Source organism: Dasypus novemcinctus, chromosome 14 (assembly GCF_030445035.2).
Source record: "Dasypus novemcinctus isolate mDasNov1 chromosome 14, mDasNov1.1.hap2, whole genome shotgun sequence".
In the NCBI taxonomy this organism is placed as follows: domain Eukaryota; kingdom Metazoa; phylum Chordata; class Mammalia; order Cingulata; family Dasypodidae; genus Dasypus; species Dasypus novemcinctus.
In genome coordinates, this window is record NC_080686.1 from 4,469,661 (window position 1) to 4,613,839 (window position 144,179).

The window sequence follows — 144,179 nt, forward strand, 5'->3', positions numbered from 1 at the left end:
TAGATAGACATTTAATGCTTATATATTCGGGATTACTTTTCAGGAGTACACTTAGACTCAAAGTTCAGGAATAAGCTATTGATTCAAAACTGAAATTTCCTTTTAACAACTTGATAAAAATTCTGATCAAAATAAAATGTGACTAAAATTTAAAACATTGTCAAAGCAACATCCCATTTAAACTCTTACATGGTTTACACAAGTATTATGAGTTTTGCAATATATATTTCATTTGCAGGTATACAAAAGCTGCTAGCATTTTTCCTTTCTTTTTTTCCTTCATATAGTTGTCCAGATCAAAATTACTAAACTTTAACAGCACTAATTTTATCAATGTGGCTATCCAGGCCCAATTAGAATTATCATGGAATTAAAACGAGAACATTAATATTATTAAGTTTTTCTATTTTTGCGGCAGTTTCATTCTATCAGCCCTCACTGGTCCACAGTCCCACCATTCAGGTGGCATGGGGTTTGCAGAGTTGCTGTGGGAATGTTTTCCTTATCTCCGTTAACTCTTTAGCAGAATATTTTCTTAGAAGCATAGTTTCATTAACAAGTGTCTTAATTAACACTTCTGCTTGGGCAGGGTGTTTTATCTGTGATTTAGCCTAAGCACAAGCAGTTAATACGATTTAAAGATTCTTTTATAGTTTCTACATCTGAATCACTATCTCTTTTTTATCTAGTTGCTCGGAGAGACCTATCCCGAAGGCAGAGGTGGAAGTCTGCAAATTCCTTTCTACTTTAAGCTCCTCTTCTACCTGGCACATGGGACTTAGCAACAGACTGTTTATCAGAGCACTGTCACCGCTCCTAAAGAGGGCCAGCAGCTGCTGCAGCCAAGGCCTGATGCTCTTTCTTTTTCATGAAGATATCTTCTACATTCTTCTCTAACTGTACTAACACTGCAGGTGTGTATGGGGAGTCCCCCAGGTCACAGAGAGGACTCCAAGTGTCTATGAGATAAGCCAGCTCAAGCCACATAGAGGAACGGAGCCTCCCCAGGATTCCCCCCGATAAAGCTCCCTGTGACTGTCATGCCATCTGCAGCTCTTACACCATTAGGAGACCCTGGAATATCCTGCTGACTACATAAACTAACACAGGAGGTCAAGCCTGGGCAGGCTGACCAAATAGATATTCCAGAGAAAACATGGGAGAACAGCATCAATCATGCCTTTATTACACATTTAACCTGGCAGTAGCCAGCTGGGAGGAATTCTGCACTGCCTTTTGGGGGCTACAGATTCATATAGAGAATATAACAGGGGCGTACATGTGCAAGCAGGTAACAGCACATTTTTGTGGCATAGGTAATGGGCACTATGAGAACAGATATAGTTAATAATAAACTTGACTATAGCCTACACGTTCAAATACAGGTTAGACAGCTTGTCACCCTTAGTCTTTCCACCTGGGAAGGTTAGGTTACTAGCTATTTCAACCCCACCCTTTTCAGCAATCTACACAAATAACTAGTGGGAGGGGGAAGCAGGCATCCCATGTCATGTCCTCACACAGCTCCATCATTAAGTGTGTTTTTTAGATAAGGTAAATCTTAGCTTCTATAGTAAGAACTTGTAAATGAAGACTAGATCAAACACTAAAGAAGTTTTGCTCTAATATAAAACCCCAAGTAGTTTACCTGGTCAATGACTTGCTCTCCTCTGATTAGTGATTCAGGGGCCCAGGGCTTATTTTATGACTCCACTATTTTAAATATGCGGCTTCCAAGGTTTCTGTACTTGTCATTTTTCAGTTGGCAAAATGAATAGAGCATGGAGAAATGCTCATGGAAAGTTTTTATGGGTCAGTTCCAGCACACATAACTCCTTATATTTCATTAGCTTGAACTGAGTCACAAAGCAACACCAAAGTTTAAGGGACATTGGAAAATGTAGTCTTGCCATGTACCTGGAAAAGGCAAAAGTTGGTGTGCTGAGCACGTTGCCAGTCTTAACTCCATCTGACTTTCTGGTATCCAAATATATGTTTCAGTTCTAAACATTTACTCATTCATTCCCTCTCTGAGGGACCTAAACCAGAGATCTCTTCATTCAAAGCCCCCAGTTCCATGTCCAGAGTTCCATAAGATGTGCATTCTTCTTCATTAGGTTTCTCGTGGCACTTTGTGGTCTGGTGACCTATGAACTAAAAAGAAAAGTATCTGCTTGATCTCCCAAGCCCATCCTAGTGTACATGGAGGAGCATGAACCCATCACTTGTAATTTCTTAAAAATCTTAAGAAAAGGAAGAGGAAATAGCTCAACTGTACATGGCACATAGCACTTAAAAATCCCAGTGAACATGCATTGGGAAGGCTCTTACCTTGATGCGGGAGAAGTTGCCTGATTAGACCTCCATTCTGCTTTCTGGAAGCAATTATTTTTGTACATTTTTCTAATGGCTGTTGCCTCTACCATCTTGGAGGTCCTTATTTGTGCATCATCCTCCAGGATTCATTAGAACTAGGTGATGGAGTTCCTGTTACTTGAAGGAGGTACAGCTTTAAAGACCAACTTTCTACTTGCAAGTGGCATTTAAGACCTCATATAGTAAAAGACTATTATTGATTCAGTTCACTGTTTCTTTGGAAATGCAATTTCCTTAAAGATTTGTGATTTTCTGACATATTTCTTTCCAAACAGTTTTGTGTGTCAGAATCCATTTCTAAAATTCTTTACTGGCCATATCCTCAACATTGATATTTATTCTTACTTTCTACCCCCATCAACTTAATACAAGCTACTTCAAGCCATTTAAAATTACAGGCTTATGTGGTAAGATCATACACTTATTCATCTGTCTTTCTGGATTGTTTCCCATGCCTTTGTTTCTCAGCATATTTTTTGTCTTTTATCTCTTACTATTTGGGGTTTTGAAGACATCAGCTCATCAAATCTATATTCCCTTTTATTTCTGCTTGCACTCTGATTGCTTTTTTCCTCAGCTCTCCACTTTCCTGTACTGTTTTGCTTAAGGGAGAAAGTAAGATCCAGCATACACTATAAGCCTGATGATTTTCCACTACTCTAGGGCTGCAGGCTCTGTAAGCACTTGCCTTATGTTTTAGTTTCCTAGCTGCTAAAACAAATATGATAGAATAAGTTGACTGAAACTGTGGGAATTAACTGGCTCATGGTTTGGAGGCAAGGAAAAGCATGTGTCAGCAAGGCAATGCTTCCTCTCCAAAGACTGGAGTATTCCAGGGATGGCTGCTGGCCACTCACGGCCCTTGGCCTTTTTGTCACAAGGCAATACACATGGCATTGTCTTTCTCATTCTTGTCCCACTGACTTTCTGCATCTTGCTTTCCATGGCTTCTCATTCGTGCTTAAGAATTTAATTCTCAACTTACCCCTTTCCTCTTACATTTTGTTATAAGCTTCAAGGAGAAACCAAGCTGCCCCTTCCACATTTAGTATACAAATCTCCTCAGATATCCTGTTAATCATTTCCACATTCTTAGGTACTTGTCATAGCAGTACCCCATTTTCAGTTTCAGGGTTCTCCAGACAAACAGAAATGACAGGATATGTCTTGTGTGTATATATTTATATATTTATGTTTATGGATGGATGGATATGGAAATATTATGAGATTTATTATTGGAATTCAGTCATGAGACAGTTAGGATTGAAGAGTCTGAATTCCAAAGGGCAGGCCACAGATTTGGAACTGTGATGAAGGTTTCAGTGAATCCCCCTGGAGAAGCTGAATAAGTGAATGACGGTATAAATCCATGAATACCCTCACAGGACATTCAGGACAGCGCTTCTTTGACCAAACAACTGCAACAGACATATGAAATTAGCCATGACACCTTTCATGTTATTGCAGGAAACAACTTGCCAAATGATTTGTATAGCATGCCTGTCCATGTTTTCACTTCTAATAATAGTTTTCTCATAGCCCACTACACGGTAGCTAAGCCAATATCCATAGTTTAAAGTTTTTGTTGAGGCAGGGTGCCATACTTAGGGCAACACCAAATTGTTACCATGAAAACAAGCCCCAAATACATAATGACTCAAATAAAATAAATGTTTATTTTTCACTTATGTACAGGCTACAATGAGTGTTTCTGTTGATTGGGTGGTTTTGCTCCAAGAGGTGATTCCTCCAGGCCCTTTGGGCTTTATTGCTGTGCCATCTATGTAGCTCTTTTTGCATTAACCAATTAGACAATGAAAAAACATGATGACTGTGTATATGAAGTTTTATGGTCCAGTTCTGAAAGTGGTGTATATGATTCTGCTAATTTCATTGGCCAAAACTGTGTTACATGGCCACAGCTAAATGCGAGAATGGCTGGGAAATACATATTATCTTTATTCATGTGCCCATAAATAAGAAACAGGTTTGTTGAACAGCCAGTCTCTATGCTTTGTGACCTTAAGCAATTTACTTGACCTCTCTTACCTCTCTTCATCTTCAGATAATTACAGTACATCGTCAATGAATTATTGTGAGTTTTAAATGAGCTAATATTTGTAAAGGGTTCTGGATAGTGTGTGACATGCAGTATGAACTATTAAGTATAGGTATAATAGCAGTTCAATACATCTCCTAAAGTTTAGAGTTGTGGCAGTTGCTGCTGAGCCTGGAACTACTTTTCCAAGCCTTCCTCACTTGTAGGAGGCCTGGATGGGTATTGTGGCTAGATGTGATTTAGAAGTGGTATGTCACCTTTATCTTCTCTCTCCCTTCTGCTGGCTTATTGGAAACAAGTGCTACTATTTTGGAAACTACCTGTTGAAGATGGCATAGACACATCTATGTTAATCTGGTCCTTGAATCGCCTCTTCAAAGAGGGCTGCCTGATAAAGAAACATAGCTTAAAATTGTTGTGTGAGGAAACAAACAAACAAAAAAAAAACATTTTAATGTGCTTAAACATAGAATTGTTGGGTGTCATGTGTTATAGCAACTGCTATTCTACCTAATCCAACAGCTTTCCCTACTCTGTCTGGCACGGTAAGCTGCTTACTCTTAGGAGGAACAACTGATTTTCACTCCATCAGGGTTTGCTGAGTTGACTCTCACTGTGTTCAGCCCACTTCCTCTACCTAGAATTGCTCTGAATATGAACTCATGACCCAGAATAGTAGAATTCTTGATTTTGGTTGCATGAAATGTTCAGGGATGGGCTCATAACTTAAAATAGAACTATTGGTGTCTTTTAAGACTCAATAAATTGACTATGGGAAAGAGTTTTCCTTTTCCATTGGACACTTACATTACAGAGATCCAAGTTGGTGGTACCTTGTCTGTTGCTATGGAACAAGCTGGCTGCAGAATTAATACAATGAAGGGAAGAATGAAGATCTGAAAGTTGGAGAGAGGCAGAGCCCTGATGTTTCTGAGTCTCTTAATCTAGGCTGGCCAAAGACAGTGGCTGGTTTTACTGGTTAGGTAAGCTAAAATTCCATTATAATTATTATATTTCTATTTCCATTTAGGTTTTGTTGTTGTTGCTTTTGTTTTGTTTTGTTTTGTTGCTTAAGCTAGCTGAGTTGGGCTTTTATCCCTTAAATCAAAGGAGTGCCCCACTACAATTCTAAACCTGGACCCCACTCTCAGGATATGTATTTCATGCTCCCTGACTGCTCTTCTTGAGTGGCTAATGGGCGTGTCAGTGTTAAAGTGCTCAGAACAGAACTTTTGTGTATGCCAATTTCCACATTGTCTCATCTCCAAGTCTTTCCCATCTCAGTAAATGTTAACACCTAGTTGTTTGAACTCAGAACCTAAATATTCTCTTTCTCTCTGTCATCTTATGAAATTCATCAGCAAGACTTGACAGTCCTACCTCCAAAATATAACCTTATCATCATTGCATTACTGTCCCCCAAACCACCTTTCCTTATTCTCTCATCTGTATTTCTTCAGAGCACACTAAGTGTTCCTGCAGCTTCCATTCTTGCTTCCCTATCATTCATTCTCAATAGCAACCAGCATAATTCTTTAAGGGCACTTTTTATTTTTGCTTAAAATTCTCCAGTGGCATTCCTTTGGTCTTAGAATATGGATCAGAATTCTTTACCCAAAGCCTGAAGACCTGGCAGGAGCTGGCTCTTTCCTGCTCCTTCAGTCTCATCTCACACCCTCCCCCCTCACTCTTCACACTCCAGACATCCTGGTTTCTCTGTAATTCCTGGACAACTCTGGGAGTTTCTGTGCTTTGAAGCCCCTTTGCAATTACTGTTCCCTACTCTGGACGTTTACTGCTGTCTTCACGTGATGGTTTTTTCTCCTCCTATAGATTTCAACTAGCATATCATGCTTCCTCAGACAGGTCCATACTGATCATCTGTTTTAGTCTGCCAATGGGCTATCAATGCAAAGTACCAGAAATATGTTGGCATTTATAAAGGGTATTCTTCAGGGTAAAAGTTTATAGGTCCAAGGCTGTGAAAAGTCCAACTCAAGACACCATAAGAGGTGTTTTCTCACCAAAGTCAATTGCCACCTCAAGCAAGATGTGGGCTTCTCTGCCTGGTCTCTCCCTCCCCTGCAGACTTCCTTTCTCAGGCTCAGCTGCTCTGCTTTCTTCCTGACTTCAGCTATAAGCTGGCATAGACTTTGTCTCTTAGGGCTTCCTATATCAGTCTAGTCTGTTTTATGCTCTTCCAAAGTTCAGCTGTAAGCTATCAGGCAGAGCAGGGCTGGTCTCCTCTTGAGCTTCTCCATGGTCCCAGCCTCTTGGGGATTCATGCTTAAGTCATCCTCTCTATTACATGTCAGGATCAAACATGGCAATTCCCTTGTTCCTGTGTCTGTCCATCTGTGTGTTCATTTATGTCAGAGCCAGCGAAGGGGTAGAGACTCAACCTGAGTCACACCTCACTGACATAGTCAAATTAAAAGCCCTAATGCATGGGTTCTTAATCATTTTTGTTCCATGGATCACTTTGCCAGTCAGGTGAAAACCACAGACCCCTTAATAAGTCCATACTATACTGTGTACTATTTAATAAATAAACACACCACACCAACACATTCCCACAAGAATGTTTTCTTGAATTTTGATTCAAGCTCATGGACCTCTTGTTGAGAACCCCTGACTTAAAATCAATCTTATGAAGTGATCTAATCACAGGGCCCTCAACTGAAATTTAATGCAGCCAAAGGGTATCACACCCAGAAGAAGAGATTAATTTACAAACATAATCTTTCTCTTTTTGAGATTCATGAAATAATCTCGAGCAGCCAGACAATCTTTTTAATTTAGTTTAATTTTATTCAAACTTATTTCAAATTCATTAAATAGAATAATAGAGAAAAGGCAGCTCAACAAGTTAATCCTAAAAAGTTCTGTCCAGGCACTTTTTTTTTTTAATATTTAGGGAACTTTATTTTGTAAAGGACAAATCAGATACAGCTTTCATTGACCCAAACATGTATAATCATCCTTAATATCGAATGTACTCAATTGGTAAATTACACATGAAATACAAAGGGAATGCAATTTTACATATGTAAAATGATTGCATCTATACCAGTTTAGCAGTCAAATTAATCAAGACATTGTACATTTTTTAAAAACCCAACATTTTAAAGCCAATTATCTATAGTAAATGAATAAAAATTCTGATATGGAATGGTTTGATGCAAAGCAAAAATTAAGGTTCATGCCATGAATTTTGAATAATAACTTTCATTTTTAAAGTTTATAATAAAATAGATTTAGTTAACCACATGTTTCAAAGATGGAACCAAATATATGGGTTGATTTACTAGGCAAGGAAGGCCTGTAACAATGTGGTAAAAACCTGCTGGCCCAAGGTCAGCTGACTCCTAGTCCTTCATTTGGATCAGCTCAGATAACCACCATAGTCAACCTCCTTAACCACTCCTTTCTCTTCCCCCGTGCTTGGTGGTATCAGAAGCTTTCTATGAGGTTCACACTGTCTATAAACTAGGCAGCAGATTTCCTTCCGTTTCCTCTTAACTATTTAAAAGATATATTCAGAGACTATTAGCAAAGCACACAGAATCAGCTTTCTTTCCAATTCAATATTACATGACACCCCAGCCTTTTTTCCATCAAGTTATGGCTAAGAATATAAATAGCCAATACTTGCAGTTTTTCAACATTACTAGAAAATCCAAAACTTGCCTCACCCTTATTAGCAAAAAAGGAAATTTAATCAATTAAACCTGTAAAATCATACAAGGTAAGACTAAAGATTGATCCTTATCATTACATCTAATTCCAGATGTCTTTCTAGTCTATCTAGTAACTAACAGCATTTTAATCATAAATCCAGTAACAGCATTTCTAAACTGTGTCACTTTTATTTCAGTTGATATGCCTTTTTGGTATTAAAAGTGTTAGTAATATGCTAAGATATCTTATGGCATGTTGGGCTCAAAAGCGTCATGCCCTGATGAGGATTTCATTTTTAGTAATATTTTTTTCCTTATTGTCTAGCATAGCAAATCTCTTTGATTTATTAAAATAATTCTGGTGAAATGAATGTGGATGTATACTTTTCCTGACTTGGCTCCATGGTAGCTTTTCCTTTCCTTTATTGTTTTTTTTTTTGAAGATACACAGATCACAAAAAAACGTTACATTAAAAAATATGAGGTTCCCATATACCCCACACCCCAACCCCCTACTCCTTTTAGTGAAACTGCAATAGCTAAGTTATAAAATATTCAATCAAGTTCTTTTGTTTGTCTGTTTTCTGGTTTTGTTTTTTTAATGGCATCTTAGGTTAGTATATTCACTCATGCAGAGTATAAGGTAGTATGTAATAGAAAGAAAGACTTGTTAAAAATAGATGTGGTTATAAACATCTCCCTTCATCTTAGGCATTTAGAAGATTTAACATTTTCAGGTGCTAAATGTTGTGGTAAAACTAGGCTATGTAGCTATTTCATTTATAAGCACTTTATTACAGGACGGTTGCTTGACTACATGGGATTGTGCTTTCAATTCAAGGGATAGTAATAAAGTACCTAACTAAAGAAAAACAATAGATTGATTACGCTAATTGCATTGACACAGCATTAACAAAATCTAGACCCTGTCTGAACAGATTTGGTCTAATTATCCATACTGTGTACTGTTTTAAACAATCACATAGGAAAACATTTTACTCACTAAGTAAAGCCTGCTACTGAAGCTTAACAATCACATTTTATTGTTTTATTCGTGTGGTGCTTTTGCAAGCACTGTGGTATGGATTAGAAAATTAGGGATGCCTGGTGAAGATATCTCGGAATGACACATGAAGGAGTATATGAAAAGTCATTCTGAGGCAGGATACTTTTACTGAATTGTTTTTAAACCAGGATTTATCAAATATCAGGAGTGATTTCAAATTACAATTCACAGGGGAATGGAAGCATATTAAGGTCAGTCACTTCACAGGCCCATCCTGCTACCTTGAATAATATGGAAAATTGCAGGGACACAGAACAACACAAAGGAAGAAAGCCACGTGCCAGGGTCCTACGATGCCGTCTCTTCTGGGGCATTTATCCGGGTCTTGGCGACACTGCTGCGCTGGGTGAAGTTCTTGCTGTGCTTCTCCTTGGCCATGCTGATCCACTGCTTGGCGACCACCTGCCGGGCGCCACCACTGACAGCTGCCACCCTCGGACTCGTTCGCGCCCTCCCCGGGCCGCCGCGAGGCGGGGCGGGGCAAGGCTCGTGGGCCCGCGCGGTTTGAGCGAGGAGGCTCTCTGCCGGGCACGAGCTCCGGTCGCTGCGCCAGGGCGCGGAACAGGCGGCAGCTGAGCGCCAGCCGCCGCGGGCGCCGACTGACCCGGGAACCCGCCGGTGGAGCAGCGCGGGCGGCGCGGGGAGAGCACCGAGGGACGTCCTGCAGCCGCCGCCGCCGCTGCTCCGGCCGCCGCCTCGAACGACTTTGGGTTCAACTGCCAAGGTCAGCACTTATCCAGGCCTCTCTGCCTACCCTGGCCTGGAACTATGTCTGCTGGGAGGAAGGGATGCCCTTGCTTATCATTTCCACAGAGCTGCCCTGTGGATTAGTGCAGGTCCTGCTGGCAGCCTTTCTTTCCTGGACTGCAAACCTGGGGTCCGGTTCTTGAGGCCTGTTCTATGGAGTATGCCCAGGTGTGTTTATTGTGAGGGGAGGCAGAGTGGGTGCCATCTGCAAAACAAAAGAGCTGCCTGCCCCTCCTTTCAGTCTCAGACCTATTTCATTGCTAAGCCTCAAAATTTAAAATCCTCCTTTCCCTTGATGGGCAACAGCCTCCAACGGTCAATCTCCATAAAAACTGCACTCTTCACCTGTCCAGATGAAATCTCTGGGTTGTGCCTTTTTCCTGTTTTCCTAAACATATTTGTGCTATCGTCAGTAGGCGACAGCATTTCTACTCTTTTCTCTTTCCCAAGTGCTCTTTACTAGAAATAGAGGATTCATGTAAAAGACAGCATTAATTTAGACTATTGGAATAGACTTATTGGAGACCTAAGACACATATCATCTGGACATTTTTCATTTTGTTCTTTGAGGTCAGCTAATTTTTAATTTTAAACTTTTTTTGATTTTGAAATCATCTCAAACACACATTATAGAAGTTTGTTTTTCAGACTTGAGAGTAAGCTGTCAATATGATGCCCCATCACAACTGACTACTTTAATATGCTTTCCTACAAATAAGGATATTTTTGTATATAGCTGCAAGATAGCCATCAATATTAGGAAATAAGCCTTGGCAAATTAATATCCTGTAATCTTCAGATACCATTCATTATTCCAAAAATGTCCCTTTTAGCAATAGGCTGCAGTACAGAATATCTGTTGTATTTAATTATTGTCTCCGTAGTGTCTTTCAAAATACTCATGTTCTACAGACTTTCTTGAGTTCCATGACCTTTACACTTTTGAGACTATAGGCCATTTACTTCCAGAACGTTCCTTAATTTGAGATTATATTCCTTCCTTATTAAATTAAAATGACACATGTTTAACAGGAATGTCACAAAATAATGCTGTGTTTTCCTCACTGTATCCACTCAGGAAGCAAATGGTTCAATTTGTCCCTTTACTGGTATTAAATAATGCTTGTGGCCCCAAGATGGAGGCACTAAGTCTAAATCCCACATCAACAAACTAAAGTTTTCCTCCATTTCTTTTTGGTTACATTCAGCTCCCATTGAACCCAAAACCTAAGGCCAGCTGTTTTATTATTTTTTTAAAAGATTTATTTATTTATTTCTCTCTCCTCCCGCCCCCCCCACCCCGGTTGTCTGTTCTCTGTGTCTATTTGCTGCACTTGTTTCTTTGTCTGCTTCTGTTGTTGTCAGCGGCATAGGAATCTGTGTCTCTTTTTGCTGCGTCATCTTGTTGTGTCAGCTCTCCATGTGTGCGGCACCATTTTCAGGCAGGCTGCGCTTTCTTTCGTGCTGGGTGGCTCTCCTTATGGGGCGCACTCCTTGCGTATGGGGCTCCCCTACGTGGGGCACTGCACATGAGCCAGCTCCACACAGGTCAAGGAGGCCCGGGGTTTGAACCGTGGACCTCCCATGTGGTAGACAGACGCCCTAACCACTGGGCCAAGTCCGTTTCCCTCAGCTGTTTTAAATGTTTCGCAAAGGACTGCCAATACAAAGTACTGGGAACGTGCTGGCTATTAAAATGGGGATTTGTCCTGAGAGTCTCCATGGTGCTCAAATGTGGCCACTCTCTAAGCTAAGCACAGCATGAAATGCATTACCTTCCCCCCACCATGGGACATGACTCCTGGGGATGAGCCTTGCTGGTGCTGAGGGATTACTACCAAGCACCACCTGGTGATGCAACTAGAAAAAGACCTTAAATAAAAGGGAGAAATGGTAACGACAAATGAGTCTATATGGCTGAGACTTCAAAATGAGTTGGGAGGTCATCAGAGGGGTCATGCTTACACACATCTCAGCAGGATCTGAGACAGCCAAAGTAGATACAACCCCGCGTAGTGGTGCTCCTGAGGGCTAGACACCCAGGTCCTACAGTCATGACAGATGACTCTGGAGTTCAGTGCCTTGCCAGTGGGCCCTACTTTGTAATCTGTGCTCCTGTGTGACGGAGTTGGACTGAGTTGTGACCTCTCTATGCATGCCTCTTCTGTCACTTTTACTGAACCTACAGTTTGCACTGGGGTTGGTGTCTGCTCAGGAGACTTGAATCTCTGGACTGTCTATGTGCCACTTGAGCCATGAGCCTCAGCGGAGTTGCAACACCTACTCTCCAGTTCTTTAGGCTCATCCAGGTCAGCTAAGAGGGAAGTGAGGATGGTCAACCACCACACCAGGGAACCGAGTCTACAATGGCAAACAGGAGAATCCCATCCATCAGCCATGTGGAACCCAAGGCCCCTCTTGATAAAGAGGTGGAGGAGACATCACCATCCCAGGGTCCTCAGGATGGAGGAATAAAACATGGTTTAGAGTGGATTAACTGGTATTCTACTATAGAACTATTGTGACTCTAACAATGGAAGAAATTATATCATTGATGTGGAGAGACAGTGGCCATGGGAGTTGCTGAAGGCAGGGAGATAGAAGAGGTGTGGTATGCGGGCATTTTCGGGACTTGGAGTTGTCCTCAATGATATTGCAGGGACAGATGCAGGACATTATATATCCTGCCATAACCCACTGAATGGACTGGGAGAGAGTGTAAATTACAACATAAACTATAACCCATGCTGTGTAGCAATGATCCAAAATATACTCATCAAATGCAATGAATGTACCACACTAAAGAAAGTTGTCATTGTGGGAGGAATGGGGGTTATGGGAAGTGGGGTATATGGGAAACTTTCATATTTTTAATGTAAAATTTTGTGATTATGTATCTTTAAAAAAAGATAAAAATGAAAAAAAAAACCACAACCATTGTTCTATACCCCTCTATCCCCTCAACTTTTTGTTGTTCTTGTTACAAATTCTGTCTTTATGTTATGCACTGTATATCCAGAAACACAGATTTATTGTTGCTTTTTATATATTTGCATTTTAGAACCTGTAAAAAGTAAAATGTGGAATCACTTACCAAAAAATACAGTACAATAATACTGGCATTTAACTGGTATGTCCAAAAATAAATAAATAAAAATAAAAAGGGGATTTGTGAAGGCAAAAGCTTACAGTTCCAAGACCATTCAAAGTCCAAACAAAGGCACAATCAGAGACCCTTTCTCACCAAGTTAGCTGCTCCACGTTGAAGTGAGATGGTCACTGATCTCTGCTGAGGTTTGGGCTCAGCTGAGGGCAATCAGGCATAGGGCTTATTTCCTTCTAAGCCTCCTCTATCAGTCTTTCTGTTCCACTTCATCCCTGAGTTAAGCTGTAAGCTATCAGGCATAGAGCAGGGCATGTCTCCTCTGGAGCTGCTCCATGGGCCTAGATTCTTGAGGCTTCGTGCTTAAGTGATCCTTACTCTTACATGGCTAGATAAAACATGGAGGCTTCCTTTTCTAGTGTCTATGTGTGTCTGTTCTTGTCAGACACAGCAAGAGGATGGAAACTCAACCTGAATCACATCTCATTGACAGCTGAATCAAAAAGCCCAAAGTGATTTTATCAAGTAATCTAATCAAACTGAATATAATGCAATCAAATGGTATCTTACCTAGAGGAATAGGTCAGGTTACAAAAATAAGCTCCTTTCAGGATTCATAAAATTATCTCAAACTGCCACACCAAGCAATCATAATCCCCACTTCCAGTTTGGCTTCTGTGTCCTGGTCCCTGTTGTTTGGCCTTAGGCAAATAAGGATAAATATCTTGATGTAGCCCATAGAGTCGTTTATACCACTAACTTCCTTGTTGGTTGTGAAAGCATATATACACTGTCTTTCTACCTCTCAGTGGAGCTCCCCTCTTATTTCCTGGATGGGATGCTGTCTGATTCATGCATCATTCAATAAAGCCGTGAGATCCTACATTTCATTTTGTTAAAAGTTTTTCTTTTTTACTGATGATGTTCATTTTATCACTTGATTACAGAGTTGTCTGATAGGCTCCTCCACTGCAAAGTTATTTTTTCCTTTTGTAATTTACAAGAATTTGTTAGGCAGCTACTTTAAATCTGTGTAAATATTATGTTCCTCTCAGACTTCTGAATTATTCATTCATTTATTTATATTCATATGGATTCATAAACTCCTACCTTATTCAATGGGTTATCATTATTTATTTTGATTCTCAAATTATTTCTGATTTCATCAGTGGAAACCATGTCATGTGTTTTCTTCTTTATCCTCTAGACATGTGCCCGCCCCCCAACATTGATTTCTGAGACACCCAGGTGTTTGAGGCTCATTGTACTTTACCTGTCCCATTCCAACAATAGTGAATTCTCCTAAGAGCTCTGCATCCTTTTACTTGTGAATGTTTAGAAATCAAAATCTGGGCAATAGATAAGCTCATTACTACTGGAGTGACACTGCTTCCATGTATTGTCACTGAGCAGTTCTAAGAAATATAAGAATATATACATTCTGTAAATATATACATATATACCTATATGTATATACACATAAAGGAAATTATAATTGTATTTATTTCTGTATCTACATATTTATCTAATTCTGTATCTCTGAATTCACACCAGAATCAGCTATATAATTTGCATTACCAGAGGAAACTGAAAATCTTTCCCAAGTTCTAAAAGCAAAAAAAAGAAACAATAAAGATACCAAAATATAAAGTTTTTTCCTTTCTCCTGCAATTTCTCTCTCAAATGGAAGGTGTTTTTTTGTTGGGTTTGTGTGGTGTGTTTGTGTGTGTGTGTGTGCTATTTACCATCATTCTAACTACAGAAAAATTAAAAATTAAATTATGGTAAATTTTATTCATCTTTATATTGTGCAATATCAATTTTAAATGTAAATACAACATTTAACTTGTAGTGGAATCACTAAATTAAACAATTCTTATTTCACACCTCCTCATCAGTATCTATTTTGTTATGACCAGAACAGTGGAAACCCTGCACAAAACTCATTTAGCAGTGTTTAGTTTATTTTGTGATATGTGCACATTCTACCAACATTCTGCCATTCTTTTCATGGGAATAAATAAGGACTGGATGGAAAGGAAATATTTCTTGCCCTATCTTTCCTTTTATTCTCTCATTTTTGCTGTAAGTGGTTGAATAATACAGGGAAACAGGAGTAAGAAATTTATAAGGATCCTCATTTGTTTCTTAGACAGTCACTGTCTTCTTTCTACATTGTAGTACATTCTAGTTTTATAGTGTGGCCTTTCAGAACTGTCAGCACCCCCCCCCCCATAGCCAGTCATAGATATAACATACTTACCTTGTGCTAGCTTTGAGTTTTCCTAAACGCCTACCTATTTTTAGCATGGTGTATTGAACTGTGTACTCCCATTTGGACGTGGTCTTGGTTTTGGTACACATTCTGGTGGGTATGGATGCATTGAAAATAAGACCTCTTCAAGATGTTACTTCAGTTAAGGTGTGGTCGAACTGAATCAGGTTTGGTTTTATTTCAAATTACAGGAGTCCTTTATAAGCAGAGTGAAACTGAGAGGGAGGGAAGATACAGGAGGAAGTCAGAAGCTACAAGTCAATAGAACTCAGAGGAGAAAGGAGAAGCCCTAGCCATGTGCACTGACATGTGATGGAAAAGTTAAGGAGTCCCAAAGTTTGCTGGTCAGACAGAAGATACCATACCCAGGAAGAAGCAAGACTCATTGTCCCTGAAAATGTTAAGCCTATAATTCCTGTTATTAAACTAATCCAAGGTATGATTTTTGTTTTACCAGCTAGGAAACTATAAGAACAAATACATATGCCAGCTGGCCCTGAGCCTCAGCAGAGCTGAAACTCCTCCTCTCCAGTTCATTGGATTTACCCAGGTCAGTTAACAGGGAGGTGAAGATAGTCAACCACCATACCAGGGAACTAGAGTGCCTAAAACTGCAAGCAGGAGAATTACATCCATCAATTATATGGGATCTAAGTCCCCTCTCAGTTTAGAGGTGGAGAGGACATCATCATCCCAGGGTCCACAGGATGGAGGAATAAAATATGGATTAGAGTGGACTTACTGGTATTCTACTATAGAACTATTGTGACTCTAGCAATGGAAGAAATTGTATCACTGATGTGGAGACGGTGGCCAGTAGTTGCTGAGGGTAGGAAGAGGGAAGAGGTGTGATGTCGGGGCATTTTTATGACTTGGCATTGTCCTAAATGATATTGCAGGGACAGATGCTGGACATTCTATATCCTGCCATAACCCACTGAATGTACTGGGGGAGAGTGTAAACTACAATGTAAACTAATCCATGCAGAGCAGCAGTGCTCCAAAATATATTCACCAAATGCAATGAACATGCCACAATGATAAAAGAGGTTGTGGGTGTGGGAGGAGTGGGGGGTGGGAGGTGGGGTATTTGGGAACCTCTTATATTTTTTTAATGTAACATTTTTTATGATCTATGTATTTTTTTTAAAAAAAGACAATTAAAAAACAAAAAAAGGAAAAAGAGAATAGGTCTCCAGTACTACATGCTCATGGGGCATCTTGAAGGTTATATGCCAGTGAGGTGTCAAGGAACAACAATCACGCATATTGTGTATGTCTCCTCTGCCCCACTGCCCTGCTGGACTTCACTTATAAAACACAAGGTCAAAGACAAAATGATTAAGAATTCAGGATGGTGTCAGCAGAGCATTAAATAAAGCAAGGAGTCTTTTAAGCATGAGTCCTGAGTGCTTCTGCACAGCTTGAGTGACCAGGAAGCTAGTATTGGCTCTGGAATCTCACAACACAGGATATAACCAACTTCAAACCTGCCTTAGATGACATGAGTTTAGTTAGAAGACCCCCATACATAGACCCTGTGTAAATAGTACATACTCCCTCTCTTATGGAAAAATGCTCCCTCTTATTTGTTTTATAAATTTCATCCATTTGGGTAGGGTGTTTATCCATACTTTGTTGCATTAAGGCTCCAAACAGGAGTTTCTAAATTTGCCTGAGGTTACTATGACATACCAATTTGAATTCTCTACTATCAGTTCTCTGCTTTCTTAGTCAAAAATTTGTTTCATGTTCTATTTCAAAATCCTTTCCTCTGAAATGTTGAGGCTACCATCATGCCATTCTCTGTTTTCAGACATTTGAATGAGTACCCAGTGATTGTTCAAATAATTGTGTGTAGATGTCAGTCATGATGTTGCATTGTTTTTTCTTCTACTTCCTGCCAGGGAGTTTCTTCCCACAAGAAGCTAATCAACTTTGTGCAGGTTATGATCTCAATTCCGGTTTCCTAAATATTTCAGTTGTTCCTCTCAGTTTTCTCATCATAGAAAATCCCCTTATTCTTATAGATTCAATCAAGTAGTGCCTCTTTCTGACTTACCAGGAAGAACCAATCTCTATTTCTGTGCTCTCTTCTGCTCCTCTTTTTTTGGAACATACTGGCTTATAATGTAATAGTGAAATTTTAAAACAGTTTTATGCATCAGGATTTCAAATTTCTCCAGGAAAAATGCAAGCTCTGATGCTTATCACAGTGTCAATTACATAGTCAGCTTAAACGGGAACATTTTAACAACTTTTTACCCTTTGGTCATTTTCTTTTCACATTTTAACCTAACATTTTTCTCAACTGAGATGGTATCATGCTATGGAAAGCATGATCCCATAGGCTGGCAATATGGTTTTATTATCTGTTACTAGGGGTTGTCTGAATAGGGTGTTAATGTCAGAGATGATTACATATGATCATCTCTTCCAAAACCCAAGCTGTCATTTTAAAAGCTGTACTGTACAATGCTCAATTGTTATGTCATTAAAAGACATCAGCTTCATCTGTTTCCTAAGATAGAAACATAGTATGTAGTTTCACTTTTTAAAATGCAACAGCTGTGCTGAAATTTTTTTTATCATTAACACTTGAAGTAATAAAATAGGCATTCATTTTTTAAAAATTTAAAAAATTTTTTAAAAAAAGCTCCTTGCTAACTACATAGGCAGTTCAATTAATTAAGCTTTTTGATAGTTAAAATGCTTAGAGATATTTCTGGCTCATTACCAAAAATTTTAAAAAATTATTATTATTATAAAATTTAATGAGTTATACAGTGTTTGGTAAAATTCATTTAAAGGACCTCTCTGGTTAGAATCATCCAAAATTGCCTCAACCTAGAAGTTAGGTGTCCAGTTTTCTATCACTGAGTAGATCTAGAATTGATCCCTGGAGAGTTCATGGCCCTGCTTCCAGCCACTCTCCTAGCCATCTACCCATGGAGCACATGACCTTGTATTCAGGCATTTATTAGTTTATCCTACAAGTCCTACTGAACCCAATTCAGGATTAATACCTCTGAACCTACCCATAATTTATAACATATAATTTGCTCTTCAGATTTTCATCAGAGCAAAACCCCAGATTCTCTCCTACCAGAATTTATCAAAATTAATTAAAAATATTTATAGAACTTTGAAGCAAGGCAGGTTAGCATATAACATGTAAACCCTTAACAAATGGTAGGTTTTCTCCTCTTACCATTATCTGATTCTTTGTCTTTATTTTTATTGTTGTGGTGGTGATTACTGATATTGTATACAAAAGATGATGCTTTCCATCTGTTCTCTAGTTCTGCTGGAACCTCAAAAACTTTTTTCTGACCAAGCAGACAATTGGATTGCTGCCCACATTCATCACATTATTGTGGTATTTTGTAGACCCACATTCACGTTATGGGTAAGCAGTATAATGTGGTGACTGAGAACTCACGCTTCAGAGCCAGATGTTCCTGATTTGAGTCCTGCTCCCATCCAAGCACTTCCAGTTGCCCTTGTGTGAGGACTTCCCCTGCCCTCTCTAAAGCTCAGCTTTCCCACCTGTAAAATGGGGAAGATGACTCCCAATAGGCTTGTGAGGACCATTAAAGGATTAATTCATGTACAATATTTAGCACAGTGCCTGGTCCATAATAAGTGCTTGTGATGGTTTGGAGCTATATGTACCCCAGAAAAGACATGGTCTTAAATTTAATCCATTCCTGTGGGTGTGATCTGATTGTAAGTAGGACCATTTGATGACCTTACCTCAGTTAAGTTGAGGACCAAGGATTGGTCTTAACCCTATTAGTAGAGTATTTTATAAGCAGAATGAAATCTAGATATAGATAGAGAAAGCCTCAGAGGGAGAAGCCAGAAGCTAAACATCAATAGAACCCAGAAGAAAAGGTCCATGTGTATTGCCATGTGACAGGGGAGCCAGGACCAATGACAGTCAGCAGATAGCCCCAGAACACCACAGTCTTTGGGGAGAAATCATAATCTAAATGATGCTTTGATTTGCACTTTTTTTCCTAATCTCAAAACCATGAGCCATTAAATTCTGACTGTTTAAGTTAACCACTGCATGGTATTTGCTTGAACAGCCAATGAGATAAAAGGAGGAACCTGAGATTGAACCCAGGACCTCGTACATGAGAAGCAGGCATTCAACCATTGGGCTGCAAGTGACCTCAAAGAATGAGGTCAACCCACTCCTCTATTTTAGCATAATTTTTAACTGGATCTTGGTATATTGTCATTGACCTGCCTGGGGTAACATTATGACAGAACTCCACTATTGGTGTCATGACAGGAATGTTGCCAAGAATGTTCACTCATGCATTTATCTAGCAAATATTTGTGGATGCCTTCCTTTGTGCCAGGCATAATTCCTGTTACTGACAATAGAGCAATGGAGAAACATGAAATAATCTCAGCCCTCAAGTAGCTTATATTCTTTGTGGGGGTGGGGTAGTCATAATAAATAAGTACATGAGAGGGTGAGGGTGCTATGGAAAAAGAGTAAGATAGCATGGGAGGAGTGTTTGAATAGGCTTTAAAGGTTGCCATGGAGGGCATTACAAGTAGTGAATACTTGAAGGGAAGGCGTATGAGGCATGCAGATATCTAGGGGAAGAGCATACTCTTCGAAGACTTGATATGGTAGTTCCTGGTGTTCAAGGAATACCCAAGGGAACAGTGGAGCCGGAGAGCAAGAGAATGAGTAGTTGGTAGTGAGGCTGGGTTTGGGAGGTGGAGGAGGTGGGACTTGTGCAAGGATGGGGAGGACCATTTCATTTAGGCCTTGTTGACCTTTCTACAAACTTTGGGTTTTGTTATATGAATGATGAGAGTAATCATGGAATATGAATTGAGAATAGGTTGTTCAACTTGTACACATCTCTTTCTTTTTTCTTCCTGTCTTCCCTTCTTTCTTTGCTCCCTCCCTTCCTTTTTCTTCCCTTCTCTTCCCTTCCTTTCCTTCCTTCGTCCATCTGTTCATCCATCGTTTCATTATATTTCCTTTTTTCCTTCTTCTTCCTCTCCTTCCCATTCCTCTCCTCCTCCTCTTTCTGCCTGTGGTAGATAATCAAGATGTTTTTTCCCTCTAATCTCAGTAGCAGCTCAGCTATGCCCCTTAAACCTTGGTTGGTTTTCAGGTAATATGATGAGTGTGAGTTATCTAACTTTCAGGGTTGTGTTCTTTGTGTAGAACATAGATAGATGGTCTACATCAACTTTCATATCAAGACAAAGACCCCTTTTTTGGGATTAGGATATTGCATTGGCTAAACATGACACGGTTAGCTGTACAACTTTTCCATGGTACTAGCTGACTACAGAGCATAGCATAGTAATATTTGATATTACTCCTAATTGCATGATTTATGATTAATAGCTCTTTCCTATACTGGATAATAAGCTCCATGAAGGCAGAGACCATGTTATGTTTCAAAAATGAGCATTGTAGAACTAAATCAAGAACTCACAAATAGACCCTCACAACTATGCTTAAGTGATTTTTGACAAGGAAGTCAACACCTCCCAGCTGGGCCAGAACAGTCTATTCAACAAATGGTGCTGTGAGAACTGGGTAGCCATACCCAAAAGAAAGAAAGAGGACTCCTATCTCACACCTCATTTTTAAAACTAATGCAAAATAGATCAAGGACCTAAATATAAAAGCAAAAACCATAAAACTCCTAGAAGAAAATGTAGGAAAACATCTTCAAGATCTTGTAGTAGGCAGTAGTTTCTTAAACCTTATACCCAAAGCATGGGCAATAAAAGAAAAAAAAATAAATGGGAACTCCTCAAAATTAAATACTTTTGTACCCCAAAGGACTTTGTCCAAGGGTGAAAAGGCAGCTGACTCAATGGGAGAAAATATTTGGAAACCACATATCTGATAAGGGTTTAATATCCATGATATATAAAGGATACTAAAATTCAACAATAAAAAGAAAAGCTACCCTATTAAAACACAGGCAAAAGATTTGAAAATTGTCCAAAGAACAAATTTACAAATGGTGAAAAAACACACGAAAAATGTTCAAAATCAACAGTGATTAGGGAAATGCAAATCAAAACTATAGTGAGATATCATTTCATCCCTATTAACATGGCCACTATTATATAAAAGCCAGAAAATTATAGGCATTGGAGAGATAGGAATGCTTATTCACTGTTGATGGGAATGTAGAATGGTACAGCCACTGTGGAGAATTGTTTGGCAGATCCATAGGAAGTTGAATATAGACTTGCCATGTGACCCAGCAATACTATTACTAGGTATATACCTAGAAGAAATGAGAGGAGTGACATGAACAGACATCTGCACACTGATATTCATACTGGCCTTTTTCATTTGTACCAAAAGTTAGAAACAACCCAGATGTCCATCAACCAATAAGTGGATAAACAAATTGTGGTGTGTACACACAACAGATTATTATTCAGTGGTAAGAAAAACAAAGTTATGAAGCATATGACAACATGGGTGAAACTGGAGGACATTATGTTGGGTGAAACAAGCCAGACACAAAAGAACAAATACTGTATGATTGTGCTATTATGAACTAAATATATTGTGTAAACTCATGGATTTAATAATTAGAATATAGATCACCAGAAAATAGAATAATGGTAGAAAATGGAAAGCTGAGGGTTAATCTGTACAGAATTGGAAAAAAAGGTTGTAACTGTTTGGAAAAGATTAGAAATCTTGAAAGCACATAATAGTGTTTGTAACTAGCAGTGCTATTTTATAGGTATGACAATTGTTGAAAGGGAAAGTCTAAGGAAAGCTAAAAAATGTAACACAGGACTGTATAACAGTGAAAGCTCATATAAAATACAAATATGGGTAATATGGCATATATTAGACTGTTTTTACAAAATATAAATATAAATAAACTAGAGAGATGGAAAGAGAATTGTAGAAATGTATGGTAGGGGAAGCATAGAGAGATTAAGAGATCATGAGGGTTTTTGTTGTTGTTTATTATTACTATTTTTGGAATAATGAAACTGTTCTAAAAAGGACTGACATGATGAATGTACAACTATGTGATAATACCAAATACCACTGATAGTATACTTTGGGTGGACTTATGTTCTATTAATATGTATCAATAGATTTGTTAAAATAAATCATTGTATTCCTACAATCTAGTACAGTACCCAGTATTACTGATAAATATTGGTTGAATGAAGGATCAAGTTAAATCTGTGTTACAATTTCTGTTTTCTAGATTATAATACTAGAGTTAAAAATTATGAAACCTCTTGTCCAAAAATCCATCAACAATTGGGCAGACATCTATCTACATTATAGAACATGTTCTCAGACTGCATTTTTCTATCAGTAAGATGTGGGGCAAGGAGCCCATCTTTTGTCAGGATTGAGCGCTTGTCTGAAATTTTCCCACTATGCCACTTTGTTGTAAAGCCAGATAAGATTTCAGAGGAACAGAGAGGTTAATTTTGTGTCTGTGTGAATGAGAGAATTAAGAAGATAGTTAACTGGTTTTTTTTTTTACTTAAATGATGTTGAGCATTAATTTCTATAATTATGAAAACTATAAATGTAAATAAACCTAAAAACTATTTTTTGCATCTCTTATACAACTATCAAATCAAGCAAATGTATTACTTAATAAAAACAAAATTTTGAAACCAATATAATTCACATTGGTAAAATCAGTGAAACCAGATTGCACCTCAGTCTGTGATTATTGTACTGTCTGCTCCTCCCTAATTTGTTTTCTTTGGCAGGCCTCCACTACTCTATTTCTGGAGATGGTATAATTCTCCTAATACTTTCCTGCATTCAAAATATTGCAAAATATATATTCCTTCTGTGATATGCAATGCAATTTCCCTTTACTGGATTAAAACTGTAGCATTTATCAAGTCCGTTTCTGCTTAGCCAACCAAAAATACAATACCAAAAATACAACAGTATTATTGAGGACCAGTAAGCACTCAGAAACAAATTAAATCATCTTGTCATCCTTAGATCTAGAACAGACATCCATAATCCATGAGGTACAGCAGTGTTCCAAAATGTATTCACGAAATGCATTGAATTAGTCACACTGATGAAAGAGGTTGTTGACGTGGGAGGAGTGGGAGGAGTGGGAGGAGTGGGAGGGTGGGGTGGGGGGATATGTGGGAACCTCATATTTTTTAATGTAACATTTTTTGTGATCTATGTACCTTATAAATGACAATTTAATAAAAAAAAAATAAGACATCCAGTAGTTCAGAAAACACATATTAAAATTTCTCAGTCAAAATTTAAATGAAGTTAAAATTTAATAATTTCAAAACTCATGTTAAAAAAATCAGTTTCCAAAACTATGTCTGAGGGCTGTGGTTTAAAACACTATGCTAAAAAAAATATATATATATATAAAATAAAATAAAAATACTATGCTACTTGTTATTTTAGACTGCAGTTGTTCCACTTGTACCTTCAGCCTATGCCTGGTGAGTCAACCCCTTTATCAGTATTATGTCTTGCAGTTTTGAGGACCAACTGAGTTAAAGTCATTTGATTTCCTATTATTTCTTGCTTTTGTTCGCATTTCACCATAGGCAACTTTGGAATGGGGGCTATGCTTAGAAATAGTTTTGAGGTATTGTTTGATCCCTTTGGCTTAATGGCATAGTCATTTGACCACTATAAATTTCCTTCAATCCCTGAGCTATCAGAAGTGTATGTATTGGACAAAAAAAGGGGAGAAGAGTCTGTGAACCTGCTAGCTGTTAGGAAAGTTAGTACACTCTTGAAGGCTTTGTTTTCTCATCTGTAAAATGGAAATAACAATAGTTCCTGTCTTATAAACTTGTTTTATGGATTAAACGCGTTAAGAACTGTAAGCCATTTAGAATACTTTCTGGTGTGGCTATATGAGGGTTTGCTCTTATTATTTTCTTCTACATGTAGCCCTGAGAAAATAAGAAAATTAACTGCTGTTTGGATAACCTTTAATAAATTCTCTAACCTTGAAAAATTGGGGGGGAAAGGGGAGAGAAATAAATAAATAAATAATAAATCTTTAAAAAAAATACACAGGAGGAAAGCAGCTGTGGCTCAATCAGTTGGGCTCCCCTCTACCATATGGAAGGCCCTGGGTTCATTTCCTGGGACCTCCTTGTGAAGGCTTCCAGTTCCCAAATGGTATATCTCCCAGAATGGTTTGCACTGCCAGTGGAGAATGGGCACTAGTCCCCATGGCATGGAGTACTTGACTCACAAATCTTCTCTGCAGAATGGAAGTCTCCTCCTTCCATTCTTTCAGGATATTGCAGGATGCTCTTCTGGTCTCCTGGAGCCCCCATCCAGGTGCTTTAGATAGCTCAGGGTGATTACTGTTGCCCTGTAGCATGAGATAACTCTTGGAGCTCCTCACTCTGCTGCCTTCTTGTTGGTTGTCCTGGAATATATCTTATTTTATGACAATCTACTTCAGATCAATGTTAACTGAGTTCCAGAAATATAGAAACTTTGCTTCAATTTACCTCCATATCATCCCTCTTTTCTTTAGGCTGTTGTGATATATATCATCTTTATATATGTTAAAAATATACCATGTAATGTTATAATTACTAATTTATACAATTTTTCATCTCAGAAAGTTAAGATAAGAAATGAGAAAAGGTATACCTGTAGATCCTTTTATATTAACCCATATAATTATCATTTTTGGTGCTTTTCATTGATCTCTGTATGGAAAGCTCTTTTTAGTATGAAGTACTTGTTTTCAGATTTCTTGTAAGGCATATATGGTAGGTTGAATTGTTTGTCCCCAAAACAGACAAGTTCTTATTCTTAATCTATGCTCCTGCAGATATGAAGTAATTTGTAAATAGGATGGTTTGAAGGTGAATTATCAGTTAAGGTATGGACTCATTAGAGAATGGGATTTTCTAAGTTGCTATTTAGGTGTGACACAAATGAATCAGGGTTAGCGTTAATCCTTATTAATGGACCCTTTATAAGTGGATTTAATGTGACCAAAGTCAGTAGGAGGAAGTCACAGGGAGAGATCTAGAACATCACCATCTGATAAAAGACTACCATCACCACAATTACCAACTCTAGGAAAAAGCATAGCCTTGCTGACATCTTGATTTTGGACTGCTATCCTCTGAAGTTGTAAGGCAATAATTCTTGTTGTTATTGAAGTAAACTACTGTGTGGTATTTGTCATAGGACCCTGCCAAATAAGACAGCACATCTGTTAGCAACACAGTCTCTTAGTCTTTGTTTATCTTGGTTTGTCTTTATTTCACTTTCATTTTGCTGGATATAGAGTTCATGGTTTTCTATTTTAACCATCTCTTTCCACTGCATTATGGCCTCCACCCATTAATCTTATCAATAGTCCTCTCTATGTGATGAGTAGTCCCTCTTGTTGTTTCCAAAATTGTCTCTTTTTATTTCATTTTCATTGTTTGACTGTAATGTGTGGATCGTTTTGTTTTCATCATACTTTAAAAGCTTTCTGGATTATCTGTCATTAAATCTGGGATATTTTTGGTCTTTATTTCTTCAAATATTTATAGCATTGAACACCTATATTATAAAAGGAGGAAGGTTTCTAATAGTGACCTCAGAGTTTATAACAAAGAGACCAGCTTTGCAGGAAATATTAATACTAAAGTGTATGCTACAATCTGAAAAAACAGGAGAGAGAGGCTTGGAAGAGAGTCAAGAAGTGATTATATCAGTAAATTAACTAAAAGTATCAAAAGAGTGGTGAAAATAAAATATGACAGATAAAACCCAAAAGTCAAAATGGGTGAAATAAGAATAGCCTTTACAGTAATAACATTGAATGTTAATGGATTAAACTATCTAATCAAAAGACACAGACTGGCAGAATAATTAAGAAAATATGAGCCATTTATATGCTACCTAAAAGAATCTCACCTTAGACACAAGGATACCAATAGATTGGAAGTGAAAGCCTTTGAAAAGATATTCCATGCATGCAGTAGCCAAAAAAAAAAAAAAAAAAAAGAAAGCCAGAGTAGCTATACTTACATCAGATGAAACAGACTTTAAAAGACACTTGTGATGTGCAATCTGAGGAGCAAGGCAGGAAAAAAATTCGATTTACGATATCAACTAAAAGAATCAAATATGTAGGAATAAACTTGACCAAGGATGTAAAGTACTTGTACTCAGAAAATGAAAATGCATGGTTAAAAGAAATAAAAAAAGATCTGAATAATTGGAAGAACATTCTATGCTCATGGATTAGAAGACTATCATTAAGATGTCAATTCTACCCAAATTTATATACAGATTCAATGCAATCCTAATAAAAATCCCACTAGCATTTTTTAAACAAATATAAAACAAAATTATCAAATTTACTTGGAAGGGTAAGGGGTCTCAAATAGCTGGAAACATCTTAAAAAGGCAAAACGGGCTGGAAGACTCTCCCTTCTGGACTTTAAATCATATTACCTAGTTACAGTGGTGAACACAGCATGGAACTGGCATAAATATAGAAAGACCAAGGGAACCGAACTGCTGGTTCAGAAACAGTCCCTCACATGCATGGTCAAGTGATTTTTAACAAGCCTGTCAAACCCACCCAACTCAGAACAGTCTATTCAACAAATGGTGCTAGGAGAACTGGATATCCATAGCCAAAATAAAGAGGACCCCTATGTCATAACTTATACAAAAATTAATTTAAAATCTATCAAAGACTTAAATATAAAAGCAAGACTCACGAAACTCCTAGAAGAAAATATCAGAAAACATTTTCAAGACCTGGTGGTAGATGGTGGATTCTTAAAGGAGATAAGATGAGGGCTGAGAAGGACTACTGATGCTTAGTGTATGTAGAAGTTTTAATTAACTTTACTGCAAAAGTGTGGAAATGTATAGAGTTGATGATAACACATTATAGTGAGTACTAGCTGATTTATAAATGGGAATGTGGCTGGAAAAGGTAGTCTAGGGATGTAAATGTCATGTGAAAGTAAGCTAGAGAAAATCTAGGGAATGAAAAACACAGTGAACCCAGAGGTGGATGAGAATTGTATTTGATGGTACAGATGCAAGGGTGTCCTCCTGTGACCTAGAGTAAATGTACATCACTATTGCAGGGAATGTGGAGAAGCAGGGGAAAAATATAACTGGTGTGACCTATGGACTTTGGTTAACAGAAATACTGTAACATTCATGCATCTAGGCCAAAGATGTATCATGTTGATAATGCGGAAGTATGGGAAAAGTGTGCCAAATGTACACAATGGACCATGATTAGTGGTAATATTCTGATGATATAATCTCATAATCTGTAACAAATGTTCCACCACAGTATAGTGTGTTGATGAAGGGGTGATGTATGGGAATTCTACACATGTGCATGATTGTTTTGTAAGTTTGCAACTTCTGTAATAAAAATATATTTAAAAAATAATAACAGGGTGTGTTAGAGGAAAAATACACCAAATATAAGATACGGACTATAGCTGGTAGTAAGATTTTTACAATATTCTTTCATAATTTGTAACACATGTCTCACAACAATGCAAGGTGTTGGTGGTGGATTGATGTATGTGACCCCTGTATGTTGTTATGCATGTTTGTTTTGTAAGTTCACAACTTTTACTATATACTTATTGTTCTGTATATTCATGTATAAATGATATATTTCAATGCAATTTTTAAAAAATACTTAGAAAAAAACATACATTCCAAACTTTCAATTACCATACCTACAGAATAACTAAAGCAAATGATAAAAACAAATTGGTAGACTGAAAAAACTTATACAAATAAAGACAGTCAAAAGCAACAAAAATACAAACAAGAGAGGAAACAGAAATTAACAAGCAATGTGGGATATATAAATCCAGACATACCAGTATCTCCATTAAATGCAAATTGCCTAAATATGCAATTAAAAAGTTAAATATTGTCAGACTGGATGAAACTGCAAGATCCAACTATATACTGTCTAAAAGAGACCCACCTTAGATTCATAGACATAAACAGGTTGGAAAATAAAATGATGGAATAGACATATCTTTCAAACAGGTATATATTACACTTGTAAATATATGAAAACTTAACACCTTAGCCTCAAAATATCTCAAGTAAAACTTTGACACCCATCTCAGAGATAGCCATGTAAAGAATAGCAAAGCTTACTGTCTCTTGATTGCCACCAACTCAGTTCCTCCCACTTTATGCTGCTAAGTTAACAGCATTTAGCCTGTTTTAATTATATGTTTATTCATTTGGCTCACATAGAGCATATTCTCCCTCTGAATTTCCAGCTTAAACTAGTACTAATGTATAAATAGCTGATGTACAATGAGTGTTTTTGAATGGACGAAGGAATGAATGAATGGATGGATGGCATACCAGTCAGAGGTAGAGGAGCAAGGAAGCATAGACTATTCAAAGAAGTATTATATGTTGTTCCAAATGCCTTCAGTAGCATTTTTAAACTGAATTACTAGAAATGTTAGTAGGTCTTCAGTGAAAAAACAGGAATTCAGTATTCAAACTCTACATTCTTTGTTCCTTGCATCAATATTCTAAAAGCCTGTTACTGTTTTTAAATTCATTTTTGCACATTCACAAACTTATTTGATAAGAATTTTATTAATATCTTGATAAAGAAATTTGGCCATTACATTTGAGAATTTGAATGTAATTGGTAACCTTCAAAAAGAAGATACAGTAGAGTAGTTGCCTGAAGTTTGGCAAGATCACAGTGGGTTGAAATGGAAATCAGTAAATGGTGTCAGATAATAGCAAAAGACTCTTCTAAGAAGCTTACCTCTGTGAAAAGAGTGAGAGGGCAGTACTTACAGTATGGGGGTCCTTTAGGGAAGTTATCTTGGTGTTGGATGAGGCTTAAAGATAGAGGAGAGAATGCTTATGTGCCAAAAGAAAACAAGAAAGAGAGACATCTAAGTGGATTGAACAAGGTTGGCAAGGCAAGATAAGCAGAAATTTAGTCAAGGCCAACTGCATTGGGCTTAACAATATTTTCTTACTCCAGTTTCTTCTCAATCAATCAGCAAACTTCCCTAAGATGCACTATTTAGGATTCAGTAAGTTGGGTAGAAATATCTTACATGTTAGTGTATTCCAAACCATAGTAGGTTAGATACAAGTAGGTGTTCATTTGCCCACAAACATGCCTTGATCATCCTGCTGCTTCTGTCCTGCTTCCACCTCTCATAACATTATTCCCCTCATACCCTCTCTATATGGACATCTGGCAAATAATATCCAAACTTTTCATTTCCTACCAATATCCCTTGTGATCTGCCTTTTGCATAACTCTATTGCATCCCCATCCACTTTGCCCTACTATCTCCTCTGTTCCTTGAACTGAGGAACTGCTTCTACCCATCTAAGCATTTGCCCTTCCTGTGACTACTGCCAGGAAAGTTCTTTCCTTAGCACTTGCATGGCTGCCTCCTTCTCATTTGTTAAGTCTAAGCCTAAAGGTCACTTCATCTCCTTATATGAAAAGAGATCCATGTAAACACCAGTACTTTATCAGTGATCATAATATTCTTTTTAATTCCTTCAAATTCTTGCATGGAACAATGACTATCTTTTCTTGCTTTTAATTAGATCTTCTGATAATAAAGTCATCAAGGTGGCCATGATATATCATAATATCATTTTTCAGTGTTCTTAAGTGTACAACTGTCCAAACTGTGAATGAGTAAAGCAAAGGTGACAAGATTTATTATCCCCTTCCTGCTGTGGTGTATAAATACTCAACAGCACAGTCTCTCCTCTCTGATAAATGTGGCATGAAGAGCATCCAGGTACTAACTCTGGTCCAAGCATTTAGCCTCCCTGGGAAACTGGCTATGATGGAATCTTTTCCCCTGCTCTTTGGACCTTTTGCACTATATAATAAAGTATTTATTTACTAAAAGTTTTTGTTGTGCCTGAACCTGTGTTCCCTCAATGCACTATAGAGCACCTTGTTCCACTCATTTTGGAGTTCAAGCAGAGTGCCATGTAAAGTATGGAATGGAACTGGGTGATTTTTTTTTTTTTTGGGCCATTATTTTTATCATTCTTTTGTATCTTTTGTACAGGGCTGTCTTGAGCAAAACAGAACTGATGGCTTTGTGGCTAAACTGAAGTTTCACCCCGGCCCTACCAGCCTGGGTAGAGGTAATATCTCTCATGTGGGGAACCTAGGGTATGCTGCCCCCATCCTCTAGAAAAAGGGTGGGACTATATGGGACTTTGAGGATTCCGCGTGAATCCAGGGAGTTTGCTAGCAGTTTCCATGCTTAGATCAATGAAGTTGGGGCTTTCCCCACCTGGCATACATTCCCCTGGCTCATGGATTCTTATATCTGTTCTCATCCTGGGACAGGCTTACCCAAAATCAGGCTACCCAGACTGATCTTGTGGTTACTGTAAGGCCAGTCATTATTCAGCATACTATATGAACTGAAGATGGGGTCCTATGGGTGAAAACAAAATTATGAGATCTCAAAAGAAGAAGGCACAGTAGGGAGCTCTAGTACTTGGTCCTTCTACCACCACAACAATAAAACAGGCAGGAACAGTCTGAAACAACTATTTGGAATGTGCAGGAGCCAGAAGTATACTGTATAACATCCAGGGAAGAGCTGGAGGAAGAGGCTGGTAAACTATGATAAAGAACTGTGAATTGCACTCTCCAAGTCATAGCTACTGGCGCCCATCCTCCAATCTCATGTCAGGCCACCACAGTGTCCAGTCCCTGGCTAGTTGCTACTGACAGAATGAACATAAAGATCCTCTCCCCAAAAACAGGGTGGGCATGGCTGATCACTGATCAAAGCTTTTGATTACTGAATTCAAATCACTGGGTAATGACTCTTAGGAAAGCAACTGCTTCAACTTGCCCTGGACCCAGATGGCAGTAGCCAATGTTTCAACCCTCTCTGAATTTTTGAAAATACAGCACTTCCACAGTTAGCTGAAGGTTTGTATTTGCTGGGCAAGCCAAGATAGGTCAGTTTTTAGGAGCCATTATAGAAGCTTTTGGTGCCCTTCATGTCCCCCTTCACAGGGTACACTGGGGCTAGTCTGCACTGCTGTGACAGTTTGAGATTATTTATGAATCCCAAAAGGAGAAAAATTATCTTTGTAAATTAACCTATTCCTCTGGGTGTGATACCTTTTGAATGCATTAGATTCAGTTGACATGTCTTGGTTAAATTATCTGTTAAAATTAGGGCTTTGATTTGAGCATGTCAGTAGGGTATGACTCAGATTGAGTCCCCACCCCCTTGGTGGGCTGGTATAAACAAATATTCACTCAAGAAGACACATGAAAGAAGAGAGAACTTTGTCAGTTTTGATCGTGGAACCCCAAGGGAGAGATGAGCCATTTGCCTGATAGTTTGCAGCTGAAGAAAACAGAGCAGGTAATCAGCTGAAAAGGCCCAAAAAGAAAGGAAAACTATGCCAGAGACTTGCTATAAGAAGTTCTGAGAGACAGGCAGAGATCACCCACCATCTTGCTTCAACACATGGCATCTGAATTTGGTGAGAAAGTACATCTCATGGTGCCTTGAGCCGGCTTTCCATGGCCTTGGGACTGTAAGCTTTTACCCCAAATAATTACCCTTTTTAAAGCTAACAGATTTCTGGTACTTTGCATCAGCACCTCTTTGACTGACTAATACAACATTATTCATGGGTCTGTGGCCCGGTATTGGATGGGAAATTCCAACTGGGAAAGTCCTCTTTCGGGTTACCTTCCTCCCAGGATTTTTCCTTCACAGAAAAGCAATGTGAAACAATGAAAGGGTAAAAAGCTACAGAGGAGGACAATGTGGGAAAAGTGCCTGCTGGCTTCATATACCTAGGATAGGAATGTCTGTATCCTGGGAAATAAGAGGATAACCAAACTCTGGTAAAGATTGGAACTCCAAAACAACTAACAAGCCAGAAGCCAGAAATACAGGGAAAACCAGGCACTCTACATTTGCCTTGGGAAGAGCAAGTAATCGAAGTCTTTTTACCAGCTGTTTGCAAAACCTTGAAAAAGACATCTCACAGAATAAAGACAGAGACATTTTAAATATTAAAATGTAAAGCATGCAATAAAAGAGTACAAGAAAACACAGAAACAGGATGCAATAAAAGAGTACAAGAAAACACAGAAACAGGAAATGATCGTCCATCCAAAGGAAAAAGATAAAAATATAGAAAATACCAATGAAGGAGATAAGAATGTGAACTTACTAAACAAAGCATTTAAATAAAGGATCTTAAAAAGGCTCAAGAAGATGAAGGAAAGTACAGACAAAGAACTAAAAGATAGCAAGAAAACAATAAAAAACAACATGAGATGAGATTCTAAGGAGAGAGAGGGAAATATTTTTAAAAAGGAGCCAAACAGAAGAACAGGAGTTGAAGACCAAAATAAAAAATGCCAAGGAGTGTTTCAAAAGAAGATTGAAATTGGCAAAAGAATGAATCACTGAATTTGAAGACAAGACATTAAAATGAGTCAGGCCATGGAGTAGAAATAGAAAAGGAATATTAAAAGTGAAAACAGCCTAAAACATCTATGTGACATCATGAATGACAACAATATATGCATTTTGGGAATTCCAGAATAAGAAGAAAGAGACAAAGGAGCAGAAGGAATATTCAAAGAGATAATGACAGGGAATTTCCCAAACGTAGAAAAAGATGTGAACATGTATTATCCAAGAAGCTCAGAGAATATCAAACATGATAAACATGAAGAAAAATAGATTATACCATATATTGATTACCCTATCAAATGCAAAGGACAAGAAGAGTGTTCTGAAAGCTGCAAGATAAAAGCAACATTTTATATAAAAAAGGAGCCCCAATTAGATTGCTAGTTTCTCATTAGACACCATGGAGGCAAGAAGGCAGTGGTATGAAATTTTTAAAGGGTTGGTAGAAAACTATTGCTGCCAAGAATTTTATATACAGTGAGACTCTTTCAAAAATGAGGGAGAAATTAAAATATTCTCACATAAATAAAAGTTGAGGGAGTTCATCACCCCTAGACCTGCCACACCAGCAACTGTAAAAGAAGTTCTTCAGACTGAAATGAAAGAACACTAGAAAGTGGTTTATAGGAGCATTAAAAAACAACTTGCAGTAAAACTAACCATTTGAGTAATTATAAGTGTCACTATTACTGTAGGTGTTTGGGATGTAACTCTTGCTCTTACTTCCTAAAGGTGCTAAAATGTAAATGCATTAATATAATACAAAATCAAGGTTTTTGAGTAAGTATAAAACCAGAGATAATTGTTATATATTTAGGATGTGAAATTTTAACCTCATGGTGACAACAAGGAAAACAGATGAAAAATATATCCAATAGAAATGAGAAGGAACTCAAAATAAATATGAGTATAGGCTTAAATGGAAGCAAGGGTCAAAAATGGTATAAGTCTTACAAAGGCTAAATAGCAAAATAGCAGAAGAAAGTTCTGTATGATCAGTAGTGACTTCAAATGTAAATGGAATAAATTCTCCAGTCAAATGAATGCAATTGACAGAATGGATAAAAAAGGAGACTCACCTTAAAGTCAAAGATACAAATAGGTTGAGGGTGAAAGGATGGGAGAAAAAATACCACGCAAGTTATAACCAAAATAGAGCAGAGATGGCTATACTAAAAGAGGATAAAATAGACTTAGAGTCAAAAAAAAAAAGATATGAGGAGAAAAGATGGTCATTACATTCTGATTAAAGGTACACTTCAACAAGAAAGTGTAACAATTATCAACATACATGCGCCTAACAACAGATCAAAAAAAAAAAAAAGAAAGAAACAAATGCCAAAAGATTTGAAGGGAGAAAACTGATGGTTCTACATTAATAGTAGGGGAATTTAACACACCACTCTTCTCAATAAGGGATATAATATCTAGACAGAAGATCAATAAGTAGTACAGGGCTTGAATGATACACTAAACTAACTAGACCTAACAGACTTATATAGAACACTGCACCCAACAAAACCAGAATACACATTCTTCTCAAGTGCATATCATTCTTCAATTTAGACTATATGTTGGGTCACAAAACAAGTCTCAATAAATTGAAAAATATTGATATCATGCAATGTATGTTCTGTGAACACAAGGGAATGAAGCTAGGAATCAATAACAGAGGGAGAAGGGCGGAAATACACAAATACATGGAAATTAAACAATAAACTCTTAAACACCTTTAGGATAAAGAAATAATCAGAAGTATAATTATGAAATACTTTGCGGTAATTGAAAATGAAAATACAACATACCAAAACTTATGGCACACAGCAAAGACAGAGCTGAACTAAACCTGAAGCATGAAAAAGAAAGAAATAACAAAGAACAGAGCTGAGATCAATGAAATAGAAAACAATAATTAACAAAACCAAAAACTGGTTCTTTGTAAAGATCAATAAACTTGACAAACATTTAGCTAGACTTACAAAGAAAAAAAAGAGAAAGAATATACAAATAATGTAAAGCAGAACTGAAAAGGGAGACATTACTACCACTCCACTGAAATAAAAAAGGGGGGCTATAAGTGGATACTATGAACAGCTGTCATAAATTAGATAACCTAGATGAGATAAACAAATTCTTAGGAACATACAAACTATGTACACTGACTCCAAAAGAAACATCTCAGTAACCAAAAACTAGTAGCAAGTTTAAATCACTAATCCCAACAATAAAAATCCCAGGACCATGTCTTCAAAGGAAAATTTTAAGCATTATTTAAAGACTTAACACCAATTCTGCTCAAATACTTCCAAAAAACTGAAGAGCAGGCAAAACTCCCTAATTCATTCTATGAGGCCAACATCACTCATACTAAAGCCAAATAAACATTATTACATTACATGAAAATTACAGACCAATATATCTCCTTAATGTAGTTGCAAAAATTCTCAACAAATATATAGCAACCCAAATCTAACAGTACATTAAAATTAGTGGAAAGCAGAGTTGGCTCAATGAATAGAGCATCCGCCTACCACATGGGAGGTCCAAGGATCAAACCCGGGGCTTCCTGACCTGTGTGATGAGCTGGCCCATGCGCAGTGCTGAGGCACGCAAGGAGTGCCACGCCACGCAGGGGTGTCCCCCACGTAGGGGAACCCCATGCGCAAGGAGTATACCCCATAAGGAGAGCTGACCAGGAATGGCACCGCACACATGGAGAGCTGGCACAGCAAGATGACGCAACAAAACACGACACAGATTCTGGGTGCCGCTGACAAGAATACAAGTGGACACAGAAGAACACACAGAGAGTAGACAACTGGGGTGGGGAGGGTGGGGAGGGTGGGGAAGTGGGGAGAAATAAATAAAAAATAAATCTTAGAAGAAAAAAAATTAGTATAAACCATGGCCAAGTGGAATTTATCACTGATAAGGGTGTGTCAACATGTGAAAATCAATTATTATAATACACATTACCAGACTGAAAGAAAATATCCATATGGGAATCTCAATTGATGCATCATCCTTTCTTGATTAAAAAGAAAACATTTAGAATACTAGGAATAGAAGGAAAATTCCTCCATATGACAAAGGACATATATGAAAAGTTTACAGCTAAGATCCTACTTAATGGTGAAAGACTGAAAGTTTTCTGCCTAGAATAAAATAAGTATGAGCACTGTCACCACTGTTATTCAGTAGTGTATGAGAAGTAATTGCCAGAGCAAATAGGCAAAAAAAAAAAAAGAAAGAAAATGTATCCAAATAGGAAAGAAAGAAGTAAAACTCTATTTGTATATGACATGGTCCTACACACAGAAAATCCTGAAAAATCCACAATAAAGCCACTATAGTTAATAAATTAATTTGGCAAAATCAAAATCAACACCCATAGATCAGTACAGCTTCTACTGAAGGAAGAAAAAAATTCCATTCACAATGGCAACTAAAAAAAATCAAATATCAAAGAATAAATGTATCCAAGGATGTAAAGGACTTGTACACAGAAAACTATAAGACACTGCTAAAATAAATTAAATAAAATCTAAATAAATGTAAGGCAATTCTATGTTCATGGGTTGAAAGACTATAGTACAGACATCAATATTACCCAAAACAATTTATATATTCAATGCAATCCCAATTAAAACTCCAACAACCTCTTTAAAGACACATGAAAGTAAATCATCAAACTTATATGGAAGGGTAAGGGTCCTCAAATAGCTAAAGCAATCTTGTAAAAGAAGAATGAAGTTGGAGGACTCATACTTTCCAATCTTATTACAAAGCCATAGTACTCAAAATGGCATGGTGATGACACAAGAATGAGCTTATAGAATAATGGCATAAAATTGAGATCTCAGAAATCTGTGATCACACTTAAGGCCAACTGATTTTTGACAAGGTGACAAAAACCACTCAATTGGAAAATATTCATCTCTTCAACAATGGTGCTGGGAAAACTGGGTCTCCACAGGCAAAAAGAAAGTGCATCTCTACATCACACCACATATAAAAACCAACTCAAAATGGGTCAAAGGCCTTAATATAAGAGCTAAAAACTATCAAACTTCTAGAAGAAAACATAGGTAAGTTTCTTCAGGCCCTTTTCTTAGGCAATGGTTTCTTAGACTTTACATTCAAAGCACAAGCAACAAAAGAAAAAATAGATTAATGGGATCTCATAAAAATTAAATACTTCTGGTGCTCAAAGGACTTTACCATGAAAATTAAAAAACAACCTACAAACACACACACACACATATGGAGAAAATATATAGAAAACACATATCCAATAAAACTATATATAAAGGAATCCTTCAAATTAACAAAAATAATTAAAAATGGGCAAATGACTTAAATAGACATCTTGAAAGGAGATATACAAACTACAAGAAAGCACATGAATAGATGCTCATCAACATTAGCCACCAGGAAAATGCAAATCAAAACCATAATGAGATACAACCTCACACCTATTAGAATGGCTGCCATTAAAAATTGAAAATAAGTTTTGGAGAATATATGGGGAAATAAGAATACTTATTTACTGCTGGTAAAAATGTAAAATGGTACAGCTACTGTGGAAGATAGTTTGGTAGTTCCTCAGAAAGCTAAGTATAAGACTACCACGGGATCCAGCAATCCCTGTACTATGTATATAACCAAAATGATTAAAAGCAGTGGCTTTAACTAATATTTCCACACTAATGTGCATAACAGCATTATTATTCACAGTTGCTAAAACATGGAAGCAACCCATAGCCATCAACAAATGAATGAATAAATAAAATAGGATATATACACATGGTGGAATCTTTTTCAGCATTTAAAAAAGAAATGATGTTCTGATATTGCAAGAACATTCATAAGCCCAAAATAAATTGAGTGAAATAAGACTCAAAAGTACATATATTGCGTGATCTCATGGATATGAAATAACTACAGCATAACCAACATACTCATATAGTCAGAATCTATAAGATAGTTTCACAGGGGACATGGTGGTGAAAAGGGAGTAGGGAATTAATGTTTAAAATATAGAGAGTACTTATACATCCTACACCACTGCATAACCCACAGGTGATTAAAATTGCTTGCTTCCACTATCTCCAAAAATTCTGGCCACCATAGATGTGGGAGTGACAGATGGTACATCTCCAATGCTCTGTCCTCCTTGCACTGTCTTAACATCAGCAATATTGCCTTCCTGGTGGAGAAAATGACATTACAGAACTCATAAAAGATCTTCTGTCTTTTATGAGTTCTATAATGGTTGCATCTGCTTCACCATCTCTGCCTATAATAACCTGGTGAGGCCAGTGGAAAAGGTGTCTAGAGCATGTTGGCTAACTATAGACTACTGGAGCTTGAATACAGACATTCCCCCTTTGACACCTAGACCCAGGTATTATGGCTTTTATTGCCGTTTGATATGCAGTTGTTGACCAACGAATGCCTTTTTTTTTGCCATCCTACTCTGAGAAAAAGACTAGGATCAAGTTGCTTTCCAATGGCAAGCCCTACAGTATACCTTCTCTGAACTGCCACATGAATATTTGAACTCCCCCACTATCTGTCCCCAACAGGTGGGGCAGTATTTGAGTAAACTACCTCTGCTCAAAGGATTCCAAGTGTTCCCTTATGTTGATGACATCTTGTTGGTAGGCCAGTGCAAAGAAAAACTGTCCAGGGTTTGCATACATTGCTAACTGGGCTTCAAGAATCTGGCTGGGCCATAAAATTCCAAGACCCAAGGTCCTGCCTAGCAGATCACTTTATTAATTAGTATATCATGTAGAGTCCAGCACTGGATCCCCGATCCATTATAGGACAAATTGCTGTCTCTAAAGTCACCTGCCTCCAAAAAGGAATCTCAGCAGTTTATTTGGCTATTTACATATTGGTGCCAGTATAAAATTGGTATCCTCCTGGCACCTCTATACTGGGTCACATGGAAAGCAGAGCCATTGGTTTTAAGACCACAGAGTTCCCAGACACAACCCAATACTACTTCAAATGGCAACTTCTGGCCTTGGTTGAAATTAAAAGAATTATCAAGAGATCTCAGGTCCTTCTGAGTCTAGAAAACTCTATCATATCCTCGGTCCTGAGTGATTAGAACACTTCCCAGGCACTGCCAAATGATGGCCTAAACTCAGGACCATGCTTACTAAAGCTCCCAGGAAGTGACACAATTGCATGAGTGGGTGACACAGGCACCCATCAAAACTGATTCTGATGCCATAGCAGATAAAGTTCCTTCCCTCCCTGCATCGGAATCCCAAGAACCCTGGATGCTCAGTGCTGGTTCAATGATAGATCAGCCAAACTGAAGCCAATTTAGCATTATATTTGTATATAATGGAAATGATGAGAGAAGACATCCTTTGAGTAAACTCTATTTAGGGTAAAGAACTCAGCCTTTCCATTTTACATAAAATATGAGCTGTAGTAGTGAGAACAGAAATAGTTCTAGTGGCCCCAATTTTAGTAGGAAAGTATTCAGCAGTCTTTTAAAATTATCTATGAATTAGTTGGAAGATTTTTCATACAGGCATGTTCTGGATCTTAATTTTTCAATAACTGGGAAGCACACTTTGTCCCAGTGGTCAGAGCATCCGTCTACCACATGGGAGGTCCGCGGTTCAAACCCCGGGCCTCCTTGACCTGTGTGGAGCTGGCCCATGAGCAGTGCTGATGCGCGCAAGGAGTGCCCTGCCACGCAGGGATGTCCCCGCGTAGGAGAGCCTCACATGCAAGGAGTGCACCCCGTAAGGAGAGCCGCCCAGCGCGAAAGAAAGTACAGCCTGCTCAGGAATGGCGCCGCACACATGGAGAGCTGACACAGCAAGATGACGCAACAAAAAAAACACAGATTCCTGTGCTGCTGACAACAACAGAAGCGAACAAAGAAGAACACGCAGCAAATAGACAAAGAGAACAGACAACTGGGGCGGGAGGGGGGAAGGGAAGAGAAATAAATAAAATAAATAAATCTTAAAAAAAAATTTTTTTTCAATAATTAATGTTAAGGACAGGATTTCCAAATGTGGACCATTATAAATGGCACAGCCTATGGGCTTTGTACCTTTTGGAATAATGAGCCATATGAGTTTGCAGTGGGTTCTGGCTGATATTCCTTACTGTGCCATTAGTGAGGGGCAATGGGAACTATCTGAACCACTGCTTGGCTCAGTTAACTACTGTGTGTAGGACCCTCACACTCAGTGATAAAGAGTCTAGTCACTGAGATGAAGTATTATTTCCTCTATGATCAGAAAAAAGCAAACATATCTGTTCCTACCCTATAGATATTTAATCACTGAGGCAAAGAAATGTTCATCACTGACCAGTAGTGGCAACCACAGAACCATATTTATTCACCCTAGAAGACTCCAAATCACGGTCTTCACACATTCTCCTATCCCCAAACCTATAACATTTCCACCTCTGATGTCAGCCCTCAAATAGCCAATCATTTACCCAAACCCCACAAACACTATCACTCACAGAAACACAATAATTCATACACACAAGCTCCCCAATCTCATAATAAATGATTTCCTATGATTTTCCATTGAATACTCTACTACTTTGCCAAAGGCATGCTGATGCAAAGTACCAGAAACCTGCTGGCTTTTATAAAGGGAATTTATTTAGGGTAAAAACTTACAGTTACAAGACTCTAAAGAGTCCAATTCAAGGTTGATTTCTCACCAGTCAGTTGCCACATGTTGAAGCAAGATGGTTGCTGAACTCTGTGAGGATTCAGCCCTCCCCTCGGGACTTTCTCTCTCTCACAGCAGGGTGCCATAGGGCTTATCTCTCTCAGCTTCATCTCTCTCCTGGCATAGGACTCATTTCTTTCCAGACTTTCTATATCAGTCTCAGCTGTTTTGTTCTCTTCCCAAGGTCAGTTGCAAAACATAAGGCACATAGCTCTTTCTCCAGGGCCCCGGGGCCCCAGGATCAAAATGACAAGATCTCTCTCTTCCATGTGTCTTCTTAAGTGGATGTGTATTTATATTGGCCTACCAAGGGGCCACAGACTCATACTGAGTCATGCCTTACTGACATGGTCAAATCAAACCCTAATCTTCATTAATTTAAATAAGGGCCCCTCAATTGAATCCAATATAATCAAAAGGCACCATACCCAGAAGAATAGTTTACAAATATAATCTTTCTCTTTTGGGGATTCATAAATCATCTCAAACTGTCACACTCCACCCTCTGAATCACAAAAAGACATTACAATATTCCAAAAAAAAACCTTAAATCATTTCAGTAGCAATTCTAGGTATAAAAAAATCATATCACAATCAATTATAGGAATACAGTTTGTCTATGGACAAAGTCCCCTCTGGCTGTAGAACTGTAAAACTTATAAAACAAGTTATCGGCTTCCAATATACAAAAGGAAAGACAGGATGAATATTTGCATTATCATATGGAGAATTTGGGAGGGAAACATGTGGCACAGGTTCCCAATAGGCCAAGAAACCTGCGGGGCATACTCCATTAGATTTCAAAGTCTGAGAGTCATTCTTAAAAAGATGATTTCTTCTCCTTGGGACCCATGAAGGCCCACACTTTCCACAGGCTTGCCCAATGACAATTTTCTTGGTTCAACACTTATCAAGTGTCTAGGTGGCAAGCAAGCTCCAAACCTCACCCTCAAAGACCATTGGGATGATGGCCACACTTTCTCCAATCTCTGGGGTCTAGTCTCAATCCTCTTAGTACAGTGAGGTGGCACCAAGATTCTCCCTAATCTCTGGCATACAGGACCAACCTCGGAACAGTGAGGTGGTGACCTGGTCTTTCCTAATTTATGGGGAATAAGCCAGTCCCCCCCTAGAGCAGTGGGGTGGTGACCTCTTTCTCCCCAACTCATAGGGAATGTGCTCCACCCTCTCTGTAGCCTGGGGCAGCAAAACTTTCCCTGAACAATGGGCTGGAACAACCACCCTCTTCAAATGCCAGGGCAAATTCACCTCTCTGTACACATGGGTGGGGTCCCTCTCTTGGCCCAGTGAGATGTCTTAATTCCAGATCTCAGCTTCCATGATTTTCCTCTTAAAGCCATTTTATCTTCCATCTCTCCCCTTCATGTCCCTTTTAGTCAAGGCTGACAGTGATTTTGTTCATACAGATCTCACAAAAAGCATGTTGGTTTAGCATGCAGGAAAGCAGGGGTCCAAGCCATCAGATGGTAAGACTTTCCAGTTATTTCCTGGATAACTACATTTTCAATCCTAACTTAAAAGTTCTAAGTTTAGTTAATTCTGCAAATGGAGCACTAACATCTGGGTGCTGGGGCTTGATTTCCAGAGTCTTGGAGATTCCAGAATTAGTCTCTAGTTTCTTTGTGCCCAACAATTCAGTTCTCAGCTTATCTGTTTCCTTTCACATTTTGCTGTAAACTGCAAGGAGAAACCAGGCCACATTCTCCACTTTTACCTTGGAAAGCTCTTCAGCTAAATGTCTAACATCATCATTTTCAAATTCTGTCTTCTATATAATATCAGGAGCCAATCTTGCTAAGCTTACTACAACTTTAAAACACAGATCACTCTCCTCCAATTTCCAATAACAGTTTCATCATTTCCTTCTAAGGCCTTACCAAAAATAAATTTAGGCTCCATATGCCTGCCAACAGTTTCTTCAAAGCAATCTATGCCTTTTCAATCAAGCACATCACAATTCCTCCAAAAAAATACCCCTTACCCATTTATAAAACCATTCTAGCATTTTTGGTAATTTTAACAGATTATACCTCACTCTCTACCAATTTCTGTATTAGTTTTCCAAAGGGGTGCTGATGCAAAGTACCAGAAATCTGTTGGCTTTTATAAAAGGAGTTTATTTGGGGTAAAAACTTAACAGTTACAAGACCCCAGTTACAAGACCCTCTCAACTCAAGGTCACTCTCTCACCAAAGTCAGTGCCTCATGTTGAAGCAAGATGTTTGCTGATCTCTGCAATAGTTCAGCCTTCCCCTCTGGGCTTCGTCTCTCTCAGCTGCAGACTGGCATAGGGCTTGTCTCTCAGGGCTTCATCTCTCTTCTGGCATAAGGCTCATTTCTTTCCAGGCTTTCTATATCAGTGTCAGCTGTTCTGTTCTCTTCCCAAGGACAGTTGGCAAACAAGTACATGGCTTTTCTCTCCCTGGGAACCCAGGATCAATAATGAGAGAACTCTCTCTTCTGCATGTCTTCTTCAGTGAGTGTCTGTTTATATCAGCCCACCAAGGGGACAGGAACTCAACCTGAGTCATGCCTTATTGATATGGTGGAATCAAATCCCGAATCTTAACAGGCAATTTATTCAAGGGCCCCTTAAATGAATCCACTATAAAGGGTATCATACCCAGAAGAATAAATTAGCTTCCAAACATAATCTTTCTCTTTTGGGGATTCATAATCTCAAATTTTCACAAGTACATTGACCATCATGAATTCTATGGAAATATCCTAAGGGGTTTCATCCTCCAAGTAACGATGTTTCCCTCTCATTTCATACTTTTGTGGTTTTTCATAAACTGAGTTTTCTTTAGTATACCAAGGATTGCATTTGGCTAAATGATAGGGCACAATGATTACAGGCTTAGTGTTTCGCTCCTGCAGAGTTCATTCATTTTATTTAAAGGATAAGGCTTAAATTAAGCCACTCCAATACTGAGTACGGACATAGAATTTCTCATATGTGATTTCTCAGGTTTGTTTAACCTATGGAATGGTACATGAGGACTCTCTACTTTCATTATATTTATATTTTGAGTTCTCTCCTGTGATATATCATCAAACCATCTACTGAGGTCTTTGATAGATAGATGATATTTACCTGGATTCTCTCCAGTATGAATTTCCTTAGATTCATGGAAGTAGGACTGATGACTACGGGAACTTCAATGTTGATTGATTACAAGCATAGTGTTTCATCAGTATGTGTGTTTTCCAGCATGCTTATAGGTTAATCTATGGCTGAAGTCCTTTCCAAATCCAAAACTTTTACAATGTAATTTTTCTCAATTTACCTAAGGTCAGAATATTAACTGATGACTTTCTCACATTGATGCAATTCATAGGAATTCTCTTTATTTGGAATAATCTCATGTTTAAGGTTAGAAAAATTAAGGTTATCGCATATAGGTGATATTATTAGGGCTTCTGACCAGTGTGCATTCTCTCATGTTTTCTGAGAGCAGAACTATGAGCAAAAGCTCTCTGACATAAATGACATTCATATGGCTTCTCGCCAGTGTGAATTCTCTCATGTTGTCGAAGATTAGCAATTTGAGTGAAAGTTTTCCCACATAGATGACATTCATAGGGTTTCTCTCCAGTGTGAGTTCTTTCATGTTGTCTAAGATGAGAATATTGACTGAAGGCTTTCCCACATAGATGGCATTTATGGGGTCTTTCTCCAGTGTGTGTTCTCTCATGTTGTTTAAGGGAAGAGCAATGAGCAAAGGCTTTCCCACATATACGGCATTCATATGTTTTCTCTCCTGTGTGAGTTCTCTCATGTCGTCTAAGATTAGGATGTTGACTGAAAGCTTTCCCACAAAGATGACATTCATGGGGTTTCTCTCCAGTGTGAGTACTTTCATGTTGTCTAAGATGAGAATATTGATTAAATGTTTTCCCACAAAGATCACACTCATGTGGTTTCTCTCCAGTGTGAGTTCTTTCATGTTGTCGAAGATTAGAACTTTGACTGAAAGCTTTCCCACATAGATGACATTCATAGGGTTTCTCACCAGTGTGAGTTCTTTCATGTTGTCGAAGATTAAAACTTTGACTGAAAGTTTTCCCACATAGATGACATTCATGGGGTTTCTCTCCAATGTGAGTTCCATTGCATTGCCTAAGGCCAGAGTGTTTCATAAAGGCTTTAGCACTTTGGTGATATTCATATGATTTACTTCTAGTGTGAATCTGCTTATGTTGATTAAAAGATGAATGGTCACTTCGGATAGCTGCAAGTGATTTGTTGCAATATGGTGTCTTTGTCATGTGAATTAATGCATGTTGGGTCACAGTGGCTCTGTGAGTGGAATCTTCATGCAAATAATTACATTTTAAGGAATTCTTTTGAGTGTGAGATCTCTGCTGTGGGGAATTAGATGAGAGTTTAAAACATTTGTCCATATATCAAAATGTCTGCATTTCCCTACATATGAATTCTAGACTAATCCTCCAGGGATCTCCAATTAATACCTTTCCCACGTTACTTCCATATACACATTATTCTCCATGCATAGAGATCTTCTCTATTAAAACATGCCAATTACAGAGCTTTCCAATCAATTTTGAATTCCATGGTGTTTCAAAGATTATATATGTGAACCATGTTTATGCAATCAAATCAAGGATTTCTGTTCAAATTAATTTTTCCATAACTTCAAACCAAAAGAGAATTTTGCTGGATCAGCATTTCATCCCAACATTAATTACAGTTACATGATTTTACTGAATTCCCAATTTATTCTATCCTAGGTATCTATTTGGAAAACTAGTGTTCACACACTGAAGCTTACCAATGATATGACGTAAGAAGTGTCTTTCTCACAGATAGATTGGATGAATGTCATTTCTTGTTCTATAAGAAAACTTTTCCTGCCTGTAATAATTGGAGAAAAACACACACAAAAAGTTGTTACAGTGGCATTAGTGGACTGTTGGCTACTTCCACATATCTTTGTCATTATGTTTGGAACATTCACACAGCTGGGAAAGAATATCAAATTAATGAATAGGCAGAAGAAAACATTATAGGACATTACAATTAGAAAAGATTTTCAGAACTGAAATATGAGAAAAATAAATAGAAGTTTGGATTTCAGGGAGGTAAAAAAAGAGGAAAATCTTTCAAGAGTAGGGCCAGGACAAGAATCATTTTGTGAAAGGTTAATTCCAATAGCAAATTAATATCCCTATCCCAAAGCCAACTTGAATACAGCTTGAGAAGTGTATGAAATAATGATTCCATGTGAGTAAAATCCTCCAATATCCTCACCTACCTTTCAGAAATCATAACTTACAAAAGGAAACCTGAAATGGATATTTTCAAACACCTAATCATTATCTTATGAAGCCTGTCTTCTATAAAGTACATGCTCTTTATGCTCACCTGGAATCTGGTTTTGAGAAAATCCTATTCCTTCTTTCCACACTTCTTCCCCTTTTTCCAACTGAGAAAGCACATCTGATCTGCAGACCTGATATCCTGTTTGTAGGAAAAAAAAATCTGTATTTTGAGTTGGGATAATAAAGAGCACTATCATGATGTCCATGGCAAGAATAAGAACGGAAGGTCAGCGATGTAAACAATACCTTGAACACAGAAAACACTGACATTATTTCAATAAGATTTACCTCTTGACCTTGTGCCCATTTCAATGAGGACTACTGGTTGTTCTGCCCATGCACAAGTTCAAAGAGAGACAGCAGAAGCCTCTATATTCTATATGGGGAGAAATTCTTCATTTTCATAGAGTATGATAGTAATTCAATAAACATAAACTCCACCAGAATGGTGTAAATTCTATATGGAATTTCTAAACAGCCAATTATTTATTTGAAAAAGTATTCTTTGAGTTTTCAACACTGCCCTGATTCAAAACAGATACAAAAAAGATATGACGGTGTGGTCAAGAAGATTAAATTCTATTTGGATGAAATAAATTTAAGTAAAAAGTAAAGAAACAAATTTCATTTCATTAGGTAGCAGTACATTATAAAATAATATAAAATAATATAGCTTACTAAAATAAAATGTAAGAGAATTTAATTATACAAAAATATTGAGAAGTTGATCTAGATATTTGAATAAATAAAATAATTTATGATAGATATAAAGGTAGACAGTAGACGGGTTAGATGGAGGGTAGAAATACAGATTAACTGATAGAGAAAAATAGAGATGACAGATAAATTTTGAGACTCACCCACTGAGACCAGGTGACTGATATTCTCTAGCATCACATCTCTGAACAGCTTTCTCTGAAATGGGTCTAGGAGGGCCCATTCTTCGTGGGTAAAATCTATAGCCACATCTTTGAAGTTGACTAACTCCTAAAACATCACAGAAATTTGGGTTTACACATGCCATCCTTACCAATGTCCTGAGTGTGATGCTCAAAATAATAGCACTAAGGAAGCAGAGATTGTGTATATAAAACTCAAAATGTGTTTGGGGTTTCAATAAGATCACTCTCAATGATAAACTGCCTTTCAGATACACTCACAGACACACACTCTGAATACATAAAACTCTATTGTAAAGTAATATCACATGGTATATGATATGATATATGCCTGGAAATTTCCCAAAAAACTTGTAATTATGACTTCCTGCTGATTATAAAACTTTCACGTGAACATTCATAACTAAAGCACTCATTTTCATCAGTTTCAAGTAAATCTATAGACTCATCACAATGCAAGAAATATCCATGATATTTCACTTTTAAACAATGAGTATGGTTAGAATGTTCCCTTATATATGAATTCATTTTCTTCACATTTGTAAAATCATTTAACAATATACTACGCATTTTCAAAAATTCAATCAGCTAATGTGTGAAGTGGTTTCTATCTAAGTTCAATTCACAAGTCTATTAGTCATTAAAATCACAGGGAACTGTGAAGAAATATCCAGAATTCTGCAGATCTGAAGAGGCTTTGTACAGAACTCAGGATCAATAAGTGCTGCCCCCCTCAACTATAAATACCTGGGTGTTCATTATTGTGTATATAGGTACAGATGGTTCAGGATCACAAGCAAGGAACTTGTGAGACTGTTTTACTGAAAGATGGCTCTAAACTGTCCATTCTTATGGTAGAAGACTTCCCATTCACACCTCTTTCTGGGGACTATGAACTTCAGTTTAGATTTTCTCTCTTGTATCTTCATTTCATCTGTCTCTTAAAGATTAAAAGAAGCCCCTTCATTGCTGCTGTTCTCTCCAGATCTACACAACTTTTCACAGGAACATACATTTTTTATAATAGTAAATTTAATTTTTAGAGAAGCTTTAGATTACAGATAACATATAAAAAGTATAGGAGATTTACATAACCTCTACTCCCACCCCAATTTCTCCCCATTAATAACATCTTACATTAGTTTGGTACATTTGTTAAAATTGAACCAATATTGAAGCTTTGCTAATAATCGAGGTCTATAATTTACATTATGGTTTACACTTTGTCTTCTGGGATTTATGGATTTTTATAAACACATAGTGTCATTTATCTGTCATTGCAGTATCATACAGAAAAGTTCCAATGCACTAAAATGTTCTGTGTTCCACCTAGTCATCCTTTCCCTCCCCTCAAAACCTCTCATAAAAACTATATCAATGTTACAAGTTCTTCCATTACCACATGATAATAATAATTAAAATAAAATAAATCACATTTATATTGGTTACTCTACTCTCTTATGTTCATTCCTGAATCTTGAGAAATTTGGGATGATGTCTTTGCTGATTGCTTCACGTTGGGAGGGGATTTAAATATTATGAAGCAGATGGAAGGAACTCTTTTGCTAGCAGTTTTATAAATTCTCCTTGTTTTTAAGATGGGACTTGTCCAACATTTTTGTTACTTGTCTTGGGCAAGTCTGAAGAAATGGAGAGTAGGTGTTAACTGCACATCTGCTGAGATTCTGGGATCAGTGGTGTTGAAAGGAGAAGGTTTGGGCCATCTATGATGGTAGAAGTAAAGTTAGAGGATAAAATGGGTGGCTGTACAACTTATTGAAATCTTGGGTTGTTGAGGATTGTGGTTAAGAAAAGAATTGTAGGAATGTTCTTTCAGGATCTATAGCAAAGTTATGTCATTAGTACAGAGTGTCAATAATAGGTGGATATATGGGGAAAATGCACCTAATACATACCTCTATGGGATAAGAATATATTCATGTTTTCCTAGATAAATTTTCTTGACAGAGACCCACACAGTGCAATAGCCCTTGACCCTAAGGTTTGTACTAATGAACTTTATTCTTATAAAAATGAAACTTAACCTAATTATAATTAATGCCTAATTAACCTCCTAAATCCCTCCTTGTTACTCATATGTGGCTTTTTTCTAAGACAAACTCAGTAAATAACCTCACTACCTTCCCCCTGACATGGGACATGACTCCCAGGGATGAGCCTTCCTGTTACTGAGGGATTGTTAACAAGCACACCAACAAGTGATGCATTTGAAAAAAGACCTTGACCAAAAGGCGGAAACATTAAATAAAAGAGTTTTTTTTTTTTTTCAAAGATTTATTTATTTATTTAATTTCCCCTCCTCCCCTGGTTGTCTGTTCTTGGTGTCTATTTGCTGTGTCTTGTTTCTTTGTCCGCTTCTGTTATCGTCAGCGGCACGGGAAGTGTGGGCGGCGCCATTCCTGGGCAGGCTGCTCTTTCTTTTCACGCTGGGCGGCTCTCGTTCACGGGCGCACTCCTTGCACGTGGGGCTCCCCCACGCGGGGGACTCCCTTGCGTGGCACGGCACTCCTTCCGCGCATCAGCGCTGCACATGGCCAGCTCCACATGGGTCAAGGAGGCCCGGGGTTTGAACCGCGGACCTCCCATATGGTAGACGGACGCCCTAACCACTGGGCCAAAGTCCATTTCCCAAATAAAAGAGTTTTTATGATAAAGAGATTTCAAAGTGAGTTCGGAAATCATTCAAGAGGATACAATTATGTAGGTCTCAGTAAACAAAACCTCAAGCAAACATTCTCCCAAAGGTTCTAGGGATAGCCAAACATTATAGGAAAGGCACACAGCCTCATGAAATCAACACCCCATTGGCAGATCCTATTTTGGAATATATGATAACCTATTTGCCAAATATAACAGAGTTGAATCATTTATAATTTCCCTACTCATGATTCTTCTACCCCTTTTATTTGAATCTATAATTACCAGGATATCCATCAAATATATGTCTCAGAGACAGGTGCATAAATTTTATTCTACTATTATACCCCTCCTGAATGCACAACCACAATTAAGGAAAAAATACTTCCTATATACTGCATTCATTAATAAAATTTGAATAAAGTTGATTTATAAAAATTGAAGTTCGGCAATTAGGAACAACAGTGGTAAGGAGAATTTTAGTTTTGTGTATTTGAAAACATGCAAATATATCCCATTAAAATTTTTAAAAAATTAAAATTGGGGAGAATAAATAATTCCTCATTTCCTTTTATTCTCTAGCCTTTTTATGTGCTTTGGGAAACAATGAATACATACACACTAGTACCTGTAACACTGGATTGATTGAATGTACTTGTTGAAACCTCAGCCTCCCTACTAACTGTAAACATTTATTCTTGTTCATCTCTGTCATCTCTGCTCACCACATGCCTAAGCCAATTTCAGGCACTAATGTGATCCATGAGCACATTAACTCTCCAATGAGGCCATGAGTTTGGTAAGAAAAAGAAAACATCTCTTCATAGAATACACAGTCTTAATGGAGGCTGGAACAAACTATTGTAATGATTGGAAGGAGATTACATATTGATGGGCCCCTAAATTACCATAATTATTCTAGCGTCCTGTATAAACTTAATTGAAACTCAAAGCCTTGAATAGTTCCTGAATGCAGTTGGACTATCGATGCTAACAGGAGAAACCTGACCATCTGCTCACAAAAGAGGAACAATTTCAGCTAAAGTATACCCTACTCACCCGTGGCTGCATTGTCAATAGTTCAGCTGACAACTCTCTTCCTCTGGATTTGCACTCACAACCAGACAAGCAGGAGGTGAGCAAAACTGCAAATGGAGAAAGAAACTTTCAGACTCAAGACTTGACCACAAATTCCAGACTCACCTGTCATGAATCCCAAACCCTTCACCTGGGAGTAACCCTGGCCCAATAAACAGGAACATAAAGTACACTCCAAGAGAAATAGGGGGAGGACTCTCTTCTTCCAGGGTCAAAAGTCCAAAGGTCTTGGTGTCTTGACTAATAAATATGATACAAATACATTTATTGTACAGATAAGAACATGAAAGTCACCGATTTATATTAGTCCATGATGTTCAGAGACTTGCAATTCTATCTCTTATTTCAGAACATAGAGATCCCTGACTCATGTCATTTCTTTTTTTAAAGTATCTTAATTAGTTTCCAATCTTTATTTATTTATGTATCCCCTTCCCCCTCCCCCCCTTGCTGTTTTTGCTGTGTCCATCTGCTGTGTGATCGTCTGCATCTATATCTATTTTTGTCTTCCATCTTCCTCCTCAAGGATTTACTCGGATTTGATCCTGGGGACCTTAATGTGGACAGAGGTTCCCCATCAACTGTGCCACCTCAGTTCCTGGTCTCTGTTGAGCTTCACCGTGACTCTCCCCTTCATCTCTCTTTTGTTGCATCATCTTGCTGTGTGACTCACTTGTGTGGGCACTGGGCACCGTGTGGGCACTTGGCTTGCTGTGTGGGCACTCAGCTCACCACATGGGCACTGACTCACCCTGTGGGCACTTGCTTGCTATGTGGGCACTTGCATGGGAACTCAGCACACCATGTGGTCACTCAGCTCTGCACAAGCACCCACATGGGTACTCATTCACAGTGTGAGCACTTGGCTCACCATGTGGGCACTTGGTTCACCAAGCAGGCATGCTTTTTCTTTCTTCTTTTTTACCAGGAGGCTCCAGGGATCAAACCCAGGTAATCCCGTATGGTAGCAGAGACCTTATTACTTGAGCCACATCTGCTTCCCCCATGTCATATCTTGAATTAGGTCTCCACGACCAGAGAAAGCAGCCTGGCATTTCTCAGATATAATTGTTCTGGATTTTGGCATCAGCATTGGTTTTTGAGCATTTGTCCCTCTCCTTGGACTCCCACTCTACCCTGAACCTGATTTTCTTGATATACTTGTCCTATATCATTTTGGTTTTTCCACATATGGTATCTAACAATGTAACTTCCTCAACATTGAGTTCTCAATCTTACCCTAATAGATTTTAATATCAATCAATAAACTTAAGAATATATTTTATTATGGGGTTGATCAATTCAAGGTCTTGATCAATTGGAAGGGACCAGAGGCTCCCATCATGCAAATATAGTCATGAAAATCCCCTGCATCAAAAAAGTAGCAGAAGTATATGCCTCATTCCTGTCATTGTCATGTCCCACAAACCTCACAGGATTAGAAGACTCAGAGTTACAGAATGAATGGATTTTGGAGAAAATCTATTTGAACAGTCTGATGTTTTAATGAAATAGTAGATAAATTCTTATTCTATATTAATCATCATCAACCCCAACATCCCTACATTTCACTATGTATGTTTGTGATGTGGCACAGTTGATGGGGAACCTCTGTCCACATTAAGGTCCCCAGGATCAAATCCGAGTAAATCCTTGAGGAGGAAGATGGAAGACAAAAATAGATATAGATGCAGACGATCACACAGCAGATGGACACAGCAAAAACAGCAAGGGGGGAGGGGGAAGGGGATACATAAATAAATAAAGATTGGATGTGTATGCTGTAAATTCTCCTCTAAAATATTAAATGAATTTCATGGACAAATAATAAGGCATCATAAACAAAGATATGACTTAAGAATGCAAGAAATGTGGCAACATATAGAAGTCAACCAATGTAATATTCCACATTAGATTGAAAAAAAAGATATAATCTAATTTGATACAAATAAAGCTTTTGATAAAACACAATGCCATTTCATAATATAAACAATCAGCAAACTAGGAATGGAAGGGAATTTCAACCTGATAAAGGGCATTTATGAAAAACCCACAGCTAGCATCATAACAGAGAAAGCCTGAAACTTTCCTCCTAAGATCCAGAACAAGACAAGGCCACCTGCTTTCATTTTCTTCTGTTAAACATTATGTGGATATTTTTCTAAGAGCAATTTGGCAATAAAAGGAATGCAAATTGGAGAAGACGTAAAAGTATTTCTATTCTGAGATGACATGATCTTACATATAGAAAATTCTATAGAATCTGTACACACACATACTGCCTTAAACTCAGGCACACACACATATACCCTAACCATTTAAGATAATAAATGAATACAGTAAAGTTGCAGGATAAAAGTTTAACATGCATAAATCAGTTGTATTTATGCATATACATTGCCAGGAATCCAAAAAGGAAATGAAGAAAAAAACTTAATTTACAGTGGCATCAAAAACAATAATGTTGATAGGAATAAATTTAACCAAAGTATGCAAGATATGTCTATTGATACCTATATTACTGAAAGAAAGTAATGAGGACCTAAATAAATAGATATCCCATTTAATGGAATAGGGGTTTAATATTGCTAAGAATCTAAGTCCCCTCTCGATATAGAGATGGAGTGGACATCACCATCCCAGGGTCCACAGGATGGAGAAATAAAATATGGATTAGAGTGGACTTAAGTGGTATTCTACTATAGAACTATTGTGGCTAGTAATGGAAGAAATTGTAGCACTGAAGTGGAGAAAGTGGCCATCGTAGTTGCTGAGGGCAGGGAGAGGGAAGAAGAAATGAGATGTGGGCATCTTCAGGACTTGAAATTGTCCTAAATGATATTGCAGGGACAGATGCTGGACATTATATATCCTACCATAACCCACTGAAGTACTGGGGAAGAGTGTAAACTACAATGTAAACTCTTATCCATGTGGTACAGCAGTGCTCCAAAATGTATTCACCAAATGCAATTAATGTGCCACAATGATGAAAGAGGTTGTTGATGTGGGAAGAATGGGGATGTGGGATGTGGGGTATATGGGAACCACTTATATTTTTTAATGTAACTTTTTTGTGATCTATGTATCTTCAAAAAAAAATACAATTTAAAAAAATATTGCTAAGGTAGCAATACTCCCCCAAATGATTTAGAGAGATAATACTACACCTATCAAAATCCCAAATGACCTTTTTTTTTTTTTACTTTTAAAGGAGGTTTGGATCACATAAATGTTACACTGAAAAAATAGGGGACTCCTGCACACTGCAACACCCCTCCCCCCTTTTTTTCCCCAAATTCTACTCAATTTATTCATTTTTTTTAAAAGATATTACATTAAAAAAATATGAGGTCCCCATTCACCCCCACCACCCCCACCCCACCACTCCCCCCCCAATAACACTCTCCCCCATCATCATGTCACATTCATTGCATCTGGTGAGTACATCTCCGGGCATCACTGCACCCCATGTCCCGTGTTCCGCACCATAGCCCACACTTTCCCACATTCCATCCAGTGGGCCATGGGAGGACATACAACATCCGGCAATTGTCCCTGGGGCACCACCCAAGACAACTCCAAGTCCCCGAGAATGCATCCACATCTCTTCTCTTCCTCCCCTTTCCCGCACCCAGCAGCCACCATGGCCACTTTTTCCACATCAATGCCACATTTTCTCGATTATTAACCACAATAGTTCATGAATAGAATATCATTAAGTCCACTCTGATCCTTACTGTATTCCTCCTTCCTGTGGACCTTGGCTTGGTTGTGTCCATTCCACATCTATGTCAAGAGGGGGTTTAGATTCCACATGGATATTGGATGCAATCCTCCTGCTTTCAGTTGTAGGCACTCTAGGCTCCATGGTGTGGTGGTTGACATTCTTCAACTCCATGTTAGCTGAGTGGAGTAAGTCCAATAAATCAGAGTGTAGGAGCTGAAGTCTGTTGAGGTCAGGGTCTGGCTATCATATTGTCAGTCCAGAGATTCAAATCCCCTAGATATATCTTAAACCCCAGCACCAACTACAATTCCAGTAAAGTAGCATGAAAGTCTTGTGAAAAGAGATCCCATCTGAGTCCAGCTCCATCACGCAGAAACACCAGCTCCAAAGAAGGGCCAACTGACATGGCAGTGAACCGCATCTGCCATGACCATAGAACCTGTAGGTCTCTTTAGCCCTCAAAAGGACCAATACCTGGGGTTGTATCTACTTTATCTGTCTCTGAGACTCTGCTCAGATGTGCATAAGGGCAATCCTTCTGACAACCTCCAGACTCTCTTTTAGAGACTCACAGCCAAATAAACTGATTGTCCCTTCCATTTCCCCCTTAATTTAGGTCAAACAGCATTTTTACCTCCTGTTACTACATGTAGACAGGGATATTCTGCTGGTCCGCGTTGAACCTTTAATTCAAGGTCATTTTCTAGTTGCATCATCAGCTCTCACTTTGCACCACCCCTTATATACCCCTCCCCAACATCTTTCATCAGTGTGGTACATTTGTTGTAATTGATGAACACATATTGAAGCACTGCTACTAAGCATGGTCTACAATTTACACATATGTTTTACAATTTGACCCACACAATTTTATGTTTTGACAAGATTTACAATGGCTTATATCTATCATTGCAATATCATGCAGAATGATTCCAATGTCTCAAAAATGCCCTATTTACACCTATTCTTCCCTCTCCCTTCCCTCAGAACTTCTGGTGCCAACTGATTTTATATTAACATTACAAGTTCTTCCATTGCTAGAATAATGAGTCAACTTTAGTCCATTGTTACATTCTCCCCTTATATTTGTTCATTTCTCTATCTTGAGGATTTGGGAATGGTGATGCTCATTCTGCATCCAATTGAGAGGGAGCTTAGATCCCATGGGGCAGATGGATGGAACTGTCTGGCTTGCAGTTGCAGATACTCTCTACTTCTTGGAATGGGCTTTATCCATCATCCTTCTGTTAGATGTCCAACGAACTGGAGAGTAAGTGTTGGCTGCAACTCTGCTGAGATTCAGGGCTAATGTGGCATTTGAACAGCCAGAAAATTAAGTCTCTGGGACAGATATTCAATGGGTAATATCCAAAGGCCATTTTTAAAAAGAAATGCAAAACCTGACTCATATAATTATAGAATTCTAAGAGACTTCGGATACTTAAAATTATATTGAAAAAGAAGGACGTAACTGGAGGAGACCCAATTCTCTATTGCAATGCACAATATAAATCTATTGTAATTACAATAGTGTGATGCTGCCATAAAGGTAAATATATAAAACAATGGAATAGAATTGATACTTCAGAAATGAGCCCATACATCTATAGTTAATTAATTTTCACCATACATTCCAACAAGATTTTTCACCCAGAAAAGAAGAGTGGTGGAAACAAAATAGTGGTGGAACAAGTGGCTATCCATATCCAAAGCATGAATTTTGATCCTTACCATGTAATATTTACAAAAAAAAAAAAAAAGTCATTAAAAGAGCTAAATGTAAGCTCTGAAACTCTTCCAAGAAAATATAAGGATAAATCTTCATGATTTTAGATGTGTCCATTTATGCTTAGGTATGACATTAAAAACACCAGAAACAAAAGAAAATATATATAAATTGTCCTTTACAAAAATTAAAAACATTTGTTCATCAAAGTTTCCTCTCCAGAAAGTGAAAGACATCCTAAAAGAATCAGAGAAAATATCTACAGTCATGTATCTGAGAAGGGCCTAATATCCAGGATATGAGTATATATGTCCCTACCACTAAACAAAGAGACAATTAAAAATTGGCAAAATATTTGAATAGATATTTCTTTAAGGAATATATGCATTTGGCCAACAAGGACATGAAATGATGTTGTATTAATCTGTCAAAAGGTTGCCAATGCAAAGTACTAAAAATCTGTTGGCTTTTTATAAAGGGTATTTAATTGGGGCAAAAGCTTTTAGTCCCAAGGCTATGGAAAGTCCAATTCAAGGCAAGAAAAGGTGCTTTCTCACCAACGTTAGCTGCCACATGTTGAAACAAGATAGTGGGAGATCTCTGCCTGATCTCTACTTCCCCACCAGTCTTCCTCCTCTTCTTGAACTCTGTGAGCCCAGCCTATTGAAGCTTCAACCTTAAATGACCCTGTGTTCTCTCTTCTGGCATAGGGCTTGTTTCTTTCTGGGCCTTCTACGTCAGTCTCAGCCATTTTGCTCTCTCCTGATTTCAGCCATAAGCTATCAGGCATATGGCTCATCTCTCCCTGGGGCCTCAGCTGTTTGAGCGCTCTCCTTTCTGTCAGATGGCAGGCTCAAAAATGACAGAGGTCCCTCTTCCTGTGTGTCTTTGTGTCTATTTATATCAGACCCAGAAAGAGAAAGTGGAGTCAACCTGAGTCATGCCTTACTGATGTTGCTAATCAAAAAGCCTTAAAATCAGTCTTAGGTAATCTAATCAATGGCCCCTAGATGAATTTAATGCAACCAAATGGTGTAAGTCAGGTGAATAGATTAGTTTACAGATATAATCTTTCTCTTTTTGGGGTTCATAAATAATATCAAACTGCCATAACGATCAACAATCTTAGCTTTAGAGATATGCAAATCAATACCACAAAGAGAACACATCACTTCACAACTGCTAGAGGGGGTTATACTATTTTTGAAAACCTAAAATAACTGTTGGTGAGGATGTGGAGAAAATGGAATCCTTGTACATTGCTAGTGGGTATGTGCAATGGTGCAACAATTGTGGAAAATATTTGGGCAATTCCTGCATAAATTATGGAGAATTAGCAGATGATCCAACAATTCACTACCTTGAAATAGTACCCCAAAATTGAAGATATTCAAATAATTGTAGAAAATATTAATAGAAGCATTATTTACAATAACAAACAGGTGGAAACAACTCAAATATCTATCACTTTGTGATTGGATAACCAAAATGTGTTGTATCCATACACTGGAATTTCATTGAGCCATAAAAAGGGATAAAGTAATGGTACAAGCTACAACATGGAACAATCTTGAAAACATACTAAGAAAAAGAAGTCAGACACAAAATGTGATATTTCGTAAGATTCCATCTGCATGCAATACCAGAATAGGTAAATCCACAGAGACAGGGAGAAGATTAATGATTGACAGGGACTGAGGCTAATGGGGAATGTGAAGTAACTTTGTGAGGTTTCCTTTAGAGGTGAAAAAATGTTCTGAAATTAGATAAAGCTATTTTGCAATGTTGTGAATGTGTGAAATGCCACAGACTGTACTTTTTAAAATAAAGTGTTACTGAAATATAACATTCATATGTGACCATCCATAAACAATAATTGTATAGAAAAGTTGTGGCTTTGCAAAGCAAGCATGCATATCATCATACGAGGCTCCCATACATAACATCAACACCACCCTGCAATGCTGTGAAATATTTGATACAAACTGTAAAAGAGCATCATCAAAATATTATTAACCATAGTCCATATCTTACATTTGATGTACTCTTCTCCTAACCCATGTGATTAACACCCTGTATTAGTAGTATTCATTTATTATAGTTTATAAGAGGACATTCAAATATTTGTTCTGTTAACTACAGTCCTCTTTCTACCACTGGACTCCCTGTTGATACAATCTTATGCTTAGTACAGTCCATTCCAAGTGTACACTTGGTGGCTCTCATATCAGAGTTTGCTGTCATCACCTCAATTTTAAAATGTTTTCATTACTCCAATCTGAAAAATCCCATATCCTCTTTTACCATCCCCATTGTTATCCTTTAGAATTGATATTGTATATTCTTTGCCAATGCTGTAAAAATATTATAATATTCAGTTCACTATTATTAATGTTACATTAATTGTAATTTTCCTGTGTATCACTATATTCTTAACACTTTGGAAAAGAAGAACATTCCTATATTTATACTATTAAACATTAATCTCCATCCATTCACCAAAATCACTGTTATACATTCCTAAATTATCCTCTAGCTTCCTTTCAATTGACATTTACGTCCAGACTACCCCTTTCATCCACAATCGCATTACTAAATCAACGGTGTAAGCTTCACTCACAATGTGTTACCATCAACTGTATTCATTTGCACACTTTTACAGTAAATCTTATTAGAAATTCTACATACATTATCAGCTGCCTTTCTCAACCCACATTCTATTTCTTAGTAACCTATGATCTAGAGTTTACCTCCATGATTTAACTCATTATATTTAGTTCATATTAGTGAAACCAAACAATATTTGTTCTTTTCTGTCTGGCTTATTTTACTCAAAATAATATCTTCAAGGTTCATCCATGTTGTCATGTGTACATGGATTTCATTTCTTCTTACAGCTGAACAGCATTTACACACATTTTGTTTATCCATTCATCACTTGATGCACACCTGGGCTGTTTCCATATTGCCCAGGACTAATTCTTAGGATTGCTGGATCATATGGCATTCCTGTATCCAGCTTCTTAAGATATCACCAAACCGTCTTCTGCACAGGTTGCACCATTATATATTCCCACCAATAGGCAAGGAGTGTTTCTATTTCTCCACATCCTCTCCAGACCTTGTAATTTTCTGTTGTTTAAATAATGGCCATTCTATTAGGTGTGAAATAGTATCTTATTGTACTTTTGATCTGTGTTTCCCAAAAAGCTAGAAACATTGAACATTTTTTCATGTGCTTTTTGGGCATTTGTATTTCCTGTTTGGAAAAATATCTATTGAAGTTTGCCCATTTTTAAGTTTTGTTGCTTCTTTATTTATCATTAAGTTATACAATCTCTATATAACATGGAAATGAAACCCTTACTGGATTTGTGTTTTCCAAATACTTTCTCCCTTTGAGTGGGATGTCTTTTTTACTTTCTTGATGAAGTCTTTTGAAGAACAAATGTGTTTAATTTTTAGGAGATCCCAATTATTTTTTCTCTCATTGCTTGTGCTTTAGGTGTAAAGTTTAAAAAACGACTGCCTACCACAAGATCTTAAAGATGTTTCCTTATATCTTTTTCTAGGAGTTTCATTGTTGTAGATTTTATATTTAGGTTCCTGATCCATTTTGAGTTAAATTTTTTATAAGGTGTGATATAGGGGCCCTCTTTCTTTCTTCTGGATGTGGATATCCAGTTCTCCCAAGACTATTTGTTGACTAGTGTGTTCTGGTCCATCTGGGTGGGCTTGACAGTCTTTACAAAAATCACTTGAGGGGAGCAGGTGTAGTTCCGTGGTTGAGCACCTGCTTTGCATGTATGAGGTCCCAGGTTCAATCCCCAGTACCTCCAAAAAAATTCATTTAACTATAGATGTGAGTCTATTTCTAAATCTCAATTCAGTTCCATTGGTCAATATGTCTTATCTTTTTTGCTAGTATCATTCTGTTTTTACCACTGTAGCTAAGTAGTATGATTTACTTTTTTAATATAAGAAAATAATTTAGGGAAAAAGAGGTGTGATATGGGGACATTTTCAGGACTTGGAGTTGTCCTGAATGATACTGCAGGGACAGATGCAGGACATTATATATCCTGCCATAACTCACTGAATGGACTGGGGGAGAGTGTAAACTACAATGTAAGCTATAATCCATGCTGTATAGCAGTGTTCCAAAATGTACTCATCAAATGCAATGAGTGTACCACACTAATGAAAGAAGTTGATGTGGGAGGAGTGGGGGTGTGAAAAGTGGGGAATATGGGAACGTCATATATTTTTTAATGTAACATTTTGTGTGATCTATGTATCTTAAAAAAAAGTAAAAAAAAAACATCTAATGTAATATGCCACATTAATAGAGCAAAGGAAAAACACTACATGATTACCTCAATCAATGTGGAAAGGACATTTGAAAAAATCTAACACCCTTTAATCACAAAAAGGCTCAGAAAACTAGGAAAAGAAGGGAGCTTCCTTAACATGACAAAATGCATCCCTGAAAAACTAATATATGTAATGGTGAATAACTGAAAACTTCCCCCTCAGATCAGGAACAACACAAGGATGCCCATCCCACCACTACCATGACAGTCTGTACTGAAAGTTCCATCCAGAGCAACCAGGAAATAATAAATAAAATGCATTCAAATCAGAGAAGAAGCAAAACTATCCTTACCCACAGATGACATGATCTATTTATAGAAAATCTCAAAGAATCCAAATGGGAGCTACTAGATCTAATAAATGAATACAGCAAAGCTGCATGATATGAGTAACATAAAAGTAAGTCATCTCTTATACATCAGCAATGAACAATCTGAAAAGGAATTAAGAAAACAATTTTATACAATAGCATTTAAAAGAATAAAATATCTAGGAAGAAATTTAACCAAGGAAGTAAAAAACCTGTACACTAAAAATTACAAAGCATTGCCCCACATGGCAGCTTTTCTTTATTCATTTATTTTTATAATAACCTATATTTTCCAAAAAGAAACTAAGAGGTTAATTCTTACTGGGTACAGAGTTTCAGTTTGGGGAAATGGAAGTTTTGGTAATGGATGTTGGTGATGGTAGCACAACACTGTGAATGTGACTAATATTGAGTTATACTTTCCAAAGTGCCTAAAATGAGGAGTTTTATGTTGTACGTATGTTACCACAATCAATAAAAAATAAAGTTGATCTTTTTCACTCATGTCTTTATGCTTTATCATGATAGGTCAAGGGAATTGTTTTCTGGAACCAAATAATTTATCCTCACTACTAAAGCATAACCTTTTGTGATGGTTAGGCTAATATGTCAAGCCAGGTAATTGTGGCCTGGTGTTTGGTCAAGTAAGTACAGAGCTAATTGTAATACAGGGACATTTTTGGACATAGTCATCAGTGAGTTTACTGCATAGATGGCTGATTACATCTAAATCAACCAGGGAGATTGCCATCAGCAATAAGTGCTGCTTTGTCTGATCAGTTGAATGCCTTAAAAGGGGAAGAAATTTCAGCATTCAGAGAGAATTGCCCAGGTCACCTTTGGAAAGTCAATGTTTCCCAGAAACTCAGCAAGGGCCTTCATTTGACTTTTATCAGAGCCCCTGGTTTGCAGCCACCCTGCAGAATTAGGACTTGTGCATCCCTAGAGTCACATGAGAGAATTTTATAAAATTTCATACTGTTTACAATATCTCCTGTTGATTCAATTTTCCTAGAGAACCCTGACTAATACACCTTGGTACTAGGAGTAGTTCTTGATGAAAAAAATCTTAAACATGGGATGTCTGAAGTGGTTCTGGGACTTTTGCAACTGGCTCTCTACTCTAATTGGACTCAAGAGTACTAATGAGTCCCTTTACAATAATGAAGAGACTAACAGTCCATGGCATGAGTTGGCATTGGAGAAATGGTAAGAGTGTTTTCAATACCTTAACAGAATTTTGTGGAGTAAGAAGTTACAATGATGCTGGATGGATCCTCCTAGATACTCTGGATACAATTACAAAAGAAAGAGATGAGGGCACCACAACCATGATACCATCACCCTCTGCCATCAAGGCTGCTGCCAAGAGAGCTGCCCTGCAGGTGACAAAGCAGATCATACAGGAGGAGGACAACAGCAATGAGGAAGAAGCCTCTGAGAACTTCTCCTTCCTTGAAAAGGCTGAGCCACCTGGAGTTGAACCATACCCTTATCCCATCCCTGCAACCCCTAAAGAGCTGCCTCTAGGCACAAAGCCAAAGCCAGCCTTCCAGGATGATGCAGCCAATGCCCCCCTTTAATTCATGATGGCAGCAGGTTCAAGTGGGGTCCCTTGGATGTCTAAGCCTGGAGATGATGACAGCTACAATCCTCATATAGCAATGGCAATGCCACTAGTGCTTATTATCAGAATTATTACAGTGGTGGCTATTATTTAGCACACAACCTGGCTTTGGTCTCTCCCCAGATGCCTCCATTGATGTTGAAACATTTAAGTGACTGTAGGGCAAGAGGAACTGGGGGAGGGAGGAAATCAACTTTTTAGAGATCAAAGGTGATGACCAGCTCAGTTGGCCCCAGCAGTGGATAACCAAGTCTCTGACGGAAGACAAAACCATGAAGCCATTCAAAAAAGAAAGGTGAACAAGTAATAGGTGGAAACACCAGATCATGTACTTGATTCACCAGCCTAAGGAGCAGAAGCTGGAACTGAAGAATACCTGGACAGAAAACAAGCAGAGCCACCATCAGATGTAAACCAAATATGGATTCTGAGGCTCTGGAACCAAGTGCTCCCAGGATCTCTCCAGCCCAGCTAACCTCCCAGCTTCACCTCTGGGACCCCAGCTACTCTAAGCCCAGGATCTCTTCCCCTGAGTACCCAGCCCTCACAGCTCGACAAGAATGAACATATTTGATAGATTTTTCTGAATAAAAGTTAGAAAACCCAGCTCCTGCCTGCTAGAGCTAGCCTCAAAATGGGCTCTCAGTTCTTCAATGGCAGTTTTGCTCCCTGTTGGGTGTGCTGACATGTTCAATACTCCATACCACCACCATTTTTTTTTCAAACCAGGGATATCTGTTGAAATACAACATTCAGTCTGACAGAAAAAATTAAAAATTGAAGAGCTAAAAACTTGAAATTTGCAATTTAAATGCTGGATGAATCATGTGAGAGCTTCTATGTGTTCTCTGAAAGAAAATCTTGTTTCCTGCAGGCTTGAGATATCTGAAAGCCAGACTCAGAATCTCATTGTATAGGTAGCAGAGTTACAAAGAAAACTAAAATCTCAACTTCATGGGGTATCTGCAGTTAAAGTGAAGGTCTTGACTGGAAAGGAATAGAACTCCAAGGATTGGGGTGGAGACATAAGGGCTGATGATAATATCAGTGGGGACACTGGAACTCTAGATTCTGCAGAGACTTTATCAGATAAACCTGTGATGGTCTGCCCTGTGGAGACCATACTTTGTCAACCTTGTATCACCCAGCCTCCAGCCTGCCCCAGGGAATCTCTGGACCTCCTTCCAGCCGTGAGGTGGATACCCGGCAAACTAAAGCCAGCACTGCCCAGTTTCTGGCCTGCCTCAAGAAGTCGGGGCTTCCTCCTAGCCATGAGGCAGTTAACTGCCAAACTCCAGCCTGAACTGCCCAAACTCCACCCTGCCCTGAGGAGTTGGCCTTCCAATCCCCTGCCTGAAGAGATTAATCCTTTCTTATCTGATGGAAATGCAAAGGAATGCCCTAAAATCAGTAGCTTGTAAGGCATTTCTAATCCTTCTCCTTACACACCCCTACCACCCCTCTTCTCTTTAAGACCTATTTCTAGACTAAAATCACAAGCCCACAAAGGTGAAATAAAAGTGTAACACATGAGAAAATTACACTCTGAAAGAGTTCTCCAACTTATATAAACAGAATTCAGGAGAATATGTGTGGGAATGGATACTGAGGGTATGGGGTAATGGTGGAAGGAATACAAAGTTGGATCAAGTTGAATTTATTGATATGGGCCCACTAAGCAGAAATTCTGGATTCAAACCTAAAAAGAGAATGATATAAGTAATATATTTTAAAGTCAGTAAGGAGGGTCTTCAGGCTTTGATCTTCTTGTTTAAGAACATATTTGGGTATTCAGGACCCCTTACCATTTCAAATAAATTTGATAATTGGCTTTTCCTTTTTTTTAAAAAAAAAAAAAAAAGGCTCTTGGCATTTTTATTAGGGTTGTGCTGAATCTGGATAATAGTTAGGGTAGAATTGACATCTGAATGATATTTAGTCTTCCAATCCATGAACAGGGAAAATTCTTCCACTTATTTAGGTCTTCTTTGATTCCTTTTAAAATGTAGTTTTCTGAATACACATCCTTTATGTCTTTGGTTAAGTTTATTTCCAAATATTTGATTCTTTTTGTCACTATTATAAATGGAATTTATTACCTTTTTTAAAAAGATACATAGATCACACAAAATGTTATATTAAAATATATAAGAAGTTCCCATATACCCTCACTATCAAGCCATGCCACTCTTCCCACATCAACAACCTCTTTCATCAGTGTGGCACATTCACTGCATTTGGTGAATACATTTTGGAGCACTCTTACACAGCATATAGTTTATGTTATTTTTACACTCTCTCCCAATCCATTCAGTGGGTTATGGCAGGATATATAATGTCCTGCATCTGTCCCTGCAATATCATTCAGGACAACTCTAAGTCCCAAAAATACCTTCATATCGTACCTCTTCTGACTTCCTCCTAATATTGCTCATCAGGAGTGTATAGAAATGCTACTGCTTTTTTGAACATTAATCCTGTATCACATCACTTCACTGAAATCCATTTTGTTGTAGATTTTTTGGGACTTTCTAAATATAGAATCATATTATTAGGGAATAGCAAAAATTTTAATTCTTCCTTTCCAATCACGGTGCATTTTATTCCTTGATTTTTTTGTTTGTTTGTTTCTTTTTGCCTAATTGCTCTAGCTAGAACTTCTAGCACAAAATTAACAGTAGTCATTGGGCATCCTTGTCTTGTTCCAGATCTCACTGGGAAGGCTTTCAGTCTTTCACCATTGAATACAAGGCTAGCCATGAGTTTTTCACATACGCATGTTGAGAAACCTTCCTTGTATTTCTATCTTTTGGAGTGTTTTTATCAAGGAAGGTTGCCATATTTTGTCAAATGCCTTTTGTACATCAATTGAGAGGGTCATATGATTTTTTTTCTTCAACCTATTAATATGGTTTATTACACTAATTGATTTTCTTGTGCTTAACCACACTTGCATAGCAGAGATAAAACTCACTTGATCATGGTGTATACACTTCTTTCAATGTGTTTTTGGATTCAGTTAGCATGTATTTTGTTGAGGACTTTTGCATCTATATTCATTAAAGAAATTGCTCTGTAATTTTTTTTTCATAGTATCTTTACCTGGTTTGGGTATTAGGGGTTGGCTTGATAGAATGAGTTGGTAGTGTTTCTCCCATCCAAATAGTAACCAGGCCTGACCCTGCTTAGCTTCTGAGATCAGACGAGATGAGGTGTGTTCAGGGTGATAGGGCCAGAGACAGTGTTTCTTCCTCTTCAATTTTTTAGAAGAGCTTAAGCAAGATGGGTATTAGATCATCTATAAATGACTGGTAGAATTCACCTGTGAAGCCATCTTTTCCTGGGCTTTTCATTTTGGGGAGGTTTTTGATGACTGTTTTCATCTCTTTACTCATGATTGGTTTTTCGAGGTCTATTTATTCTAGGATCAGTGTCAGTGTACATTTTTGTATGAATTTCCGGGAATTTGTCCATTTTGTCTACAACGTCTAGTTTCTTGGCATATAGTTATTCATAGTGTCCTCTTATGAGCACCCTTATTTCTGCAGTCAGTGGTAATATCCCCCTCTCATTTCTGATTTTATTTATTTGCATCTTTTCAGTCTAGATAAGGATTTGTTGATTTTGTTGATCTTGAAGAAATTTTTGCTTTTATTGATTCTAATGTGGTTTTTTTTTTTCTGTTTAATTTATTTCTGCTCTGGCCTTTATTATTTCTTTCCTTCAGCTTGGTTTGGGATTAATTTTGCTGTTCTTTCTCTAGTTCCTCCACGTGTACAGTTATGCCTTTGATTTTAGCTTTTTTTCCTAAGCATTGAGGGCTATAAGTTTCCCTCTAAGTACTGCCTTTGCTATATCCCATAAATTTTGATATATTGTGTTCTTGTTTTCATTCATCTCAAAATATTTACCAATTTCTCTTGCAATTTCCTCTTTGACCCACTGATCATGAGTGTTAATTTAATCTACAAATATTTGTGAATTTTCCATTTTACTGTTCATCATTGATTTTTAGCTTCATTTAATTATGACCAGAGAAAGTGTTAGTATAATTTCAATCTTTTTAAATTTATTGAGACCTGTCTTGTGATGCAATGTATGATCTATCCTGGAAAAGTATCCATGAGCACTTGAAAAGAATGTATATCCTGCTGATTTGGGGTGTAATGCTCTATAAATATTTGTTAGATCAAATTCATTTACTCAGGCTCTCTCTTTCCTTATCTATCCTCTGTCCAGATGGTCTATCCAGTGCTGAGAGTGATGTATTGAAATCTTCAGCTATTATTATAGAAACATCTATTTCTCCCTTCATGTTTAATGTTTGTTTAAGTTAGGTCAGTAAATAGAATTTTAGAAATGAGAGGAAAAGAAAAGTACACACTCAAGTCATGATGTGGGTTACCTCCAAGCAAAGAGGTGCCTTTCCCTTAACTTTTGCCAGGGTTTGCCTCATTGATCTTGGGGCATTCGGTTTAGTTGCACAAATATTTATCATAATTATTTCTTCTTGGTGACTTTCCCCTTTATTAATATATAATCACCTTCTTCATCTCTTAAAGTAGTTTTGCATTTAAAATCTATTTTGCCTGATATTAGTATGACTACTCCAGACCTTTTCTTGGTTATATTTGCATGGAATATATTTTCCAACTTTTCATTTTCAACCTAAATTTGTACTTTTGTCTGAGGTGAGTCTCTTGAACATAGCATATAGATTGCTCATATTTAAAAATCCATTCTGTCAGTTTATGTCTTTTGATTGATTGGGGAATTCTATCCATTAACATTCAATGTTATTACTCTAAAGGCATTACTTACTTTGTCCAATTTATCCTTTGGCTTTCCATTTTCATATCTTACTATTGTTTATCTTTTTACCCTGTACATTTCCCTTACTAATAATCTTCATATCTACACTCTTCTCCAAGTCTCTCACCCTTGTTTTCTTTCTTTTCTTTTTTCTTTTTTTTCCCTTTCAGGCTATAGTACTCCCTTTAGTATCTCTTCTAAATCAGGTCTTTTAGTAACATGTCTCAGGTTTTGGTTTTCTGTGATGACTTTAAATTCATTCTCATTTTTGAAGGGCACTTTTGCTGAATAAAGAATTCTTGGCTGGCAGGTTTTCTCTGTCCATATGTTAAATAGATCATATCACTTTCTTCTCACCATTATGGTTTCTGATGAGAAATTGGCACTTAGCCTTATTGAGGCTCCTTTGTTATGTGATGCATTTTGTTTCCCTTGCTGCTTTCAGAATCTTTTTTAAAAAATATATTTTACTTTTAAAAGATACTTAGATTACATAAAATGTTACATAAAAAACCATAAGGGATTCCCATATGCTCCACTCCCCATACCTACTGCCATTCCTCACATTAACAACTTCTTTCATTAGCATGGTAAATTCATTGCAATTGATGAACATATTTTGGAATGTTGTCACTAATCATGGATTATAGTTTACATTGTAGTTTATACTCTCTCCCACTCAATTCTGTAGGTTATGACTGTATATATAATGACCCGTATCTTTCATTGCAATGTCACTCAAGACAATTCCAAGTCCTGAAATTGCTCCTGTATTACACCTCTTTGCTCCTCTCCCTTACTTTGGCACCTCCAGTGGCCAATGTCTCCACATCAATGATATAATTTCTTCCATTGCTGGAATCACAATAAGTCTATAGTAGAATACCAGTAAGTCCACTCTAGTAAATATTTTATTCCCCAATTCTGAGGATTCTGGGATGGTGATGCATATTCCATCTCTAATTGAGAGGAGGTCAGAATCTTCTCTTAATCTCTTGTATTTGTCATTCTGAATAGCAGTGTCTTAGAGTAAGTCTATTCAGATTTGTTCTGTTTTTGGTGTGTTGTCCTTATTGTATAGTTATGTCTCTCATAAGGGTTGGGAAGTTTTTAGTCATTAATTCCTCAGTCTTTCAGCTCCTTTCAGTTCCCTTCTTCTGAGACACCAATAATACATGACTGTGTGTTTCACATAGTCATCCCATTCCCTGAGACCCCGTTCCATGTTTCTAATTTTTTCTTTCTTCTATCTTTTCAAGAGCAGATGCTCAGTTCTCCACCTCCCTAATTCTGTTCTCCATCAATTCAAATCTGCTGTAATATGCATCTAATGTATTTTTAACCTCTCCATTTATCTTTCATTCCCATAAGCTCTGTTTCTTTTCTTTGTAGGCTTTCACATTGTTCTTTATGCTCACCCATTGTGTTCTTAATATCCTTTATCTCTTTACTCATATTTTCCTTCAACACCTTGAATTAACTTAGGATATTTGTGTGATTATCATTGATTAGTTGTCTTAATTCCTATCTCTCATCAGAATTCTTGGTTTGTGCCTTTAGCCATGTCTTCCTGCTTCTTAGTAGGTAAGTTTTTGCTGATAACCAGGCATCTGATTATGTTGGTGAATTTACTCTGACAGTCAATTTCTTTCTCATGCCTAGTGGCTTTGTTTCAGAGCTCTTCTTTTATTTTTGGTTCAATTTCTTAAAAGTCTTTAAAATTGCCCTGCTGAAGTTATTGAAATAGGGCCAGGGGCTCACTAATGGGTCACAGATCTGCTCCAAGGGGACTGGGATGAAAGATGCCTAAAAGCATTTTTTTTCTCTTTGACATTTCCCAGCCAGCCAGCTGATGGTGCTAATCAGCAAAACTTTCCAGAAAGGTGTCTGTTTAATCTCCACTTGCCCATGATTCTGGTCTGGCAGAAGCTGAGATTCAAAGTGAGCTCTGCTGGCCAAACTCACTGAAGAGAAGCCACTTTCTGTCATCTACTGTACCTTCCTTCTTCCCAGGGAGGAAGATATCTGTTCCCCTCAGTTGGCTGCTTTAAGCCATGTGCAGATAATGTCAAGCGTGGAAATTGCATTTGATTTTTTTCAGAGAAACCCAATTTTCACTACAAGAAAAATATTATGTTTTACTATGTAAATGTGAATATAAACAATAATTGTTCTAAATTTTAATGAACATTTATTTTGTATATTATTTTCATGTGTAACTGGTTTTATTTTTGTCACATCATTAGTAATGTTGAAAATGTTTACATTTATTCATCTTCCTTTTTTTTTAATATTTATTTATTACCCCCTCATTGTTTGCACTCACTCTCTGCTCTCTGTGTCCATTCATTGTAGGCTGTGTCTGCTCATCTTTTCTTTAGGAGGTACCAGGGACTGAACCTGGGACCTCCCATGTGGCAGAGAGGTACTCAATTGCCTGAGCCACCCCCACTCCCCTTCCATTATTTTTTTTTAAAGATTTATTTATTTATTTATTTCTCTCCCCTCCCCCCTCCACCCCGGTTGTCTGTTCTCTGTGTCTATTTGCTGTGTCTTGTTTCTTTGTCCGCCTCTGTTGTTGTCTGTGTCTCTTTTTGCTGAGTCATCTTGTTGTGTCAGCTCTCCATGTGGGTGGCGCCATTCTTAGGCAGGCTGCACTTTCTTTCGCGCTAGGTGGTTCTCCTTACGGGGCACACTCCTTGCGCATGGGGCTCCCCTACGCGGGGGCACTCCTTACGCACATCAGCAGTGCACATGGGCCAGCTCCACACGGGTCAAGGAGGCCCAGGGTTTGAACCGCGGACCTCCCATGTGGTAGACAGACGCCCTAACCACTGGGCCAAGTCCGTTTCCCTCCTTCCATTATTTCCAGATTTATTTCAGAGAATTCCAGCTTTTATCTATAGCAAATCAGTGTGTTAGGATCTGTGATGAAGCTTCATGACATGAAATTTCCCAATACATATAATTCAATTAAAAAGACTTAAAATGTATAAAGGAATGAGGGAATCTTCATAATTACTCTTTTCAATAGCCTTACATATCCAATATCATCTGAGGATTACAATTTTAAATTTCTGATAAATCCAAGCAAGATAAACAGTGTGTGTCCCACAGAATTGAGCACTGACTAGTTTTATTTTTTGCGAATCAGGCACTGACCCACAAAATATAGTCTTTATATACAATCTTGACTGATTTTAATGGGTATGTGAAAACAGATTATATTCACCTTGAGAAGAAGAAACTGGACAGGACATAACTTTGGGAAAAGAGCAAAATACTGCTTTCCTTTGGAACTTGACTCAGAATCTAGGTAACCTCATAATGTCTTCCAATTTGGGGTTTCTGGTGAGTTCTCCAAACAATATATGTGAGTAGGCTTCATTTACTTACATTTTCATAAGTCCTGATTATATTCAGATTTTTTTTAATACCAAGGAAACATCTTCCATTTTATTGTATCATCTTTTGCTTCACTGTACTCATTTCCCATTTTTTGATTATTTCTGCCCTTTATCCATTTTTTTTTTTTAATCTGCTCATTACTTTTAATTGCCTCCTTCAAGATTCTATGCCAGGAAGTAGATATGGCTCAGGTGACTGAACTCAATGCCTACCACATTGGAGGTCTGGGTTTGGTTCCCAGTGCCTCCTGGAGAAGAAAAGCAAGATAGCGAACTGGCACAAAGGGCTGGCCTGGTGAGCTGATGCAACAAGATGATGCAGTGAGATGACACAGCTTGGAAGCACGATGAGAGATGCAACAAACAGGGAGCAGAGGTGGCTCAGGCAATTAGGTGCCTACCTCCCACATGGGAGGTCCCAGGTTCAGCTCCCAGTGCCTCCTAGAAAGAGAAGACCAGCATACAACAAATGGACACAGCAAATGCAAACAATGTGGGGGTGGGGAGAAATAAAAAATCTTTCAAAATAAGATTCTATGCCTTTTCTGTTTAATACTTGAAGCAGCAGCCATATGTGATGATTAAATTTAAATTAATTAAATTTAAATTACACAAAAAACTCAGTGTTTCTATAGCACTAGCCATTTTCCATGTGCCCAAAAGCCACATGTGGCTAGTGTCTTCTGTAATGGACTTTGCAGATGCAGAACACTATCTTCACAGTGTTCTATTAGGCATGTTGATCTGGATCTTAGTTATTTCTTCTATTTTCTCATTTATAAATGATATATTTATTTTGGGAGGTGGATGTGGCTATGTGATAAGGCCTCCACCTACCATATGGGAGGACCCAGGTTCATTCCCTGGGGCCTCCTGGTAAAAAAGATGAAGAGAAAGCATGTCTTCATGGTGAGCCAGTGCCTGCATGGTGAGCCAAGTGCCCACATGGTGAGCCAAGTGCCTGTGCAAGTGCCCACATGGTGAGCCAAGTGCCCGTGTGGCAAGCCAAGTGCCTGCATGGTGAGCTGAGCACCACACAAGTGTGCAAATGGTGAGCTGAGTTCCCATGTGAGTGCCCACATGGTGAGCCAGTGCCTGCATGGCAAGCCACTGCCCACACAGTGAGCCAAATGCCCATGCAAGTGTCCATGCGGTGAGTTGAGTGCCTGCAAGGCAAACCAAGTGTCAGCAGGAGTGCCCACGTGATAAGCGGGTGCCTGTGTGGTGAGCCAGTGCCTGCATGGTAAGCCAAGTGCCCATGCAGCAAGCCAAGTGCCTGTGTGGTGAGCCAGTGCCTGTGCAAGTGAGATGATGATGCAACAAAAGAGAGTTGGAGGGGAGAATCAAGGTGAAGAACATCAGAGACCAGGAACTAATGTGGCACAAATGACAGGGAACATTTCTCCACACCAGAGGTCCCTATGATTGAATCTTGGTAAATCCTAGAGAAAGATGAGAAGACAAAAAGAGAAATAGAGGCAGAAGATTACATAGTGAATGGACACAGACAGCAAAAACAGCAGGGTGGGGGAGGGGGGGGGGAAGAAAAAATGATTTATTTATTGTTTTCCTCTATTAATTTCCTTCTATGTATTTCCTCAAATGATACTTTATTGTACTGCTTTTAATTTTTTAAGGTTGGTGCTTCTATTACTCAATTATTTAATTTATGTATTTTATACAATATAATGCCAAGAACTTTATTGGGAATACTGGTTTAGATTTGTGACTCTAATAATTTTATGTAATGTATTTAACTATTGTTATTTTTCACATTGTACATTTATTATTTGTGCCAACATTATTTAGAAGGATTTTCCACCATAATTTTCAGTTTATAGATATTTCCCATGTTTATCATTATTTGCTGGATTTATTTCCCTTTGAATAGGGAATATTGGTTAGCTCTGTAAATTTTTGAGCTTTTCCTCTATTCTATTTTATTTCTATGGTGGGTCCAGGAGCTCTTAAAGGTAGATTTTCTCTTTCAGGGTGGAGTATTTTAATATATACTTTGTTCAATAATTGTAGAATTATTCTACTTTTTTATATAAAGATGTAAGGACTTTTATTGTCAAAACAAGAAGAGACCCAAGCCTAACAGATGTTAAATAATTTACACAACCCTGAAATGAAGTCCGTTATGCTAAGCCCAAAGTCAGCAAGCCAAAGTTTAATTTAGTTACTCTCTTAAGTACTCCTAACCCAGAACGTGAAACCTGAGAACAAAAGTCATAACTCACCAGTTTCTTTTTTCTATAGCTTAGTTCCTCTAAGTCAAGGCTAAGCCAAATATTTTAGTTTCTTACAGAGGTGCCAATGTGAAGTACCAGAAATGGATTGGCTTTTATAATGGGAAATTTATTAGGATAATACTTACAATGCCAAAGATTCAAAAATGTCCAAATCAAGGCACCATCAGAATTGCTTTCTCATTCAAGTCAGCTATTGATGATCCTGGCATCCTGCCAAATGATGAGGCAAGATGGCAGCAGTTCTCTACTGAGTTCCCTGACTTTGCCTCCAGAATCTACCATCTCCCAGAGCTTAGCTGTGGGCAATCAGGCATATCTCTCATCTCTTCAGCCTTGTACTGCTTCATGGGCCCAGCCTCTTGGGGGCTTTGTGCTTCAGCTTCTAGTGAGCCTTGAGTCCTCTCTCACATGACAGTGTCAAAGTGGAAGCTGTCTTTCTTTCTGTGTTCTAAGTTTATATGAGACTGAGCAAGAGGGCAGAAACCCAACCTGTGTCAGGCCTCACTCACAAAGTACAATCAAAAGGGATCTATCAAGGACCCTTAACAGAATCTAAAGCAATCAAAGACTTTCAGACCCACAGGAATGGATTAATTCAAGAACAATTTTTTCTGGGATTCACAAAAGAACTTCAAAATATCACACTCTACCCTCTGTATCCCAAAAAAGACATGTTCTTTCCATATATAAAAGGCATTCATTAAATCACAATATTACAACAAGCCTTAAATAATTTCAGTTGCAATTTTAAGTAAAAAAATCTCATAAAAATCAACTATATAATAGAAATGAAAGCTGCCTTGAGTCAAAATTCTCCTCTGCCTGTAGGCTTGTGGAAGTTAAAAAACAAGCTGATTCCAATATACAAAGGAGGGACAGACATAGTGTAAACATTTCCATTGTCATTGGGAGAAACTGGAAGGAAAACAGGCCTTACATGTCACTTAACAGTTCCAAATCCTCCAGTGCATACTACATTAGATTCCAAAGTATGAGTATCATCTATAGAATGATGGTTTCTTCTCCTCGGGGCCTAATGGGGACCGACCCCTTTCCTGGGCTTGCCCAATGGCCATCTACTTGATTCCACCCTTATCAAGCATCTGGGTGGCAGCCAAGCTCTATACCTCTCTCTGAAGAACATTGGGTCGATGGCCATACTTTCTCCAATTTAGGGTACAGTCTCAACCCCTTTAGTACAGTGGGGTAGCAGCCATATTCTCCTTAATTTCTGACTCACAAGTACAACCCCTCAGAATAGTCCATGGCAACAAAACCTCTAATCTCTGAGAATGTGCTCCATATTCCCTATAACATAGGGCATCTCAACTATCCCTAAACAATGAGGCGGAAGGCCCCCCGCTTCAAATGTCAAGGCAAACTCACACTTTCTGTACAAATATGTGGGGTCCCTTTCTTGGTGGCAGAATTTCTAAATCCAGACCTCAGCTTTCAGTTTTCCTCTTGAAGCCATTTTTCCTTCAGTATATCCCTTCTCTATCCCTCATAGTCCAGGTTGACAATGATTTCATTCATACACATCTAACAAATAGCTCATTGGTTTTACATGAAGTTGACAGGGGTCCAAGCCATTAGACAATATGTTTTTCCACAAATCTTTCCTGCATAGCATTTCCAATCCTGCATTTCCAATCCTGACTAGCAAAGAAATGGTTACCTGTTTCCATGTTCAGTTAAATCCTTACACGAGGTATTCACTTTCTTGAAGCTCAGAATTTCCCAAACCATCAACTTCTAGTTTCTATGTTCCCAGGAGAAATGTTCTCAGCTTACCTCCTCTCTTTTCACAGAAGCCAGGCCACATTTCCCATATTTAGTTTGGAAATCTCCTCAGCTAAATATCCAAGATCATCACTTTTAAATTCTGCCTTCCATCTACTATCAGGAGTCAAGTTTGCCAAGTTCTCTGCCACTTCAAAGCAAGGATTGGCTTCCTTCCAATTATGATTTCTAAGACCTCATCAGAAGTAAATTTAGGGTCCACATTTTTACCAACAGTCTTTGCAAAACAATCTAGGCCTTTTCAATCAAAGGATTCACAATTCCTCCAAAATCTACCCTTTATAAAACTGTCCCAACATTTTTGGTACATGCAGACAGTATGACCCTACTCTCTTGGTACCAATTTCTATTCTAGTTTGGCACACAGAGACCAATGCAAAGTACCAGAAATGGGTTGGATTTTATAATGGAAAATTTATTAGGGTAAAAGCTTATAGTTCTGAAACTGAAAATGTCCAAATAAAGGGATGATAAGAGTTGCTTTTTCACCAGTTAACTATGGGTGATTCTGGTATTTTGGCACATGGTGAGACAAGAAGGCAGCTGATCTCTTGTCGATGTCCCTGCATTCCCCTCAGAATCTACCATCTCCCAGAGCTCAGCTGTGGGTGATCAGGTATATGGTTTGTCTTTTTCTGGGCCTCCTCTTTCAACCCTGCCTGCTCTACTTTTTCCCCAAGTTCAGCTGTGGGAAAGTCAAACATATGGGTAGTCTCTTCAGCCTTGAGCTGCTCCATGGGACCAGCCTCATTGGGGCTTTGTATTTCAGTTTCATCTGCTAGTGATCTTTGAATCCTCTCATGTGGCAGGATCAAAATGGCAGCTGCCTTTCTCTCTGTGTGTTTTCAGTTTCTGTAAGACCCAGCAAGAGGGTGGAGACCCATCACTCATACAGTCAATCACAAGTAATCTAATCAAGGTGACTTAACAGAACCTAATGCAATCGGAGGATCTTATACCTACAGGAATGGATTAGTTGAAGAACAGTCTTTTCTGGGATTCACAAAAGAACTTCAAACTGTCACACCAAATAAGGAAATTGAAGATTATTTTATTATTTTATTTATGTAAGCCTTTTTCCTCTCAAACTTCAGTTTCCCTCCATTTTATGGATTAGATATTGCCCAATTCATGAATAACTTAATAAACCTGTGAGGTACAAAAAATCAATTTCCTTTGGATTTGTCTGTGTGTGTGTGTGTTTTGACATTTTTGGCTTTGAAGACTGAATCTGAAGGAACCTGCTAATGACTGTGGGGATGATCAGAAAGGCAGGCAAATGTGCCTGCTGTACCTTTTGATTTCTCTCCCCCCACCCCCCACTACCTCCAAGGTTCATGGATTAGTCCCTCTCAGATCTGAGTTCCACTATTTGTGGTGGAACTCTATGATCTCACTAGCTCTCATTCCAAAGGTTAGTGGGTGAATCTTATTGATGAGAAAGTTCAAAATTTGAGACTGGGTCCCTAGTCTTTTGGTACAGACTACAGTTTCATTTTTCCTAGAACTGGTTTCTTTGCCCTATGCACAAAATAAAAGTTAAATGATAAAGATGGGATCCTCACCCTTATCTAAAAAATTTGAATCTCTACACTCTGGCACTCTGGCATATTACATGTTCAAAATTTATAGGGATAGATGCTGTGCCAATCTAGTAATATGGCAAAATCACTCCAAAGACAACCTATAATTTCAATGTCGTTTTTCAGGGTTCTTCCTTAAATGAAACTACTCATCACTCATCACTCCAGAAGAGGAGCTCCCAAACTAAATAGATGAATGAAATGCCTAACTTAATGGGTACTTAAGAGTTTACTATGAAATTTCAAAACTTAAAAAGTTTCCTTAAGGGATTCTTTGCAAAAGGAAAATGAGAAACTGTAAGCTCATTAGATTTGTTTCTTTATTTTTATGTTTTTATGTCTGACAAATGGCTAAATTATTTCAATTGATGCTATAAGCTCTGTATTTGTATATCTCGGTATGTTTGATTTATGATATTTTCCTACCTCGGAATGGTACTACCAAATTAATTTATAAAACTCCTTAAAAGAACACTATTCAATTTGGCTTAAAGATAAATAGGAACTTATATACAAATTAACACTCCTATAGTCCAGAAACTAAGGAAATAAAACTTATAATATTATTGGTGCAAAGAGAATAGTCATAGAACAAAATTCAAACTTTTAAAGCAATTTAAAGATCACACAATTTAAGTAAACCCTAGTTAAGTACGACTAATTCATTATTAGTTAATAAAAATAGTAATGCCTTTGGAATTACCAATAATAAGTAAATAAAGCATAAAATTTGATTCTACTTGGGTGTGTTCTTCCTAAATTTATACAGCATTTCTAATCAAATGCAGCATTATATTTACTAGATCATTAAAATGATGAAAAAATGTAAATTGTGCTTTGAAGGATATAGAATTGAAGACAGTTTACAAGATCTTTGATAATTTAAAAATGTAAGATACAGCAGGATGTGTTTTAAGGGAAAAGAAAGTAGCTCTGTCTTAAGGTAAAATGAGTGGTTGTTGCAAAATGAGATTCAGGAAAACGTAAAACAATCCTGAATAGATGTAGAAAGTTGAAGACAAGTTTACAGAAAAGGGATTTTATTTGTCATGGTCAAGGATGGGTTAAGAGGTGATAGGTTTACAAGATTTTTAAAAGTTTTCTTATCAAAGGGTATCTTCATATAAAAGTAATATTTATTTTCTTTCTGTTAAAATGCCAAAGTATTCTTTCATTACTAATTTGCTCTTAGTAAGAATTTATAAAAGGTTTTTCTTACCATCTTGGTAACCTCCTTAGAAGGCAAAGATTCTGTATCTTATCAGAATAATCTCTTGTGCTTTATATTGACCTTATCATCCTTTTTTTTAAGAGAAAAAGTCTACTCACTTTTGAAATAAATGTTTGTTTGTTTTTAACCATCATTCTAAGTCCTTTCTTTAATGTCTTTTCTTGTCACTTTGACTAATTAGGGAACATTGTTTACAGTTACCCATAACCCTATTTAACAAAATGATAAAACCTGACAACTTTTGACACTTTCCTTCCAAAAACTGATCTATAAATGATGTCTTCTTGATCTCAAACTCCCCTTGGGATTTTCAAGACAGCGCTTGTAAAATCTCAAAGGATTTTTTCTTTCACTTTGTAAAACGTAAAGGTGATGGGGAGCAGATGTAGCTCAGTGGTAGAGTACCTGCTTCCGATATATGAGGTCCTGGGTTCAATCACTGATACCTCCTAAAAAATGAAAGAAAGGTGTTAAAATTATTTTTATTTGATGTTAGCAGTTGCATAGGAAGTGTTAGAGTAAAAAAATTTTTGTAACTTTGTTTGATTACATTTATAGGGTGAAATGTTACTAATACAACCATATCAGAAATCATATAGTTCTTAAAGACTTGTCAATATCCTGTCCATGAGTGGTGCAAGTAGTGATATGTCTGATACTGGATAACAATAGTATTGGTCATAAATTCACTTGTTCTTAAAATAATGTTTTATGAACTCTCATCTGATTGTCCAATTTTGTAAAATAGCAATAAGTTAACAATGGACACTTTATATTTATGTCATCTACAGATAGCTATTCTGAAAACACTTGCAATCAGCTACAAGCCATTTTGCTTCATCTTCAGCCAAAAGGACTGTCTCAGAGACCTATGGAAAGGACTATGCCATGTTCTCTGAGGTACCAGTTTCTAATGACATGGTTTAAATAACTTTGAGATTATACCACTGGACTGAGCCAAGATCTCCAGAATTCCAGGGAAGAAGCTGATAGGATCATGACATTACTAACAGAAGAGTTACTAAAAGAATGATTATATCTTTGGGTTGTCCATGTGCCAACTGGGCCCTAAATTTCAAGAGTTGCAACACCTACTCTCCAGTCATTGGACTCACCCTGGACAACTAACAAGGAGGTGATGATGGACAATGACCATCCTAAGGGAGAGTATGCAAGCAAGATAGTCTCATCCATCTACCACATGGGATGTAAGCACCCTATCAATTGGAGGTAGAGTGGGCATCATCATCCCAGAATCCTCAGGATTGGGGAATGAATGAATGAACTAGGGTAGACTCACTACTCTATATTATTCTAATATAGATTTTTTAGGATTCTAGCAATGGAAGAACTTTTGTCATAGATCTAGAGGCAGTAGCCACTAGAGGCAGTAGGGGGAGGGAGAGGGAAAAGTGTAATATGGTGGCATTTTTGGGACTTAGGAATTGTCCTGAATGACACTGCCAAGATAGGTACAGACCACTGTATATCATGTCATAATTTACAAAATTGTGTAGGAGAGAGTGTAAACTAAAATGAAAACCATAATCCATGTTTAGTGGCAAAACTCCAAAATGTGTTCAATTGTAACAAATGTACCAAACTAAAGAAAGATGCTGTTAATGTGGGAAAGTGTGGGAGGGGTAGGGTGTGGGACATATGGGAATCCCCTATATTTTTTATGTAACATTTATGTAATCTAAGTAGCTTTTAAAATTTTTTAGCATAAAAAATTTCTGCCCCTTTTATTTATAGTTTTGATAGGATTATTGCTAATATTTTATTGTTCTATTTTCTAATTAAAAGATATCTTTACTAAATTAAGCTAGCTATAATTCATAATTCATCTTTATCTCTCTGCCTGGCTGTATTAGTCAGCCAAAGGTGTGATGAGGCAATAAACAAGAAATCAGTTGGTTTTTATAAAGGATATTTATTTGGGTTAGAATCTTAGAGTTACCAGGCCATTAGGCATAAGTTAATTCCCTCACCAAAGTCTTTTGCCCTGTGTTGGAAGCAAGATGGCTGCAGACATCTGCCAGGATTCAGGCTTCCTGGATTCCTCTCTTCCTGGGGTTTATTTCTCTCTGGGCTCAGTGCCTCTGTTTTCTCCACAAGGTCAGCTGTAGACTATGAAGTAAATGGCTTGTTTCTCTTCCCAAGGCTTTCTGTCTTTCCTCACAACTAAGCTCCTCTGTGTGCTTACTTCTTGGGGCTCCAGCTCAAGACTCCAGCATCAAAAACTTCAACTTCAAAACTCCAACATCAAAATGCCAAATCTGTGCTTTGCCATGTCTTTATCTGTGAGTCCCCACCCCTTCGAAGGGGTGGGGACTCAACACCCCACTGATGTGGCCCAATCAAAGCCCTAATCATAATTTAATCACACCCAGGTACAGACAAGTTTACAGTCATAATCCAGTATCTATTTTTGTAATTCACGAACCATATCAAACTGCTACACTAGCCCATCAAGAAACTGAAAAATCTTACTGAATATTCTTTTATTTATGATATAATTCTTTGCGTAGGTTCAATCAGGAAAAGTCCTCTTTGTTAACAGGAAATAACAAGAGTCAATGCCTATTTAGCCAAGTCTTAAAAATGTTAACTCAAGGACACAGAGGAAATTCAAATTCTATTTCATATTAGAGCCCATTGCTTGATGCAGTTGCCTGTCCTTACCCAAACTGTGCTAAAGCTATAGCAGAAGCTGTCAAATCAGAGTCTCAGCAAGTTTAAATCTGAGCAGTCCCAATATTTTCCCTCCAGAAAATGGAATTTTTATGAGATCCTTCTACTTTACTTCCTAATCTTTACCTAAAGTATGCAATGTTCTTATCCTTGCTACTCTGCTACCTTTATCCAGTAAGGGGAAACTCCACCACTAAAAAGTAACTTCAAAATTAATGACTCCATACATGCTCTTGTGAATCAACAGATGTCATTCTATTTGTCAATACTTCTTATGCTAGAAATTTCAATGGTAAATTCCCAACAGGCTATGCAGTCACCATACACTATGAATTGACTGAATAAGGTAGCCTTCCACATTTTTCTTCTGCCATAAAGGATTAACTCTATCTTCTTACCCAAATCTGCTTTCTATTTGAAGGAAACTCTATTAACATCTATAGTGATAACAGATATTCTTTTGGTGCAATTCATGATTTCAGCATTCCATTGAAATAAAGAGGGTTCTTCACTTCTTCTAGTATGCCAGTTGAAAATGGTAGACAAATGATCTCCTTTCAGCCATTTTACTCCCATTTGTGGTTGCCATCATTAAGATAGAGACACACAAAAAAGACTGAGCCTGGATATTTTTTTAATGTTCTTGCATATTTTCATGTGAAAAGATACCACTAAAACAGCTGAAATTATAAACTTAAATGAAAACTGTCTAAATTAACTGAAGAACCTGGCCTTTCCTCACCCAAAATTTTACGTTTGGCTTTAATCTTTATTCACAGTATTCCCTTCAGAAAACACAAACTATTCCCATTTGAAATTTTACTGGCAAACCTATCTCTGGGAATAAAATCGAGAACTGATTGCTTATTGTCACACAATGACATTACCACATTTGCAAAATCCTTAATGCATTTGGCCAAACATTATGTTCAATAGGTAAAGGACCCTTTCCTGATCCACAAGACACCCTATTAGTCATAATCTGGCAAGAGGATAATGGATCTACTGGACAAAAAACAAAACAGACAAAAGACAGCCTTAAATCCTCATTAAAAAGCCTTAGATCCTCATTAAAAAGAAACCTGCCAAGTACTCCTAACTTCTGACCCGGCAACTAACTTAATAGGGTATTGATCCATAGGTCCACACCACACAACTATTAATAATAAAGCCTCCATCAGACTCCTAAACTTGTTCTAACTCTGGAGACTTAAAAATCAAACTAGCCAGGAAGTGAAGTAGACTATACCTTACTAACCCTTATAATGCACAGAGTCCTTTATATTTCACTGTGCTTTGTCCTTGCTCAGAGCTTGGAAAGACAGTGCCATTGTCCACTTCTCCCAGGAAATTTCAAAGGAAGGTAACCTCACAGACTGTCGGATTTGTCACCATGAAACCCAATCTGTACACATTGCAAGGGACCCCATTTTTCAACCCATAACAAATTTCTTTCTTATCCCAAATGCTTCCTTCTCTCTGGATCAAACTGCATTATTTGTTTTATAACAAATATAAATACTAGCCCCAAGGTTATCTTTGCTCTGCTTTAAGCTTTCTTGGACAAATAACATCAGTCTAAACACAACTCATCCAGAGAATTATACAGATATCTTAGAAGAGCTTGGAGACCTTACTATAATAGCCCATATGCCTCCATGAAATGAAAGGTAACTTAACAATGCATGTCCACGACACCCGGAAACAAACCTCCCTGGCACTGAGGTATTGTTACCAAGCTCCAACTTGCAATGCATCCAGAAAGAGACCTTGATCAAAAGGGGGAAATATTAAATACAAATAAGTTTTCATGGCTAAGAAATTTCAAAGTGAGTCAGGGGGTCATTCCAGAGGTTAACCTATGCACATCTCAGCAGGATCTCTTTGCTTGCCACAGTAAACAGTGCTTCAAACAGTGGGGCTCCTGAGGGCTCTAGAGACACCCAAATTCTATTAGTTGGGCAGATGAGCTCAGAAATGTGGCACCCTGTCAGTGGGCCTTGCTCTGGAATTTATGCTCCCCAGTGAAACAGTTAGACTCATTTATATTTTCCCTACAGATGGTTCTTCTTCCCCTTTTATTTGAACCTATAATTAGCACTATACTTGTTACATATATGTCCCAGAGAGGTAAATCTTGTTCCAGCTGAGCCCTGAATCTCAGCAGAGTTTCAACACCTACTTTCCAGTTCATTGGACTCACGCAGGCCAACTCACAAGATGATGATGGACAACACTCATCCCAAGAAACAGTGTCTGCAGCTGCAAGCAAGATAGTTCCATCCATCTGCCCCATGGGATCTAAGGCCCCTCTCAATTAGAAACAGAACAGGCATTACCATCTCAAAATCCTCAAGACTGGGGAATGAATAATGGACTAAGTAGACTTATTTTTTTATTATAGACTTACTATTTTAGCAATGGAAGTACTTTTATCATTGATATAAAGGCAGTGGCTACCAGAAGCTCTGAGGGAAGGGAGCAGAAAGGTGTAATATGAAGGCATTTTGGGGACATAGGAATTGTCCTTCATGATTTTGCAATGACAGATACAGGTCATTATACATTTTGTCATAACTTACAAAATTGTGCAGGATAGAGTTCAAGCTATAATGTAATCTATAGCCCACCGTTAGTAGCAATGCTTCAATGTGCTCATCAATTATAACAAATGGACCACACTAATGAAGGCTGTTGTTAATGTGGGAAAGTGTGGGAGTAGGAGGGGATGGTGCATATGGGAATACCCTCTTTAAAAGTGATTTTTAAAAATTAATGTCCACTTTCAGGATTAAGACTTTGGCTCTGCAAAATAAATTTTGGTCAGCTCATTTGTACTTTCAGTACCTCAGACTGTTGGAATACTAAGAACAAACAGTATTCATAGAAATGGATTTATAAATAATTTTACCTGTATATTTTTATTGTGGAGGTTTTTATAAGATATTTGCCTGAGCAGTAAATTGCCTTAGTAGCTGGTAAATGTCTGGGCAATGAGCAATTGGTGTCCTCACAGCCCCTTAGGAATTCATAATCAATCTGAAATTTCTTACTGGACTACTCCCCTCAATCTACATACTCAGGCAAAACAGGATTTACCCAGGGAGTTAATGATTGTGACTTTGCCTCTTTGGCAGATTGTTGCTACCCTAGTTTGGGGTTAACTCAAATGAGATCATGATTAGAAATCTATCAATCATAAAAGGAGAAATTACTGAATCTACTGCTAAGGCTACAGCTACACAGCAAGTCATTTGATTTATCTGATTTATTATCTAAACTTGTTTTAGACCATAGCATTGCTGTGTTCGATTACTTATTAGCTGAACAAGAAGACATTTTTTGCCATTGTCAATATGACCACTTGTACTTTGTTAAACGCTTCTGGAGAAGTTGAGAAACAATTACATGAAATAATTAAGCAAGGCATATGGCTTAACAGGTAAGGCCTTCTGCAGGTCCCTGACTTGATCATTTTGATTTCAGCTAGTATAAATCATGGAAGCTAGGCTTAGGTGCATACTAAGAGATGGGCATTTGGGTATTTTATCATTCATAGCACTTATTATAGTCTCCCTGGTGCACTTTTTCTCTCAAAAATTTTGATTGTTTGTCCCTAACTGCTTGTGATTTCTTTATGTCTGAGATGACATCAAAATGATCAAGGAAAAACTGACAACAACATGACCATCCACGAACCCAACGTGAAAACAACCCGTAAATACTAATCCAAGATTAGGCAGTAACTGAAAATGGGCTCAACACTCTACATTTTGATCACAACTTTCAATGGCTGAGAGCAAGATCAAACTGGGGGAAATTGTTAAATAAATTAAGTAGGGCCCAGGTGGAGTCCCTCATGCTAAGCCCTACATCAGCCAACTGAAGCTTAACTAACTTCATATCTTTTGTAAGCACTCATTTTCCAGAACCTGAAACCTGAGAACCTGTCTTAACATGCCAGCTTCCTTTCCTCTATTCCTTCTCCAGGACTCAGAGTGTTCTATTTTTTGTGTGTACATAATTTTCTCCTCAGCTCCTATGATTTATTTAAATTCTCTCTCACTCAGTGCCCCATTTTCCTTACCCTTTTCAGTTCTGGGACCTTCCTGTTTTACAGCAGTTCAGTGTAACCCGCCCCTCCCCCCTTTTTTCCCTTTGTGAAGCTTTTCTAACTCAGGTTCCTTCCCTATTATGTTATTCTGCCTTGAGGAGTCAGATGGGGTCATTCTAGAAAGGTGGGTCACTCCACAAAGTCCGTTCTGCATTTAGGGAGTCCCACCAACAGCAACTGGATTGAGTGCACCACTCAGACACACCATTATTCCTCGGTTTTTCTCCACCCCCGCGCCCCCCTCCCCAAACCAGGGATCCTTTTGTTTTCTGCAGTCCCCAGCGGCTCATATTCTGCCCTGAGACTTCGCAGACTTTAGTTGCTGTGCCTGGATGTGTGGGGTTCTAACTCACTGCTCTCAATTCCTCTAAAGGCTGTGTTCCCAGTTAAAGGGATCTGGGTCACTTGCTGCCTCTTGAGAATTCCCAAGCCTTTCTGGGGACCCAGTAAGAGGGAGGGAAAAAGGACCGAGCTGTCTGGGATGGAAGTTTCCTACCTGATATCTTTCTTCAATTCAGCATTTGTGGAGTCTTTCCCCCAGTCTCTAAAATCCTTCAGAGTTCTAAGCAATTAGAATTTGTTCTCACATTTGCTGAACCTCTGGGGAGGATTTTGCAGGCGCTGTCTTCCGTCGCTCTGTTGATGACGTCACTACCCCACTGTTGATTCTTGTCGCTTTGGGTTTCACTTTTGCCCAAGCTCTAATTTCCCTTAATTTTAGACCTTTGGTAACCACATACTAATTTTACACACTTTCCCATTGCCCTTTTCTGTATTTAAAGGGAGCATATCTCATCTTAATATTTATGAGGATTCTGTTTACATGAGATCCTTCAATAGTCTCTCTCCATGAATAAGTTTTTCTATCTGTAACTGAGGGTTAAGAATTAAATAATTATGATACTGAATCATGATATAGATGCTTTTTTCTTATTTTTCCTAATATATTATAAAATAGCCAAAAGCTAATACCTGAATTACTGAAACTGGCTAGATTGGCCTCACCTTTGTTTATGGTTATTTCAAAACTAGGCTCACCCTTTGTATACTTAATATTGTTATGATAATCACCCACTCTCCTCTGTTTAAATCCTTAAAAACCCTAAAGTCCTCAAAATTGGGAAAGGCAGATTTGAATAAACCTGCTTTCTCTCATGACCATCTGGTTGTGGACTTCAGTTCAACTGCTGGGGCCAAGGACCCAGCGGGACCTGGGTAGGGCATTCCTTCATATTTTGCCCCCAACCCAAAGGGATTGGAGGCCAAAATTGAGGACAAATCTTCTCCTGGGGCTTGTTAATAACAGATTATCATACAGTCCCAGCATCTGTTATGGGACCATTTGTTATGGAACCCATTTAAACCTATATTTCCACAACCTAGAAATGTTCCACATTTCCAGGATAAAAGGGGTGGATGATTAATCTTCCTCACCAGTCTCCTTCAGTAAATTGAAATTACTGCATCAGAGCCATTTCCATAGAAGTGTGTACCACCAAGAAGGGAGATAATCAACTCTACTTGGTAAATGATAATCACTTCAGAAAATAGTGAGGGAGCACATACCCAATCCACCATGATGAAACCAGACAAACCATTCCTGGTAATAATTCATACTGAGGGGAGGGGAAAGCAGCATTAAAACAGGACGAAGGCTATTGGATGCAGGGAATGGATACACCTGCTTCCCACATGGGAGGTCCCAGGTTTGTTTCCCAGTGCCTCCTAAAGAAAGAACAAATGAAAAAAAGCAACTCAAGGGAGTCAATGTGGCTCAGTGGTTGAGCACCAGTTTCCTACATATGAGGTCCCATGTTCAATCCCCAGAATCCTGTACCTCAAAAAAAAAAAAAAAAAGCCTATTGGACACAGGTGTACCCCTTTCTATTTTTTTTTAAAGATTTATTTATTTATTTCTCTCCCTTCCCCCCTGCCCCGGTTGTCTGTTCTCTGTGTCTGTTTGCTGCGTCTTCTTCTTTGTCTGCTTCTGTTGTTGTCAGTGGCCTATGAATCTGTGTCTCTTTTTGTTGCATGATCTTGTTGCGTCAGCTCTCCATGTGTGTGGCGCCATTTCTGGGCAGGCTGAACTTTCTTTTGCGCTGGGCAGCTCTCCTTACAGGGCGCAGTCCTTGCATATGGGGTTCCCCTACACAGGGGACACCCCTGCGTGGCACAGCACTCCTTGTGCGCATCAGCACTGCACATGGGCCAGCTCCACACGGGTCAAGGAGGCCCAGGGTTTGAACCGCGGACCTCCTACGTGGTAGACGGACACCCTAACCACTGGGCCAAGTCCGCTTCCTATGGTGTACCCCATTCTATTGGCTCTTGGTTTTATTATTATTAGTCTGGATGCTTTCATTGGTTTGTAATCCAAAGGCTCAAACCCTTGAAATAAGCCATTGTTCCAACCAAACATGACAAATGCTGAAGGTCCACATGCCAATTGAATTTGGCTAACACAAGTCTTATAGTCCAAAGATTTTGCTGGCTTGTCCATTACCACTGATCAACAACTGGAGTAAATGACCCACAGTAATTGGGTAAATTGGAGAGACTGACTACAGGCTAATTATGAAGCTCCAACTTCAGTCACAGGTATTTTTTTAGGAGGTACCAGAAATCAAACGCAGAACCTCACACATGCAAAGCACACACTCAACCACTGAGCTATACCCACTCCCCAGTCACAAGTATTTTAATTACCAAATAACTTGACTCTATTAGCATCATGCACCCAAATCAGGCCATGTGATTTAAAACCTATTCTTCTCATCAGCTATCTGTACAAAATCTTGGACTGTTGGGAGCTTTTGACTCAGTTACCATTAATTAGGGCTTTAATTGTGCTAATTGACTCTTGGCACTTTAGTCAAATTACAACACAACATCTTTGCTAGATGTGCATTCACAAAATCCCTTGATTTTAAAGAGATTTGCAAGTCATATCTTGGCACAATGTTTTCTTCAAATTCTACAAACAGCTCAGCCTCATTTTAATGCCATAGAGCCACAAAAACAGGACCCCATTAACCGAAGTAGGTCTCCATCTGGAAGGATACCACTGTCCCACAACCAAGATGTCATCATTCCAGCCCAGGAGCTCATTACTACAGATGACATTACCACAGATAATAGTTCCCCAGCCCAAGAGTTCTTGATGGAGATCAATTCATCCCTGTATCCTAACCAATTTTCAGGAATCCCAACTATACCAGAGCTGGGTAAGTCTCACCACCCATGAAAGACGACGGAAACCCTCAGTTTTTCAATTTTTTCAGTGACTTATCACACTGTCAAGACATTTTAAACAGTGAGACCCACCAGACTGAATGATTTTCCAGGCATTGCAGTTTGTGTGTCCTTTGACCCAACCTTGGTTGGTGATACCTGTAAAACTTTCATTTAATTTATGCCCCATGTATTAGTCAGCCAAAGGGGTGCTAATGCAAAATACCTGAAATTGGTTGGTTTTTATAAAGGGTATTTATTTGGGGTAGGAACTTACAGATACCAGGTGATAAAGCATAAGTTACTTCCCTCATCAAAGTCTATTTTCACATGTTGGAATAAGATGGCTACCAATGTCTGTGAGGATTCAGGCTTCCTGGGTTCCTCCCTTCCAGGGTCTTGCTTCTCTTTCCTCTGTGTGCTTTCTACCTGGGGCTCCAGCTTAAGATTTCAACATCAAAACTCCAACATTAAGAACCTTCAACGCTGTCCTTTGCCATGCCCCCCCCTTGGGTGGGGACTTCACACCCTAATGATGTGGACCAATCAAAGCCCTAATCATAACCTAATCATGCCCAGGTACAGACCAGATTACAAACATAACACAATATCTATTTTTGGAATTCATAACCATATCAGACTGCTACACCCCTCATGATTGTAATACTAATTTATACCATGTTAAGTGCCCGTGGAACCCTGTCCAATAATTCTGCAGTACTGTCAAGATTAAGGTTCCTGCTAATATCACCTCTCTTTCCTAAAGAGTGGCCTTACTGAAGTACCCAATCCTTATGTTCTCCTAGGTAAAACAGGAGAATTCTGCTGGTCTCCTGTATTAGTCAGCCAAAGGAGTGGTGATGCAAAATACCAGAAATCTTTTGGCTTTTGTAAAGTGTATTTATTTGGGGTAGAAGCTTACAGACACCAGGCCATAAAGCGTAAGTTACTTCCCTCACCAAAGTCTGTTTCCACAAGTTAGAGCAAGATGGCTACCAATATCTCCCAGGGTTCAGGCTTTCTGGGTTCCTCTTTTCCAAGGTCTTGCCTCTCTCCAGGCTCAGGCCCTCTATTTTCTCCACAATGCTAGCTTTACACTATGAGACTCTCTAGGCTTTGCCTCTTGCCACAGTGTCAGCGGTAGACTATCAGGCAAATGGCTCTGTCTCTCTCCCTAGAGCTTCTGCCATATGTATGGAGTTGTCTTTGTTCCTCTGTATTCTTCTCCTGGCTCAGGTCATCTCTTCCCAGGGCTTGCTTCTCTTTCCTCTGTGTGCTTACTTCCCAGGGCTCCAGCTCATGACTCCAGCATCAAACTCCAAATCAAAACTCAACATCCAGCATCTAAAAGCTCCAACTCTGTCCTTTGTCATGATTTTTATCTGTGAGTCCCCACCCACCAATGGGTGGGGACTCAACAGCCTACTGGCATGGCTCAATCAAAGCCCTAATCATAAATTAATCATGCCCAGGTACAGACTAGTTTACCAACATAATCCAATATCTATTTTTGTAATTCATAACTGTATCAAATTGCTACATCTCCTAATGTACTATCTATTTATTTCCCTCCATTTTCTCTCCCTCCCCCTTCTTCATTCATCATCCACATTCTTACCTCAGTGTCTCCTACTCTAACAATACCTGCCCCTCTTATCCTCCAAAAGACTACATGGAAAATTAAATCCAAACCCATCATCCTAGCCCCTTGGACATTTACACAGATGTCCAACATATATATACATTAACTGAACTAGACTCTCATATACTAACTGTTAGCAACCCAGGACCCCTCCCTGGGTCAGACCCTTGAAATGGGTCTCCTGTCTGGTGTCCCTCTCACCAACTGAATGAAGCCAGATTTGGTAAAGCAGAGCAAAAACCTTAATCTTTGAACAAAGATTTGAGAAAAAGTATAAATCACTTTCTCTCTGAAGAGAGGGATGTGGATTTGTTTTATTGAGGAGTCAGTTTTAGTGGGGAGGAATTGGCTATACATGCACAGAGGTCTCTTTTTTGTTCTCTGACCTCTGCACTCAATTCCTGAAAGCAAGATAGTTCAGAGAAAGGGTTAGGGGAATATTTCCATGAGTAATCATCAGGGTGACACCTCATTCTGATAATAACCCCCATCTATCTATATACTGTTCCTGATTCTTGGGGCACTGAGGAAAGGAGGTCAAGCTCCTTTAGCTGTCCCCTGCTGAATATGGATGTAGTTGTAAGGGACCCGTAAAGGAGCAGAATTTTGCGCTGGCTACCTTAAGGCATATATGATTGTTACCAGGCTGAGGGCCCAGTTGTTCATAGGCCTGTGCTATGGCCATTTGCAGCTTGGTAGCTTCTTATCTTTTACTCAGTAAGTACAACAAGTAGTAAAGAGAACAGGGGCCTCTTTATGAGCAGTAGAAGAATTGACACTAGGTGCCTCAGGTATGGGGGAAACCAGGTGAAGTTAGGGATTGCCTGTTTTACTATGTTCCAGATGTCTTTTGCTGATTTTCCTTTAGAGGGATTATTAATTGTATGTAGTCAGAAGGCTTGGGTGTATAGTTTCTTTATGTTCAGTTCAATCTGTGCAGGGGTATTTACTTATGTGCAGCAGGAGATACTGATTATTGCATATATTCTCCCTCGTGCTCCTTTACTCTGGTGATTTTGGCCCCACCTCTAACATTCTTTACCTTGCCTTTCCAGTGAAACTCCCTGTTCCCCAAACCTGTGGTTTCCATGGTCAGGATAAGGAAGCCCTTCTTTTTCTTAAAGTCTTACTTTGCTAATTAACGCTTTATTTTCCATAAGTGTGACTAGCATTCCTTCTGAACTTTGTAGGCCTTAAATATAGTGGGGCTTTTCTGTTTGTTGATTTTTATCTTCTTGGTTTGTTTTTTATGTTTAATTTGGCAGCAGTTAACTGCTTCTTTTTACCCAAAGTTGGGATGATATTTATTAACAGAAAATTTTAATTTGGACATCAGATCCCAGAGATCCTTGTGATTTCCATAGAAGTTTCAGTTAGGTGTTGTGGCAGTTGAGATTATTTATGACTCTGTAAAGAGAAAGATTATGCTTGTAAACTAATCTATTCATCTGGGTATGATACTCTTTGATTGTATTAAATTCAAAGATTTTAAGTTTACTTGATAAAATCAATTTTTTGATTTGATCATATCAGTAAGGCCTGACTCAGGTTGACTCCCTGCCTCTTTGATGGGTTGAAATAAATGGACACTCATTCATGAAGACACGAGAAGAGAGAAAGAGTTCTGTCATTTTTTATTCTGGGGTCCCAGGGAGAAATGAGCCATTCACCCTGATAGTATGCTGCTGAAGAGAACAGAGGAGGTGAGCAGCTGAGAAGGCCTGGAAAGAAATGAGCCCTATGGCATAGACTAATACAGGAAGCCCTGAGACCAGACAGAAATCTTGCTATAATACGTAGAAGCTACTTTGGTGAGAAAGTACCTTTAATGGTACCTTGAGTTGGACTTTCCATGGCCTTGGGACTATAAGCTTTTATCCCAAATAAATACCCTTTATACAGCCAACAGATTTCTGTCACTTTGCATCAGTACCCCATTGACTGACTAACACAGGTGTGCTGTATCAAAAATAACAATTAATACACTGGGAGAACACTTCCTTGAAATGTGGTTTAAAGTCTTACTGACCATCATGTTGGAGATGTGCTGACAGAAAAGATCTGACAAAGAAATCTAAGCATGCAGGACATGAGGCACAATAAATCAGAGGTCCACTCTTGTATCCTGAAGGTTAGGAAATCTTGTGTTTCATCCTTGTAAATCACTCATGTTTGCTCCTAATAAAATATGAACATAGTCCCTGAAAAAATAATAAAATGATGGGAAAAACAAAGCTGAACTATGTCCTCAAAGGAAATTCTATCAAGGAATATGAAAGTGGTGGACAAGAGATCAAATCAATTGAAAACTGATAACAGAAGTATATACAGTTTTCTTTCTAAAAGTCAGTTGTCATACAGATAACTGTCTGTCATGTCCCTGCTCACTCCTCTAACATCCTTCTCAGGACTGTTGAGGCAGATGTCTCATGAAGATCCAGAGCCATACAAATGAAGCCTGAGAAGAAGCACAGTGGCTCCACCAGAAAGGCAAACGTCATGAGTACCAGACCTTGTGGTGCCTAGCTCAGCGGTTCCAGCTGCCTGTTGTTCACCAGCAGTTTGTGGACATCACCCATGAGTGTCCTTCATGCTCACTTCAATGACTGTGATATTAGTCCCCTTCTGTTCTTGGGAAGGGCAGGATGTGCTTTCCCTGCTACTGACACTACATCGGGACTCATAAAAAGCCAGCTATTGGTTTCTGCTGGGAAAATGAGTCCTCACAATGATGGACTAAGCTAATTTAACACTGAGTTGTGGCCCCAGGTCCAGTGAAGATGCTAAGTGCGGGACCAATGAAGGCATTGAAATTATGTGATAAACTTCCAGCTGTCTCACAGTCCAAAATGGGGAAGTAACAATAATTTATCATTGCCTATGCCTCAAACTATACAAACTAGAGAAAATGAGGTCATTTTTGATTGAGTGCTGGCCTATATAGCTTTGCTGGTAGGAAATCTTAAGCCCATGAGAAATATATCATCTGCTAGTTGGTAGTTTGTATAATCTGCATTGATTGCTTTATAAAAATAAAAAGGGGGAGATGTTGTGGGAAACTGACTTATCTATTTGTTTCTTCCTATTATTGTAAAAGATGTTGTAAGTTGCTTCCTATTATTGTAGAAGATGTTGCAAGCTGCTTCCTGTTATTGTAGAGGATGTTGCAAGTTGCTTCCTCTTATTGTAGAAGATGTTGCAAGTTGCTTCCTCTATTGCAAATGTTACCTTATTATAGATGTTGCAAGTTGCTTCCTGTTATTGTAGAAGATGTTGCAAGTTGCTTCCTATTATTGTAGAGGATGTTGCAAGTTGCTTCCTGAAGCAACAGCTGCTTGGTAGCTTCCAAATAAATATGATGTAGAAACTAGGGTTGGGGCTCAAGTTCCAGAAGCTGTGAGTCCCCTGGTCCCATCTTTATCTTAAAAAAAAAAAGTCAGTTGTCATAATTGATCCACAAAAGAGTCATACAGCTTCTTCCCCTCCTAAACAAAAAGTAGCTGAATGACAAAATGTCCACATCCTTGAGATACAATCAAGTTACTTTGCAGCTGGGCCGTATTAGTTTATACTCCCCATCTGTCACTGGCCCTCATCTGCATGTCTGGAGTATGTCTTAAGCTCATTCAACTGATAACTTTTTTTTTTTCACTATGGAGTATACTTTATTGAAGAAAGCACTTTGCTCTAGTTCAAATTATACTGATAAGCTTTTATGTAAAAGAGGAAACTGGAACCTAACTCAAAGGGCTAATGTGAGGTTAGTGTCAGAACTATGTAAAGTGCCCAGGATAATACCCATGCTCCATATTAACACTCCTTTTAAAAACAACTCTGAGGACAGGTTCTTAGAATCATGATTCGCCAAATGAGAAAGCCTTCTGTCAGGTCTGAACTCTTCAACTAGAGAGCAGGAGTCAGGGCCATTGGTGAAGAAAAAGGTATGTGGAGCCAGGGGAAGTTTATGCATATTTTCATTCCATGCTCTTTTCCCTTTTCTTTGTTCTCTCTCTGTCCTTCTGTTACATGTTCCATTATTGTCAGAATACATGATTGTTTCCTACAATACTGTGCTTATCATGTTACATATGTTGATTGACCGGTGTATGTGCTGGTCAGGATTACGCCCATCCCCCAGAAGTTGAATACAGTTAAGCTGTATCATTGTTTCCCAGACATGACCAAGAAGTAGCCAGGTACTTCAGCTGTTTTACTATTGGGCTCTACTTCCTCCTACACTAATGCATTTATTTATTATGTTAAAAAGGATTGGGGAAGTGGACTGGGCGCAATGGATAGGGTGTCCATCTACCACATGGGAGGTCCTCAGTTCAAACCCCAGGCCTCCTTGACCCATGTGGAGCTGGCCTATGCGCAGTACTGATGTGCGCAAGGAGTGTCGTGCCATGCAGGGGTGCCCCCTGTGTAGGAAAGCCCCATGTGCAAGGAGTGCACCCTGTAAGGAGAGCAGCCCAGCAGGAAAGAAAGTTCAGCCCGCCCAAGAATGGTGCCACACACATGGACAGCTGACACAGCAAGATGATGTAACAAAAAGAAATAGATTCCCATGCTGCTGACAACAACAGAAGTGGACAAAGAACACGCAGCAAATGGACACAGAGAAAAGACAAGTGGAGGGGGGGAAGGGGAGAGAAATAAATAAAAATGAGTCTTTAAAAAAAAAAGGATTGGGAAGCAGATGTGGCTCAAGTGATAGGGCTTCTGCCTACCATATGGGAGGACCTAGGTTCGATCCCTGGGGCATCCTGGTAAGAAGGAAAAAGAGAAAGCATGCCTATGTGGTGAGCCAATGCCCATATGGTGAGTCAAGTGCCCACACAAGTGCCTGCACAAGTCAAGTTCCTGCATAAGTGCCCATGTGGTGAGCCAGCGTTCATGCAAATGAGTCATGCAGCAAGATGAAGACATAAGAAAAGAGAGCCGAAGGAGAGAGTCAAGGTGAAGCACAGCAGAAACCAGGAACTGAGGTGGCACAGATGACAGGGAACCTCTCTCCACATCAGAGATCCCCAGGATTGAATCCCAGTGAATCCTAGAGGAGAAAAATGAGAAGACAGAAAGAGAAACAGATACAGAAGATCACACAGTGAATGGACACAGACAGCAAAAACAGCAGGGTGGGGGAGGGAGGAAAAGAGAAAAAAGGATGTGTTGATTGGACTGAGCCAGGGAGAGGTTGACAATTAGTATTGAACTGGAAGCCAAATTAGAAGGAAGGGGAGGAGTGAAGTAGTTCCTGGGAAATAGGAACATACAGTTAAGTGAGGACATCCCTTATTTTTAAGATGCATTGTATTTAAACATGTTATTGTATGTTACTGTATTGATGATAAAGATCCAGACCAATAGACGTCAATATTATCTTGCAACATAGTTCGTGAGTCATACTCTTCATGGCAGGCTCTCTCTAGATGTCTATTCACATAAAAAGCAATATTTAATAGGTGTTATATGTTGTGGCAGTTTGAGATTATTTTATGAATCCACAAAAGAGAAAAATAGTGTTTGTAAACCTCTGGGTGTGACAGCTTTGATTGAATTAAGCTGAGGGGCCTTTAATTATATTATCTGTTAAGGTTGCTCTTAACCAGGGGTCGATGGACCCCCAAGGGGCCTGTGGAAAGTTCTGAGGGGCCCATGAGCTTGAATTAATTTTGAATCATCCTAAAATTTAATTTAAAGACATGCTGATGTTAGGTGTCATAAAACTATCTGCTACTACATTCTGGGAAGGGATTTGTGGCTTTCACCTGACTGGCAAACAGGTCTGTGGAAAAAAAAGATTAAGAATCCCTTCTCTAGGTCATTTTATTGATCTACATCAGTGAGTTGGGATTCAGATTGAGTGTCTGAACCCTTGCTGAGTCTCATAGTAAACAGCCACAAGAAGAAAGAGCTCTGTCATTATTGATCCTGCCATGCAACAGAAAAGACCCAAAGAGCCAATGCCCTGGGAGAGATCAGCCACTTGCCTGATAGCTTACAGCTGAATTTGGGAAGGGCACTCAAGGGCAAACACTGATATAAGAAGTCATAAGAGACAAGTCATATGCCAGCCTGCAGCTGAAATCAGGAAGAAAGTGGAGCAGCTGGGCCCAAGAGATGAAGCCTGGAGGGGGAGGAAAGACCAGTCCAAGATCATCTGTCATCTTGCTTCAACACACGGCAGCTGACTTTAGTGAGAAAGCATCTCTTATGCTGCCTTGGTTTGAACTTTTCACAGTCTTGGAACTTGAAGATTTTACCCTAAATAAACCCCCGTTTTAAAAGCCAACAGATTTCTGGTATTTTGCATTATTTTGCATTAGCACCCCTTTTGGCAAATTAATAGACATAGTTCATAAAAAACAGCTTTCTTTTGAAATCCTCTCATTTCTGATGAGGATGAATGTATTTGTGACTGCTTGCTGATTATGTCTTCTACTACTCTTTCTGTTCATATCCTTTGATTTTGTATACTTAGGTCTGAGTGTTTTTTTTTTTAATTTCCCCTCCTTGTGGCTTGTTTGCTGTCTACTCTCTGTGCCCATTCGCTGCACGTTTTTCTGTGTCTGCTTGTCTCCCTTTGTTGTGTTATCTTGCTGTGCCAGCTCTCCGTGGGTGTGGGCCAGCTTGCCTTCACAAGGAGGCCTTGGGATGTGATCCTAGGGCTTCCAATATGGTAGACAGGAGCCCAATCAATTGAGCCATAGCCGCTTCCCAGTCTTAGTGCTTTTATTCTTGTTTTTATTGCATTCATTCAAACTAAGAATTGCAGTTTTTTAAACCAGCATTGTGATTTACCATTTAATTATTTTATGTGTATATTCAGGGATTTGGGAGAAATGTGTGAGAGTCTGTAAATTTTTTGTGGTCAGGTCTATCAGATTTATATTATTGCCTTTTTCTCCATTCCTTTTCAAATGCAGAAAGATTTTCTGTACCCCTTGTGTTAGGGAACTGCTTTTTATTGTTGTTGTTGTTGTTTTTTAAGAATTAGTAAATCTTTTCCAGGAAATCTTTTTCAGGTGTAGCTCTATTTGAAAGCACCATGGCAGGGACAGGAGGACTTCTGGGGGGTAGGGGTGGGGGTGGGCATGGAGGTGGGGGTGGATTGGTTAAGGTTTCCAGATGCATCAGGTGACAGCTGAGAAGCCTGGGGCCTTATTTCAATGACCTCTGGACTCAGATATTCCCATTCCCAGCAATGGTCCTTATTTACTGACGTTTAGGGGATGCCAAGTTTGATGCAGCTGTAGAGATGTTGAAGCACCTGGAGAGACCTGTGGAACAAAATATCTGTTTGCACATTTCCAGGCAAAGCGAATTTTTTTAGATCTGTCATGAAACTGAATGAATATAGCGGTATACTAATAACCTTCTCTGTTGTAGCACTTATAAATGCTGTCTATTCAAATAGTTGATGAAGAGAAGCTTATGATATGAAAAATTTCTCATTTAATATTTTGTTTTAGCAAAGTGTTTGAAAATATTGAATGCTTCATCTGATTTAGTCTTCATATTGAACATTGCTTCTATGGATAACTCAAACTGGAACCCCAAAATTCTCATTGGAAGTTCTGAGCCTATCAGATTTCTCAACTGTGGTATTCAGCGTAGGGTGTACGATCTGCAGTCTACCTTGGGGACCTTCAATTGTCAGGATCTTTAGATCTTTCCCCTTGGGCTACTCATATCCCTCAGAGAAGTCTCCCCTGCCTAGGTGGCCTTCACCGTCATGTCCTAGGGACAGAAGGTTGAGGCTTCAATATTTAGTAGGCAAACTTTCACTCAATCCACCCACATTTTCAGTATTGTTCCCCTGCTCTCAGCTCTGCCTACTGACCCCCAGTTACCATTCTGTTTTTTACCTTCTCCAGAGAATAAAATTTCAGTTTTCTACTAGGATGGAAGTGGGGTACCCTGCAATGTGGGAGGGGATCCAGGAATCCAATTGCTTCTGGAACAGAATTCAGTCAATCCTCTTGTTATTTTTTTATTCCTGCCTTCATCCCCACTTCAATATATACTTGGTGTTGCCCATTTCTGATCCTTTTAGCCTGGATATAACTTGGATTGCATTTCAGCCTTTCCCACTGAAGTTTAGGGCTTAACTTTCTTCATCTGCTAAGTCAGTTACTACCTGCCATTTGCTTTCCAGCTTCGAACATTTTGTTGCCATGTGTCCTTTCCTGTTCTGTGTCCCCAGAAGGTTTATGCCCTTAAAAAATCCCTGTAACTGTCATTTCACTGGAATTTAGGGAGGGAGCAGAGGTCAGAGCCATCATCCACCCAGTCAACCTTTAACTGGCAGTGTGTCCTCAGTTCCTAACATATTGCTTAGCATGTGATAAGTGACCAATAAATATTTGTTGGTCAAAAAGTATTAATTAGCATCATTGTAGTCTTATCCATCTTTGTTAAGGAAATGGTGAGGAGTCCTTTAAATTGAAATTTCCTTGGTTATATTTACCACATCTCAACTTGCGGTTCACAAGCCCATATGAATGATACATTTGGCAAAAATACATAGTGAAAAAAGCTGGAACCTAGGGACTAGGAACCATCAATTCATGTGACCTTGGACAAGCCACTTCTGCTCTGGAAGCTTATTCCCTCTTCTGCAAAATGGGAATAACTATAATGCCTTCTTTTTTTGTGTGTTTTCTTCTTTATTTGCTTTTAAAAGTTACATTAAAAAAAATGAGGTCCCCATATACTTGCCACCGCACCCACCCCACCCCTCCTCCCACATCAGCAACCTCTTCCATCATTGCAGCACATCCACTGCACCTGGCAAATACATTCTGGAGCACCGCTGCACCACATGGACAGTGGTCCACATTGTAGCCCACACTCTCCCCCAGTTCACCCAGCGGGCAACCACAGGACACACAACGTCCAGCATCCATCCCTGCAGCACCACCTAGGACAACTCCAAATCCTGAAAATGCCTCCACATCATATATCTTCTTCTGTCTCCCTACCATCAGCAGCCACCATGGCCACCCTCTCCACATCACTACTACAATTTTTTCCCCTTACTAATCATATAATGCCTTCTTAAAGTGTCTTGCTCAGTGACCAAAGCTTGGGGAACTTTTGTCTTTGGGTTGTGTAAGTGCCCAAACAACAAAGCAACAATTCTTAGAAAATCAGTGTTTTATTAAGCTTAAAATCAGCCTGCACATTTGGGTAGCAAATTGGTCCCTAATTAACACCTGTCAATGCAAAATCTATTTAACCTGACTTGATGTTTAGACAGAGATAGCAAAACCTTTTTAGCTAAAAGAAGACACTAACATTAATCAGTGAGGTTCACTGTGGGCCAGCGCCCCTCCTGCAGCAGGCTGGCAGATTAGGGACTTCGGACATTATTCACAAATATTTCAGTGTGTCTGTCAGTGCAGACCCTCTCCTCAGAGACCCACACCTCATCCCTGCCCCGTTCCTGTCCTGGCTCAACCTCAGAATAGTTTTGTTGCAAAGCGCTCAGTAAAGGAGCCCAGATGCTAACCATCTCATTCAGCCTCCACAGAAGAACTCCAAGCAGCACCCTGAACAACCAATTCCACGTCTCCTAAATCCACCTCGAGCTCCGCCCACTTTAGACCCCATTCCTTCTGGTCCCGCCAGGGCACGCGGGACCAGAGGCAGAAGAACCTGCCCCCCCCCCCCCCCCCCTTCAGCGCAGTTCACGTGAGGGCAGGGGCAGAGGGGATGGCGCGCCAAGTTCCCACCCCTAGGCCCCGCTGCGCGATCCGGCCAACCCCTCCCGACTGAGCAGTGGAGCGGGGCCTAGAGGCCCGCTGCCGGGCGCTGGCTCCTCCCTCCCCGGCCGCTCCGGCTCCCGCCTCTCTCCCTTCCGCCGCCTAGGTGGGAGCCGAGCCTGAATGAACGAGCCGCAGCCGGGGCCGGGCAGCTGCAGGGCTGCTGCGGGCGGGCAGTCTGGAGGCGGCAGCGGAGATGCCAGGACCCCGCTGAGCTCACCATTTTGCTCCTGGAGCCTGGAGCCTGACGCACCAGGCGGTACGAGGCCGGAGGCCGCATGCGGAGCGGTGAGGAGCTGGGCAGCTTCCAGGATGAGGCCTGCCTGCAGCAGCTCCAGGATCGTAGGCGCCAGCCGCACTTCTTTGCCTACTCCCGAGCCAGTGATCCAGCGCCCTGGGCTGGGAGGCCTCCGCTGCGACCCCGACCAGCTGCGCTGCATTCTCGGCCTCCTCAAAGTCGCCAAATTGGTGGGTGCCAGGCAGGGCCCCAGGTGCCTGGGCGGGAGGATAGCTGGGCATCTTCCCACCCAGCTCAGACTTCTGGGGCACCGGCTCTGTTGGCCTTGGCTGAGCACTTGCCGTGCGGGGCCAGACCCAATCTCCCACACCCCTTCTTTCTCTCAGCGTCCCTGGGACACCCAGTCACCTGCGCTGGGAGCCTGCTCTGCCAGGAGCCCTCCAGCCCACTCCCCGGAGCTTCAGGTGTGCACTTCCTAGCGGAACACCTGCCCCAGGGCCTGCCTGTCCACACTCACCTTCTCTAATCAAGAGCTTGTTTCATTTTTGGGCTTGCTGAGTAGGGAATCTGGCACTCAGTTCCTGCTGTCCCCAGGGAACTAAAGGTTTTAGCAAATGATGGCCTGTTTTCGGCCCACACAACCTCTGCACCCCATGGTCCTTATTTGTCTCTGCATCCACCACTGTGGACTGGTTCCTACGGTGCCTAGAAAAGTGTGGGGCATGTCGTAGACATCCAAGAAATATTTGTGGAGTGGTGTAATTTAACCTAGATGCCATAGGGGAGCCTAGTCTGCCACAAAGTCTCCAGTTTATACTGCAGAGTTTTGGTGCCTCCTAATTAGCCTAAAGACAGAACAGGCATCCTTGAACACACTTCCCAGCACAGTGGCTGGCACTGCCCAATTAGTACCCAGAGTTAAATCACTCTAGGAGGGTAGCTGGTGTTAGCGGTAACAGAAAAGAACTTTCTGTTGGACTTGACCATAGTAGAGCCGCTTCTTAGGGCCTTTCAGCTCTGCTCCTGTCTTGTGGTTTTTTTCCACAGGCTTTTGGGCAGTTGCTTTGCTCTCTCCTGGACAGGGCATGCTCCAGCCTTGATGTCTGTCAACAAAACTTCTCAGCCAGAGAAGCCATTTGCACCAAGCTGCAATGTCTGTGCATTTTGTTCCTTCCAAACATTGGTCATCTTGTGCTTAAGTGAGTGCACAGATGAACATTCCTTGGGAATAATATAATGTGCCAACCCCCTTTCAAGGACTCAATGTTTGTAACTTGCAGAATCATAGTTTTATCTCCCTCCTGGGTGAAAGGCTTGTTCTGCTGTTGACTAGAGAGTGGTTTTGAAGGACTCTAAGGAAAGATAAATGGAGCAAGTTATCCCTCTGTAGAATTTTAAACTGTCCTTTTCCAGGAAGCTGGAATGTTCTCAGATATGTATTGGTTTGGTAGTTAGGTGTTGCTGTGAGCAAAAAGAATGGGGGACAGTAAGCCAAGTGGAATACAGGGCATTCAGTAAACTTGCCTTGTTTAGGTTGTGGCCTTTTAAAAGTAAATGAAACTTGGCACTGGCAAAGTTGAGCCAACTTGTCATGCAAAATATTGAAAGACAGTAGTTTGTACAAAATGTTATCTGTTCATTGCTGGGAGTTTGTCACCTAAGGTCAGGGATTGAAGCCCATGGTTTTTATTCTTGCCTTTTTGTAAGGTACTATTTTGTTGTAGAACTTTACTTTTTTTAAGTACTTTTGGGCCAAGCTCCTAAGAGTCTGCCTAAGTCTACCAGTTGTCTCATCTCTAGAATTTTAAAATCAAGAGGTAATGTTTGGGTGAGAGAATAGAAGGTACCTGCTTGAAGGGTGTGGCAACATGTAATAGTTTTCTGTGTACTTGGCTTTTCAACTTTGATAAAAATCAGGATTTAGGGGACACCACCCACACCTCTTCCCCAGAAAACTCCAAGAAATTGGGTTCTAGTTTTAAAGTGGATACAAAAACAAGAAGTTGTTATAAAATGTTTTTTTCTTTTTCTGTCTTTATTTTTTTAATATTACATTCAAAAAATATGAGGCCCCCATATACCCCTTACCCCCCTCACCCCCTCCTACCCCCATAGCAAAGTTCAGAATCTTATCAAGAAATATGAATATTTCTAATTCTAATCCTGTGATTTTTTAAAGGAGATTTTATCATTTAAAAAATTTGAGTTTTTACAAGATGTTTTGCATATGTGATTTTTGGCCTATGACACTGTTAATCCTTGTTGATCCTTGCTATCAATGTGTACCATATACCAGCAGCCTCACCAAGTTCTGAAAGCTTGTTTGAAATGCCTCACCCTGGACCTTCTGAATCATAATAGGAATTTTAACAAGGTTTCCCAGGTGATTTGCATGCATATAAAAGTTTGAGAAGTACAGTTCTGTATGTTTTTGTGCTAAAAATCTCACATAGATGTTACTCATTAATTCTCAGAACCATTTAATAATGCACCTGAAGGCTGATACTTTTCTGTAAAAGGAGCCTGTACCTCCATCAAAGGATTTACAGGGGCTCTTAACCTTTTTTTGTTCCATGGATTCCTTTTCCAGTCAGGTGAAAACCACTGACCCCTTACTAAGGCAACAATATACTGTGTATTATTTGATAAGTATCTCACACCTGCACAAACATGTCACCATAAGAATAATGGGTTTTTTAATTTAAACTCAGGCTCATGGACACCTTGTTAAGAGCCCCTGGGTAAAAAGATGAGATAGCATGTAGAAATAACAGCTTCTTAAGTAATTAGTATATAGTAAATGTTAGCTTTTCTTCTTGCTAATTAGTATTTTGTCTCTAAAGAAATTTGGTGAAAATGTCACCCCAAATCGTGAATATATATTTAAATTAATGATACTTTGCTCCCTAATGATTTTAAAGTAAAATTGATTTTTTAAATGGGATGTTAGTTGGTGGTAAAACTAATCTGAAATATTATGAAAACTAATCAGTGCAATCATGTAGATTATATCTTTAGAAACTGAAACCTCTACACCTGTCTCTTAGTTTGGGAGAATGTCTACTATGGTAATAATGCATTAAACAATAGGAATGCATTTTTTTGTGGAAATGAGTTAAACTAACTTACCTTCTTCCTGCTCGTGAGTGAATTCTTTGAGAGCTTTTTGTTCTTTAGCTCTCATACATCATTTTACGAAATAGTTAATGTAAGACTTTTGTTTGAAAAATCTGGATTCTTACTGCTATTTTTATGAGCTTGGTTGAAAGAGTTTTTCTTTCAAAGGGGGGATACAGTCAGATGTACTATGATATAAGGACTTTGTGAGAAGGGGTCAGGCCCTGGAGTGGAGAAGACTTTCTGAATAACAACAATAATAGTAGCCATCACTTAGTGTGTGCTTAACCTACTCTTGTCACTTTATGGATGAGGAAATTGAGGCACTGAAGCTGTTAGTCTTTAAAGTCACTTGACTAGTGGGTGGAGGAGCAGATTTGAACCCAGGCAGTCAGGTTTCAATGTGCTCCTCAGTGCCTCCTGAATGAATAATTTTGAGGTGTTCCACCTAGTGGTACAGTTGACATTGAGCACTAGGATGTTTCTGTGACCTTTGGGCAGGCAGCCTGGAAACGAAATGGGAGTTTTCATACACTAAAGTGACAAAATTGTAAGGGTTTCCTTCTCCATGGGTCTGCAGTGTTCCTAGGTATGCAGCTCCTCAGCTGACAGGCCTGCCTGCTTCTGGTGAAGGAGAGGGCAGGCCTTCTCAAATGTGCCAGGAGCAGAATCAACATTTCAGTTTGGAAAGGACCCTTCAGGGAGCTCTTGATGCTTCAGATCCCTTCCTTGAATGCCTCCCATGACCTTCTGGCATTACATTTGTTCAGGAATTTTTATAACATAAAGCCAGGTAATAGGAGATGATTTTAGGATTCAGATGTTTGTTCTGCTGATTTTGAAACCTCTTAATCTCATCAGCTTTCTCAATGGTAGAATATAGGTAGTAATACCTGAGCTTTTAAGGAATTGTAAGGAGTAAAGGGTTAATGTTCTGTAGTGTTTTCTTAGATAACTCAGAGACAAATTAGAATATTTTCATTTCAGAGGTGGGTGATGACATATCCTTTATTTGTTGGAAACACTGTCAGTTTTTCATCTACAGTCAGCCAGCCCACAGTCCTTGAGGGGTTCCTGCTGGCTAGGGATATGCTGGGGCTGGATGAGGACATGTATTTGATGTCTGTGAGGTAGGGGGCTTGACAGCATTGGATTCTCAGATCCACCATGAAATGACTCCTTGCAAGTTCCATGTGCCTTTAGAAAGAACGTTACCTTTGTGAGTTGCCTTTCTGATCAGGGACTTGGAATCAAGTAAATCCTAGCAGAAAAGAAAAACTTTAACAAATCTTCAAGTTTTATGATGATTAAAATAGTAAAATTATCATCCAAGACCTTGAAAAAGGGAGTAAGTGATTTAAAAATTGCCCCCATTATACCCGTGACCCATGGAGGCAGGATGGGCGGGAGAGGTTTGAGAACTTGGGCTTTTCTGTCTTATGAGTCATGAAACTTTTGGAAACTTGCTTGTTCACTTCAGACCTCAAGCAGGTCCCCTCTCTTGTAAATTGGGGATAATGATAATACTGTGTCTTACAGTACTCCTGAGAGTTAAATGAGCCTATCTGTACAATCCTTAGCATAGTATTTCACATACCAAACTATCAAAACCTGTTTAGGGGTATAGACTGTCTCTAGATTTATGCACATCAAGGAACTGAGGCCAGGGGGAAAAGGAGAATTTTCATTGTATAACTTTTCCTACCTTTTGAATTTTGCACAAAATGTAAAAAATATTGCATTTAAAAATAACTAAAATATTAGCATGTTATTAACTACCTTAATTTAGATTATCCTTAAAGCTAATGTACTGATTATAATCTTTACTCTTTCAGTTGTTGTCCTTTGTAATTTGGGTGTCCTTGGGGATGGAAGGGAGAAATGATTTAGATAATACCTCTTGGACCAACTCAAATCTGATACTTTTTTATTCAATAACTTTTCCTGTAAAAATCAAGTGTTCTGCAAATTCATTGAGGAAGAATCTAGAATATAGGTTATGAGGGGATGAGGTAGGGGTAAGGAATATGGAATTAAGGCTTTTAATATACAGAGTGTCTACTTGGGATGATGGAAGAGTTTTGATAATAGATGGTGGTGATGGTGGCACAATAGTGAACATAATTAACAGCACTGAGTTATATTTAAATGTGGTTAAAAGGAGGAAGTTTTAGGTTGTATGTATGGTAAAGAAACAAACAAAAAACAGGCATTCTGCAAATGTAGTACAATAGCAGTTGCTTTCATTTGAAGCTAATGGTAAAGTTTAATCCTTTTGAAAGGATTTGCCCTATATTTTATTTACTAGTTCAAATAATTGTGACACAATGTGTCCTGATTTTTTTGTTTATAAAATAAGATCACTTCATTTCCAGGGCCCAGACTGTGTGTGCAAGAGGAGTGAAAAGAAGTGTGAGATGAGATTGGATTCTTGAACAGGTGGGACTTCAGCAGTGATAAGGAAGAAGGATAGACAGGGGAGGTGGAGAGTAAGAAAGCAAGGCAACCCTAGCCTGGGGAGTGGCTGAAGCATCACATGTGGTGTCAGGAGCCAATTTAAACTTTAAAAGACTCAGATCATAGGCTTTGTCAAATGTTTATTGTCATGTGTCTGTCATTGCAGTTTCATACAGAAAAATTTCAATGCCCTGAAAATGCCCTGTAAAACTTTAAAACTGTACAGCACAAAGTAAAAAACATAATATAAACTATAGACCTTGGTTAGTAGCAATTGCTTCAGTATTGGTCCATCCATTGTGAAAAAAATGTACCTCACCTATGTAAGAGGTTAATAGGGGAAATTGCATGGGTGGGACTGAGATGAAAATACCATATATATATATATATATATTTTTTATCCCCCCCTTTGGCTTTTTGCATGGTGTCTGCTCTCTGTGTCCATTTGCTGTGCATTCTTCTGTGTCTGTATTTATTTATTTTTATTTCCCCTCCCCCCTTGTGGCTTGCTTGCTGTCTGCTCTCTGTGTCCATTTGCTGCGTGCTCTTCTGTGTTTTTGCTTGTCTCCTTTTTTTGTTGTGTCACTTTGCTGAGTCAGCTCTCCGCAGCGCTTGCGGGCTGGGCGGCACTCCACAGCGTGTGGGTGAGCCTGCCTTCACAAGGAGGCCCCGGGATGTGAACCCAGGGCCTCCCATATGGTAGACGGGAGCCCAACTGATTGAGCCACAGCTGTTTCCCACCCTATATGTTTCTTAGGAGGTACTGGGAATTGAGCACAGGTCCTCATACAAGGGAAGCATGTGTTCAACCACTGAGCAACATCTACTCCCCAATGAGAGTTGATTTTTGCATTTGTTTGTTTCTTTGTTTTTTGGAGGTACTGGGAATTGAACCTAGGACTCTGTACATGGGAAGTAGGTGCTCAACCACTTGATCTACATCTACTCCCTCCACTATATTTTTAAAATAGATTTTTATTTTTAAAAGAGCTTTAGATTACAAGAATGATACTTAAAAAATATATGGGATTCCCATATACCCCACTCCCTCCCCCTCCCACATTTCCCCCCATTAATAACATCCTTATTAGTGTGGTACATTTGTTATAATCGATGAACACATATTGAAGCACTGCTACTAACCATGGGCTACAATTTACATTGTAGTTTGCATTCTGTCCCACACAATTTTATAGGGTCTGACAAAATATACAATGGCCTGTTTCCATCACTGCAGTGTCATATAGGACAAAGCCAATATTCTGAAAATGCCCCCATATTGCACCTTTTCTTCCCTCTCCCATCCTTCAATCAATGAGAGTTCTTCCACTGCTAGAATAAGTCTATATTAGAATAGTAATGTCTAATTTAGACCATTGTTCATTGCCCAATCTTGAGGATTTGAGGATGGTTATGCCACTTTTGGATGTAACTTTTCTGTAATCTCAAACTTCTCTAAAAATAAAATTTATTATTATAAAAAACTTTAAAAATTAAATAAAATCATTAAAAAGACACCAACATCTGGGTGCTAGGGAGCTCATTGCTATTGGGTTGTCATGGATTATAGTTCTCATTGAACAGAACTACAGAATATATGAATGTTTATACAGTGTATGCATATATCTATATATACATATATAGGTATGTACATAAATTCATTTACATCTATATTCATTTCTCTCTCTATTGAAAACCACAACTCTACCCCAAGACCAGCTACTTAATTTACAGTACCAAGTGCAAATTGACAAGTGTGACCCCTGCTCTAAAAGCAGGAGAAGAAAAGGTACCATTAATGATACTAAAATATAAAGCTTTTTCCTTTTCCCCACAATATCTCTACTTTTCATATTTTTTCTTACTGCTTAATACTATTCTCAGTAAAGAAAAATTAAAAATTTAAATTAGCTTGAATTTTACTATTCTTTGTGCTGTGTTACTTTTAATTTTATTTTTAATTATCTTTTTTAAAAGTTAATAGATCACACAAATGTTACATTAAAAAATATGAGGTTCCTATATACCCCACTCCCCACCCCCACCCCATCAATTTTTTTAATTATATATTTTTGAAGATACATAGATTACAAAAATGCTACATTAAAAAATATGAGGTTCCCATATACCCTCCATCCCCCCACACCCCACTCCTCCCATATCAACAACCTCTTTCATCATTGTGGCACATTCATTGCATTTGGTGAATACATTTTGGAGCACTGCTGCACCACATGGGTAATAGTTTACATTGTAGTTATCCTCTCCCCCAGTCCATTCAGTGGGTTATGGCAGGATATATAATGTCTAGCATTTGTCCCTGCAGTATCATTTAGGACAACTCCAAGTCCCGAAAATGCCCTCACATCACATCTCTTCTTCCCTCTCCCTGCCCTCAGCAACTACCGTGGCCACTTTCTCCACATCAATGCTACAATTTCTTACCATTACTAGTCACAGTAGTTCTATAGTAGAATATCAGTAAGTCCACTCTAATCCATATTTTATTTCTCCATCCTGTGGACCCTGGGATGGTGGTGTCCACTCCACCTCTATATCAAGAGGGGGCTTAGATCCCACATGGATAATGGATGCAATTCTCCTGCTTGTAGTTATAGGCACTCTTGGTTCCATGTGTGGTTGACCATCTTCACCTCCTTGTTAGCTGACCTGGGTAAGTCCAATGAACCAGACTGTAGGAGTTGCAGTCTGCTGAGGCTCAGGGCCCAGCTTGCACATGGACAGTCCAGAGATTGACGTCTCCTGAGTATATACCAACCCTACTGCCAACCACACATTCAGTAAAAGTTACAGAAGCATGTGTAGAAAGGTCACATCTGAGTCCAACTCCATTGCACTCAGGAACACTGAACTCCAGAGTCATCTGCCATGACCATAAAACCTCTATGTCTCCGTAGCCCTCAGGAGCACCAGTGTCTGGGGTTGTATCTACTTTGGCTGTCTCTGGGATCCTGCTGAGGTGTGCATAAGTGAGATTCTTCTGATGACCTCCCGACTTTTTCGAAGACTCTTAGCCATATAAACTCATTTGTCTTTGCCATCTCCCCCTTTTATTCAAGGGCAAAAAGCAGTTTTTAACACCCAATATTACATGTAGGCTGAGATATTCTGCTTGTTTGAGTTGACCCTTTTATTCAAGGTCTCTTTCTAGTTGCATCACCAGTTAGTGGTTGGTAGTAATCCCTTGGTGCCAGTGAGATTCATGCCCAGGAGTCATATCCCAGACTGGGGGTGTGCTGTATTACTTTTAAATATAAATATAAGAGCATTTAACTTACATGCGGAATCACTAAATTACACAATTCCTATTTCATATTTCTTTATTGTGCATGTATTTCATTCTTACTAAAAGTTGAAACACTGCACAAACTAATATAACTGTTTTTAGTTTGCTTTTTGATATGTGCACATTTGACCAATACTCTCTACTTTCTGTTTAGTGATAAATAAGGAAAGATTGAAGGAAAGGAATTCTTAGCTGCTTTATCTTTCCTTTACTTCTCTTGCCATTTTCACTGTAAGTGGTTTACTAATATAGGGTGACACAAGTAAGAAAGTGTATGACAGGGATCCTTGGTTGTTCTGTATTTTTTAGAAGGTAAATACTCCTTCTGTCTTGGAATTAAGCTCTAGTTTGAGGGGGAAATGTGACCTCAGAGCTGTTAACATCCTCTTTACTCATAGAGGTAACATGCTTACCTTTGCACTCATATTGAGTCTTAATCAACTCTCATACATCATAGGTTCACTGTAATTTTGTGCTATTGGGACATTGTGAATGCTCCATGCTAATGGTGTGACAAGGAATGATAGATATGCATATTGTTTATATATCTTCTGCTCCAATGCCCTGCTGGACTTAACTTACAAAACACGAGATCAAATATAAGATGGTTAAGAATTTCAAGATGATAAGAGTAGAGAATTAAAGCAGAGTCTTTCTGAGCATGGGTCCTTGTGTATCTACACAGGTCATGGGCCCAGGAAGCTGGCTTTGGCTGTGGCTTCTGACAACCCAAATAAAATCCAGTTAAATGCTGCCATTGACTTCATTTTTGAAGAAGCTTTGAATCACAGAAGGATTACAACTGGAGCATGGTGGTGGACTTGGCCCAGTGGCTAGGGATGGGAAGTCCGCGGTTCAAACCCTGGGCCTCCTTGACCCGTGTGGAGCTGGCCCATGTGCAGTGCTGATGTGCGCAAGAGTGCCCTGCGACACAGGGGTGTCCCCCACGTAGGGGAGCCCCACTCGCAAGGAGTGCACCCCATAAGGAGAGCCACCCAGTGCAAAAGAAAGTGCAGCCTGCCCAAAGATGGTACCACACACACGGAGAACTGACACAACAAGATGACGCAACAAAAAGAAACACTGATTCCTGTGCCGCTGACAACAACGGAAGCGGACAAAGAAGACACAGCAAATAGACACAGAACAGTCAACCGGGGTGGGAAGGGGAGAGAGAAATAAATAAATAAATAAATCTAAAAAAGAAAAACAACTGGAGCAGGGGGGGGATCCTTGGTGTGGTGTGTCAATGATGGGGGATACATAGGTAGAAATTCACCTGGGCATACATGTAAGGTATATAAATGTGTTCGAATATTCATGGGGCATTGTCACAGTGGGTGGAGATTCATACAATAACCAAGTGAATATTGAATTCCCATCTTGGAAAGCTCTACCATGCTCTCTAATGGAGCAACAATAGTCCCCCAAGTGCAGGGGCAATGACTGGCAAAGGAGGATGGTCCATTGATGGACCCTTGAAATTGATGACTATGCTTATAAGCTATTGCTCTTGAAATTGAAACTTAACCTAGTGTTGTGGAGTGTCTAAGAATTACCTCCTGAGAGCCTTTCTCTAAGCCAAGCTCAGCACATAAATACATTACCTTCCCCTCAGCATGGGACATGACTCTTGGGGATGAGCCTCCCTGTCACTGAGGGGTTACTACCAAGCACCAACTAGCAATGCAACTGGAAAAAGACCTTGACCAAAAGGGGGAAAAGGTAAAGAAAAATGAGTTTATATGGCTAAGAGACTTCCAAGTGAGTCAGGACATCTTCCCAGAGGTAATGCTTATGCACATAGCAGCAGTGTCTCATAAACTACCGAAGTGGATACTACCCCAAATAGTGGGGCTCCTGAAGGCTCTGGAGATACCCAGGTTCTATGGTCAGGGCAAATAGCTCTGGATTTTGGTACCTTGCCAGTGGGCCCTGCTCTGGAGTTTGTGCTCCTGACAGTGACAGAGTTGGACTCAGATATGGCTTCCCTGCACATGGCTCATTTGTTCCTTGTATTTAAACCTATACTTGGTGCTGGAGTTTATAGGTAATCATCCAAAAGACTTGGATCTTTGGGCTGTCCATGTGCCTGTTGGGCCCTGAGCCTCAGCAAAGTTGCAATACCTACTCTCCATTTCATTGGACTCACCCAGGACAACTAACAAGGAGGTGAGTATTGACAACCACCATACCAAGGAAACAGCCTACAACTGTAAGAGAATCCCATCCATCAGCTGTATGGAATCAAAGCCATCTCTCAATTAGAAGTGCAGTGGCCATCACTATCCCAGAATCCTCAGGATTGGGGAAAGAACTATGGACTAGCGTGGACTTACTTGTTTTCTACTATAGACTAATTGTTATTCTAGCAATGAAAGAATTTACATTGATGTGGAGGCAGTGGCCAATGGAGGTCTGGGGCAGGGGAGGGAAACAAGGTGTAATATGGGCCTTTGTGGGACTTGGAATCATCCCGAATGACATTTGCAACGACAGATATAGGCCACTTTATATCTTCCCATAACATGCAGAATTGTGTGGGAAAGAGTGTAAACTACAGTGTGAACTTATAATGTGTCCATGCTCAGTGACAAAGCCCCAGGATGCATTTGTCAATTGCAATGAATGTGCTACACTAATGAAGGATGTTGTTTATGTGGGAGGGTGTGGGAGGTGGGGCATATGGGAATCCTTATTTTTTTGTGTGTAACATTTATGTAATCTAAGTATCTTTTAAAAAATAAAAAAATATATATATTTTAAAAAGTTGCTATTGAAGATGCCATGGGATAGTAAGAAAAGCCTCATATCATAGAAGTGTAAATGATACATGGCAATATATACCCTTTTTTTTGTTTTGTAAAATCAGTTAATTTAGGTAAGCTATTTACCCATACACAGTTGAGAAAGGCTCCAAATAGGAAGTTTCTAAATTTGTCTGAGGTGAGTTACTATGGCATGTCAATTTGAATTCTCAGTGAAGAGTTCTCTTAGACAAGAGCTTATGTTCATGTTCTATTTCCAAATCCTTTCCTCTGACCTCTTTACATTCCCATCATTCTATACCCAGTGTTCAGACATTTTAATGAGGACCTCAATGGGTGTTGAGAAACACTGTGTGTGGATGTCAGCCATGATTTTGCATATTTAATTTTATTTCTTCCACTTGCTGACAAGCAGTTTCTTTCCACCAGAAAGTAGTCAGATTTGTTCAGGTTGCAAGTCTCAATTCCTGCTTCATAAATAGTTCAGTTGTTCCTCTCACCTCTTTCTCATCTTGGGAAAGCCTCTTATTGTTTTACATTGTGTGAAACGGAACCTCTTCCTGACTGTCCAGGATTAACTGGTCTCTCCCTCTGTGCTCTCCTCTGCTCCTCTCTCTCTGTGGAACTTGCAGGTTTATAATGCAATAATGGAATTCTAAATCTGTTTTTCCATGAGGTTTTCAAATTTCCCCAAAGTAGGGATAGAATATTTTTCCTTTCTGTGTGCCTGATGCTGACACAGTGTCAAACACATGGTCAACTTAAAAAGGGAACCCTTAACATCTCTTTATTCTTTGGACATTTACTTCTCACACTTAGTCCTAACATTTTTCTCAGTTGAGATGGCATGTGTATTTAGCTGTTGAAAATGAAATGGAAAACATGACTCCATATGGTTATGATGTGATTTTATTACCAGTGTCTAGGAGTTGTCTGAATAGACAGTTATTGTTAGAAAGGGTAACATAAAATTGTCTCTTTAAAAACTAGACATTTTAAAGGCCCCTTGCTAACCACTCGGTATAGTCAGTTCAGCTATTTAAGCTGTTTGAGTTAAAATGCTTAAAGACATTTTTGACCCTTTACCAATTTTATTTTAAAAAATCAACATTATTTTAATTTAATGGCACACACAGAATTTGGTAAAATACATTTAAAGAACTGCCTGGTGAGAATTACCATAGGAATCTTTGTCCTGAATAGCCTCCATCTGGACTCTAGGTGGCCATTTTCCTGTCATTGAAATGGATTTAGAATTGCCCCTTGGAGAAGTTAAACACTGACTTCAGTGGCTCTCCTGGCCATCTCCACATGGAGGCAATGACTTTCTGTTCATGAACATTTTAGTTCATCATACAAGCACTACTGAACTCAACTCATGATCAAGGGGTATGAACTGCCATTAGTTTGCAACATGATATTTGCAATTTGCAGTTGTCAAAGCAAAATTCCAAATACTCTCCTTAAAAATACTTATTAAAATCAAGAAATAGTATTTATACAATTTGATCTGAAGCAAGGCAGCTTTGCATATCATGTTCATCCTTCAATAAATAATAGAATTTTCCCTCTCATCATTATCATCTGCTTCTTCCTCTTTATTGTTAAATTGTTGTTTATATATTATGATAAATGTGCTGTAATCCATTTTTTCTTTAGTTTTGCTGGAACCTCTAAAAATCCTTCTTAGACCATTCAGATCATTGCAATACTGCCCAAATGCACCACATTATTGTGGTCTTTTGTATAGCCAAATTTATGGACTTGGTAAGCAGTATAATTTGGAGATTGAGAGCTTGGGGTTTGGAGACAGACATTCCTGATTTGAATTCCACTCTGGTCTGGGCTCTTCCTCTTTTCCTCTGTGTGACCACTGGCACTTCTCCTGAAGGCTCTAAATCTCAATTTTCTCTCCTGTCTGTAAAATAGCATAAAATGACTCCTGACAGGGTTTCAGAAACCATTAAATGAATAATTCATGTACAGCACTTAGCACAGTGCCTGACCCAAAGTAATTGCTCAATACATATTTAAAAATTATTTTAACATATTTTTTTTCTACATCTTGGTGTATTGTCATTGACCTGCCTGGGTTAACACTGTATGACAGAGCACTCCTAGTCAAAGTAGAGATGTTACCAAGAATGTTCATTCATTCATTTATTCAAGGATTTATGAATGGCCTGTTCTGTACCAGGAATAATTCCTCCTGCTGGCAATAAAGCAATAAAAAAACAGGAAATAATCCCAGCCTTGAAGGAGCTTATTTTTTAGGTGGACATGGGATATACATAATATATAAGTAGATTATTTAATACATGAGATGTGAGCATGCTGTGGAAATAAAGTGTGAGCAAGGGGAGTGTTGGAGGAGGAGAATGTATTTTTAAAGATTGTCATGGATGGCATCACCAAGAAGGGTTCCTTTAGCAATACTTGAAGGAAGAATAAGTGAGGCATGCAGATATCTGGGGAAGAGCATCCCATCAAAAACTTTGATGTGGGAGTAAGTTCCTGGTGTGTTCAAGGATTAACCAGGGCACTAGTGGGGGGAGAACAACTGGATAATTAGTTGGTGATAAGGTTGAAATTGGCAGTGGGGGAAGGTGAGACTGGGGTGAGGTGGTGAGGAGAACCACCTTACTATGAGTCATTCAAACTCGTTGCTGAGTGAGAGTGGAGTTTCAGCTCCCTAATGCACCCTGCTGACCCCACTCTGCAAAAGCAAAGCCTAAGGTCACACCACCTCACTGTGGCTTGTTCCTACAACTGGAGTGGACGTTCAGCTGCCTGTTCAGCCACACTAACATCTAGACAGTTTTTCCTTTGGCATTTGCATTGGTGGGTGGGCATTATCAACAATATTTTTTTGTGCCTTTTACTGGTCCTTTGGTAGAGGGGCAGCTTCTTTAACTGCAGCAGTTAATTGTGGGTTGTGGGCTTCTGTGGCATCCTCTTATTGCCAGATTTATTCTAAGTTCTTGGCTATGCTATGAGAAATGAATTTCAAGAGCAGGCTGGTTAAGCCAGTAATTTATTAACAGATGGTAAGAAGAGAAATGGGAGAAAATAATAGATGATGGGGTCCAGGTAGAGAGGAAGGAGATGAAGAGTGATAAAGCAGGCTGATTTACAGGCTATGATTTGACGTTGTAGAATATAAATCCCCACGTTTACTTGTATATTGATCCAGGTGGGGACAAAAGGCCAGGATAATGAGTTTTTGCTTTAGCACTTACTTTTTAAACCATTAATTATTCTGTCCCTTTGCTGATGACACAGGAAGAGTCCCAGCTATTTGCTGTTTTGATTGAGTAACGTACCCGTCAATCCCCCGGTAGGGCCCAATAATAAGGCCCCTGGAGAATATCTGGGGCTTCCCCTGTCTTCTGGAGGAAATTTTGTTCCAAATCATAGAATCTCACAGGTTCTTCCAGAAGCCATTTTGGGGGTACTGAAGAACACATTTTTAATGGCATCAGTTTTTCTGCCAGGTTCCAGATCCATCTATTGATTCCCTGTCTAGCCTGCTTCACTCTTTGGGATAGATGGGAGACATAAGGAAGTCACCACCACATTTTTGCTCAAGTCCTGAGGTCCTTAGCCAACTCACTTTTTTCTTTCCACCTTTTAGAATCTTCCTGTTTAGTGTATCATGCCCACATTTTTGTTTGTTTGTTTGTTTGTTTTAAGCAAGAGGACTAGCAAGGAATATGGCTTCTCCATCATGACTGAAAGTTGGATTTATCGAACAGTGTCCCTTTTGAGACTGAAAGAGTGTGATGTCTGGAAGCCTGAGCAACAGGCAGAAAGCATAAAACGTGGTCACTACATCTATATTTGTTGTTCCAGGCTAATCTCAAAATCTCAAATAGGAATCACTGTCACTTTCACTCAAGTTGCAACCATGTTTTCAGGGCCCCAAATCACCAGATGGTGTCAAGGGCCTTGATTTCTTGTCTTGGTGACAAACATGGGATTTCCACTTAGGACTTGTCCTCTCTAGTTTTAGGAAGGTCAGGAATTATAACACTGGATTACATCCAGGGAGGAAGGCTGCACCCAAGGCTAAGCTTTTTCTCATCACTTTTGAAGGATGTTTAGTTGACCTCCCAGGAATGTCATTAGCTCCTAATAGCAATATGTGCATCAGTGTTTCCAAATTTTATGCCCTTGGTGCTCACTTTTTGAGGTAGAGATACTTCTGACAATAGGTTTCTTATTTTTCCAGGACTCAGAAATACCTCAAGTTTTTTGTTGCTTACTGCAGATCCTTGCTCATTTTGTCAAGTAGTCTCCAAGTCCAATGTTCTAGGGGCTGCTCTAGGATGACTCCTGCCTAGTTCTCTATAGAGTTACTGACCAGATCCTTTAAATCTGCTGGGTCCTGATTAGCAGTCAAAATTATGTTATATGTGTTAAATCTCAAAATTCCAATTTATAGCTAATTTTGATCTCAAAGAGGCAGCATAATATTGTGATTAGATCCAGGGACACTGAAGTCAGAAACACTGGGTTTTAATCCCAGATCTGCCTTTATGCCTGTATCTCAGATTTTTCATCAGAGAAGAAATATATTACCTACTTGACTGAGCTGTTGAGAAGACTTATATATATGCTGACATAATGCTAAGAATAGAGACTAGTGTGAAATAAGTGACGCTTCTGAGTTAGCGCTTTTATTATTATTCATTTGAATGAAAAGGCATATTATATGGGTTTATTCACTTATCAAATTCAGAAGTTATTAAGAAGAGTAGTTTTTGCCTAGAAAAATAGAAAGCAGTGGTATATGAAAGCATGAAAGGACTTTGTTCAAGAGGACTGAGGGAAGCTGCTTGGCACATGGCTTTTAAGAAAATCTTGATAGACTGAACACTGAATGAAGGAGCCAAAAGACACTGCCAGGCAAGGAGAGAGAGAAGCCCATCCCTGTCCTTCCAGGCACAACCTCTCCACCATCACTGGTCAACCCTGCAATACTCCTCTTCTAGAGAAGAGCAGACTTAGCCAGGCCTTCATTCAGAAGGGGAGAGAAAGCCAAAGTGCACCAGAGTCAGGATCCTCCGAGATTTCTGCATCAGCCACATAGACCCAGCCCCAGCCCCAACTGCACCATCAACTCCCTGATGACCTTGGTGCAGCTCAGCCAAACCTCAGGGCTGGGCCTGAAGGAGGGGCACTGGGAGGGCCCCAACCCAGCACAACCTCCCAGCTTGGCCCTGTGGCCTCACCATCTGCTTATGTATGTAGGCTGCATTGGGATGGAGACCCTGATGGAATCAATTCTCTCCAAGCTGTTTCCAGGGGAATCTCCATCCATGTGGAGCAATACCAAGTGACCAGCAAGCAGCAGAATTTTTCCTGTGTAGTGAGGCCAGCCTCCACTTTTGGCAACATCCAGGACTAGAAAGGGGCCATGAAGCATTTCGTTAAACTTATCTTCAGTAATGCCTGCTTGGTGTTTGCCAGCAGGAAGCCAGGAAAACGACAGAGAAAATAAAAAGGAGCTGTGTTCAGGATCTCCAGAAGGCCCAGCTGTGCTCATGGAACTTGAAATGGAGGATAAAAATCATGAGCTTCCTTGTGCCCCAAGAGATGAAACAGAAAATCAGGGAGGTTCTCAATACACTTGGCTGTGAGTGAGACCTGACCAAGTGTTATAGGCTGCTGTGCGTATGGCATGCTGGGTGGGAGTCTCCATAGAGTACATGCAGAAAGGATATTTGGGACCTCCAAGGCCTTTGAAACCATTGCTACCAAACTAAGAAAGGAGTTTTATCTTTATGGGCTTCCAAGGAGCTGACTGGGAGACTAGAGAATGGGCTCTTAGGCCCTCAGTGCCAGGTGGCCACTCTGCACACCACTGGGTGGAACTTGAGAGAGTGGACTGGTATGTTTCCTCTGGTTCCTGCTCCCTTGTCCTGCACTTCTCCAAGCCTGGTGGTGAGAGCCAGTGGCCATCATGTTGACTCCCTCACTCACACTTCATGGAAGCCTATTAAAGCAGAAGCTCCTTTGTGATTTTGTTGGTAATGGTTTTGCAGGATATGAAGGTGCTGGGATCCTTCTCAGTAGAAGCCCACTGAGAACCTGCTATGACGTATGAATATATCTACCCTTCCCTGAACAGTGTCCTCCAGCCTGGCATAATGTCTGTCACAGTAGCATGTATGGGTTGTTCAGGTCCCATTCATGGCAATTGGTATTCAGCACCTGATGATCTCTCATATCATCTCTTTGGTCTTCATGGAGCTCATGATTTTCATCCTCCATCAAAAGTTCCATGAGTGTACCTTGGCTTCCTGATGATTAAGTATCTCCCTTAGGTATTGCTTTGCATTTCATTGAGGTACCTCTGGCAAACAAAATTCCTTCTGGTATATCTGCATATGACCTAAAGAAATTCCCTTTGGCTCTGTGTTGGTCCCAGCTATAGCTAAAGTAAGAAGCTGGGCTCCCTCTACAGGGAAAATATTCCTTGTCACCTACCTGTGTGAGCTGCCTTATGTAGACAGAGCTCTTTTTGAGATCAGGCTGGGAAAATGTTGTGGTTTTTTTTTTTGTTTTTTGTTTTGGTGTTTCATCCCTGCTGCTGATATGAGAAGATGGTCTTGCTGCAGGAATTGCTAGTCCACATTCTCTCCCATTGAGTCTTCTTGGGGCCCAGTCCAGAAGCCTGGTGGTCTACTGTGAGCTGTGCTGTGAGCTGTCTTTGATTCCTCTTGCTGGTGAGTAGGTTTGCTGCAACAACTACTGGATCAATGTGATATAGTTTCCTGCCTGAAGACTAAGAGCATTGTAATTCAAACTTTCTCAGAGATAGTTCTTCAACCTTCACTGACAGCCCCCTATCTTTTCCTGGGTAGGAAATAATTCAACTCCCTTCTGCATCCTCAACAGTCAATCCCAGTTAGTAGAAAGGGAGATTGAGAAGGCCAGATTTTCTTAGTCCCAGATCTCTTTTTACTCTTTTTTAAATTTTTTTATTTATTCATTTAAAAAAATATATTACATTAAAAAAATATGAGGTCCCCATTCATCCCCACCGCCCCCACCCCACCACTCCCCCCGCAGTAACACTCACCCCCATCATCATGACACATCCATTGCATCTGGTGAGTACATCTCCGGGCTTCGCTGCACCCCATGGCCTGTGGTCCACACCATAGCCCACACTTTTCCACGTTCCATCCAATGGGCCATGGGAGGACATACAATGTACGGAAATTGTCCCTGCAGCACCACTCAGGACAACTCCAAGTCCTGAAAATGCCTCCACATCTCATCTCTTCCTCCCATTCAGCTGGCTCCCAAGGCAAACAGTGGTATAGCCACATCCAGCCAGAAAGGGGTCCTGGGACACAGCAGACCAAATCTGTGGGTCAAAAGCTATGTCAGTCTTATTCTATGTCCTTTTCTCTCCCCTTTCCTGGGGAGGTGGACCCCTGGGGACTCTTATGCCTGTAGTCATAGGCCCCAAGTGCTGAGAATTCAGAAGTGTCCTTAGTGTGTGGGAGGGTGGCAACAGTAGCAGCTCCCTCTTTCATTTCACCATTTTGCCTTCATGATTCTTTTCTTTTGTTGCTCTTTATTCTGTATGGTGTCCAGCCTTCCCCTGGTGTCCTAAAACCTAGAAGAGTTTTTCCCAGGCAGTTTTTACATGTCCTCTACTTTTTCTGAGAGAGAAGAGATTTGCATGTCTTTATTGTCCACCATCTTCCCAGAAGTCCTCCTGTATTTCTTTTTTTGGAAAATGTCTTTTAAAGACATTTGCTCATTTTTAAATTGGGTTTGTTTTCTTATCATTGAATTGTAGGATCTCTCTATATGATGGATATGACACCCTTATCTGATATGTGGTTTTCAAATATTTTCTTCCATTGAGTGGGCTGCCTTTCACCTTCTTGTCAAAGTCCTTTGAAGCACAAACATAATGAATTTTGAGGAGGTCCAGGGTATTTATTTTTTCTTTCATTGTTTGTGCTTTGGGTGTAAAGTCAAAGAATCCACCTCCTACAAAAAGATCTTGAAGATATTTTCCTACATTTTCTTCTGGGCATTTATAATCCTTTCTTTTATATTTAGGTCTTTGATACCTTTTGAGCTTATTGTCATATAAGGCGTGAGATAGGGGTTCTCTCTCATTCTTTTGGGTATGGATATCCAGTTCTCCCACCATCATTGGTTGTTGAGACTGTTCTGTTCCAAGTGGGTGGACTTGGTAGCCTTGTAAAAAATCAATTGACCATAGAGGCGAAGGTGTATTTCTGAGCTGTCAATATGATTCCATTGATCAATGTCTTTTATTCTTTTACAAGTGGATATTCTATTTTCCCAGCACCATTTGTTAAAGACACCTTCCTTCCTCAGTTAATGTACTTGGTATCCTTGTTAAAAAGCAGCTGGCCATAGATATGTGATGAACATATCTAAATTCAATTCTGTTTTGTCTGTCTATCTTTATGCCAGTATTGGACTCTTTTCATTACTGTGGCTTTGTAGTAAGTTTTGAAATCACAAAGTGTGATACCTCCAACTTTGCTTTTCTTTTGTAATACTGATTTGACAATTGAGGGTTTGTTGCAATTCCATATGAAAGTGTCAGCTTGTTAATTTCTTCAAAAAGTCTGCCAGGATTTTCACAGCTACTGCATTGATTGCTTTGTGTAGTATTGACATTGATTGCTTTGTGTAGTATTGACATCTTAATATTAAAAACTCTTATCAATGTACAAGCAATATCGTGTCATTTATTGGGGTTCTCTTTAAATTCCTTCAGCAGTGTTTTATAATTTTCAGTGTACAAATCCTTCACCTCCTTGGTTAAATTTATTCCTATCTACTTTTTCTTCTATGAGCTATTGCAGAATTTAAAAAATTTTTAAAATTATCTTTTCATTGCTGGAGTATAAAGTCACACCTGGTTTTTTATATTAATCTTGTAGCCTGCAACTTTGCTGAATTTGTTAACTACTTCTAATAGTTTTCTTGTGGGTTCTTTGGGATTTTCTTTAGGAAGGATCATGTCACTTGTTTGTTGTTTACTTCATCACTGCAGCCTCCCTCTTTATGAAAACCCATGGGCCTAAGTGCAATTAAAAAAAAAAATCCCAAGCAAGCAATTTTTAGCCAATTAGATATTACCTAGTTTGCATACCCTGCAAAATTACACTTAATATCCTATAGCCATTGATAAGATACAAGCCTGCATCTGTAAAGCCCCAAGCCACTTTGGCAGCTTGGGGCTTTCTGGCCCAGAGGTTCCCCATTGTGCTGAATCATTGACATTGCCTAGATCTCCTCCTTAGGAGTTTGGGAATTTTCCTTTTGTCCTCATTCCCCTCTTGGGGCTCCCTGACCTGCCCCTAACTCTTGAATGGCTCCTCCTGCTGTGAGGCTCCAACCCTCACCCCACAATCCTGCCAAAAATGCACCCACAGTTTGTGTTTTGCTGCCACCTAGTGGCCATTTTTTGTTATCAACTCCTACTAAATTCTTGACTTTGAACTCATTACATCAAGGTCCTGTGCCTTCCAGGACCTGGTGCCTCAGCTGTTTTGTTTTTTTGTGTGTGTGCATGTGAGATAGTCACGCCATCTGTTCCATAAATTTCTCATTTGCTCTAAATGTCAGAGTTTCTTTGGCTTATACCAAAATAGCAACACAGCTCATACATTGTATGAAGACTATCAATGTTTAAGCATTAAATTTCAGATGTTCTTTCATAGTTTTTTAAAACCAATTAATTTGTTGCTGCCTTTTCTCCCTCCCCTTCCCCTTCCCCTGCTATTTTTTTGCTGTCTGTGTCCATTTGCTGTGTGATCTTCTGTATTTATTTCTCTTTTTGTCTTCTTGTTTTTCTCCTCTTGGATTCACTGGGATTCAATCCTGGGAACCTCTGATGTGGAGAGAGGTTTCCTGTCACTTGTGTCACCTCAGTTTCTGGTTTCTGTTGTGCCTCACCTTGACTCTCCCCTTTGTCTCTCATGTTGCATAGTCATCTTGCTTCATGACTCACTGGCACAGGCAATGGCTCACCATGTGGGCAATCACGCAGGCACTTGGCTTGCCACATAGGCACTCAGCTTGGCATGCAGGCACTTGGGTCACTGCATGGGCACTTGCTTGCCTTGCAGCCATGCTTTCTCTTTTCTTGTTTACCAGGAGACCCAGGGATCGAACCTAGGTCCTCCCATATGGTAGGGAGAAACCCAATCCCTTGAGCCACATCTGCTTCCCCTTTCATAGTTTCTAAGAAATATTATGCCAAAATGCAAGAGGTTGGTGGTAGGTTGATATATGGGTACCTTATATGATCATATGCATGTTTTGTAAGTTCACAATGTTTACTATACACTTATTGTTTATCTCTGTTAAAAGATATACTTAAAAAGATATACTTAAATTTAATAAATAAAAAAAATTGAATTTGAGTAAAATATTCTGAAACCACCTGTGAATGGAGTACTGCTGACTAATGAATAAAAGTCCTTCACACTTCTGTGACAGGCACTAGGTGCTAAATGGAATCTTTCAGCAATGACAAATTTTGCAAAGAGGAGTGGTGCTCAAGCTCTGTCCTCTGCAAGGAGGAAACTAATGCCTGAATCCCTGAGACCTGTTCATCAACAACCTGCATTTCTTTAGTGAAAATATGGGGAATTTACTAGGATGGTTTTGGGAGGAAGACTAGTAGTCTCGCATTCCTACCCAGCCCTCTCTGTCACTTACCTCATCTGGAAAGGACCCAACAGAAGAGGCAGAGCCAAAGAGCGGAGGGTTTTCTGTTGTTCTTATTGAGCCAGAGCACGTCTGAAAAAGGCACTTCTCAAGCCCCATTCAAGTTTTCATTCATGACCCCCATGCCTTCCTCCTGAGACATGAGTGATGGTATCTAAGAGGCCTGCAGACAGACATCCATGAAGAGAAAGGAGAAGAGAGATAAAGAAAAACCTTAGAGAGAGATGGATAGAGAGAGATGGGGAGATAAAAACTCAATGTATGTATATTGATCTGGAGTTAAAACTTTGCATTCCTAGAGAGACACACAAAATGAAGCCAACAGAGGGAAATAGAGAATCCCTGATTTGAAATACCTCATTTATTCCACTTTGCTCTTTGAAGGAAATCCTGAGTCCTCACCATGACCTCTAGCCATTCTTGGACCTGCCACTGACCTCTCTGATCACAGGTTAAGAATATGCTCTCATCTTTATTGACTTTCTCTTGATTCTCAGCCAGTGGGGAGCATTTCTTGACTTCAGAGTATTTGTACACACACTTTGCTCTGCTCAGAACACTGTACTCCTCTCTTACCTCTGAAATTCCCTCGTGTTCTTCAGGTCTGAGGTTAAATGTCAACTTCTCAGTGGGGGTTGCATTACTAAGCTCTGTTCCTTTCCCTGAATTCTACTGCCGTGTGGATCTACCCTCAATATCATTTTATTTTTCTTTTGAGGTACTGGGGTCAAGTGATTGAACCCAGGACCTTGTAATGGGAGGCTGGCACTCAGCCACTGAACCACACTGGCTTCCCTGAGCTGGTTTTTTTCATTTTTTCTGCTTGTTGTTTTTGTTTTTTAGGAGGCACTGGAAACTGAATCCAGGACCTCCCATATGGGACACAGGCTCTCAACTGCTTAAGCCACATCTACTCTCCTAACCTCAATATACTTTATCACCAAGCAATTGAAGGCTCACTGTCCATTGTCTGCCTACTGTATTGACATGAGTTCCATCAAGGAAGGCCTGGGTCCGTCTCATCACTGGTTCTATCCCCAGGACCTAGCCTTGGTCAGGCACATAGTAGGTATGCTGTTGAGTTTTATGGTGAATGGAAGGGAGGCTGTCAGACCAACAAATGCAAGAACTTCCTGTGTCACCACCCAAAATCAAGAACTTCCCTGTTCCCTCACCCTCTTACAAGCGTTCAACCTTTCTCTGCTGTACAGTCTGCCCTTTCAGGTCTGTCTGCAGTGCAGACCTCTCTTCCTAGCTCCGGGCCTATGATATTTTATGCTGAATGATTGTTTTTACCAATTTTCTGTACATTTTACATATATTTTAAACATAATACTGATTATGTTAAATAGCTGATAGCAATATGGAGATGCTATCAAAATTGATGTTTACTATATTATAGGCTTTATATGCAGAAAGTGTGTAAAAATTTTCATTAAATTGTTTTAATAGTTATCAGAGATGTTTTCTTCACTGCCTTTTGTTCACTTAATTTTTCCTTTGTATCATTTTTTGTTACAATACTGATGTATACATTCTATATGGTGAAACTCACAAAACTTCAATATATAACTTGCTCTTTTTACTAATGCATGTGCACTTGGACATTATTTCCCATCACTCTAGAAATTTCCCTCCTGCCTTCCTAAGTTAAACTAGTCCTTCCCTCCTCCCCACCCAGAGATAATCACTGTTCTGATTGCTTTAATAAATTTTAGAACTCCATGTCAATTAAATCAATACACATTAGGATGGTTCTTTCACTGGACATAATTGTAATGAGAGTAAAATTTTATTGTGTTTATATCATGTCTATCCCGTTTCATTCATTTCATCCCATTTCATTTTTATTATATGACTAATTTTTAATTTTTGCTCCTGTTGATGGGTGTTTAATATGTCTTCAATTTTTGACTATTAAAAATAAAGCTGCTATGAACGTTCAGTTAGAAATCTTTTGTGGATACATTTATTTGTATTGAATAAATACTTAGGAAAGGCCTTGCTGAATCACATAGGTATGGTTTAATATTTTAAGAAACTGCCGAAAAGTTTTCAAAGTGGTTATATTTTCAACTTCTGTCAGCAATATATTAGGGTACATTGCCAACATTTTGTATGGAAAGTTTTTTTTTTTTTTTGTTTAATTGGAGGCATTCTAGTGGATGTGTATTGGTATCTCACTAAGCTTTACTTGTGTTTTCCTTAGGAAAAATGTGAGCAATTTCATATGAATTTATTGGTATTTTTTATCTTCTTTAGTCAAGTATTCTATTCAAATATATGGATGACCTGTTGCAAGGGGCTTACACATTAAGAGCTGTTATGAATTTTGGAGAATTGACTCCTTTATTATTAGGTAATGTCTTTTTATATCCCCAATAATTTTAGTTGCTTTAATGTCAGCTTTGTCTAAAATTGATACTCCAGCTTTCTTCGAACTAGTGTTTGTAGGGTATAGCTTTCTCCATTCCTTGATTTTCATTTACTTGGATTACATTTAAAGTGAATTTCTCATAGAGAGCATATACTAGCTTTTGAAAAATGCACTCTGCTAGTGTCTGTCTTTGAATGGTGGGTGAGTCCAGAAACATTTCAAGTCATTATCAATATAGTTGGGTTGATGTGTACTCTATATTTAACTATTTTCTATTCCCATTGTTCTTGGTTTCTTTATGTTCCATTCTTTTTTACCCCCTCTGATTTTACTGAGCATTACATATGACTCCATTTTTCTCCTGTTCAGTATATCAATTTTATTTTAGTGGTTGCCCTAGCAGGGGTTCCTAAACTTTATTGTTCCACAGACCCCTTTGCCAGTCAGATGAAAACTGTGGACCAATTATTAAGTCCACACTATACTGTGTATTATTTAATAAATACATCACAACCATACCAACACATCCCCACAAGAATAGTATTTTTTTGAATTTCAATTCAATGCCTTTTCAGTGGACTCAGATGTTAACTTTCTACACATGCCTCTTCTGTCGCTATTACTGAACCTGTGGTTGACAATGCAGTTGATATATACTCAGGAGACTTGAATCTCTGGACTGTCCATGTGCCACCTGGGCCCTGAGCCTCAGCAGACTTGCATCTCCTACAGTCTGGTTCATTGGACTTACCCAGGTCAGCTAACAGGGAGGTGAAGATGGTCAACAACCACACCAGGGAACCAAGAATACCTATAACTGCAAGCAGGAGAATTGCATCCATTATCCATGTGGAATCGGAGGCCCCTTTCGATATAGAGGTGGAGTGGACATCACCATCCCAGGGTCCACAGGATGGAAGAATAAAATATGGATTAGAGTGACTTACTGGTATTCTACTATAGAACTATTGTGACTCTAGCAATGGAAGAAATTGTATCACTGATGTGGAGACAGTGGCTACAGTCATTGCTGAGCACAGGGAGAGGGAAGAAGAGGTGTGCTGTGGGGACACTTTTTGGACTTGGAATTTTCCTGAATGATGTTGCAGGGACAGATGCTGGACAATATATATACTGCCATAACCCACTGGGTGGACTGGGGTAGAGTGTAAACTACAATGTGGCCTCTTATCCATGTGGTGTGGCAGTGCTCTGCAGTATGTTTGCCAAGTGCAGTGAGTGTGCCATGGTAGGGTGGTGGGGGGTTGTTGATGTGGGAGGAGTGGGGTGAGGGGGATGTGGGTATGTGGGAACCTCATTTTTTAAATGTAACACTTAAAAAAAGTAAAGAGATTATGCAGAAAAAAATTGCTATTGTTTAAGCCAAAAAAAAAAAAAAAAGGAAATCTCAACAGAAATCAACAACTACCTTGAAACTAATGAAAATGATAAGACAACATATCAAACCTAATAGGATGCAGCAAAAGCCATACTGAGCAGGAAATTCATAGCCATAAATTCATAGCCATAAATTCATATAAAAAAAGAAGAAAGAGCTAAAATTGAACTAACTGCACACTTGGATGAATTAGTATAAAAACAACAAACTAACCTCAAAGGAAGAAGAAAGAAAGAGATAACAAAGATGACAGCAGAACTAAATAAATTGAAGATAAGAAAGCACTAAAAAAAATAAAGAGCTGGTTCTTTAGGAATATTAATAAAATTGATAAAGCCTTAGCTAGACTAACAAAGAGAGAAGATGCAAATACACAAAATAAGAAATGACAAAGGGGATATCACTATTGACCCCAGAGAAGTAAAGACTATCATAAGATGATACTTTGAAAAACTCTATTCCAACAAAAACAATTCAGAGGAAATGGACAAATTCATAGAAACACATAAGCAGCCTACATTGATATAAGAAGAAATTGATGATCTCAACAAACCAATCACAAGTAAAGAGATAGAATTAGTCAGTAAAAACCTCCTAACTAACAAGAGCCCTGGGACAGACAGCTTCACAGGTGAATTCTACCAAATATTCTAGAAAGAACTAACGCCATTCTTGCTTAAACTCTTCCAAAAATCAAAATAGAAGGAAAACTGTCTAACTCATTCTGTGATGCCAACGTTACCCTAATACCAAAGCCAAACAAAAGACACAAGAAAGGAAAAGTACAGACCAATCTCTCTAATGAACCTAGATGCAACAATCCTCAAAAAAATACTTGCTAATCATATTCAACAACACATTAAATGAATTATACACCATCACCAAGGGAGTTTCATTTGTGGAATGCAAGGGTTCAACATAAAATCAATTAATGTAATATACCACATAAACAGATTGAAGGAAAAAATCACACAATCATATCTATAGATGCAGAAAAGCATTTAACAAAATATAGCACCCTTTCTTGATAAAAACACTGCAAAAGGTAGGAATAGAAGGAAACTTTCTGAACATGATTAAGTGTATCTATGAAAACCCCACAGCTAACATCATTTACAATGGTGAAATTTCTAAAATCTTTCCCTCTAAGATCAGGAACACAGCAATGATGCTCACTATCACCCCTTCTTTTTAACATTGTATTAGAAGTACTTGATGAAGCACTGAGGCAAGAACCAGACATAAAGTGCAACCAAATTTGAATGGAAAAAGTCAAAGTTTCATTATTTGCAGATGACATGGTCCTATATATAGAAAGCCCTGAGAAGTCTACAACACAGCTTCTAGAACTTATAAATGAGTTCAGTAAAGTCGCAGGTTATAAGATCAGTGTGCAAAAATCAGCATTTCTGTACGCCAATAATGAGCAATCTCAGGAGAAAATCAAGAAACAAATACCATTTACAATAGAAAATAAAAAAATCAAATACCTAGGAATAAATTTAACCAAAGATGTAAAAGACTTACAGAAAACTACACAACACTGTTCAAGGAAATCAAAGAAGCCCTAAATAAATGGAAGAATATTCCCTGTTCATGGATAGGAAGTCTAAATATTAAGATGTCTATCCTACCATAACTGATCTACAGATTCAATGCAATCCCAATAAAAATCAACATAGCATTTTTTAATGAACTAGAAAAAGTAATTATGAAATTTATTTGGAAAGGAAGGAGGCACCAAATAGCCAAAGACATATTGAAAACAAAAATGAAATTGGAGGAATCACACTACCTGACTTCAAAACATATTACAGGCGGTGGACTTAGCCCAGTGGTTAGGGCGTCCGTCTACCACATGGGAGGCCCACGGTTCAAACCTCAGGCCTCCTTGACCTATGTGGAGCTGGTCCATGTGCAGTGCTGATGCGCTCAAGGAATGCCATGCCACATAGGGGTGTCCCCCACATAGGGGAGCCCCATGTGCAAGGAGTGCGCCCTGTAAGGAGAGCCGCCCAGCGTGAAAGAAAGCACAGCCTGCCCAGGAATGGCACCATACACATGGAGAGCTGACCCAGCAAGATGACACAACAAAAAGAAACACATGCCACTCACAACAACAGAAGCGGACAAAGAAGACGCAGCAAATAGACTCAGAGAACAGACAACAGACAGATGAATAAATCTTTAAAACAAAACAAAAAACATATTACAGAGCTACAGTAGTTAAAATGGCATGGTATTGGCACAAGGATAGACACACTGACCAATGGAACCAAACTGAGAGCTCTGATATAGATCCTCATATATACAGTCATATGATATTCAAGAAGGCCACCAAACCCACTCAACTAGAAGAGAATAGCCTCTTCAACAAATGGTGCCTGGAAAATTGGATATCACAAAAAATATTACATTAAAAAATATGAGGTTCCCATATACCCCACATCTTACCCCTCCCACTTCTCCCATATCAACAACCTCTTTCATTGTGGCACATTCATTGCATTTGGTGAATACATTTTGAAGCACTGCTGCACCACATTGATTATAGTTTACATTGTAATTTAAACTCTCCCCCAGTACATTCAGTGGGTTATGGCAGGACATATAATGTCCAGCATCTGTCCCTTCAGTATCATTTAGGACAACTGCAAGTCCCAAAAATGCCCCCACATCACATCTCTTATTCCCTCTCCCTGCCCTCAGTAACTTCCTTGACCACTTTCTCCACCTCAATGATAGTTTCTTCCATTACTAGTCACATTTGTTCTATAGTAGAATACCAGTAAGTTCACACTAATCCATATTTTTTTCCCTCCATCCTGTGGACCCTGATATGGTGATGTCCATTCCATCTCCATATCCAGAGGGGGCTTAGATCCCATATGGTTGATGGATGTAAATCTGCTTGAGGTTGTAGGCACTCTCGGTTGGTCCTACTTTGGAATTTGTGTTCCTGGGCATGATGGAGTTGGACTCCATTATTTTATTTTAACAGTGCTCATAGCAGGTTGCATATGTTAAGTACCCAGCTGTTCTGTGTAAAAAGCTGCAGCTCTGGGCTTGTTGATGGCATTTTCTGCTCTTTCCTCTTTGGTTCATATCACTCTGTGCCCATCTAAGATTTCATAGGCCAATCATAACCTCTCAGGGTGAGCATTCTTTTCTATGTAAAGAATGTGCTGGGGTCTGTGAAACAACATTTTGGGTTACAGGTCCTATTGAAAGACTGCTACTCATACAGTGTCACCCCCAAAGAAATACATGTAGTTTGTAGTTTGGGAATATTCAGGGTCTCCTAGACTGAACTCAGTCATTGGTAGGGGCCTTGGACCTTAGCTTAATTCCCCTGATGTTACTGGATGATTCTAAATTGAAACCCAGAACATTTCATGGCATTTATTCCTAGTGATGAACTATGACGGGGTTAGGTGGGAAAGATGGAGGAGAAAGTTAAATTCTGATGAAAATCAGGTGAAAGCTATGAACATGGTCTATGGAAAATATGCATTGGCACATACCCAGTGTTGTGTACAGCTTAAGGAGTCAGGGAACACACAAGTTAAGGACCCTAGTTTGTGTTTAGGATTGATGTATGTTCTTCATTATCATTTTCATATCTATAGACTTTTACCATGTGCAGTTTCCTAACAAAATGCCATGACCACTGAGACCCCACCCTAGAATTTCATATTCTAACCCTTTTCCCTTGTTTCAGGTCACAGAAAAATATTCACAGCAATGAAAGAGTGGAGAATCCATGCACTGCCTTATGATGACCTGAGGGCCACCAGGACCTTCCCAATCCAAAAGACCACCTCCAACAGGCCTGATGAGAGTGGCTTGGGGTAAAGGGAGTCCCCAAACCCTAGGGATCCAGGCTTTGAGGCACATAATTGAGACAGAACCAGAGTGCCTAATGGCCCCTTTCCCAAGACATTGAACCCAGGTGGAACCGTCTAGCCCCTGATCCTGTTGAGACAAGGTCTCATGAGCCAGACCTCAGCCGAGGATCCAGCATCCCCTCAGTATGAACACTGGGGCTGCCTAGGTTGGGAGCCAAGGCACAATGGTCTGTGTATCTAATACTAGACCTAGAGGCCCAGAAGACAATGATGGGACAGGATCTAATTTTTCCCTCACACCAGCCTACATAGTCCAGTGGTATATCACCATATCTTATATTTGTTTTCTTCCATGTGTGATGGCAGGGTCAACAGGAGCCTGTGGGCCTGAGCACTCTGCTTTGAATAAGCTAATTCTTCCTGACACTGACATTGGCAAAGAATGGCTACTGGAGAATTGAGAGAGAGAAGTCAGCTCCAGCTGGGACGTGTTCCTAAACATGCTGGGGCAGAGAAAGTAAGAAGGTGACTGCTTTTAGGGAAGTCCTACCAGAGCTGGTCAAGGAGAGTTGAAGAACAGTCCACACCCCATGATTGTGTCAAGAACCAAGTTCTTGTCCTTGGTTCGGACACAGTCCTCTTAAAGAATTTCATCATCTGTAGCATTTTCTCCATCTACGGTCTGACCAACTCTCCCCTTCCTCAGTACTCTGTTATACTTCATGGTCCCTCTCTACTGCTGTCTTCTGCTGGAACACCATGAAGGGAAGAAGGGGTTGTGTTGCTCCTGATGGCCTGGTGCTGGCACAGACTCGGAGCTTCATAAATATCTGATCCATGTGGGAATCGAGTCTGTCATCCTGCCTCAGCCTGCCTTGATCCCTCATGAACCCTCAAGCTATAGCTCATGCACCAAGGTGCTGCCTGAGATGGGGCTGTGCTGGCTACCAGTTCTCTCATGGGCTGGCTCTCAACCCCTATGTCCCTCTGAATCCAGTGACCCAGCACCCAGATATGGCTCTTGACTCTGGCTCTCCTCTAGGAGGAAGCCCTTCAGACCTGCCCTTTAGTGGGCATCAGAAGTTATGTAAGGCCCAGGACTGTGTCCAGACCCTCCCTGCCTCAACCCCCACACTCCTCATTCTGTGGGGTAAGAGGAGCCCCTCTTTCCTTGGCCAGAACTCATCACTTTCTTGGATGCTTCAGGCATCCACCTTACCAATCCCAATGAAAAAGTACATCCACACCTAGAGAAGACCCTAATAGTATCACATCTCACTGGGACACACTGACTTGAATGGAAATCCATAGAGGGCAGAATTTCTATCTGCTAGGTTCCCCAAATTTTAGCTCAGTGCCAAAAAATAGTGCCAGCACATAGTAGGCACTTCATATTTGAGGAATGCATGAGCCCCGAGTGGCCTCTTCCCAGTGGGTCTGGGGTTCCCTGCTGGGCCCCAGTGATTCCAGCTCTGGCTATATCAACAAGGGGTCACCTTAAATGGAATCTCAACTTCTATGGGAAAGTGGTTTGCCCAAGTGCAAGGGTCAGTGAGGGGTGAGGCATAGCTCCTTCATGGTGGAGAGGAAAATGCCACACATGGACAACACTTGCTCCTTTGCCTGCCCTTTCCACCTAGACACAATAGATGCACTTTCAAGGGCTTTTCCCATTTAGTACTGACAATTGCACTAAATGGTTAGCCCTTCTACCATCCCACTGTTCAGAAGAACAAACTGCGGCACAGGGTGAAGTGATGTTCCCCAGACACAAGATAGTGGGTTGCAGAGTCATCACTTGCCTGTGGGAGCAGAGCAGGTCTCATCTTTTGAACAGAGGTTCCAGGACATGTTAGGTGGGAAAGGCTCTGTAGTTGCCCAGAAAAAGGATGACATAGGACAAGTTTTACTGTCCTGGAAGGCAGGCACTGGTGCTCCACCAGCATTTCTAACCTGCCTGCCTTGGTGGCCTGCACTGTGCAGGTCTCAGCCCTGCTCAGGAACAACTCATAGTCACATTGGTGTGGGGTAAAGAGGGAATATACATTCAGTGGGTGCAGTGTCATGCCAGTGCGTTCTAAGTTCCTCCCCAGATCGATCAGTCCCAAGAGATCCATATCTCATGGGAGATCTGCTCCTTGCTCAACAACACCCTGATCCCTTAGCCTTGGTGAGGTTATCTGTGAAATTGAGAAAAAATCTGAAGCTTTCCAGCAGTATGACTGGAGCTTCAAGAGGATTAATGCTCACAACAGCACCCCCTGTGCTTGGCATTCAAAAATGCCAGAAGGCTTGGGTGCCTGCCAGAGAGTGACATTCAAGAGAGGACACCATCGTCCTGAACTGGGGGTAGGGTGGAGGCTGTGGTACAGCTAGTCCAGCAGCTTATTAGATATTTGGTCAAATGCTGAAGCCAAAACATGCATAAAGGGGGCTCTTCAATTTCTTTGGATTCCAGGCAACCACAGCAGTGTTTGAACACAGTGGATGACTTACATCTCCCAGCTTTACAGCAGCAGAGACTCAAGACCAAGAAATGAGGTCAAGCAGAGGGTGTCATATATGAGCTAAGAACTCACAACTTATCACGTCCAACTCTGGATACCTCCCTTAGGCCATGAAGCTTAAGAGAACCAACCCACCCCTGCCTCAGGTCAGATTTTAAACCCTCTGATTCATGAGTCTCCTGCTGGGCCACTTGGCATTGCCCTGGTTTTGTGACCCCTTATCCCCAACCTGAGGGCATGGACTGGATCCAGTTGGGATGGGACGTCCAGCCTGGATGGATGGAGGCAGACCAACTCCTCTTCAACATGACAGGCCACAGAGAGGGTAAATGAGTTGGGTGACCCCAGGAACTGTAACTTAGGGATGAGGCTATGCTAATCCCCCAAAATGGTGACCCATCTCCCACAAGATGCCTCCTCACAAACCTGAGACCAGGTACATGCCACTTCAGCATTTAAGGGGAAAAACACAGCCCAAGTTGGGGAATGAGACTTAGCCCCACTTGGGTGGCCTACTGCTCATTCTCTTCACCTCTAGTTAATGACCCAACGTGCTTCCTTTATGATCAGATCCTAATTTTCAGGTAGGCAGGCCACCACAAGGTCAGGCTTGGTAGGGAGAAGGGCTGGTGACAGCTGAGGAGGACAGTGACCATTTCCTGAAAGGGTCCAAAAAAGGGCCAGCTGTTTTCCCAACCCAACATCAATCCATTGACAATGAGGGCAACCTCTGGGGTGTAGGTGGGTATTGAGGGTGTATTCAAAAGGCGATTTCCCTCCCCTCCTTGAGTCCTCACAGCATCCAGGACATCTCCTTCTGGAGTCACTCTCTGCCCCCTCACCCCATGTTCCCATCTATAATTTAATGTGTGGCTGTGAGTGTGAGAATGTATGTATATGCACTTGTGCTCAAGTGAGGATGCTAACAGATAAGTGGTCAGGTTTATGGAGGGGGAGGCAGGGTTCTCCAGGATCTTAGGACCTCTCCTTTCCAAAGCAAACTATCAGCAGGCATTGAATCCTAGCCTAGGTCCCTCTGGACTTAGCTCATTTCTGAGCCCTGAGGTAATCTCTACTTCTCTCTGGGCCTCAGGTGGAGGTGGCTGCTGGGCTCTAGGCCTGGCTTCTATTCCTGCCAAGCCCTGGGTCCATAAACCCTTTTTGTCACCTCCAAATGGCAGCCCCACTCACAGGGGATGCACTATGACTGGCTGCTGTAGTCTTGACTCTGCTGGGTTCAGTCCTGGTGCAGGTGCTCAGGCCATGGTGGGAGGGAAGACATTTGGCCCCACTCATTTACCCCCTTGAGCCCTGGCCAGGTCCCACCAGGTGGTGCCCCAGTTTTAATTTACATCCCAGCCAGGCCAACCTCACCTCTCCCAGGAAGTCCTGACAAGACCAATCAGCAGGTATGAGGGGTGGGCTCCATGGAATGCATGTGAGCATGGCTATCTCCTGAAACCATCTGGCATGATACCTTCATTCCCCAGCCACCATCCACTCTGTGTCCCAATGTCACTTAGGACTGAGGCCATCCTAGGCTCAGCCAGATGCTGAGAGCTTGGAGATATAGGGGCCACCAAAACCTCCCTGTCCCCTGATGTCACAACATCCAGATGCCACTCAGAGGGCCTGGCCAGGCAGATGATCCAGGTCAGGTTGGACATGGAGCCTGGAAGCAACCCCTGAGTCAGGGTTAAATAAGAGGCTAGGCAGCCCCCCTCAGCTTCCTTTATGACTCCTGTCCCATCCATCCTGACAGGATGCCAGAAGCAGAGGTCATGGGCTGGATGCTCTCCCTAGTTTAAGGGTGAGCTGGAAGTCACACAGGGTAGGTCTAACCACCAGGTTTAGTATAGGAGGCAGTTGCTGTTGTTAGGGATCTCCATCTGGGCACTCAGTGATTTCCCCCATGTTATAGTTGAGCAGCTGACACCAATGTCCCAGCCCTGAAGGTGGGACTCAGGGCCTCCTCTCTCATCCATTTCTGTTACTTCTGCTTGTCATCAGAAGTCTTGTTCTGCTTTGAGTGCTCCCTGGACCAGGCAGATCTCCCCAGAACCATGCTCTTTAGGTGGCTTCATATTCCCTACTCCAATCCCCAACTACCGTCATGAGAATAGAGTCCCAGATTCCCAACCATGTGTGGACCTTCTCTTCCCCAATTCAGATGAGCCAGGTTCTCTGCGCCTTGCTGTAATGATGTGCATTCGCCCCAATATACTAGATGGTCAGGAAATGGCCTTCCATGATCCAGAGGATGCTTCCAGTCCCTGCGGTATGAGTGAGAAAGTGCTGAGCTATTAGGGCAAAGGACAGAGTGTGTCTGATTACCTGGTTGAGCAGCTCCTTCCAACTCTGACCCCTAGAGACTCTTCCCCCCAGGCTGGGCCCGAGGCTTTGCAAGAACTTCCCCTCCTCAGGGCCCTAGACCCATCCACAGCTCTCTTGGTCTTTCCTCCTGCATGGTAATGGTACTACCCACCAATAGCCCTCTAGCAGGAATCATAGAATAACTATAGCCAGGGTCTGCCAGACCCTCCCTGCCACCAACCCATACTCCTCACTGTGGTCTGTGGTAAGAATAGCCCCTCTTTCTTGACCCAAATTCACCCTTTTTTCCTTAGTTGATCCTGGCATGGAAGGAAGTCCCAACTAACTTTCTGGGTGTGCCACCTGATGATTATGTCAAATGTTAAAGTCATACTTGCCAACCACAAATGGAATCCTAGGATAGGAGGGAATTTTGTCTGCTTTGTACTTTGTGATTTTTTTTTTTAAGATTTATTTATTTGTTATTTTCAAAATTTATTTCTCTCCCCCCTCCAGTTGTCTCCTCTCTGTGTCCACTTGCCGCATGCTCCTCTGTGACCATTTCTATCCTTATCAGTGGCACTGGGAATCTGTGTTTCTTTTTGTTGCATCTTGCTGCATCAGCTCTCCGTACATGCAGTGCCACTCCTGGGCAGGCTGCTCCTTCTTTTGCACTGGGTGGCTTTCCTCATGGGGTGCACTCCCTGCATGTGGGGCTCCCCTATGTGAGGGACACCCTGAGTGGCACGGCACTTCTTGTGTACATCAGCACTGTACATGGGCCAGCTCCACATGGGTCAAGGAGGCCTGGGGTTTGAACCACGGACCTGCCATGTGGTAGGTGGATGCCCTATCCATTGGACCAAGTCTGCTTCCTGCTTCATACTTTGAATTAGATTAAGTTTAATGTAATATTTTTTTGTGATTTATGTATCTTTAAGAAAAAAGGCAATTAAATAAAAATACTAGAAATAAAAACTTGCTGGCATACTGTAACAATTTGAAGCAGGGTAGATCCCAGAAAATCCTGTTCTTATAGCTAGTCCATTCCTGTGCATGAAAATCTACTGATAATGGGATCTTTTGATTCAATTCAGTTAAGGGAACGTCCTTTTAATTAGATCACTTCTGTAGTGCATGGCCCAATTTGGGTTTCAATTATCTTACTGGAGTCCTTTTTTAAACAGAAATAAAAAGCCACAGACAAGGAAAAAGTGGCAGAGACATAGAGAAGCCTCCGGAAGTTGACACCAATGAACCCAAGATAGAGAAAAGCCACATCCAAAAGAGCCCAAAACTGATGTAAGGAGACTGGGAGGAAAGGGAAGGTATGACAAGACCCTGGCTGTGCCTGATCATCCATAGCTGAGCTCTGGGAGAACATGAGCCTGGAGGAGAAGGCAGACTAGCAAAGCTGCCAATGTGCCTTGCCATGTGGGAAGAGTCCAGGAATGCCAACACCTGATCTTTGGGGAGAGTTTTGCCTGATGCCATGATTTGGACAGTTTTCCCAGCTTCACATAGTTTTTAGTATAATAAATCCCATTAAAAAAGTCAATTCATTTCTGGTATGTTGCATTGGCAGGCTTTGGTTTTAGCAAACTACAATTCAAATGACACTACATAAATATGTTGTCTCTTTAAATAAATGGGCACTAACCAGGACCTTCCCAGATATCTGAGAGGGCCTGGGGACTGAATGAAAGCCCCCAGTGCCCCATTCACTGGATAAAATGAGGACAGAGGAGCTCTAGGTAGCACCTCAAACACCCTTTACAAATGGACAGGAAGTCTATGAGTGCTTCAGCTGAGATCCTCTTCAGAGGGAAAAGGAAGATATGACAAAAAATAAATAAGCCCTATGCCCTCCAGTAGCCCTTCATAGAAAACCAGGTATGGAACTTTCCATGGCTTATCTGTTTTAGTCCTTACAGTTTGTTTTCAAAGTTGGCATTCCTGCCATGACACTTTTCAGAGATGCAAACAGGCTAGAGGTTGAATTGACATTCCCAAGGCACCCAGCTACTGGCTGGCCACATCACCACTCTGCCATGAGGGTGGGGGCTCACCTTTGTAAATACAGGACCAGGATCTGTTGGGTTGTGGTGAAAGCACAGCATGTGGCCAGGGAGATATTGATATAGAACAAGTTGCCTTGTGGAAGATGGGACAAGGTGCTCTCCCAGCTCTTCAGGTGAGTCTGGATGGCCTCATGGTTAAAGTCTAACCTGTGCTCAGGGAAGATTTATTGTCACACTGGTTGGGGGTGTCACAAGAGGAGGAAGCAATTAGTGGCAGCAGCCTGAAGCAGCAGGAGGGTTGGGGACAGGTACTCAGACTAGGACTCTAGATGGCACATAAGAGTCTCCAGCACAAAAATGTTACCAGCTTTTAAAGTAGAATCTGAAGTTCTGGAGTGACATAAAATAACATTACCTTCAAATCATTTTGTAGCTGTGTAATAAGAGAACTTGCCTGTGTTAAGAGCCCGTGTAAGGTGCATTTTCCCAGTGAGCCCTCACAAATTGTTCCCATTCAAGAGATGAGAAAATAGATGGCAAGTGTCCACTCTGGGTCCAACAGATAAGAACACAGAACCATTCATGCTCAGGCAAACTGCTATTCCCTCTTTGCTATGGAAGGTTGATTCTCCAGACATGGCAGTTGGGAGGGGTCAAGGGTATGGACTAAGTGTCTTCTCAGGTCTCAGGGTGGTGCTGCACTCATCCCTAAGCCATTCAATGAACTTCTCTTGATACAGTCATTCAACAGAGATTTAAAAAGTGACCCCTGCATGCCAGTCATCCAGAGAGACCTGCACATGAACTATCCATACCCTCTTGGAGCTCAGAGCTAGGGTGGTGGTAGGGATCAGCATGATGATCCAGAGATGAGGAAGGCTATTACAAGATTAGAGTGAACTTACTGATATTCTACTATAGACCATTGACTAGTAATGGCAGAAACTGTAGCACTGATGTGGAGAAAGTGGCCATGGTAGTTGCTGAGGGCAGGGAGAAGGAAGAAGAGATGAAATGTGGGGGCATTTTTGGAACTTGGAGTTGTCCTAAATGATATTGCAGGGACAGATTCTGGACATTATATATCCTACCATAACCCACTGAATGTACTAGGGGAGAATGTAAACTACAATGTAAACTATAGCCCATGCAGTGCAGCAGTGCTACAAAATGTATTCACCAAATGTAATAAATGTGCCACAATGATGAAAGAGGTTGTTAATGTGGGAGGACTGGGGGGAGTGAGGGATATGAGAACCTCTTACATTTTTTAATGTAACATTTTTTTTGTGATCTACATACCTTTAAAAAAAAAAGGAAAATTTATAAAATAAATAAGTAGTAAAAAAAAAAAAAAAAAAACATGGAAAGGTAACCAGTCCAGATGGGTGCATATCCAAGCAGGCTTCTTGGAGGAAGTGATGCTACAAGGGATTCACTGGGAATTCTCCTGTGGGTGAGTTGGCTGTGCTGGGAAGGGCATGCCTGACTGGTGGGCCATTTGAAACAAGGTGTGTTGAGACAGGTCCTAGAGACCATGGGATGATGTTGGGCTGTCATGTGTGGGAAAGGAGGTATTGAGTATGGAGGACATGAAGTCTCTTTTCCTAGAACAGATGTCAGGGGTTGTATTAGTCATCCAAAGGGGTGCTGGTGTAAAATACCAGAAATCTTTTGGCTTTTATAAAGACTATTTATTTGGGGGTAGAAGCTTACAGTTACCAGGGCCATAAAGAGTAAGTTACTTCCCTTATCAAAGTCATTGCCACATGTTGGAGCAACATGGCTGCCAATGTTGGGTAGGGTTCAGGCTTCCTGAGGTTCATTTCTCTCTCTGCTCAGCTTCTCTGTTTCCTCTAAAAGGCCAGCTGAGACTCTCAGGCAAATGGCTCATCTCTTTTCCCAGGACCTTGTTTCCTTCCTCATGACCATGCTCCTGTGTGCTTGCTTTCTGGGGCTCCAGTTCAAAGACTCCAAAGTCCCTTTTCTGTGGAACAGTTTCTCTGAGTCCCCACCCACCAAGGTGAGTACTCAATGTCTTACTGATGCGACCCAATCAAAGCCTTAATCATTATTTAATCAAGTAAAAGTGAAACCTTTGAATCTAATATACTCTAATATGTCCAGGTGAAAAGACCAGTTTACAAACATAGTTTAATATTTATTTTTGGAATTCATAACCAACATCAAACTGCTACAGGCCTGAAGGCATTTTGTGCATGTAATTTTATCTTCTTATTAAAGTGCTATCTCCCAAGTTGTAAAAACTTCAGATCATGGAAAACTCTGATGAATCTTGGTGATATTTGCAGCTATATTTACACAAACCTTAGTTATGATCATGTGGGAATGGGTTGTGGACTCCCGACTTGGACACTGTTCCCAGCTACTGTCTCCCTCTGCTTGGTCACACCCAAATTCCACCCCCAGGCCCTTCTGTCCACTCATGGAGACTGCCTGAGCCCAGAACCTCAGGTCCCTTGGAAAAGGCATCCATCCTGGGTGTGTTTCAGGAGTTGAGTTCTGTAATTTACACCACAAACATCTGAGGTCCAGCCCCTATGAAGGGTTTAGGGAGAACACTAGTTCCCAGGCTTGAGAGAAGGGCCCCTCAGCTGTGTCTCAGACAGACTGGTCACAAGCATCTGGGTACAGAATCTAGAAGGGTGAAGCAGATCCCCCTGTCCTCTGACAGACATCCTGCCCTGGACCTAGGCCTCCATCTCCAGGTTTCCAATGGGTTCCACTTCCAAGAGCTTCTTCCTGCTCTAGCTTACAATCTCCTTGAAGGCAAGTCCTGCAATTTCACAATGTTTCTGCGACACAGGTCCTAACTTCAACCAGGTCAGGGGCAGAGAGTCCTGGAAGGTTCTTCCTGGCTGGGAACAGCAGAACATGGGCTCACCCTGGGCTCTCTGCTAATGAAGGATACAACTTTAGTCCTCTATAGGCCCTCCTGTGTCCTTCTGATGGACACAGTCTGCCCACAGTATGGACACCTGTGCTGACACATGACCAAATAATGCACAGAGAAGAATAATCAGGACTGGCCCAATCTTTGCAGGGGTGGCCTAGTGGATGGATGCCTGACATCACAGGAGGTACATAGGGTGCACCTCTGCCTACTCTTCATGTTCCAGTGCAAAAGATTAACTTGTGCCTATAAGAACCAGGACCAGGCAACTGATCCCTGCTCCCTGCCACATCTGTTTGCCAGGCAAATGAAACCACTGAGGCCTCTGAAATCCCTCTGATTCCTGGATGGTATGGCCCCCACCCAACCCTCTCCAGTCCTGGGTGCACACAATTATCTGGAACACAGAGGAAGGGGGTCCATAAGGAAGCAGGTGACAGGGCTGCAGGAAAGGTGCCTGTGCTCACCTATGGCCTTGCCTCCCCACTGACCAAGGAAGCTGAGCTCTGACTCTGACTTACTACCTTATCCTTAAATGGGGACAAAAGCCCTCTGCAGAGAGTCGTTCCCCCAGGTAGGGGAACTGAGGCCCAAGAAGCAAAAGCTCTGCCCACATAACTCAACTTGCAGTGGCTGAACCATCTCCAGTAGAGAATGAGGTTGGCAAGCCCCAAGAAACTGCTGGGGATTCAACTTTGAGTATTTCTTGAATTTAATTTAGAGTACTTGCTTTGTTTCATTTTTTGTAGTTACATAGAATATTTATTAAATATTGTCTTTCATAAGCCTATTTTCTCTATCATATTCCCTTCAATCTCTTGTCATTTCTTTTTTATTTAAAAATCTCTACATCTTTTTATCACCTGCCAACAATTTGGGGTTTTTCTGTGCTCAAGCTTTCAGATACCCTAATTTCCTTTCTCTGTATCCCCTTCCTTGAATGCTGATAACCAATGTATCTTGTCAACTGGATATTTTGAAGATGTTGTCTGGAGGTTTTGGTGATACCAACCTAGTTGTCTGTTTCTATGGAACTCAAGGAGATTTTAAGTTTGCTGCTGCAGTATCATCACAGCAATTACTCCTTGGAGTATTCTTTCCTGCCACTCCACCACTCACTTTCACACAAATACTGACCAACCACAACCAGCCTTCAGTCAGTATTTGAACAGAGTCGTTCCTCCTGCTTATGTCATTCATAAAATTTTCTGCCTATATTTCATGGTGTTGTTAAATGTTATTGACCTTCAGGAAGCCTTCCCTGATATGTGTCCTTAGGCAATTTAGTTTTCTATTTTCTGAATTCCCACAGAAGTTGGATGGAAATGCTGCTGATTGAACATCTATCATGCCAAGTGTTATCCTGCTTCTCTCCCCACTGGACTGACAGCAACTGAAAGCAAGAACCAGAATCATTCTTCTATGACCACAATGTCTGTCCTTGGATCCAGATCAAAGTAGGTACTAAGTAAAGCTCATCTTAAAAGATTATGTTTTCCTTTTTCCTGATAGATCTGCTCAGAGCTAATTTGTGGCAGAATATTGTTCTTGCCCTGTAGTTAAATGCCCTATACAGGTCACCAGAGGCTTTTTTACACTGCACAGTCACCATTACTTTGTTGTTATGGTCCATTTGCAGACTTGCTTAAACACTGTACTTTCTGAGATTTCCATTTGTCTATTTGGTTTTTTAACACCCATCAGTCTGTGAGGTAATCAAGGATGAAGGCCTTGTCTTACTCTCTCTCTTTTTCCATCTTTGGCCCAGTGCCTGACATAGAACAAGCACTTATGAAAGGTCAGGTACCTGAAAGAATGGGAAAAAGACTTTTCTGCATTCCTCCTGGTGCTCAGTTGAGGGCAGTCCCTTTATACCATTGATTCCCAAGGTCCCTTCATGTCAATATGAAGTCCCACAGCCTCCCTGGGTCTCCTTCAAGTCTGGACAAGAGGAAGGACTCACAGCATCAGTGGTCCACCCTTACCCAGACTTTGGCTTGTGACTGGAGGCATTGAGATCAGCCTGTCCCCTACCTCTCCTTTGCTTGACTCTCTTTGTAGTTGTTGCTGTTCAGTGCCACCCTTGACTTGAGCTGCATGCCTGTCCTCTTGTGAGTTTATTGACCAAGCTGAATATGGTGGGAAAGAATAAATTCACTACAAATCCAGAAGTAAAGAGAACCCTCTGTTACTGGATTTTATGTAGGTTCTTGGCTATGCTGCAGAAATGAATTTCAAGAGCACACCAGGTGAGTTAGGCTACTAATTTATTCAGGTAGGGAGGGAAGAGAAATGGGAGAAAATAACAGAGCTGGGGTCCCAGGTAGAGAGGAAGGGAGTAAAAAGGGATAAAGAGGGCTGCTTTATAAACTACAATTCCCCATTATAGGTTATAAATGTCCAAGTTTACTTTCATGGCCATGTGGCAGAGGAAAAATGGCAAAAGCCATGTACAGAGGGTGGGAACAGGTCCAGAGTTAAGAGAGCAGGGAAAGAGCATACTCGGGCCTCATGGTTTGTTTTATGAACTATTAATTATTCTACCCCTTTGCAATGGCAGGAGAGGGGTTTCAGCTGTTTACTGTTTTGTTTGATCACCCCACCCATCAATCCCCCAGTGAGGACCCAATGATAAAACTCCCTAGGGAACATCCTGGGCTTTCCCTTGTTCCCAGAAGTCTTTGTTCTGGATAGCAGAATCGTGGGGGAGGGGGTCTTCCAGCAGCCATCTTGGGGGCCACTGATGTCCATGTGGACTCTGCTGGGTTCCAGATCCATCCATCAATTCCCTATCTTGCTAGCCTGCTTCACCTCCTTTTAATGATAAAATGAAACACACTGGTATGATGACTGTTTCCTTTCTGAAATGATGAGAACTTCAATGAGAAATAACCAAATATCTAAGGAAAAAAGAACAATGAATGTACAGTCAATAAGTGGAAGAATCAAGGAAGGCTGTATATCTGACAATACTGAAGCAAGTGCTTGTTCATCAGAAAACCTGGCCCTAACCTTTCCAGGATATGACAGAGGACTGGAAATGACTAAAAAGAGAAGAGTGACTCTAACCTAAAATCTAGCCAAATTCCTGACTCTACTAAGAATGAAACCCTGACAAGACACCTTGAGTTAAAGCATAGGTGTCTGCTCCTTGCTCAGAGGAAGTAGAGAATTTCCTGGAAGTTTATCAGAAAGAAGATGTCCACCTTTTCCTCAGGCAGCACTGTCCATAGGTAGCCACAGATACGTTCATTGCCCTCTGGTTGGCCATGGTCCTGAGTAGCCTTGAATGTGAGGTTGACCCTGGGAAGATCCAGAGCATTGTATTAATCAGGTCTCTTTTGTTTGTTAATGACAGAACTCAACTCCCAGTGACTTAAAGCAAAAAAAGAAATGAATGGGTCCAACTAAGGGAAATGCTAAAATAGAACTGTTTCAGGTACAGCTGGCTTAAGTGACATTATCAGACCTAGATCTTTCTCTTTTTCTCCTCTCTGATCTGCTTTTCTTTGTGTTGGCCACAGCATTTAGTGGGCTCTTCCACTTTGTAACCACAGGAATCTCTAAGCCTATTCACTTCAAGCTCAAGGACAGAAAAGAATTTCCATTCCTAATAATCCCAACAAACTCACAGGTATGAGTTGCAAATTGCTTCACATGTCCCTTGCAACTAAATCCTGTGGCCATGTAGAAAGTCCCTAGGGATTGGCCGTGCATACTGATTCTGGACTGCCTGAGGTGGCAGTTCAGTGATCATTATTATTTCTGCACCAGCATATTGGTATGTCATTTCCATCCTTAAAATTCTCTCATGGCCCATGATGGCTTCTGGAACTCCAGCCTAGAGCAGCAATCATGTCTGCTTTAAGATGGCATTAAAGAGAACAGGGAGAATGCAAAGGGGCCCTCACAGCTGGGTCAGATACACTAAGCAGCCTGCCCAAAGCTCACAGGACACTTCTGCTCACATATAATTGGCCTGAACACAGTCTTGTCCCTCTTAATGCATAGGATATAGTGGATTTAGAAAGTGCTTTATAAACTGTAAAGCACTGGGACTGGGCCAATTTCTTTATTTCTATTAGTATTATTTAAACCTATTGCAGTGCTCTTTTTCTTTATTCAAGCTTTGCAAACAAATATTTATCATAAAATAATTCTTTATCCCATTTGTATACCCTGTTTTTTCCGTAGAGATAGCAACTGGTAAATATTTCTTGAGTATCCTTCCAGAAATGTTCTATGCATAATAAAAATATGGTGTGCGTATCTGTGTATTTGTGGTAGTCAAATCAAATCAAATGTTGCCATACAGAATATAATGAAAGTCACATATGTATTTTAAATTTTTTAAGAACCACAATAGATCAAAAGGCAGTAGGTCAAAATGTTTTCAATAATTTATTTTATTGAATTCAATATACCCACATTTTATCATTTCTGAGTTCCATGAATATATATTAATATTTTCACTACTATTTTCATACCATGTCTCCTCAATCTCTTTCTAGCACTTTCTGTTCCTCTTGATCCAGATATTTACCTGGTGGTTACTCAATGAGACTTAGAAGGTATATGGTCTACTATGGACCTTGATTTTTCCACTTGGCCATTTCTTTTGGAGCTCAGAATAGCTCTTATCAGCATATACAGATAATCTGCACTCTCAGTAGGGTACAATAATCCTTTGTGTGGATAAGCCATAACTGACTTAACATATATGTGTCACATAAGAATTTTCTAGTCATGTAATTAAAAAATTGTATTTTTGAAGATACTTAGATCACAAAAAATGTTACTTTAAAAATATAAGAGGTTCTCATATACCCCATGCCCCAGCCCACTCCTCCCACATCAACAACCTCTTTCATTATTGTGGCACATTCATTGCTTTTGGTGAATACATTTTGGAGCACTGCTGCCCTGCATGAATAATAGTTTATATTGTAGTTTACCCTGTCCCCCAGTCCAATCAGTGGGTTATGGTAGGATATATAATGTCTAGCGTCTGTCTCTGCAATATCATTTAGGACAACTCCAAGTCCTGAAAATGCCCCACAATGTTACACTCAGCAGCTTTATGAAAATCCTTGTAGAGATTATCATGTACATGGGCGAAATGAGATTTTGGAGAAGATGTTAGAATTGGAAATGCAAAGTAAATGTCTTGACTATATTCCTGACCTCTTAAACAGCTAAAGCACAGAAATCTTCAAACTATCAGTTCCTAGGCACCCCCTAGCCCTATTCTCTCACCTATGTTACTCCTCTCCTTTCATTCTTGTATTCCTTTAAGTCCTT

General features: G+C 39.7%; 2 protein-coding genes and 1 pseudogene across 7 annotated transcripts; all 3 read right to left on the reverse strand.

Moving 5' to 3' along the window:
• Positions 1–2,426, reverse strand: part of LOC139436148 (akirin-1 pseudogene) — a 9,839-nt pseudogene extending 7,413 nt beyond the window's left edge.
• Positions 2,427–9,377: 6,951 nt separating this feature from the next.
• On the reverse strand, positions 9,378–15,395 carry LOC101416364 (uncharacterized). Its single transcript, XM_071208110.1, has 3 exons — positions 15,295–15,395; positions 12,213–12,289; positions 9,378–9,912 (listed from the first exon to the last, which is right to left on the reverse strand). The coding sequence occupies exons 1-3, from the start codon at positions 15,393–15,395 to the stop codon at positions 9,470–9,472; spliced, it is 621 nt and encodes a 206-aa protein (XP_071064211.1). The 3' UTR covers positions 9,378–9,469.
• A 6,117-nt stretch (positions 15,396–21,512) lies between these two features.
• LOC101414607 (zinc finger protein 596-like) lies at positions 21,513–84,913 on the reverse strand. Of its 6 annotated transcripts, none has more exons than XM_012529893.4 (6): positions 84,723–84,913; positions 50,522–50,607; positions 46,766–46,892; positions 45,949–46,044; positions 45,356–45,438; positions 21,513–21,596 (listed from the first exon to the last, which is right to left on the reverse strand). In XM_012529893.4, exons 2-6 carry the CDS (start codon positions 50,531–50,533, stop codon positions 21,585–21,587), a joined length of 330 nt encoding a protein of 109 aa, XP_012385347.1. In that variant the 5' UTR covers positions 50,534–50,607; positions 84,723–84,913; the 3' UTR covers positions 21,513–21,584. The 6 variants fall into 6 exon arrangements, with proteins under 6 accessions (XP_012385347.1, XP_004470729.2, XP_058131450.1 ...); XM_004470672.5 differs by lacking the exon at positions 21,513–21,596 and adding an exon at positions 40,444–44,682; XM_058275467.2 differs by lacking the exon at positions 21,513–21,596 and adding an exon at positions 40,444–44,924.
• Between the last annotated feature and the right edge of the window lie 59,266 nt (positions 84,914–144,179).

What these genes read in the sequence shown, in the direction of transcription:
- LOC101416364 (XM_071208110.1), bottom strand. Translation starts at nt 15,395, where the DNA reads ATGTGTACCAAAACCAAGACCACGTCCAAATGGGAGTACACAGTTCAA. An exon ending in AAACTCAAAGCTAGCACAAG is followed by an intron (nt 12,290 to 15,294) that starts GTAAGTATGTTA and finishes TTGCCATTGTAG; the next exon opens with ACTCGGTTCCCTGGTGTGGT. An exon ending in TGAGCCTAAAGAACTGGAGA is followed by an intron (nt 9,913 to 12,212) that starts GTAGGTGTTGCA and finishes GGCCTGGATAAG; the next exon opens with TGCTGACCTTGGCAGTTGAA.
- LOC101414607 (XM_058275466.2), bottom strand. An exon ending in TTCTCAAAACCAGATTCCAG is followed by an intron (nt 45,439 to 45,948) that starts GTGAGCATAAAG and finishes CAATTATTACAG; the next exon opens with GCAGGAAAAGTTTTCTTATA. An exon ending in CTTCTTACGTCATATCATTG is followed by an intron (nt 44,928 to 45,355) that starts GTAAGCTTCAGT and finishes AATTCCCCACAG; the next exon opens with CAGAGATCTCACACTCAAAA.